General features: G+C 44.6%; 3 protein-coding genes across 4 annotated transcripts; all 3 read right to left on the bottom strand.

The window, feature by feature from the left end:
- Window positions 1-4376: 4376 nt before the first annotated feature.
- LOC123369395 (alpha-1-antitrypsin-like) lies at window positions 4377-14172 on the bottom strand. 2 transcript variants are annotated; one of them, XM_045014960.1, is made up of 5 exons: window positions 14093-14172; window positions 11867-12556; window positions 11072-11342; window positions 8830-8977; window positions 4377-6886 (listed from the first exon to the last, which is right to left on the bottom strand). In XM_045014960.1, the coding sequence occupies exons 2-5, from the start codon at window positions 12537-12539 to the stop codon at window positions 6683-6685; spliced, it is 1296 nt and encodes a 431-aa protein (XP_044870895.1). In that variant the 5' UTR covers window positions 12540-12556; window positions 14093-14172; the 3' UTR covers window positions 4377-6682. The 2 variants fall into 2 exon arrangements, with proteins under 2 accessions (XP_044870895.1, XP_044870894.1); XM_045014959.1 differs by lacking the exon at window positions 14093-14172 and adding an exon at window positions 13919-14055.
- Window positions 14173-22392: 8220 nt separating this feature from the next.
- LOC123369397 (serine protease inhibitor 2.1-like) lies at window positions 22393-31445 on the bottom strand. Its single transcript, XM_045014963.1, has 5 exons — window positions 31332-31445; window positions 27268-27936; window positions 25884-26154; window positions 24992-25139; window positions 22393-23390 (listed from the first exon to the last, which is right to left on the bottom strand). Exons 2-5 carry the CDS (start codon window positions 27917-27919, stop codon window positions 23196-23198), a joined length of 1266 nt encoding a protein of 421 aa, XP_044870898.1. The 5' UTR covers window positions 27920-27936; window positions 31332-31445; the 3' UTR covers window positions 22393-23195.
- Window positions 31446-42917: 11472 nt separating this feature from the next.
- Window positions 42918-109522, bottom strand: LOC123370321 (alpha-1-antitrypsin-like). The gene is made up of 8 exons (XM_045016746.1): window positions 109399-109522; window positions 108016-108160; window positions 106205-106402; window positions 91807-92007; window positions 57211-57877; window positions 49571-49844; window positions 44926-45073; window positions 42918-43106 (listed from the first exon to the last, which is right to left on the bottom strand). The coding sequence occupies exons 4-8, from the start codon at window positions 91921-91923 to the stop codon at window positions 42918-42920; spliced, it is 1395 nt and encodes a 464-aa protein (XP_044872681.1). The 5' UTR covers window positions 91924-92007; window positions 106205-106402; window positions 108016-108160; window positions 109399-109522.
- Window positions 109523-134355: the final 24833 nt, after the last annotated feature.

Below are 134355 nucleotides of genomic sequence, written 5' to 3'. Positions count from 1 at the left end.
TGGTAAGGTTTCAAATGGGCTGATTTCTTTGCATGTGCTTCTCAGATGTGTTAGTCAAATATCCTCACAGGTTACCTTATGGACAATACAAAACTTTCAAGAGTGTTTTAGCTATACAAGAATGCATAAGGAAATGTACCCTGAGTAGGGCTGGCTAGAAAACAATATTCTGTGTTGTAAAAAAAAAAAAGAGTTTTTTACATTTGTTTTTGTTCATGCAGAACAAAAATTAGATATTTAAAAAAAAATTCACAAAAAGCAAACACCCTAGAATAGCCACCAGCCCAGGGTAGTTACCACAAATGGATTGGAACAGGAACTTAAACTTGGCTCTCCCATATTCCAGGCAAGTACCCTAATCACTGGTCTAAGTTGGGATGTGCTGCTCTCATCACACTGTGACTAGAAATTCATCCTGAAACTGAGACATCTCGATGGAAATGCCTAACTCCATATATTTTTGCAAAACATTTTGGCTTTTAAGGAAATGGCATTTTTAACCAGCTCTAACTTTGAGTATGATAAAAGGGTATTCGTGAGATGCTGCCCTGTATACTGAATACACAAGATTATTTGCTGAAAGCGTGCCAAAAAAGTATATAAACCTAATAACCCCACCTCCTTAATGCTAACTTCACCCTTTCCTCATTTACATAGATGATAAAAATACCCCCTGTGGAAAAATAATATTGTTAATAATCACATGGTAAAGCTGCATTAGAGTGTGAGTTACAGGACATTGGGTGTACTGTGTTTATTTCTGTGTTGCAAGTGGAAGGGATTTTCATGTGCAAGCCAGGACTCTGGTAGTAGGACTGATTATTGTGGTAATGTGCACAGTATGACAAATACCATTTTCTTACCGGGCCTTTTCCTTGGTTGTTAGGGATTGGGTAATTGAGTTTTCCATTACACAAGTCTAATGTCTAAGCCAACAAAGCTTTTTGGAGGCAGGAATAACAGATTTCTTGCTCTAGTTTGTTTTTTGACAGGGGAAGAAATATTTGTTTGGGATGACATGTTAATTACAGTTCAGTTATAATTACTAGTATCTAGTGGTCTGAGCATACACAAAATCATGGGAGTTCACACACCGCTTAGTAGAAGCTCTGCAACATGTATAACAATGAATATATTACTGTTTTTCAGCAGGGTTCACGATTTTCTCCATGAGGAGAATGTTGTGGGTGATCTGATCAACAATCATCAGGCAGGGTGTGTTGAATTTAATGGTAGGACGCAAGCCTCTAAGGTTATTTCCATGGCCGCGGTGGCTGCAGCCTCAGTTTCATTCTTGTGAGCATTCAGCAGGGCCTTGCGAAGGGCCTGCAAGGAAGTAAGCCAACTACTACAGTCGGAGGCTAGATCAACGAGCAGCAGCTCAGGCTGAACTTGCCCAGGCGCATCAATGAGAGGTGGCAGGGGCACCCCCCTCCCCAAATCCCTCCCCACAACCACTCCAACCCTGCGCCGAAGGGGTAGATGTAGCCTCCTGATCCAATGGGTGCACTGTACTAAACTGCAGAGGGGGCATTGACCACCCATAGCTGTAACTTCTTCCCCAGCGCTGCAACCCTACTCCTGGCCCAGTGCGGAGGAGAGATGGTGGGGGTTGGGCTGGAGAACAAACCTCCCATACAACACCGCCCCCCCGCACAGCAACAGTTGTTGTGCCACAGCAGTGGGCTCAGTTCCCTGCTCCAGATGTTATGACATAAGAACGACCATCCTGGGTCAGACCATCTAGCCCATTATCCTGTCTTCTGACAGTGGCCAGTGCCAGATGCTTCAGAGGGAATACACAAAACTGGCAATCATTGAATGATCCATCCCATGTCATCCATAGGGTTGCCAACTTTATACTTGCACAAAACTGAACATCCTTGCTCCGCCTCCTGTCCTTCCCCTCCTCCGAGGCCCCGCCCCTGCTCACTCCATCCCCCTCACCCTCTGTCGCTCGCTCTCCCCACCCTCGCTCACTTACTCATTTTCACCGGGCTGCACAGGGGGTTGGAGTGCGGGAGGGGGGTGAGGGTTCCAGCTGGGGGTGCAGGCTCTGTACCGATGAGGCTGTAAATTCCAATGTTGGTGATTTCTGCTTACTTAACTATCTGTATAGCTCTCAGTCATATCATTGTCATATATGAGAGCTTGATCATCGCCTTAATTTTGGTTTTGGCATTTAAAACAAGCTTCCAAAATCAGTATACAGAAAAGTGCTGTGGTCTATAGCTGCTACAAGGTGACTGAAATAATCCCATAACACAGATAATATGAATTCAAAATATCCCATGACAACTTACTTCCTATACATTCAAGCAAATCCACTCCCAGCTTCTGGCAGCCAGAGGCTAGGGACACCTAAAGCATGGAGCTGCATCACTGACCATCTTGGCTAATAGCCATTGATGGACCTATCCTCCATGAATTTATCTAGTTCCTTTTTGAACCCTGTTATAGACTTGTAAAAGCAGCAAAGAGTCCTGTGTCACCTTATAGACTAACAGCCGTATTGGAGCATGAGCTTTCATGGGTGAATACCCACTTCGTCAGATGTTATAGTCTTGGCCTTCACAGTATCCGCTGGCAAAGAGTTCCACAGGTTGACTACATTGTGTGAAGAAATACTTCCTTTTGTTTGTTTTAAACTTGCTGCCATTAATTTCATTGGGTGACTGGTTCTTACGTGAAGGAGTCAAGAACACTTCCTCATTCACTTTCTCAACACCATCCATGATTTGATAGTCCTGCATCATATCCCCGCCTTAGTCGTTTCTTTTCCAAGCTGAAAAGTCCCAAGCTTTTTAATCTCTCCTCACATGAAAGATGTGCCATACCCTTAATCATTTTCGTTGCCCTTCCTTGTACCTTTTCATAGCTTTTTTGAGATGTGGGCAACCAAGGTGTGGATGTACCATAGATTTATGTAGTGGCATTATGATATTGAATGTCTTATTATCTATCCCTTTCCTAATGGTTCCTAACATTCTGTTAGCGTTTTTGACTACTGCTCCACAATGACTCCAAAATCTTTTTCTTGAGTAGTAACAGCTAATTTAGATCCCATCATATTATATGTATATTTGGCATTATGTTTTCCAATGTGCATTACTTTGCATTTACCAACATTGAATTTCATCTGCCATTTTATTGCCCAGTCACCCAGTTTCGTGAGATCCCTTTGTACCACCTCACAGTCTGCTTTGGACTTAACTAGCCTGAGTAATTTTGTATCACTTACAAATTTTGCCACCTCACTGTTTACCCCTTTTTCCCGCTCATTTATGAATATGTTGAACAGCACAGGTTCCAGTACAGTTTCCTGGGGGCAGGGCCGTCCTTCCCATACGCAAAGTACGCAGCTGTGTAGGTGGCCTATGCAGCTGTGTGCTGCTCCAAACTCTGCTCCGCCTCTTCCCCATGGACCCCACCCCTGCTCTGCCCCAGCCGTGCCCCCACTCCACCCCCTCCCCCTGAGGACTGCAGCAGAGGTCGGGGTCAGGCTCGCCCTGCACTCACCGGGCAGTGGGAAGTGGAGTGACCCAGCCCCAGCCCGGTCCGCACTGCTGGCTCCCAGCTGCACCGCCAGTGAGTGCTGGGGGCAGTTCCCCACGCCCCCCAAGTTCCAGGGCTGGGAGCCAGGGGAATAGATTGGAGCAGGCTGGGGCTGGGTCACTCCACTTTCCACTGCCTCATGAGTGCGGGGTCGGGCCTGCCCTGGACTCAACAGGTGTCAGGAAGTGGAGCGACCCAGCCCCAACCCACTCCTCTCCGCTGGTGAGTGCTGGGGGGCAGTTCCCCCCTGTCCTCCAACCCTGCGCCTGCCCCCTCCCCCTGCAGAGGCCTGAGGCTGCCCCCCTGATGAGGGGGCTGCGTAGGGCACCAAAATGGCTAGGGACGGCCCTGCCTGGGGAGCACCACTATTTACCTCTCTCCAGTGTGAAAACTGTCCATTTATTCCTATCCTTTGTTTCCTGTCTTTTAACCAGTTACTGATCCATCAGAGGGGCTTCCCTCTTCTTCCATGACCACTTACTTTGCTTAAGAGCCTTTGGAAAGGGGCCTTGTTAAAGGCTTTCTGAAAGTCCCAAGTACACCATACCTACTGGATCACCCAGGTTTGTTGACCCGCTCAAAGCATTTTAATAGATTGGTGAGGCATGGATTCCCTTTACAAAAGCCATGTTGACTCTTCCTCAGCAAATTTTATCTATGTCCATATTGATCTGTTCAAAGTTTAAAGAAAATTATCAGTGAGGATGTTTAATCCTTGTTTGCTGTACAAAATTTCTGAACTCACCTTATCAGCAGACTCTACAGTTCATTAATAGCAGTATTAATTTATTGCTTTAGAATAATGAGAATTTCAAAGAGGCTTTGACACTGAAAATTTTAACGTTGCTAATATCTTAAAATGGCATTAATTGATTGAAAGTTACTGAAAAACAATACAACACAAAAGAAAAAATATTAGACTCGGGCAGGTTCCAGACTCAAAATTTCAGGTCCCAATGTTCCTTTATTCAGTAACAGTAGCAGTAATGCAGTTAATATTTGGCAAGGCAGTTCCTCAGACAGTATCTGCATTTTGTATGTGTGTCTGTGTTAATTTTGTGAGTTTAAAAGTAGTTTAGAAGTCCCTAAGAAATTTCCATGGCCCCAGTGTGCTGCACAAGAACAGGTGTGGAGTTATAATTTGTCTCCACCCTCCTCTGTTTTAGAGGAAAGCAGGGGTGAAAGCGAGCCGGTACGGGTTGGTACTGCTTACTAGTAAGAACCCGCACCGGCCCATACCCCGGCCCATACCCAGCCCACTACAGCAGCAGCATCCAGAGCTCCGGGACCTTTAAATCAACATGGGAGCCCTGGGCGGTACGGGCCAGGCGGCCTGGAAGGGCTGGCTGGGGGATGTTTCTCCCCACCCTTCCACCCGAGGTCTCGCCCCTTCCTTCCCCCACCCCCCGTACCGGTAAGTGTCCTCAGTTACTTTCACCCCTGGAGGAAAGATAGCTAGAATATGTGACAATAGAGGTGAGCTGTTGGTAGGCAAAACAAGAACCGTTGGAGAGAATAAGGAAGGTCAACAGTAGAAAATTTTGGCGGTATAATAATATCCTTTAAAGGTGTGAATTTTTATAAGATTTTATAACATACCAGCAAAAAGCCCTCGTGTGGACACAGCTTATTTCATTTGGGGAACGAGCATAAGCTATTCTGGCAAAAAAAAACCAACAACCTCTTTTGTCTGTAGACGCTGTCTCCACTGAGGGTGGAGGTTTGCATACGTGGAAATGCCAGTAATAGCCACTATACTGACAAACCCTTTCTTGTGCAGACCAGGGGCCTGGCTATATGAGAAAGTTAGTGTGTGACTTTAAAGTGCGCTGTCTACTCCTCACTAACTCTCTGTGGAATGGCACTCCTCCAGTGCACTGAGTGCCCTCAGGCAGTTTAGCTTAGAGCACTTCCAAAGGGCTTTAAGCAAACGCCCACAAAGGAACGTTTAGGGCAGGTCTACACTTAAAATGCTGCATCGACGCAGCTGTGCTGCTGTAGTGCTTAAGTGAAAAAGCTCCTACACTGACAGGACAGAGCTCTCCTGTTGGTGTAGCTAATCCACATCCTCGAGAGGTGGTTGCTGTGTCCACAGGAGAAGTGTTTTCATCAACATAGTGCCATCTACATATGGAGTTAGGTCAGCATAACTATGTTGCTCAGGGGCATGGATTTTTCATATCCCTGGGCCACGTAGTTACAAATGACATAGGTCTGTAGTGTAGGCCTGATCTTGATCCACAAGAAGAGTCCACAGGGAATTAGTGCGGAGTGCCTAGTGTGCATTACCTGGTATACGCCAGCTACTGTGGGCTTTTTTCCTGTGTAGACAAGCCCCAAAAGAAAATTAACCCAGTATCTGCAATTTCAGATCAGCACCTGGACCCACAGTAAAAGAGAAGAGACCAGACCAGGAATTCCTTGCAAAGAACAGGAGGCTGGGAACAATCATCACCAGTCAGTTAATCACGCTGATAAAATGAACCAGTCCCCCTCCCCGCAAAAATTAAGGAGTACAGGAAAGATCAACTCATTTGAGAGACTTTAGTCTTGTCTACACAAACAATTAGCCCATGGCAAAGTGGGGTGCTAATCTATCCTGCCCTACCTTGCTGTGGTCTAACTGTCCATGTACACCCTGCTCACGTGTCAACACTGCATTAGAGCATTCTGATCTAGCTCCCTTTGGAACCAGCTCAAAGCACATTAACCAACTGTTAATGCATGGCAGCAGGGGGCACACTGACAGTAAGTCCACAGCAGGCTAGTGCAGGGTAGATTCACACCCAGCTTGCTGTGGTCTAATTATTTATGTAGGCAAGCTTTTTATATCTTAAACAAAGCCCTCACAGGAGCCTTTCAGTAAGGACTACTTACAAAACAGGGGAAAGGTGAAATCAGACATATCTAGATTATTGGCGATTTGTTATGATGTAAGCTATAGACAGCAAGGAAGAAATATCAGCTGTTTATAGGCAAGGAAATGCTACATTAATGTTTTATGGGTTTAGGAATGTATGTTAAGTTCTAAATATAGTCCCTAGCACTGTGCATGTCCTTTGCTGAATCACCTGAATTTTGCCAGCACTACGTGGAAGCACTACAAACATGTCCAGCAGCTGAGCAATTATTTTCTGCTAGGGTTTATGATTTTCCCCAAGAAGAGGATGCTGCGGGTGTGCCTATCAAAAATCATAACCAAGAAGGGCCTGTTGAATTTAATTCGAGGAGGAGCAAAAATTTCACCAGACCTCCATGTAAGTTCCACGACAGAGACTCCTGCAGCCTCAGTGCCATTCTCATGAACGTTCAATACAGCCTTGTGAATTACCTGCAAGGAAATCAAGCAAAGCATTACATTGATTATTGAGCCCTGAATAATACTAAGAGCTAAACTTGTTTATTTTTAAAACACCATTCTTTAGAAAATCAACTATTAAAAAGCAAGTAGGGAATGGCCAAGTCTACACTGCAAAGTGTTGTCAGAATAGCTAGGCTGGCCGCACATGTGAAAAATCAACACCTCCTAGCCGATATAGCAATGCCAGCAAAACCCCGCAGTGTAGAGGTAGCTAAGCTGATAAAAAAGTGCTTCTGTTGGCTTAGCTAACATTGAAGCGGTGTTAATATGCAGGCAGAAAAACTCCTTCTGTTTCCCCCTTTTTCCAGATCATTTATAAATATGTTGAACAGCATTGATTCCAGTACAGATTCTTGGGACCTCTCTCCAGTCTGAAAACTGATGATTTAGTCCTACTCTTCTTTTTCCTTTTAACCAGTTACCGAGCCATGAGAGGCTCTTCCCTTTTATCCCATTGTTAAAGAGCCTTTTGTGATGGATCTTGTCAAAGGCTTTCTGAAAGTCAAAGTACACTATACCCACTGGATGACCTTTGTGTACGTGTGTGTTGAGCCCCCCACCAAAGAATTCTCATAGGTTAGTGAGGCACTATGTTGATAGTTGGCAGAATTGGAGATTTTTAAAAAATAACTTTGATGGATAATATTGATGTTTATTTTTAAGCATTTTTCTTTATTTCTTTATTGAAATGTTCATAGTTGTGCAAAATTACAGGTTTCTACACTTTTTTCTTTTTATCGATTCACATTTTCACACTTGCAGGAAATTATGGGATGGGAGCCGATAATAATTAGTCAGTGACAGTAGATGTTGAGACTCAAAAAGTTATCCCTTTATAACCATCGAAACACAAATTGTCAACATCACATGTCCAAACATACAAAGTAAATATCCTTAAATCATTCTCTAATACATTTTCAAGGAACATTTTTTTTTACTTTGCCTCTCCGTAAATTTAGATTATCATTGATGGAAATATTTTTTTCATTGGTTTGTGTGGCTATGGTTAAATCGACATTTATCCATTTATTGATTTAAAAATTTAGTCCTTCCATGTAGAGCCATGCGCGGATACAAATGTATATCCGTGGATGTGCATATCCATGGCTATAAATCGGTATAAGGCTTTCCCGGGAACCACAGAGGTGAAAGGAGCAGAACGTGAGGCTGCCGCTCCCAGGAGCCAGTACCTTGACCGACAGCTCCTCCGGTGTGGCTGTACTATCCCCAGTCCCGCCCACTGGGGTGGGCACCAGGCTCACTGGTGCTGTCCCTGGTCGTGCTCTTGTATTCAAGTGACACGCATGCCCCCAGACAGGAGATGCAGACAGCTGTGTGGAAGAGATGGGGGCAGGGCTGCAGGCGGTACAGCCATGCCGGAGGAGCTGCTGGTGCAGGGCGCTGGCTCCTGGAAGCAGCGTCCCCACGTTCTGCTCCTTTCGCTGCTGCAGTTCCCGGGAGACCCCTGTGGTTCCGCAGATAGAGCTTTCTGTCCGTGGATATCTGCATCCACAGATATAAATTTGTATCCGTGCAGGACTCTGCTTCCAAGCCTAACTATCCCTAATGAGATTTAGAGAATATTTTGCCAAGTCCAATTTGTTCTTTTAATAATTACATATAATGGACAAAATATTATTTTATTTTATACTTGTGTCTTTTCCTGATGTCCTCCAGCCTCTGTACATATAATGTGTAATCCCTTCTAAGCATGTTAATTCTCAATTTTAGCAAAGACAGACTCTCTTTGTCCCCTTTCCTTTGTACCCAAACTGTATCTACTGGTGTCAGAGGGAGTTTTGCCAATGAGTTCAATGAGAGCAGGATCAAACCCTTCAATGTTATAAAATATAAATGTAACATCTGTAGGAACAGACGATTCTATTTGTTACCACCTTTGTTTACAAACTTACTTTTGACACCTTTAGTTCAGACTTTTCAGTGATTCCAGACAGATCAGCTTGGTCAGTGAACACATCAATCACACCCATTTTCTGGAATACCTCTTTGATGTCATAGGTGTCAGAAATAGAAAATTTTGGAATGTGCAGATATATTGTTCTGTTAAAAAAGAAATACAGAAAATTTCTGGCAAATCATCTAATTCAGAGCCCACTACAGAATAGGGTCAAGTTGGTGACACTTGTATTTACCTCTCGAACTGTTAAAGGGTCTGCGCGCTGTATTTGACCAGCAGGTTTGAACAGTGTGTTTGAGTAAGGACTGAGTATCTATGGAAGAGAATTCCTTATCAAAAGCCTATATTCTCAACTATAACCCCTTATGCAAGAGTCCCTTGTAGTTCACTGATTCTGTGGCTATTTTATGATGGCCCTGGGCCTAGTGTAGATAAGAGCAACTTTGGTAGTATTCTAATTTAGTACTGTAGGCTAAGGTGCTCCAATAGGCCATCTGCCACCCAGGGCTGCCCAGAGAATTCAGGGGGTCTGGGGTCTTCGGCGGTGGAGGGCCCCCGCTTTGGTGGTAATTCGGTGGCGGTGGGTCCTTCCACTCCAGGACCCGCTGCCAAAGTGTCCCGAAGACCAGCGGCAGGGCCCCCCCCCCGCCGCCAAATTACCGCCAAAGACCCGGAGCGGAAGAAGCTCTGGGGGCCCCAGCCCCACAAGAGTTTTCCGGGGCCCCCAGAGCGAGTGAAGGACCCCACTTCAGGGGTCCCGAAAAACTCTCATGGGGGCCCCTGCGGAGCCCGGGGCCTGGGGCAAATTGCCCCACTTGCCCTCCTCTCTGGGCAGCCCTGCTGCCACCTGGCAATTGCCAGAGTGGAGTAGTGTTCTGGCCATGTCAGATACCAGTCTCAACATATTCCTTGTGCCAGGGGCATAAGGAAATGTGTGGCAAGGTGTGATGGCAAAGGTGCCAGTGCCAAATGGGTACTCCCCACTACCAGGGAATTCATTGGTAAGTCTCTCAGTATCTGGATCATTAGCCCCATTTTACAGATGGAGAAACTGAGGCCATGTCTACACTATGGGTGCTACAGCAGAGTAGCTGTGGCACTGTATCGATGGCTCTATAACCCAGTAGTTAGACTACAGAGCCAGAAGGACTTTGTCAACCACTGTAGGAACTCCACCGCACGAAGTGATGGTAGCTAGGTTGATGGAGGATTTTTCCCTTGAAAAGGATAAATGGACACAAATCAGCTATTAGGAATGGCAATATACAAAAACCTGTAGGAGAACACTTCAAACTCCCTGGCCACACAATAGCAGATCTTAAGGTGGCCATCCTACAGCAAAAAAACTTCAGGACCAGACTTCAGAGAGAAACTGCTGAGCTTCAGTTCATCTGCAAATTTGACACCATCAGCTCAGGATTAAACAAAGACTGTGAATGGCTTGCCAACTACAAAACCAGTTTCTCCTCCCTTGGTTTTCACACCTCAACTGCTAGAACAGGCCTCATCCTCCCTGATGGAACTAACCTCGTTATCTCTAGCTTGCTTCTTGCTTGCATATATATACCTGCCCCTGGAAATTTCCACTACTTGCATCCGACGAAGTGGGTATTCACCCACGAAAGCTCATGCTCCCAAATGTCTGTTAGTCTATAAGGTGCCACAGGATTCTTTGCTGCTTTTACAGATCCAGACTAACACAGCTACCCCTCTGATACTCGTCCATGCTCTAGTTCATTTGCTATATAATCCTCACAGGATCATTGGGAGAGCATAGTATTCTGCTCCTCACCTGGTGAGAACTCACCTAGTCCCTGTGCAGACCCTGATTCTGCCACAGAAGCAATAGACTGTGTATGGCCTTCATCACTATGCTAAGTGAGTGCCTCACAATTAATGAATAAATGTTATTTTCACCATTCCCCTGTGAGGTAGGGAAGTATTATCTTCATGTTACAGATGAGGAACCTGGGCAAACATCAGACAAAGTGATTTGCCCAAGGAAATCGGTGGCTGAGCCAGGAACTGAATGTAGGTCTCCTGAGTCATAGTTCAAGGTCCTGTCCACTAAATCACCCTTCCCATCTGCCCCTTCTCATGAAAGGAAAGGGAGGCCTGTTCTTTAAGGGGCCCTCTGTGTGCAGATTTCAGTTGAACTATCAGCCCTTAATAGTTTGTTTTCACTGTCCTAATTTGCAGTAAAATATTTCTCAATGCAGCTGTAGCTAAAAGATTACCTTTCTTTGAAGGCCTTTCTCCATTTAGACAAAGATTTTTTCACGAGAGCTTTTTCCACTTCCTTCATTTTTTCTTCATCAGGCAGAATAAACAATGCTACAGCATTTCCACTGTAAGGTATTTGCACCAGCCAGCAAGACAGTTCCTTATCATAGTGATGTTTGTATCTGCCTTTGCGGTACATCATATTAACTTTAACAGAAGTTTTCCCATCCACAAAAAAATCCTCTTCTTTTGTGGAAAGATAATTAAAGGGGTCTTCCCAATGGGCTTATGACAAAAAAGAAAGAGAATGCAATTGAATATACTGCAAAGAGGAAATATTAGTATGAATAAGACTAATTCAAGTGCACTAAGCCCACAGGATCTGATCCTGCAACTTCATTTATAGCAAATGTGTTTTATAAGTTGATACACCTCTCAATTTTATGAAGCTTGGCTTTAGTGCTATTCTCTTAGATGTTTAAAGGCCACTGTTAACTGATAGAGTTGTGAACATCATATCTAAACTGAGCCTGTATATATCCATCAGATTAATACATATCACATAGAAAGATAGGTATTTGCTTCAAAATCAGTTCCTTCCACTCTTAAGCGGGGAAAAAACACATTTGCAGTCTTATAGAATGACTTTCCAGATTGGAGTATTTTCTAGATAGAGCATCTCACAGGCCCAGCAATGATGACAGGGTCCCTTCATTTAAAATATAAATTTAAGTTTCATTGTCCTAGATTTTAGTCAACCTTCAAAAGCTCATGCTTGCAATAAATGCCCACATTGTAACAATTCTTACCTTTAAAGAAAACGTAGTTAATAAGAATCATTACATTGAGTGGATCAAGATCCTGGACTAAATCAACAATTTCCCCATGGGTTTTCTTCTCAATGTAATTATTGATCTGTTTCACAGCATTGGTAGAATTGTTAAAGTCACTAGAAAAAACTTCTGATTTATAAAAGTTTTTAACATCTTCTAAAAACTTTTTCAGTGGTTTCAGTGTCTCTTCTAGGAAAAGGGCATTGCCCATATTCAGCTGGATCTTCCTGTCTGGACGGTTTAGCGCACAGATAAGATGGCAAAAGCCTTCATGTATTTCCTTTTCCTGAGTCTTGTTCAGGTCAAAGGTGAGTCCTTTGTGAATCTGATTCAGAGTAGCTGATTTAGCCCCAAGTGCCAGCATTGAAAAGGCAGTAGAGATGCTTATGGGAGAGAAGAAAATATTTTTGTCAGCTGCCTCTGATATTACTTGCTTGTAAAATCTAAATGCGAAGTCAATATTGCTGGGGACCAGTTTGAAGTAGGCCTTGCTTTCACATGGATAAACTCCTTCAATGGGACAATTGTGTTCCCTGGTGGATGCATTTTTATGACCACCCCAGTCATTGCGATGATCAGGCTGACGATGACAATGACTGATTGCTTGAAGTCCAGTCAGTAACAAACACACAGAGAGGGTGGGCTTCATTTTCCTTTGGCTTTATTCTGTAGAATATTTAGATTTACAGAAGTTAGTTAAGAAAATTATTCCTTTTTTCCTGTGTACTATGAGAGCTGTTGCTTACTATTCAGTGATTAACACCTGTTGTGGAATCCATTGGAGCTACACTATGGATGAATTTGTCCCACTGATATCACATTCCAGGCTAATGTCATAGAACTCACCTTTCCAAGACACAAAAGTTTGCATGTGGCCTTTTTAACCAGTCACAACGAGCCAGAACTAATGACAGCAGGGCATGGAGCTTGAAACAAAGTGAAATTCCTTCCTCAAAAATGTAAAAAGCTCACTTTCAAGATTTCACATTTCAGATGCCAATAACTCTCAGACAGGGGCGACTCTAGGGATTTTGCCGCCCCAAGCACGGCAGGCAGGCTGCCTTCAGCGGCTTGCCTGCAGAGGGTCCGCTGGTCCCGTGGCTTTGGCGGACCTGCGGGAGGTCCGAAGCCACAGGACTAGCGGACCCTCCGCAGGCATGCCTGCGGGAGGTCCACCAAAGCCGCGGGACCAGCGGACTCTCCGCAGGCAAGCCGCTGAAGGCAGCCTGCCTGCTGCCCTTGCAGCGACCGGCAGAGCACCCCCCCACGACTTGCCACCCCAAGCACGTGCTTGGCATGCTGGGGCCTGGAGCCGCCCCTGCTCTCAGAAGAAATATATGCCTCTTGATAAATTCTTTATTGTGATCACATGCTCTCTCAAATGAGATAGCGTAGATCGTATTAAAGTTCATATAAACTTGCAAAAGACTGAAAACTTTCAGAATACCTTTTCCCAGTAAAAATTGGATTACAAACATTTACTTTTATAATCTGCACTTTGGGAATGCTGTTTCTGCTATATTTATCTTCCACAGTTTACCAGGTCATTAAAATCTGCTAATTGAATAAAAATGTGCTATAAAACACAAAGTACAGTGTTCCGCACACAATTCATGTTTGGGTTTCTACTACCAATGATTACTTTTGGTACAAGTTTCCTAAAAGGCAAATACAATGGAAGGGTCATTAATGGATCTCTGGCAATAATCTCTCTGCAGAGACACATGAAAAAGATCTATATGGCTTCCTAGTATGTTTTTCTGCCATTTTAGTCAAAATGTTGACAGTTTCCCATCATTTAAAATATCAATTGCAGTTACTTTGTCCTACCTCCCTCCTCCACCAGAACACTAGTTTATAATGGCCCCTTGAGTGTTTTGTGCATTTTTGTTTTTTTTAATCAGAATAGGGTGTTCGCTCTACCTGTTACAAAGTCGCCCACATGTCAACTAAATAATTCCATAAAGTGCATATAATACAGATAATCAGAAATCAAAGAATCCATGGAAAAATTAAGACAGTACTCACAGTACATTACAAAGGATCCTCTATGTTCATTTGATCTGGATTGCTCCTTGCTCTGTTAATTACTGCTGAACAGCAGTGTCCTCCATTAATCATTCATCAGATCAAATAAAAATTACGAGAGAGGATGCAGAGCAAACAATGATGAAGCTTGTTTTTCTGGGACATTTTACCCACCTTTTACCCATGCGGTACAGATTCGAGCTACCAGTCAGAGATGGCGGAGCGCAGAAGGGGCAGTGTTTCTTGCCGCCCCCTGCTTGCCTGCAGAAGCCTCCCTATGCAAGCAGTATGTGATTGGATCTCCACTGGAACTGAAGTGTTTTTGCCCAGGAGTGGCCACTCTTCACAATATGCTGAGGAATTCAATGACAGCAGGTCATGGGAGCCTCTTAGGGATTGGGGACAAATTTCCCAGTGGCACCACAAGCTGCATCCTTCACCTCTTTTAATGTATCCCCCATTCTCACACAGTAGAGGAGACAATAAATGTAAGATGGGTCATTTTGGCGCAGATCCTCAAAGATATTTAGGTGCCTAACTCCCAGTCTGGGCCTTTTTTACTCCTTTTCACAAGTGATTTCTTTTCTCCCCTCCACAGATTTTGCTGTTCATGCATTTCCTGCATGGGACCCTGTTCACATTAGACATGAGCGCAAAGCTATGGCCAGTGTGATTAGAAGTAGGATTACTGGTGTCCTTTATGCCAGTGTCAGAATTTTCCAATGGTTTTCTATGGCCAGTTTGGGAGTTTGCATTGCCCACATGTTTATTTTAAAATAACTCTCTGGAGACTCATTTCCTAAGAGGATTGTGTGCTAGTGGGCAAGCATGTGCAAGGTCCTAACTGCTCACCAGGGTGGGATTTTTCAGAAGTGCTCAGTGGCACCTCACACAGCCAAATTGCTGCAGGGCCGCAGAGGGACAACAATGTTCCCTCCCTAAAATGGAGGCTGGGGCAACAAAGGTACAGAGGAAGTGGAAGACAGCAAGCAAAGGTGGAAGGCTGGAGAGCTGGGCTAAATGTATAATGAAAGAGTGCCGGTATGAAACACCAACCAGAGAACTGCAGACAATGTCCATTGCTCTGTGAAGGAGTTAAGGAGTCAGAAAATGCCTGTGAATGAAACTCTGCCCAGATGTGTGGACAAATGAGGACAAAGAATAGAAAGTTTTGTCTGGCTCGGCAGTTCTCAAACTGTGGGTTGGGCCCCCAAAGTGAGTCACAACTCTCGTTTAATGGGGGTGCCAGGGCTGGCGTTAGACTTACTGGGACCTGGGGTCAAAGCTTCAGCCCAAGCCCCACTGCCCAGCAGGGCCGGCTCCAGACCCCAGCGCGCCAAGCGCGTGCTTGGGGCGGTGTGCCGCGGGAGGGCAGCAGGCGGCTCCGGTGGACCTCCCTCAGGCATGCCTGCGGAGGGTCCGCTGGTCCCACGGCTCCGGTGGAGCATCCGCAGGCGTGCCTGCGGGAGGTCCACCGGAGCCGCGGTACCAGCGGACCCTCTGCAGGCACGTCTGCGGGAGGTCCACCGGAGCCGCGGGACCGGCGACCGCCAGAGTGCCCCAACGCGGCGTCCCGCCCTGCTTGGGGCGGCGCAATTCCTAGAGATAGGTCTCTCTGTCTTTGGGTTACGGTTCTATTGTTTGGGTACTTGGAGCCAAGGTTAATGTTGCTATGGCTAGCATAGTAGGAGCTAGGGTTAGGTTGCCTATGGTAAGGGTATTTGCAGCTTTTGTTAGGGTTCCTATAAGTAGGGCTCCCCAATCTAGGATTAGGGTTCCTATGGGTCTGGCTCTCTGCCCTAGGGTTAGGAGTCTTATACCTACTGCAGTTGGCATTAGGGTTAGCGTTCCTATAGTTAGGGTATTTGGAGCATTTATAAGGGTAGGGCTCCCTGCCTTAGGTTCAAGGTTCCTATGGATAGGGTTTCCCACCCTAGGATTAAGGTTCCTATGATTAGGGCCCTTGGCATTAGGATTAGCATTCGTATGGCTAGGGCTCCCCACCCTAGTGTTAGGGTTCTTGGAGCAAGTGTTAGGGATCCAAGGAGAAGGGTACTTGGAGCTAGTGTTAGGATTCCTATGGGTAGGATTAGGATTCCTGTGTTTAGGTAATTAGAACTAGAGTTAGGGTTCCTATGAGTATGGCTTCCCACCTTAGGGTTAGGGTTCGTATGAGTAATTTTAGTTAGAGCTAGGGTTCCTATGAATTGAGGTCACCGCCCTAGATTCGGGATCGTATGTGTTGGGCACCCCAGCCTAGGGTTAGGGGTCCTATGTATACAGCTCTCGGATCTAGGGCTAGGGTTCCTATGGGAAGAGTACTTGGAGCTCAGGCTAGTGTTCATATAGGTAATGCTCCCCGCCCTAAGGTTAGGGTTCCTATGGGCAGGATACTTTGAGCTATAGTTAAGGATCCAAGGGGTAGGATACTTGGTGCTAGGGTTAGGGGGTTCCCATGGGTAGGCCTCCCTGCACTAGCTTTAGAATTCCTATCGGTATGACTCTCCACACTAGAGTTAGGGTTCCTGGGGTAGTGTACTTGGTGCTAGGGTTAGGGGGCCGAGGGGTAGGGATCCCAGCCCTAGGGTTACGGTTGTTATGGGAAGGGGGGTCCCATGGATTAGGGTTAGGGTTGTTATGGGAAGGGGGGGTCCCATGGGTTAGGGTTAGGGTTACGGTTGTTATGGGAAGGGGAGTCCCATGGGTTAGGGTTGTTATGGGAAGGGGGTCCCATGGGTAGAGCTTTTTGAGCTAGGGCTATGGTGCCTATTGTTCAGGCTCCCTGCCCTAGCGTTAGGGTGCCTATGGGTAGGGCTCTCCAGCCAATAGTTGGGGTAGAGGACTTGGGGCGAGGGTTAGGGTTCATATGGGGAGAGTTACAGAGCTTTTTAGTGAACTAGCTGAAAGAGCGCTAGTGTGGGTAGCTCTATGTGAGTTAGGAATCACACCCCCATGTAGATGTATCTTTAATGTTACTAAATAGTATTAAGTGTAATAGTCTCTATTAAACAGAACAATTAGAAATCATCCAAAAGAATGCAGAGCAAAGAACAGAAGTATGGATTGGATGAATGGACTATAAGGTGGATAGAAATCTGGCTAGATTGTCAGATTCAATGGGTACTGATCAACATCTCACTGTCTAGTTGGCAGCCGGTATCAAGCGGAGTGCCCCAGGGGTCGGTCCTGGGGCTGGTTTTGTTCAACATCTTTATTAATTATCTGGATGATGGGATTAATTGCACCCTCACCAAGTTTGCAGATGACACTAAACTGGGGGGAGAGGTAGATATGCTGGAGGGTAGGGATAGGGTCCAGAGTGACCTAGACAAATTGGAGGATTGGGCCAAAAGAAATCTGATGAGGTTCAACAAGGACAAGTGCAGAGTCCTGCACTTAGAATGGAAGAATCTCATGCACCGTTACAGGCTGGGGACCGATTGTCTAAGCAGCAGTTCTGCAGAAAAGGACCTGGGGATTACAATGGATGATACGCTGGATATGAGTCAGCAGTGTGCCCTTGTTGCCAAGAAGGCCAATGGCATATTGGGCTGTATTAGTAGGACCATTGCCAGCAGATCAAGGGAAGCGATTATTCCCCTCTATTCAGCACTGGTTAGGCCACACCTGGAGTATTGTGTCCAGTTTTGGTCCCCCCACTACAGAAGGGATGTGGACAAATTGAAGAGAGTCCAGCGGAGGGCAACAAAGATGATTAGGTGGCTAGGGGAAATGACTTACAAGGAGAGGCTGAGGGAACTGGGGTTATTTAGTCTAAAGAAGAGAAGAGTGAGGGGGGATTTGAAAGCAGCCTTCAACTACTTGAAAGGGGGTTCCAAAGAGGATGGAGCTCAGCTATTCTCAGTGGTAGCAGATGACAGAACAAGGAGTTGGAGGTCTAGGTTGGATATTAGGAAACACTATTTAACTAGGAAGGTGTTTAACTAGGAAGGTGGTGAAGCACTGGAATGGGTTGCCTAGGGAGGTGGTGGAATCTCCATCCTTAGAGGTTTTTAAGGCCCAGCTTGACAAAGCCCTGGCTGGGATGATTTAGTTGGTTTTGGTCCTGCTTTGAGCAGGGGATTGGACTAGCTGGCCTCCTGAGGTCTCTTCCGACCCTAATATTCTATGATTCTATGATTCCATGACAATGCAGCGGTGGTGGGAGCAGTGAGCTTCTCCCCACAACCCAGTGACATCACTAAGAGCTGGGCTATGAAGACAGACGGAGTGGTGAGAGATGATGTCGCAGCCCTCTGCCCAACAATCCTAGAGCTGTAATCTCTAAGAGCTGCTAGGTAGTCATGGCACCATGTGATCAGACCAGACATGGCAGATAGAGCAGCAATATGGTTCAAAGGCAGCATTGCAGCTACAGGCAGAGACAGGGCGAAGGGTGGCACCCCTGGATTCTGGAATGTCACCAACCCACAACAACAAACTGGGAGTAGAGTGTAGTGGCAGGCCGGGGAATGTGGTGTGTTGAATTCATTCACTAGACATTCCCACTTGCAGGTGGGGAGACTAAGGCAAAGTAATCATGGGAGTGGGCGTTTAACTTATTATTCACATACTGTCGGTTCCTTGTTGCTGTGTTTTCCCAAACTAATGCTGTTCCCTCTCTCCTCACTAGACGTTGTCTTCGTTTGAGACACGGACTCAGTGCTGTGAGTGGTGTTGCCATGAAGGGTGCCCAGGGGATATATTCAGCGAGCCCAGTTTCTGGATGGAGGCTCAAGTTGGTTTTGTTTTGTAATTTCAAAATAGATATTGAACCCTCCCTTGTTGTTGCCAACAGTGCCTGGCTGTAAGGTTACACTGGATAGAGAGTGTTATAGTCCCACACTACACTGCCTCATTGCAAAATGGAGCCTCTGCCCAGGCAAACAGAGGGCTGTGTAGATGGCAAAGGTGGCTTGCTTGTTTGTTGACCTGAGGCCTGCATTACCCTCTCTATGCAAACAGCATGTTATAAGTGATCCAGTGGAACAAGGAGCATTCCATCAGGAGCAGCAGCATCCCTGAAACCGGGACTAAAATCCAGTGGTAAAAATGTCCATCCAGCATTAATTCCCAGCGGAGTGAACCAGAGCATGCAGGTATGGTGAGAGAGGAACTGCTACCATGGTATGGGACCCAGCCCTGCTCCAGGGGGAGAGAGGGCCTTGGAAAAAGATGTGCTGGATCTAATCACTGTTGTCTATGGATGTCCTGCATGTGCCTTTCTTCATATTAAATGAGACTCATTGTCTTTCTAGGGCCAGATCAAGTATTTTGCCACATGGTAGGGTGTGTTGGACAAGGAGGGACTGACATGGCCATGGGAGCATGTGGTGGAATTCCCTCTGGGACTCTGCAGCATGCATACCTGTGCAGTAACTCTGCTCCTGTTTGGAAGAGTGCAGCATGCATTCCCCACGCAGTGGGAGAAACAGTGCGGGTAGAGAAAAGTCTTAGCTAAAGAAATAGACTGAAATTCTCTACCTGCTGGACACTAGATGACTGGAGGAAGATTTGCAGCTGGGGACTGTCTTGATGTGTTCCCCCGCTGTGGACAACAGGGCTAAAGGGAATGGGTAGACGTCATAATAAAGGAGGAATGTCTGTAGCAAGCCAGAATGAGAACAGGGGTTCCATGATGGGACTGAACTGTTAGTGGAGGAAAGTGTCTTCTGTTCATCCCATTCTGCCACTCATACAGCTCTTTGAGGCAACTGGCCAGTTTAAGCTGTATTGCTAACTAATCTCCTGCTAAAATGTTCACCAGTGTGTCAGTACGTTTCATAGTCCAGGGGTCGGCAACCTTTCAGAAGTTGTGTGCCAAGTGTTCATTTATTCACTCTAATTTAAGGCTTCGCGTGCCAGTAATACATTTTAATGTTTTTAGAAGGTCTCTCTTTGTAAGTCTATAATGTATTACTAAACTATTGTTGTATGTAAAGTAAATAAGGTTTTTAAAATGTTTAAGAAGCTTCATTTAAAATTAAATTAAAATGCAGAGCCAGTGGCCAGGACCCGGGCAGTGTGAATGCCATTGAAAATCAGCTCGTGTGCCGCCTTCGGCACTGCTGCCATAGGTTGCCTACCCCTGTCATAGTCAATTGCTTGACCACACTTTGGTTAGTAATGAAATATACTCAAGGACGAAATAACCAGTATCAGTCAGGTTTATTGCTAAAAGTCAATGATGTATAGTACAGGGAAGAAAGGTTCAGTGTAATACCAATTTCTGGGAAGCCATCTTGTGCTGCGCTGTTAAAGGCACTTTACCCAGAAGCTGTGCTCCCCAAGTCACACCTCCAAAACTATCCTTTTTATACCCAACTTGTTCACAAGTCAAAAGGTGCTGTATGCATCATCTGAGGCTAGGCAAGGACTCTTTATCTTGTTTTCTGGTACCAATGGTGAACCCCGTAGTTCTTTGTTCTGAACACATGTATTCCAGGTACCAAGGGCACAAAGGCACCTCCTAGGCAGGTAGCAGGGCAGAACACTCGTATTTTGAGCCTGACAGTTTTCCTGTCTGCTTAAGCCAAAGCTTACTTCAGCTAATGCAAGGGGTTATGGGTAAGGCTGCATATCTGTCACAGATGTCACGGAATCCGTGACTTTCCGTGACCTCCATGACTTCTGCAACGGCTGGTGCGGCTGGCTCTTGGGCTGCCTGAGCACTCAAGCAGCCCCTGGGCCAGCAGCAGTTTGGGTGTGGGAGGGGACTCAGGGCTGGGGAAGGGGGTTGAGGTGTGGGGCAGTGCTTACCTCGGGGGGGCTCACTGGAAGCATCCGGCATGTCCCTGCAGCTCCTAGGCGGAGGGGCAAGGAGGCTCTGTGTGCTGCCCCTGTCTGCAGGCACCGCCCCCGCAGCTCCCATTGGCTGTGGTTCCCAGCCAATGGGAGCTGTGGCGCCGGTGCTCATGGCGGGGGCAGTGGATGGAGCCCCTCTCGCCTTCCCTCTCCCTAGGAGCTGCAGGGACATACTGGCGTTTTCTGGGGAGCTGCACGGAGCTGGGTAGGGAGCCTGCCAACCTCGCCAACCTTCCCCTCCTCCCAAGCACCAATGGGGGTCCCAGGCCATGCTCTGTACTTCCACACCCCATGGGGGTGCCCCATTTTTTTATAGGTTGTTCATAGTTCCTCTTATTCTTATTACCATTTATGCACATGTACCCTGTGGTCAGACAGACATTTAAAGATGTTACAATCAGGTGTCTTGCGGTTTTGGACAATACATTGCAGTCTATTGCAATCCATTTTTCCGTAACATCACCTATTGGCACATCTTATGCAATAACGTTGTGACTTTACAGGCATAGGGTTATTCCTAAGTCACTCACTCATGTTAAGCATTCTTAAGCCTATGGCCTAGTTTGGCTAAGCTAAAAATCTTACAGGTCTCATCCTGTAGGCCTTGCGTTTCAGCCATGCTTTACCTAACACACACTCATCACTCCTAAATGCTTGTCAATCTTATACTTTTCTAATCCTACAATTTAAATCTATTTAGCATACAGTGATTATATATGAAATAGCATAAGAGTAGACCATAGCCTCATGTAATAGAATGATAAATGGATGATAAAATGAAATAATTGGCTACAATGATTTTAGCTTTCCTAATAGGAAAACTCAACAAACATGAAAACAGACCTGAATGCTCATTAACTTTGTCTAAGTTATCAGAGCATGAGTAATCATACCAGATTCTGATCCTGGTGTGAAAAAATCTAAAAAAAATATTTTCTATTTATGTTGTCTCCATAAGATACCAAGTGCAAAATACAAAATTTGCAAGGGCATTTTATTAATGCAAAAATTGCTGAATAACTTTATCATGGGCCTTAAGGGTCTTTTACAGTAAAAGTTTATGATCTGCAAACACAAAATTTTTGGATGCTTTCTAAATATTTGTTGAAAACATATGTAAACTTAATGAATACAAGTTCATGGGGGGACTGGGTGGAGGGGAAATGAGAGAAAGAAAAAACTCTAACAAGTTTTTACTTGCTGTTCCTTCTCCATCTGAGAAAAGTTCTGCTCGGTCACTATTTCTTTTTTAAAAACCCAGACACTTTCCAGAGATGCTGCTATGTTAATGTGGTGTCACCAAGGCCGGTTCCAGGCCCCAGCACGCGAAGCGCGTGCTTGGGGCAGCATGCTGCAGGGGGCGCTCTGCCAGTCGCCAGGAGGGCGGCAGACGGCTCCGGTGGACCTCCCGCAGGCATGCCTGCGGATGCTCCACTGGAGCAGCGGGACCAGCAGACCCTCCGCAGGCACGTCTGCAGGAGGTCCACCAGAGCCGCGGGACCGGCGACCGCCACAGTGCCCCCTGCTGTGTGCCGCCCTGCTTGGGGCGGCGAAATTGCTAGAGCCGCCTCTGGGTGTCACCATCATTGAAAGGCTTAACTGGCTTTAAAAGATGTATAAAACGTAAGGCAAGAGAGTGGAGAGTCTCTAAAAGTCAGCACGAGTGAAAATTTTAGGTACCAACATTTATTTTCTCCATTAACTGCAAAAATTTGTAATTGACAATGTAAATTTCAGTGCCTGTTTCATTATTGTGCCTTTAAAAGTTGTTTGCCAGTCACTGTGGAAGTAACATGGCACCTAGTGTGTGCAACGGAAGAGCAATTCTAAATGTTTTGGAGCAGCCTCTGGCTTTTTGGGACACCCAGATAAAAGATGGAACATGTGATGAAGGCAAGATGACTGAAGGAGAAATAACTGAGAGAACCTATTGGAGAGAGAGAGCTGTGACGAGACTGGTTTGGCAGTGTGCTGACTAACAGCCAGGCCATGGGAAGCAATAAGGGAAGGGATTGCTAATTTCTTGGACCCCAAGGCCATGACTATCCAGAGACAGACTGGCAGAGCAGTGATCATTACCAGGATTCCAGGATGATAAAGCTGCCAGTGAATAACCCAGAACTGAAGGCATTCAAGACATCACAGCTCAGCTGGGAAACTTTACATCTTACATGAGGATCTAGTAGAAGCCTTTTATAAAGACAGCTTTCCTAGGGACTCAGATAATGTATTAGTATGATCTGAATTACCAAACTGGGGCAAAGAGATGATAGGCCTTCTTATGCAGACATCATTAGCTATTTTGTTTGAGAAGAAATCTCAATTGCTTATAGGCTAAAAATTCCCATTTATATTTGATTTGCTTGTGAATGTAGGTCAATTAAAGTTCAGGGATAGTCACTGACACCTGGTGGTCTGTAGGAGAGCCTGCGGCGGCCCACCATAAGCACTGATGTCTCCAGCGACTCCTCAGTTATTTTATAGTAGGATTGACAATTTTCCCCATGAACATTGTGCTGAGGGTGGTTTTATCAACAATCATCACCACGAAGGGCCTGTTGAATTTAATGGTAGTTGAAGGACGAAGAAGTTTGGTAACTACTATTGCAGTGGCTGCTGCTGCCTCGGTGCCATTCTCATGAACATTCAAAACGGCCTTGTGAATAGCCTGCAAGGAAATGAGGCAAATGTTACAGCATGAGTACAGGACCGTGAACAGCAGCTGAAATTGAACTTGCTGTGTTACGGAATGGGAAGAATACAAACGGGATTGGTACAGCCCAATGAACCCAACTCTGCTGAGTGGCAAATCTCCCCTGGACTTCAAGAGGAGTTTCCCTGTGTCCGGACTAGGGTGACCAGACAGCAAATGTGAAAAATCAGGACAAGGGGTGGGGGGTAATAAGCGCCTATATAAGAAAAAGACCCCAAAATCAGGACTGTCCCTATAAAATCGGGACATTTAGTCACCCTAGTCTGGACTCCAGGATCAGACCCAACAATATTAAGAGGCTGTTGCAGTTATTTCTCAATTTGCAGTTCCACTGAGAAGAAAGATAGGCCTGCATGGATCAAGTCAACTGCCCTTCTCCGCAAAAGAGAGGATTTTTTTTCTATCAATGATTACTACACCAATTCCTCCTTAGCATCACAAACAGTCAGTATGTTTAGACAGTACGAAGCCGTGTTCCAGCAGAAATGTCAAGGTGAATAATGACAAGAATCCATGGCCCCAAGCCCCAGAATTCTTTTTTTTCAGTGAAGCTTTTGTAGCATACTGTGCATTGATACTGCAGAACCCAGGGGCGGCTCTAGACATTTCGCCACCCCAAGCACGGCGGCATGCCGCGGGGGGCGCTCTGCCGGTCGCTGGGAGGGCGGCAGGCGGCTCCGGTGGACCTCCTGCAGGCGTGTCTGCGGAGCGTCCGCTGGTCCCGTGGTCCGCAGGTCCCACGGCTTTGGTGGACCGCCTGCAGGCATGCCTGCGGGAGGTCCACCGGAGCCGCCTGCTGCCCTCCCAGCGACCGGCAGAGCACCCCCCACGGCATGCCGCCCCAAGCACGCGCTTGGCATGCTGGGGCCTGGAGCCACCCCTGACAGAACCTTAGTTACTCTAAACCCTAACTAGGTTCTTCACAGAGGTGGTGTGGAACCCCACTCAGAACGTCTTTATTGTCCCTAATGTGACTTAGTTAATATTATCCCAATGCTAAGCTAGGGTCAGATTCTGATGACCTTACTTCTTTTGAGTTGTAGCCTATTACCCACAATTAAATCCTGGCTCCATTGAAGTCAAGGGCATCACTCTCATTGACTTCAGTGGGACCAGGATTTCACCCATCTTCTCATTGGAATCTGAGGCAATGCTTGAGGAAAAGGGGTGAATAAGGGTATCACAACCTAGCCCTGGATTTGGAAGTGATTGTCACTGCTGCTATTAAACCATTCTAGGCCAAGGGCAAGGAATAGTTAAAGCCATTTTTTTGTACTTGTGCCCATTCTTAATGTACTTGCTGCTCCCGAGGACCATTTCCTTTTATAACAACCTTCAGAAACTGCAGGTGAAGCCTTGAGCTCTCTGTAATGAGCCTCTTTGTGCCCTTGTCTAGAGAAAACTGATTGAGTGCCAGCAGCCACTGAGGTCAGTGGGAGTTCTGCCAGTGGCTTCAGTGGGAACAGAGTCAAGCCCGTAAATAGTCTTGGATGTAAACTTTATAATCACAGGTACAGACAAATCCTGTTAACAAAACCATTTGTTCACTAACTTACTTGTGAAACATGCAGGTCGGACGTCCCAGTGATTCCAGACAGATCAGCATGGCTAGAGAACACATCAGTAATACCCATTTTCTCAAACAGGAGTTTCACATTGTAGGACCCCGAAATAGAAAACTTTGGAATGTACAGATTAATAGTCCTGTCAACAAAGAACACAACGTGATGGTGAAACATTGCACTCAGCTAACACTATGGAGTACCCGCAATTTAATGACACTGCACAGTGCTTTTTTGATTCCTGGGGCATCTGCTGGTGGCGTTTGCATTCTCTGTGTGATTTGTGTGTCTGAGTGAGGATTGAGCACCTAGGAGGGTCTAGGTGAACCTTTTGTACGTGCCTGGATGCTCCTGAACAGATGTGGTTGGACCATGGAACAAATGAACTTCTCCTGAGTCCATAACTTCATTTCAGAGCCCTGTACCTTCCAACAGACTTCTGTGGGAAGAGGAGTGGTTGGAGGGACAAGGAGATGGTGGAGTGGGACAGAGATTAGGGTAAGGAGGTTGGAGTCAGTGGCACCAGGCAGTTAATAAATCTCATTAGCAACGTGAAAGAAGTAGGAACTTTCAAACATTCAACTGGCAACAAGATCAGTTCTTGTTGTAGTCCTAGGACCTGCCAGACTTGTTCAGATCAGTGGCCTGGCCAGAGTCCTAAGGGACCAGCAGTTGGGATGCTGCAGCTTGTGCTCTCAGAAGAGCTGGAGCTGTACATTCTGTGACACTCTCCTCTAAGGTAGCTGGGGGATCATTTGAGAACTCTACTTACTGAACATAGAGAATACTGAACTGTGATACCTGCGTTAATATTTTGCCTTGCTCTGGAATTCTCTCCTAAATTACCATCAACCATCTATCCGCACAATGGTGGGCAAAGGGTTACCTTTTTTGAAGTAATTTCTCCCATTTACACACAGTTTCTTTCAAGAGAGCAGCCTCCAACTGCTTCATCTTCCCTTTGTCAGGCAGAATAAATAGCGCTTTGGCATTTCCATTATACGGTATCTGCACCAGCCAGCACGACAGCTGGTCATCATAGTGGCTTTCATAGTCGGTATCCCGGCGCATCATACTGACTTTAACAGAGGTTTTCTCATCCACCAAAAAATCCTCCTCAAGGGTGTGGAAAGGATTGAAAGGATTTTCCCAGGAGGCTTATCATCAAAAGCAAAGAGAATACAATTTAATAGTGTCTTTATGCTTCTTACCCCTAGGAGATAACAGGCACAAAACCACACTGGGCGAAGGCACAATCCCACTTGCAGCTCCACGGACCAAGAGCCAAGAGTGTATTCTGCACCATTCCTGAGAATGGAAAATGGGCTCCTCTCTCCACAACCAGCAATGCCCCTCCCATTGCTGACTGGTGAGGAGCAGAGAAAAGCTATAGCCTTCTCCACTCAGCTAGCTTGTGTTCCACTAGTGATGCAAAGAGGCAGCAGCCCTTTGGCTTCCCATATTGCTAGGAGTGCGGGAAATGCACATATTGTTTCATACATGCAGTAGAAACTGACCTGAGAATAACAAATAAAATAATGACTGTAAATATTCCATCCCCTTGCAGAGCAATGTTTACATCAAGGTTTAGCAGTGGACTGGAGATCAGAATCAAGTCACTTCTTGTTTTAATTCTTTATTAGGAAGAATTTAGCTAGCAGGTGCCTCAAATAAACCAGCTATTAAAATGATTTCTTGTACGTGTTTTATACTCAGTAGGTACCTAAAACACAATAAATGAACATGACTGCTCGGATAGAGTTTAAGGCCAGAAGGGACCATTTGATCATCTAGTCTGACCTCCTGTACAACTTTGGAATATCATCTGGTTACCCCTGTATTGCATCCGTTCTTGATTAGAAGACGTAAGAGATGGAGAATCCACCACTTCCCTTGGTAGTTTGTGACACTGGTTAATCACCCTCATTGTTAAAAATTATTTCTAATTTGAATTTGTCTTGCTTTGATTTCTGCCCATTGGTTTTTGTTATTTCTTTTCTACCCTTCCAGAGTCCCTTCCAACTAAGAATCTTAAAGGAATTTTAAACTATTGGATCCCTCTTTTATGGTACATCAAATAAATGTTTTTTGTCCTTATCTTCAAGGCCCTGCACAATTTAGTCCAGTTCTAGAGCTGTGCTCTATTATATTATGACAGTTTCTCTTAATTTATAGAAAAAGCAGCAAAAACATTTTCTTTGCTTTAGCTCAAAATCAGCCATTCAAAGATTATAATTTAAATAAATACCCATCTGGGCTCCATGCCTTACCTTTGAAATAAATGTAGTTAACAAGAACCATTATAGTGTTTGCATCAAGATAGCCGACTAGTTCTGGAATTTTCCCATGGGTTTTCCTCTCTACATAACGGTTGATCTTTTTCAAAGCCTCTTTTGAATTATGGAAATCAGTAGGAAAATATTCTGTTTCATAAAAGGTTTTGACGTCTTGCAAAAACTTCTGTAGTGCTTTAAACTCGGTCGCTATGAAAAGGGCATTTCCCATACTTGTCTGGATCTTATTGTTAGGACAATTCATCATGTGGATGTGATGATGGAAACTTTCATGTATCTCCTCCTCCTGAACCTCTGTCAGGCTAAAGCCCATTCCTTCAAAAATCTGAGTCCGAGTGGCCGATTTAGCACCCATTGCCAGCATTGCAAAGGCAGTGGCAATGCTCACAGGAGAGAAGAACACATTCTTGTCTGCTTCTGCTAATACAGCCTGCTTATAGAATCTAAATGTAAAGTCCGCATAGCTAGTACCGTGTTTGACACAGGCCTGGTTCAGCAGCGCATGCTCTTCCGTGTGATTTGAATCTTTATGGTCGTCCTCGCAGGTGGGGTGATGAGGAAAGTGATGGCAATGGACAATAGCACAAAAAGCAGCAAGTAACAAACACAGAGAAAGGGAGGAATTCATTTTCCTTTCAAATTATTCTGTCACAAAATAGAATCAAACAATTAGAGGGGCAAAATTAATAGTGACTTTGGTAGCAATTAATGGCTAGTCATTTGCATTAGTTGTCATAACAATTATTAATAAAATGTATATAAAATAATGCAAACAAGAAAGGAACATGGCATATCTAACGTGACTATACATGATTATAAATCCCACTAAGGGATCATTTGGTTTAGTTTACTAATATGTCAGTTATGATAAAGATTGCAACATGCCCCAGCTGTTTAGGATATGTGATGTGTTCTTCTCCAGAAAAATTCTGGAGCTAGTGTATGTAGTGGTCAGTAGTAACAGTGACATCATTTTTTCCACCAAAACTATGTCTCACTATTCACTGGACACAATTAGAAAATTTCAGAGGCCTAGGAGGAGTTGGAGAAGCAGCTCTTTAGCGCCCTCTAGTGGTGAAGTGGGAAAATTGAGGGATTCTGCTGCCTGACTAATTTGCATATACCACTCTGACTCCCCCTATAGTAGTGGTTCTCAAACTTATGTACTGGTGACGCCTTTCACACACCAAGCCTCTGAGTGCGACCCCCCCCCCTTATAAATTAAAAACACTTTAAAAATATTTCGCACTATTATAAATGCTGGAGGTGAAGCAGGGTTTGGGGTGGAGGGTGACAGCTCACAACCCTCCAAGCAATAACCTCATGACATCCTGAGGGGTCACAGCCCTGTAGGAAAACTGAGAGGCTCCCTATCTGTTAGCAGGCATAATTTGCATCATGTCAGGAGTTCCATGAAGTGCCAAAAGCTGCACAACCTGAGATTTCCCTGGTGCCACACGTACAGTCTGTGATAAACGTGCTGGATAATTGCAGGTACACCTCTACCTAGATATAACGCTGTCCTCGGGAGCCAAAAAATCTTCCCGCATTATAGATGAAATCGTGTTATATTGAACTTGCTTTGATCCACCAGAGTGCGCAGCCCCCCCCCACCCGAGCGCCACTTTTCTGCGCTATATCCGAATTTGTGTTATATTGGGTCGCGTTCTATCGGGGTAGAGGTGTATATGAAAAATAGGTAAGTGTGAAAACATGGGGAAGTGGAATTATCCTCTGGGCCACTCTTAGCTGGGCAATGGGTCCAGACTGGGTAGCCTGCCCAGATGGGCAAGAGGAACACAGAGTCTTACCTTAGAAAAAGGGGGTTTCTTTTGAGTCCACTGGGGATTTAATAGGACCTAGGAGTGAGGACTGAGCTTAGCAGTGCAATGACAGCAGCAGCAACAACTGGTGGGAAACTTGGAGGCTAGAGCAAGTCCCCAGCTGAGAGGAGCCCCTGCACCCCCCTTGACTGAAGTGGGGGATGGCCTGGATTTGCAAGGGAAGCCCAGGTGGAGTTTCTGCTGGAAGCCACAGTTCTAAGGGTCTTGACCACCAACCCAATTCCCTATTACTTTAATACCTTGTTGGTCTTGTCATTTGGTTATTTGTGTACCCTACATAAAATGTGGTTGTGTTCCTAAGTTTATCAGACTGCGAGCTGCTTGCCGGAGGGGAAGGTAACTGCCATTAAAGGTGACCAAGGGTTAAATTGTAAATGCTCTAAAGCCAAAAGTCAGAGCATGGCCTTGAGTGGTGATTTACCCCAACCCTGTTTATTTATTTTAAATGGAACCCCATTTTCAGCCCAGCAGAAAGTCAGATTCCCTATGTAATCACACCCCTGTGTGTTTGGGGATACACCAAATAACTTCCAAGTATAAAGGGACGTTGACCTCAGTTTTTTAAAATATTTGTTGTTTCATATTCCGTGCCATCCCCCAATGCATAATCTTTAATCAGCTCAGTCAGTGATGCAGTTACATACTCTAATAACTACAACCCTGGCAGCATAGAAGAACAGCTCTCACTTATTGTATTTAACCTGGAGGGGCTAAGTCATGGCCAGCATTTTAACCTGCATTTTTCTAATTACACCTCTACCCCGATATAACGCTGTCCTCAGGAGCCAAAAAATCTTACTGCGTTATAGGTGAAACCGCGTTATATCGAACTTGCTTTGATCCACCGGAATGTGCAGCCCTGCCTCCCCGGAGCACTGATTTACCGCGTTATATCCAAATTCGTGTTATATCAGGTCGAGTTATATCGGGGTAGATGTGTTTCTGAGAGGTAGCACACTGGCTCCAGTAGTTCCAGAAGCATTTTTTCTTTTGTCTGCCTGAGTCAACAACCTCCCCGTCTACTTCCTATATCTGAGCAAGTTTAATCCAGTGTTTTAGAAAGCTTATTAAATACAGAATATATGATGGCTATAGTGAATTTATATCAGGCAGGGCTGAAGACCCTGTTTTCTATTTCTGTTGTACTGCAAAGATGTCATCAATTTCCATTTAATTTTCTCATAGAAATTTTTAATTTGTATTTTTGTCAAAATTTTGACATTGGAAAAATTTTGGCCAGCACCTTTTTTATTAGGCTTTTTTTTTTTTTTTTTAAACAGGATGGGTGAAATGTCTCAACTGAAGAGATCAAAAAGGTGTGTTATACAACCTAGCAACATTTATACAATAGCCACAGCAATGACTTTTTCCCTTGGAAAAGCTGGGATGGCATCTTTAAGCCCGAGATCTGAGTCCAGAAATTAAACTGGTGCTAGACTTTGTTTCCTGAGATTAGGTTGTCTATGGGAGTAAAAAAAGAAACTAAATTCAGAAACAATGGCATTTTTCTTCCCTCCTCTCTACTCCCAAATTCTAATAGTAGGGGCTGCAACTAGACATTAAGTTATCTACTCTAGGCCATTTTGAGTTTAGTCACCAGGAAAACGTAGCAATGTACTGCATTTTAAATGTTTTCTCCCATTTCCCAACATGCATTCATCTCCCTCCAATGAATGTGTCTTGGTAGACTATGCCATTGTGAAAGACACAGAAAGGGTGACCTAGCACAAAGGGGCACCTCAACAGCTTCCGAGTTGATTGGGCACTTTAAAGGCTCCTAATGGCTTCAAAGGATATGGGGAGCAGGGATCGATTTAGCCGGTCTAATGAAGACTTGCTAAAGTGTCTCACGTTGACTCAGCGCTGTGAAGACACTGGAGTAAGTTGATCTAAGCTACATCGACTGCAGCTATGTTATTCACGTAGCTGGAGTAGCATAATTTAGGATGACTTACGCCTATAGGGAAGATGAGCCCTAATTTTAGTCTGAGTACACCTCCACTACAACAGCAGGGTTTGCTGTTGCCTTGGATGTTTGCATCAGTCCCATTTCAGAGTAATGAATCAATTGTAACGGCTACAGGGAACGAAGTCACAAATATGTGAATGATATAATCCTAGCACCAAAATGGCAAAAAACATAAATAACATCAATTCAAAGTCTCTAAGGAAAAATGAATACACAACTGTACTTACATAGTCAAAGGGCTCTGGCTGTGTTAATCTGATCTGGATTGCTCCTTGTGTCCTACTATTTATATTGCTAAGCAGTACTCAGATGTATTTCCACTATTACACATTAAACAGGTTAAATAAAAATGATCAATGAGGGCACAGAGTAAATACTGATGGCCTGAAGGGGACTGAACCTGGGTGAGTGCCCTAATCACTGGGGTAAAAGTTATAAGGGGAAGGACTATTTCTCTTCTGGCTGCTTTGTGAATCATGAATGACACCAAATGTAAGGCACTAGAACCTGGATCTTAAGAGCCTGGAGACAGTTGATGTTCCCACACCACTAGGAGGCCATGCAAAGCAACATCCATGGAGCAATGTGGCGATTAGGTGCCATAGGAAGTGCCACCCAAAGGGTCCAGAGGGACAGCACCCTCTGACCCGCCCATATGCACTATTTAACCCTGAAGGGTGCCCAAGAAAGCTGCCTGGGCAGCCATATGCACTTTTGACTTGCTGTGACTTCAGACTGCACCTTGCTTTCCGATCTCTGTCTTCTGACCCCAGCCTGACTCTGGCCCGATTCCAGCCTGGTTGTGCCTCTGATCTCAAGTCTCCGACCCCAGCCTCATGCTGACCCTGACGCATGCGTATCGATCGTGGTGATTACGCCAATCCTTGCTCACTGTCTATTGCCTCATGGCTGTCCTTGACTTGTGGACACTAGCTCAGCAGTGACCATTAGGCCAGACCACCTATACCCCACTCCCTTACACCAAAGACCCCTTGTGAATCCAGCCTGGAAAAAAAAATCCTCAAACCTATTAGGTGAAGGTGTGTAAAATTCATAAATAGTTTTGGGTAGGCTGCAACTGCATTTTTCAGCAAATAAACTATTCATCCGAAAAATTTTATCCACCTTTATTGATAACTTTCTGCTGTTAGGGTGGCTAGACAAAGTACAATGTTCTGTTATAAGTGTGGGCTCAACATATCATCTCCTTCATTAAAGATGTGATGCATGCATGTTACACTTCCATTCTTCTCAATGTACGCAGGAGGGAGGGAGCACAGGTTTGGGAGGGGTGGGGGTTATAATCATGAGAAAGCCTTTTGTAGGATTTTCTGTGTTTCAACCAGTGGGATAAGCACCCAGGATGATGTATGTGGACAATATGTTATAAATTGGAATAACATATTTTAATGTTTGTCTTGATCGAGCATTCTCCCCCAATCTACAGACATGCATCTATCAACCCCAGACAAAAGATTCCTCCTTCTGAGTGACTTCTCCCATTTGAGCAGTTTCCTTCAACAGAGCACCCTCCACTGACTTCCTTCTTCCTTCTTCAAGCAGAGAGAATAATGCAGCAGCATTTCCCTTTAAATGTATTTGTATCCACCAGCAAGGCAATTTCTCATCATAGTGATCTTGATCACCACCCTATTTCACTTTAACAGATGTATTCCCATTAACCAATCAAACAACAACCACAAACCCTCTTCTTTGGTCAAATTTGGATGAAATGATTTTTCCCGGTGGGTTTCTGATAAAAAGGAAGAAAAGGCTATTGAATGCTCATGGGAAAGGGAGTTATTAGTATAAATCGAACTAAGCCCATAGTTGGAGGTTTAAATGAACTCAAAGCTAATTTTCTCAAGGGGATTTTTTTATCTGCAACATACTAGCCAGCCTATTGGCAGCAGCATCTCTGATGCACTGGGATTCTGTATAAATCTTTGTGAGTTACAATGAAATGTCAAATGAACAAATATCATCTGCTTTCTCTAAAACTATTATTTTGAGTGAAGCAAATGCCCTTTATTAAATATTTATACTGCTATTAAATTGGAGATGCCAAATCTGCTACGAATCTCATGATGGTAACTATAAACGTATAGTCGTTAATAAAGCAAACATTTTCTTCATGCTTCCCATCATGAGGAGCTAATAGGCACAGACCTACGGTAGGGTAGTATCAAACTGCACTGGTGTAGAGGAGCTCTTGGAGAGACATTGTGCATCTCTGAGGCAGAAATGGTCCCTGATCTCCAGGGGCCATGAGAGTAGCAGGCACGCTGCAGAATCCTTTGCAATGCTGCAATGTCTGTTCAGCAAGGTCCACTCATCAGGACCTCACCTACCTGCCCTTGAACAGTCAGTCTCACTTCTTCGGTATTTCAGATCTCATAAAATTACTGGTTCTTCAGTTGTCCGTAGCCTTGCACAACAGGAAAAGCCTGAATTTCTAATGTAAAAGGCATACTAGAAAAAGAACTTTAAAAGGCAAATTGTTAAACAAAAAAACCTTCATGCCTTCATTATACTTACTAAAGAAGGAAAATGGAGCCCATTTTAAAAAATCCTTTGCACAGCCCCTCTGTGCTTTACCTTGTTTCAATGAACAAGGTAAATATTGTTATCTCCATTTTACAGATAAGAATACAGAAGCACAGGGCAAACTTTGGGGACATTCCCAAGGTCACAATGGAGCTCTGTGATACAACTGGACCACCCCATGCTTCAAGTCACAAGACTATCTTTCCCATCCCAAGTTGGTTGCAACATGGAACACTAGCAGGGCAATGTGACAGTCTGGCTGTGAAGTTTATTGTTGGTGAAGTAGATACACACTTGGTCAGTTGATCTTTCATCTCTTTTTTGCTGTATAGAGGACGAGTCAAAATAAACAAAATACGGAAAGACTTGCCAGATGGGATCAGTCTCAAATTAGGTGATCTTACAGGCCAAACCTCCTATTGTTTGTATTATGCTGGCACTTACACAGCAACTAGACACCTGTGGCTAGCCCGTGCCAGCCGAGTGGGGCTCCGGGGCTTGGAGTGGGGCTGTTTCATTGCTGTGTAGACTTCTGGGCTTGGGCTCCAGCCCAAGCTCTGGGACCCTCCTACTTCCAGGGTCCTAAAGCCCAGACTCCAGCCTGAGCCTGGAAGCCTAAACAGCAATGAAATAGCCCTGCAGCCTGAGCCCCATGAGCCTATGTTGGCTGCCTGGGCCAGCCCTGTGTGTCTAGTTGCTGTGCAAATATACCCTTAGAGGTCTCAGGCAAGACTGGGGCGCCATTATACAAGATGCTATCCATACAAATCATAAAAGGAAGTTCCTATGCTGAGGAATTTACAGCCTAAATAGGCATGACAAGGAAGGATTATTATCCTCATTGCACAGCTATGGATCTGAGACACACAGAGAGATTAAGTGACTTGCCCAGCTTACACAGAGAGACTGGCACAGCTAGGAACCAAACCCAGGTCTCCTGTATCCCAAGCTGGTGCCTTAATTATAGGACCATCCTTCTCTCTAATTATGCTCTTCTATTAAAAGACAAATGACAGCGTCCTTCCTCCTAGGTCTCAGTCAGGAATCCAAAACTTGTAATTGCTATAAAATGTGTGCGTGGATAACATGCATGTATAGTTAACAAGCACCATGACAGTGAGTGGCTCAAAGATCCTCGATTAACTCGCTATTTTTCCATGGCTTTTTTTCTCTGGGTGATTACTGATCTATTGCTCAGCTTGTGGGGATTCTTGATGTCACTAGAAAAAAGGAGACATGGGTTCTGTTCTTGGCCAGAAGTCTGCTGAGAGACCTTGAGCAAGTCGCTTCACCTTTCCATGGCTCGCTTTCCCCTTCTGTAAAATGGGGGAAATGATACTGAATTTGACAAGTGCTTTGAGAGCTATTGATGAAAAAAGTGCCATATGAGAGCTAGATATTATCATCATTATTATTCCTAAAAGCTTTTGTCATCATCTAATAAACTCCTTAGTGGCTGCAGTTGCTGCACTACAAAAAGGGCATTTCCCATCATCAGTTGGATCTCACTGTCGGGATCGTTTAGCACATGTGGGAGATGAAAACCTTCAGCATCTCCTTTTCTGAATCTCTGTCAGCTTAGAGGTGAGTCCTTCCAGAATCTGCCTTTGGGCTTGTCTTCACTACCATGCTATATCAGTGCAGCTGCAACGGCTGCAGCTGCACGGATGTAGTGTGTCTGGTGAAGACGCGCCATGTTGACAGGAGAGCATCTCCAACTGACATAGTGCGGTGTAGACACCACTTTAACTCGATGTAACTCACGTCACTCAGGGGGGTGGCCTTTTCACACCCCTGAGCGACATAAATTACATCAACTTAATTGGTAGTGTAGACAAGAGTGGCAGATTTATCATCAGCATTGCAAAGGCAGCAGAGATGATCACAAGAAAGAAGAAAATATTTTTGTCTGATGCATTTGCAGAAACCTGCTTGTAGAATCTAAATGCAAAGTCAGCATTACCAGGAGCTATTTTGAGAAGACCATGTCACCATGCACATTATCTCTTTCAATCTGATTATCACCTTCAGTGTGACTGGCATCTTCACGATCATCATGGCCTTTGAGGGGACCAGGCTGGGGATGACGATGGCCAACCACATGTAGCCCAGCAAGTAACAAACACAGACAAATGTAAAGGGGCTGGTAGGCAGCAAATTAGCCATGGGTATGCAATGGCTGGTGGAATTTTTAGCTTCATATTTGCAGGCATTATCACATCATAAAATAGGAAGGTAATTAACCTTGTCTGCATGGCTTTGATATTACTGTACCTGAAATAGGACCTAGGGGTTACGGTGGACGAAAAGCTGAATATGAGTCAACAGTGTGCCCTTGTTGCCAAGAAGGCTAATGGCATTTTGGGTTGTATAAGTAGGGGCATTTCCAGCAGATCGAGGGATGTGATCATTCCCCTCTACTCAGCACTGGTGAGGCCTCATTTGGAGTACTGTGTCCAGTTTTGGGCCCCACGCTACAAGAAGGATGTGGATAAATTGGAGAGAGTGCAGTGGAGGGCAACAAAAATGATTAGGGGGCTGGAGCACATGACTTATGAGGAGAGGCTGAGGGAACCGGGATTGTTTAGTCTGCAGAAGAGAAGAATGAGGGGGGATTTGATAGCTGCTTTCAACTACCTGAAAGGGGGTTCCAAAGGGGATGGATCTAGACTGTTCTCAGTGGTAGAAGATGACAGAACAAGGAGTAATGGTCTCAAGTTGCAGAGGGGGAGGTTTAGGTTGGACATTAGGAAAAACTTTTTCACTAGTAGGGTGGTGAAGAACTGGAATGGGTTACCTAGGGAGATAGTGGAATCTCCTTCCTTAGAGGTTTTTAAGGTCAGGCTTGACAAAGCCCTGGCTGGGATGATTTAGTTGGCTTTGGTCCTGCTTTGAGCAGGGGGTTGGACTAGATGACCTCCTGAGGTCCCTTCCAACCCTGAGATTCTATGATTCTATGATTCTATGAATGCTGCATATAGTTTGCTACTAGAAATATATTTATAAATTGGAGAAAGTTCAGATAAGAAAATTAAGTAGGGGTTGGAGGGACTTACAAAGAAAGATTACAGTTGTTAAATACATATTTGTTGGCTAACTGACTAATAAGTAAGGTTAAGATTTTTCACAGCTATTATTAGTAAAAGTCACAGACAGGTCACGGGCAATAATGAAAAATTCACGGAAGCCTGTGACCTGTCCCTGAGTTTTACTTAAAATATCCATGACAAAATGGGGAGCTTGGCAGCTGTGGGGGGACTGGGAACTCCAGAGGCCCCCATCGCCCCAGGGGCTCAGAGCTCCAGGGTCCTCTTCTGCTGGTGGCTCAAAGCTCTGGGGATTCCCCCTGCTGCCCGCGGTGGCCAGGAGCTGCAGGGGTCCCCCCTGCCACCTGGGGTGGCCGGGAGTGGCAGGGGTCTCCCCTGATGCCCACAGCGGCCAGGATCTCGAGGGGTCCTCCCTGATGCCTGTGGTGGCTGGGAGCTGTGGAGGGTCCACCTGCTGGCTTCCTCCTCAGAAGAGCTGATCAAATTTTCCAGTGGAGCAATTTTCTGTTGGAAAAGGTTGATTTGACAATATCTAAATGTCAAAATTTTCAAGAGGAAATTTTCAAAATATTCCATTTCAACTTTATTGTTTAGATTTTTGTTTAATATATGTCAAAACAATATATTTCAACATTTTGCGTAAACATTTAGATAGGGATAAAACAAAATGAAAAATTTTGAGATTTTGACTTTTCATCCTGATTTGGAATTAAATGAAATGTCAAATCTCAGATTTTGTCTGGGGACAGAATTTCCATTATTTTGACCACTATCATCCTCATAGGCTATAGTTCTGCTTAATATTGTTAATTTTGGTTGGCCACATTCCTGGAGATTTCATCATACCACAGAGTCTTTAATTACAGATTAATTGTTAATTTCTGGAGACTCCAGGACAATCCTAGAGGGTTGGCAACCCTGCTACAGCTGTCAAGTAGGGGGCTTTGGGACCAATCCATAGCCTGTTGATGCCAATGAGAAGACACATTAACAAAGGGCTTTGGATCAGGCACTATATTCTATTAGTTCAAGATTTATGCTTCATGTGGAGGTCCTGAATGATAAGCAAGATGGCAGTTGTTACACTTACCCATTACATGCACTGTTCAGGGTTGTTTGGGATTCTTTTTTAAATATAGGAAGAAGACATACATTTCATAAATATTTGAGAGATGAAACCAAAGAAGGAGAAGAATTATTTAGGATTGCTACAATGGGTTTTAATGATGAGTAATAACATGAAATTAAAAATAGGAAAAATTTGGGATGAATATCGGGGAAAACTTCCAGCAGTGAGCTCCATTGGAATAACTTCCCATAGGAAAAAACAAAAAACATTATTGAAAAATAGATTGGTTTACATTTGACATATGCTATTCTATTGGATAATAGTCTGATATTACAAAAATTGTACTTACAACAAATATGGAAAAAATTATTTCTGTAACCTAATAATTATCATCTCCAATCATGTAAGTAATAAAAACAATGAGACCTCCAAAAATTATTAAAAAAATATGTTACTCCTTACTATAAAAAATGCCTCTAATTGGAAGAGCAGTTAACCAAGTGTTCCCTTTTAATTACCTCCATTCAAGTCACTGAGTTGTGATTCAGAGAATTATCTTTGTCAAGGCATGCAGATTTAATGGACAAAATTGTGCTCTCATTTACACCTGTACTGCACCAATGAATTTGGTCCTATGCACTGCAGGAATGGCTTCCAGTGGCCCTCTGAGTTACTGTTAATTCATGTCTGAATTGAATTGAGTCTGGAATTATTTATCAAAAATAAGTTATCTCATGTTAATTCATGTGTTTGCATTTTTAAAGCATGTTTGCGCTAATCCCCTAGGGATGATTGGCTGACTCCAAACAGGGATATATGTGAATTTCACTCTATTGCTCCAAAACAATACTTGGAATATAATTTCATATAAAATTAGGCCTAGGGGGACCAGATGTCCTGTTTTTAAAGGGACAGTCCCATTTGTTGGGACTTTTTCTTATACAGATACCTACTACCTCCCAACCCCCGTCTCGTTTTTTCACAGTTGCTATCTGGCAACACTAATTAGGCCTAGTCCTGCACATCCAAACTCCCCATGAGGTCAATGGTGCATCCTCTGGTGCCTGAACACAGGGTTACAGGAACCTCATTGAGGTCATTAGGAGTTTAGGGTGCACAAGAAATACAGGACTGGACCTTATGTAGCATTAAAATACGATCTTCTCATTGCCGTACACAGAGGCTTTATCTCAGTGCTCACACTACTTGACCTTTCAACAGCCTTTGGCACAGCTGTCCATTGTTTATTACAGATGGCCCATTTACAGGAGTAGCTAGAGCAGTCAGCACAGCAGTAGAGTGACTCCAATTGTTCCTCTCCAGCAGGACCTAGAGACTGATGATGGACAACTGTCTTCTTCTCCAAAGACGCTCATGTGTAGAGACTCATGGGGACCTATCCTATCCCTTCTCCTTCTCTTCAATAACTACATGGGATCCCTGAGAGGGGATAGACCCATGCGAGTCAGATTATTACCCAGGGGCGGCTCTAGCCATTTCACCACCCCAAGCACGGCGGCAGGGGGCGCTCTGCCGGTCGCCAGTCCCGCGGCTCTGGTGGACCTCCCGCAGGCGTGCCTGCGGATGCTCCACCAAAGCCGTGGGACCAGCAGACCCTCCGCAGGCACGCCTGCAGGAGGTCCACCGGAGCCACCTGCTGCCCTCCCGGCGACCGACAGAGCGCCCCCCGCGGCATGCCGCCCCAAGCACGTGCTTGGCGTGCTGGGGCCTGGAGCCACCCCTGTTATTACCAGAGGATCCTTAATTCCATAGGACAATAAGATGATGTTGCATATGTCAATTTCCATCGACTCAGCCTCTCTCACTGCACAGATGTCAAACCTCAAGGAGATCAGCATCCAGATGAAGAACAACTGGTTTAAACGCTGGTCTGGCAAGACTGGAGAGATGCTGATGAGAGGGGGAAACACTCAAACAGCAAGCTGGGACATTTCCTTCCCTTACTTTGAACATGTCTGCTCCATGTTCATCAAATTTTGTGTGAAGATGTCTCTGGTTCCCTTTTTATCCTCACTAAGCCTAGATGATTAGGGTAGCATCAGTGATGAAAAACATCTTCCACCTCTATTTTGCTAGAAACCTTTTCTGCTTTCTCTCAGATGAGGACCTGGCCACAATGATTCAGTATCAGCATGAGACTGGTTTACTGTAACTCACTGTATCTGGTACTGCTGATGGCAGCACTACAAAGGCTCCAGTTTGGAAGAAAGCAGCAGCTCATCACCTTAATGGGAGAGGTCACTGTGAGCATATCCCCCCGGACGCTAATCCCCTGGAAATCTGCTTCCTTGGTCAGTTCACTGCCTTGATACCCATCTTCAGAACCACCAGAGGGTCAGGATACAGCTACATCAGCAACTCCATCCAGGACTGCGGCAATCTCTATGGTACAACACAGTTTTACAGAACCCAGGAAGAAGAATGCAAGAGGAGCATTCTCAGTCCAGGGCGTTGTTTCTAGCTAGGTGCAGATAGCAACAATTTATAAGTTTGCTCCTAGGTGGTTCCTGTAACTACAATTCATAGAATATCAGGCTTGGAAGGGACCTCAGGAGGTCATCTAGTCCAACCCCCTGCTCAAAGCAGGACCCATCCCCAAACAGATTTTTGCCCTAGATGGCCCCCTCAAGGATTGAGCTCACAACCCTGGGTTTAGCAAGACAATGCTCAAACCACTGAGCTATCCCCCCCAGGATGCACTATAGAAAGTAAGGGTGGAGGAAGGAAAGAGGAGGGGAAGAGGCGGAGAACTAAGAATGTGAGCTCTGTGAAGGAGCAAGGGAATAAAACTTATCTTTGCTCTTATCTAGTTTTCCAAGAATTCCTGAGAGGGTTCAGACATAAAAAAGGAAGTTCAGCTGTGGAACAGCTTCCAAAGGAGATCAGACAGACCCAGAATCTGACCACCTTTAGGGCACTCTGCCAGCTTTCCCAAACTAGGGACTAATTGCAAATGCAAGGGCTATATCTAGTGTGAAAGAAGTAAAAAGCTGACAGATAAGGTAGCAGGAAAAACAATGAGACAGCAAGAAAAGCATTGGTAACATGGTCCTGAGAGAAAGCCAAGAGAGAACTTTTTGGGCAGAGTGCTAGCTGAACAGAGGCTTAGAACTGTGAGCAAAGAAACTGCCTCCTGTTGTTTGCTTCCTGCTATGTTTGGAGAAACAGGAGATTATGTACATTCTTTATAAATAACAAGGATTGCATCAAAGAAACATCTATCATCAGTAACTTCTCCTAATGAAAGCAACCAGCAAGACCCTAAATATTGGCTAACCACTTGGGCCAAAAAGAATAACAATATATACATACATGGGAAAGATCAGAGGCCTCTATGAAGTCCACTAGAGACCTCCCTATGGAGATCTTAATTAGCACATAGATATAATGCTGGTTGATGCTTGGATTAGCTAGACTGTTTGCATCATATGTCCTAATTGCTTAATTCCTGTTCGAAATCACATAGTACAATTAAAAACTTTTAAATTTCATGTTTATTAATTTTCATTTCTCTAACATAATAACTTGTCTGTATATTTCAAGGCCAAACATAAAGACTGGAAATCATAACATACAATACCCATTAACAGAATCACTCAGTAATTTACCTCTTCTGCAACTAGAGGTCAGAAAATATACCATCATTATGAATATAGGAGAAAAAATATTGATAGATCTTCTGAAAAAAAGAGTAAAATGGTATGAAGGTAAAATTTAGGTAAGAAAAATATATAAATAAGCATCTGTAGTATAAGTGATCTTGGAACCCTTTGTATCATAACACTAAAGAGAAATCATATATAACTGTGACTATATAAAATATAAAGCAGGTGTTGAGCTGAGTGCAGATATTCTGTGAAGGTACAATCTGGGAACAGGCAGGGCCCACTTCAAGACACCACAGCCAAAACATGTAGTTATGTAAAATGCGATGTAAGTTACAGATAGACTGTAAGTGATTGATCCTGCAAACATTTACTACTGGAGTGATGTTTACTGCCATGATTGGTTCCACTGGGTTAGATTCATCCTATACTGTCAAAAATACTGACTCGGGGACATAGGGAAAATGGCTTGTGTTTCCCCAATTTGGAAGCATCCAAAACTCGACTTGGGCCCCTGCCCAGGGCTGACCTAAACTTAACTTTGATTCAGTTCCGCACAGAGGCCACTTCAAGGATGCAGAATTGCTGGGGCACAGTTCTACTCTGTAAAAGCAGCAAAGAATCCTGTGGCACCTTATAGACTACCAGACGTTTTGCAGCATGAGCTTTCGTGGGTGAATACCCACTTCGTCAGATGCAAAACGATGAAAGCTCATGCTGCAAAACGTCTGTTAGTCTATAAGGTGCCACAGGATTCTTTGCTGCTTTTACAGATCCAGACTAACACGGCTACCCCTCTGATACAGTTCTACTCTGGTCACACCTCCTCCCATTCCTGATCTGCCACTTCCTTCCTCTGGCCCAATCCTGCCATGCCTCTGTCCTGCCCTAAAATGGTCAATACAGAGGTGTCAGTGTTCTTCTCCAGGGAGACCTTACACCTTCTCTATGACTCCTTTTCACCCGCCTGGGTTTCACAAAGGGGCCACAGGGCAATGATTTATCAGACTCATTGACAGCAATGGGGTCACTCAGGGTAGTAAGTACTACATTTATTAATAGGTATCTGCTAAACTGAGCCCTCAGGTTGGTAAGAAAACAGATGTAAGTGGTAAAGAAGTGTAACGGACTAATTTGGCAGTCAGTGAGAATGCAAAACAAATGTAATGTACACGGTGAGGAGGTGGACAGGAGGGGTCTCGACATCTTTTCTGATCCTCACTTTCCAGAAAATGTTTTGCTGCTTTCAGCATTACAAAGGATTTTCTCTTTTCACCTCTGCTGACAGTTCTGCCTGAACTTGAATGTCTTTTCTTTTCTTTGTTTTTAAATGCAAACTCAAACCAATCTGTAGTGATGGTGATTTAAAATCTATTAAAGGTCTCAGTTGTGAAGCAAAATATACAACACTAGAAGGGAAAAGGTGGCCTCTAAAGCCATCTCTACACTGATTAGATCAAAATGTTTCTTTATTTAACAGTGGTGGTAAATTACTCATAGTTAATGCATACAGAACTTTAGTAACTATTGTTCCGCAGGGTTCGAGATTTTGCCAGCAAAGAGTATGTTATTATTACCTTCAAGTATTACCAACATGAAGGGTCTATTTAATCTAAGGATAGTAGGTGTAGACATTGGCACTATTTCCATAGTAGAGACTGCTGAAGCTTCAGTGCCATTCTCATCCACATTCACAATGGCCTGATGGATAGCCTACAAGGAAATCAACAAACATTACCGTTCTGGGTGTGGACTGCAAGCAGGTTTCTGAATATGAGCTTGATTGTTTTTAAACCAAAAGTGCTTAGAGAAATAACTGCTAAAGAATGAGCAACAGGTGTGAGTGAACCCCACAAACCAAAAGGGCTGCTGCAAACCCAGCAAGAAAAATTGGTGATCTGCATGAATCAAAATCACCTCATCCTTAAAAGAAGCCATTCCCATAATCACTATTTCATACTACTATCACAAGCACTGGCCCCGATTCTCCTCCCACTTACCCCGATGTAAATCAGGAGCAATTTCACTGAAGTCAGTGGGGTTACACTAGTGTAAAACCAATGTGAGAGCAGAATTACACCCAGTTGTTTGGCAAATTTATATAGTGGAGTAATAGTTCACAAGTGAGAAAAAGAGTGGAAAGAAAATAGATTTGAGGGGTACAGATTGTTTTCCTTGCATATGTCTTGTATGTTAACAGCATCAGAAGTTGCATAGATAAAATGGCTTTGGGGCAGAAAAGGGCACAAGCTGGTCCTTACCACACTGAGAGACATTTATAGAGCTGGATTCATTAGATTACATCTGTTCATTTGTGGGTGGTTCAGGGTTTCTGTATTGTTTTTTAACAGGAGTTCAGTGTTAACTAATGGAATGTACCCTGCACGTAAGGTATAATTGTAAGGCTCTCAGACTGACAATCCAAATGGACTGAACATGGGTTGAACTGTAATGGTCTGCAAGGGGCTGGTACTGAAGCTAACAGGAGCTAAGGGTGCTTCTCTAACTGGGAGAAAATTTTGGACCAAAACTTTTTTCAGTGAAAAATGTAGATTTGGTGACACTGAAATAGTTTGAAAATGCATGCCAAGGTTGACAAATTGTGTGTTTAAAAATATTTTCTAAAAAAATCAAAAATCAAAATGTTTTGATTTTTTCAATTCAAAATGGCTTTTTTGTTTCAAAATCCTCTTTTTTTTTTTTAATTTATTAAATAGGGGGGAGGGATAGCTCAGTGGTTTGAGCGTTAGCCTGCTAAACCCATAGTTGTGAGTTCAATCCTTGAGGAGGCCACTTAAGGATCTGGGACAAAAATTGGTCCTGCTAGTGAAGGCAGGGGGCTGGACTCAATGACCTTTCAAGGTCCCTTCCACTTCTAGGAGATTGGTATATCTCCAATTATTAAAATGCTGTAAAGGGAAACAAAAGGTTTCAAATCTGGTTGAGTGAAATGTTTCAGTCAAACAAGAACAACTTTTCTCACTTCTTGCTTTCTCAAAAATGTTGTTGTGAGTTTGACCTGAAATTATGTTTATCCCCTGATTTTACTGGCAAACTTCAGAATTGCCAGTAAACCAAAGAACCTATTTTTTGCCCAGCTGTTCAGAGCACCTTACAGAACTGAACCCAGTGTTTTTAATAATGGGAGGGGCAAAGGAAGCTATGCACAGGCAGCAGAAGCAACAGAAGCTCTGAAAAACAGCACTTTGTACCCCCTTTCTTATCAAGGGGAAGCTGGCCATGGGGTCTTCTCTGGGAAGTGGGGGAAGGGAGAGAGAGATTTGCTCAAGTGTGCAGTAAGTAAAGTGGCCCCATGCACTGTAAAACTCTGCTGGGCCAAAAATGTTGCATCACAGCAAGTTACAGCATATACAACTGCACAGGCAACCTAGCTAGTTTGGGCTGAATATTCCATCCCTCAGTCCCTGCTTTTCATACAGAGCAAAGCCCTTTTATGTGGGTTTCCTCTAGGAAACATTTGTAAAGATATCAGTTACCATGGATCCTTTAAACAGAAAGAAACCTAACTTACCTCTGAAATCTTGTGCCTAGGCTGCCCAGTAATTCCAGACAGGTCAGCTTCATTAGTGAATACATTTCTGATGCCCAGTCTATAAAGAATTTGTTTTAAGTCAAATCTTCCATGAACAGAGAATCTTGGCAGATATAAATTGATTGAACTGTCCAAAGAGAAATGCAAGAAAATGGTAAAACATTTCAATCAGATGTCACAGTGCACGGCAGACTCATTCCTGACAACATAACATGCTGTGGTGATTATTGAGAAATTTGTTTGCATTGTTTCCACTAGCCCATAGAGAAGATTTGACTGAAGACCCATGACAGATTTCCTCAGGTGGGGAACAGGTGGTTTCTGATAAGTGGTATTGCACTTGGAGGAAGGATGGCTTATAGCTAAGGTGCTACTCTAGAATGTGGTAGACTGGGGTTCTAGTCCCTGTCACTTAGAATCTCTCTGCCTTAGCTCCCTATCTGTTAACTAGGTATAATAGCACTGCTCTGCCTCACAGGGGTGTGGTAAAGATAAATACATTGAGGTCTGGGAGGTGCTCAGAGACTATGGTAATGGGACCTATAAGGATCTAAGCCCTGGTCTACACTAAGCTCGGGGGTCGAACTAGGGTACGCAAATTCAGCTACGTGAATAACGTAGCTGAATTCGAACTACCCTAGTTCGACTTACTTACCCGTCCAGACGCCGCGGAAGCGAACTCCGCGGCTCGAAGGTCGACTCCGGCAACTCCTCCTGCCGCGGTGGAGTACCGGAGTTCGAACTAGCGCTTCCGGGGTTTGAACTATCGCGTCTAGATCAGACGCGATAGTTCGAACTCCGAGCAGTCGAACTTGCCGCGTCGACCGTCCCGGTAAGTGTAAACGTGGCCTAAGACAGTTTCAGGACAGCGCTAAGTACAATGAGGCTGTGCTCCTGAATTTGACAAGTGCAAAGCATCTGGATTATCCCTTCACGCAGCTTTTTTTTCCTCCCCATCCTCCAGGAGATTCCTTATCTGCCCCATCAAGAACCTGATTCAGTGACAGCCACTGAAGTCAATGGGAAGATTCTCATTGACTTCAAAGGACTATGGGTCAACCCTCAGGACAGCTCATCTCAATGTCCATAATCAGGAGAACTGTCCAGCAGGCTTTAAAAACAGAATCAAACTTCAGAGCCTGCTGGACCATCTTCCAAGTTTCTATTACTGGTATGTTGCCAGTGTCCCTTAAGATATCTAAGGTTGTACTGTATTCCCATTTTTAGGGAAATTTTCCTCCTTAAGGCTCTTAAGCCAAGATTTTCAAAAGCAACTAGTGATTTTGTGCCTGATTTTCAGAAAGTGCTGAGCATTTACCCTCTGAAAATCAATCTCTTTTAAGGTGTCTCTAGCTGGACACACAAAAAAGCAAGGCACCCAAATTCATGAGTCCCTTTTGAAAATGTTGGCCTTAGCTTAACAATTAAATTAAACCTGTGGGAGGAAAACAAACAAAACAAATTCCAAAGAGAACAGAAGAATGTGTGGTGCCTAATTTATTTAGGAAAAAGCTAACAAAGCATATCTGTCTAGTTTATGAATCATATTGTTGGTTCTATGTAAGATTTAGTCAATTTAATGGAAAATGAATACTTCAATGCTTTCTGTAAAACTAGTCAATTCTCAGTATTTCTGGTGCATTTTTTTCTCACTGTCCCACTGTCTCTAGTTTTTCTGGAGTTAGTTCTAGCATCTACAGTGAGAAGCACTAGCCATTTGATAGCACGTGAGAACACGTCTTAAGTTAGATGCTAGGATTGTTACTAGCTAATAGTGCTAGTGGAGGTGCAATAGACTCTTTCCTGATTGCTGCTCTCTTCCCTTTTCCTGTTTTTTTGGCAGAAGATGCTGACTGCTGCTCTATTAATGATGCAACTGTCATTGGGCCATTTTTATCCTGCCATTATATAGAATAACCCATTCCACCTATCCCCATCTACTGCTAATGTGAGGGGAAGGAAAAATGCAGCACACACACAGCCCCAGGAAGAGAGGAGTAGACACTGGGACACACAACAAATTACCCACATGTTAAACAGGGTAACACACTCTGTGCTTTTATACCTTCCATCCAACAATCTCAACAGGGTGACCAGAAAGCAAGTGTTAAAAATTGGGATGGGGGCAGGGAGATAATAGTTGCCAGTAAGAAAGCCCCTAATATCAGGATGTCCGGTCACTCTAATCTCAACAGTAATGAACACTTCTCACAATAACCCTGTGAGTGGTATAAACCCATTTTGTGGGTGGGAAACTGAGGCACAAAGAGGTCAAGTGACTTGACCAAGATCACACAGAAACTTGGTGTCTGATCTAGGAATAGAATCCTGAGCTCCTGAATCTCTAGTCCTGAGATTTAACCACAGGGCAACCCCTTTTTCCCTGAATGTAACCTACTGAAATGGCCTGAAGTACACTGCTCCCAGCTGCATGCAATTCTATGTTATCTCCATATATTTATTCAGACCAGAAACACCTCTACCCTGATATAATGCTGCCCTTGGGAGCCAAAAAATCTTACCGCATTATAGGTGAAACCGCATTATATTGAACTTCCTTTGATCTGCCAGAGTGCGCATCTCCCCCCTTCCCCGAGCACTGCTTTACTGCGTTATATCTGAATTCGTGTTATATCGGATCACGTTATATCGGGGTAGAGGTGTACATTGAACTGGACTGTGCAAAAGTTCTTCACTGAAACCAAGCATAACTCAGCTGGGTTTATGCAAGTCAAATGACCTCCCCTTGGAAACTCTCTTCACTACTGCAGTGGGGTGTGAGGCATCAGGCTGCAGATTGACGTAAAGGTGACAAAAAGAGAACAGGACCCAAGAAGTTCCAACTGCATTACTGCTAAACAGAAAAACAGGTAGTTAGCCTACTCCCCTGGAGGCCCTTAAGTGGGTTTGATTTAGGGAGTGAACGGATTTACTACACCCTCCCAAAGATGCAAAATGGACCAAACCAACTGCTCTGACGACTATGTGGAGAGAAAGAAGGGTTTACTGGTCATCGGTTTGCATGAGTGCCAAACTCCAGTGAATTTCAGTGAGTGAACATGTCCACACAAAGTCAGCTCATTGGGGTCTCTAATAATGAGGTCTTTCTATACTACAAACCATAGAACTCCACTGCTGCTTTATAGGTAGATTATTCCAGTTTTGGAAAACGTAAGAACATTTTGCTTAGTTCTTTATCTGCCGATACTAAGGCAGCTCCTCTTTGCACAATTCACGTTTATTTGACAGGGATAACACCACTGACATTTTGGTTAAGTTGTTTCATTGCCCAGTACTGATTTTAGGAACAATCATGAGCATTGGGGCTGAAACTAGCAGTGTGGAGGGTGTTATTGCACCTCCTGGCTTGAAGTAGTAAAATAACAACCCAAATACATGGTTTCTGCACCCCCACTATAAAAATTGTACCAGCACCACTGGTCATGAGGATCCTCCTGTTGGTAGAGCTAGATTAAATTTTTACATTTTTGGAGTTTCAATGAAAAACAGTTCACATTTTTCAGTGAAAGTTTTTGTGAAAAAGTGTTGCCATGTTTCAAAAAGCTCTGCCAGCTAGTCAACGTAAAGAACTGTAAACTGTGTATTTAATTTAATTCAATTCCTTGTCTTAAAGCTGGGGTTTGGTAATCTAAGGCAGTGTTGTTAAGCATTCAGCCTGCTTGGTGCATTTATGTGGACATTTTTACTCTCCAGAATGAAAGGCCCTGAGTCCGCCAATAGGCACATGCTTAATTTTATGCACATTAGCAGTCCCACTGTAAACATGCAAGAAGCCAAGCACATTTTCAGCACTGGAACCTAAATTTGCCCCTTTCAAAGTGAGTTAAAATTCTAGCTCTCATGGTTGCAAAGATAATGTAACATGAATATAATAAATGAAATGCCATCTTCTTGGGTTTGCCAGCAGCCTGAAACAAAAGCTGCCACAGGGAGGGAAATGCAAAAGGGAAAGAAATGAGATAAATGGAGAACAACAGACTACAGAGAAAGGCACATAGGGAAGCAAAAGAAACAAAATGCAGAAATGGCAGTGGTCCTAAAGGGAAGCAGATTTTCACATTGAGTGATATAGAATGTGACAATAGGATATTGAACAGAAAACATGTCCTAGGCTTGGTCTACACTACAGACTTATATCAGTGTAACTATATCGCTCAGGGGTGTGGAAAATCCACACCCCTGAGCTACACAGTTATACCGACTGAACTTCGGATGCAGCCAGTGCTATGTCAACAGGAGGGCTTCTCCCATCAATATAGCTACCACCTCTTGGGGAGGTAGAGTATCTACACTGACAGGAAAAGCTCTCCTTTTGGCATAGATAGCGTCTTCACTACACTACAGTGGTGCAATTGCATCAGTGCAGTGCTATATGTGTAGACAAGCCCTTGAAAATAACTAAAAAAGTTAACTACATAAAGGCCATATTCTAGTCTTGATCTTTATGCATTAACCTCACTGAGGGTAGCACATTAATTCTAATTCTGTACCACAGCCAGGGGATCATAGTTAAAAATACAATCATCCTTCCCCACGAATTTGTCCGACACTCTTGATCTAAAGGGACTGCCTGCCACCAGAATTGAGAGCTGAAAGATTTTACCTTTCTGAAAGTAATTTTCTCCATTTAGTCAGACTTTCACATGACAAGCCATTCTCCAACTTCCTCATTTGTCCTTCATCAGGCAGAATAAAATATGCTTTAATGCTTTCTTCCTTATAATCCATTTGCACCACGGTGCTAGACAGCTGGGCATCATAGGCGTGTTTGCACATGCCCATCCGGAACATCATAGGGACTTTAACAACTGTGTTTTCATCCACAAAGAAGTCATCCTCTTTAGTGTACTTTGGATTGAAAGTTTTATTCCACGTGGCTTATGATTCAAAGAAAGAGAGAGTTAGTGGATGTTCTGGGAACAAGAAGCCATCCTTAGTTGGCATTAACTGCAGTAGCTGTATTTGCCTTCAGAGCTACACCAATTCACACCAACTGAGGATCTGTCCCTAAACGTATAAATTAGAATAACTCAACTGTAATATACTCAGGGGGGGGTTGGGTTAGGAGTGGTTTAAACTAACCCAGAAGCTGTTCTGTAGTAAAAGGATGGTGCTTTCAACTTAGATAGCCATCATATACCCCAATGCCTGTCCTTATGCCAGAAGGAATTGCCAGACTATTCTCAGGGAGGAGGCTTAATACATTCCCCAGTGTCCTAGCACAGGATATGAGTTGATCCTGCACGTCTGGCAGCAATTTTCAAGTGACAGCAAGCAGCATGAAAGCTGGAGTAAACATCTCCTGCCACCACATTGGCTGGGTAGCACACCAACATTTTAAACACCCCCCAAAACCTAATTTGGATGGGAAAAGCCATAAGTAGACTGTGCCCTGCTCTCATCTCTAAGAAACACCCTCACAACCTCTCCTCACCTCAGTCAGGTTTAGGTGCGGGACTAGGTAGAGGAGTTTTCAGCCCAACTGATCCCTTTCTTTCACTTGGGTGAAGTCCATAAAAGAGCCCTGGTTCAAGGGGATGGACTTCAGCCAAGCAGAAGAAAGGATCATTTGGGCTGAAAACTCCTCTACCTAGTCCCACACCTAAACCAGATTGAGGTGAGGGTGTTTCTTAGAGATGGGAGCAGGGCACAATCTACTGATGGCTTTTCCCATCCAAATTAGGTTTGGGGGATGTTTTAAATGTTGGTCTGCTACCCAGCCAATGTGGTGGCAGATGTTTACTCCAGCTTACATGCTGCTTGGTGAAAACCCTCTTGCAAAATGTACTGGGCAAGCAGAAAACATGGGATTTTCAAATGCTAATAGCTTGGTCAAAACAAAACCAATCTTTTCTGAAGCACTCAAACTGTTTTCAGAGAAGTGTCTTCCTCTTGGTGACAAGAAATTCCGAGCCAAAATCCAACTATTCACCCTCATTCACTGCACCCATAGAGCTGTTAGCAAACAACTAGAAAAACAACAAAACCATTGCAATGATGTTTCTTGTAATATGGAAATAAATTGTTCCCTGTCCTCCCAACCCTATGTACTAAAAAACAGTTGATCTATTAATCAGTTTTGCTTAGACTTTCCCAACTGATGTATTTTTCAGAAAGTACTGAATAACTGAAAACAGAGCATTAGAATGCATTCACATGCTTCCACTGTAATGCTATATGTTCCCACCAGATAATGCTTAATATCTATCACTATCTATAACTTCCTTTTCTTTGTGTGTGTGTGTGTGTGTATCTATATATATATATAAAGTGCCAAAAATACACCCCTTTCTTGTAATTAGAGGCGAGATACCTTGAGTTCTAGTCCCACCTCAGACACTGTCCTTAATGATACTAAAATAGTGTGTGTTAATGCCTAGATATATGGTGATGGGATCCTTAAAAATACCTCAACAACATTAGCTCGTAATAAATCTTGTTTTAACTGAATTACTGAAGTGACTAATCTCGTCAAACTAGAGATGGTCCCAAGTGAAGCTGGTTAAAAACTGGCCTCACTGTCCTGCAGGAAATTCTGATATTTTCTTGCCAAATCAAGACAATGCCAAAATATCAAAAACAGCGGAATGCAAAGTTCTGAAGCATTTAGATTCAGAATTGTTGAAATGTTTCATTTTTATATTTCTGATCAAAATTAAATGTTTCAGTATTCCTGAATCAAAATGTTTCATTTCAGTATGTTGAACCTCAAAATATTTCTTTTTATGATGGTTCTACAATTAATCTGTGTCCTTTGAGCTGCTGCATTGTCTCATGGGAGCTGTAGTTCAGGTGCCTTGTGCCCCTATTCTCCTCTATGGGCTAGGCTCCCTGGCTGGACTACAACTCCCACAGGCACTGCAGCAGCTCAGGCAAACAGATTAATGTGCAATTGATCTGAAATGAAATGTTTTGATCTGGTTTCACAAACCAAAATGTTTTGATTCAGGTTAACCTAACACAAAATGAAATATTTAATTTAGATTTTCCAGATGAAAAATCAAAAAATTTAGGCAACAATCAAAAATTTTCACAGAGATTTTTGATTTTGTAGCAACTGCATTTTCTATTTTAAATAAAACAGATGGAAAATTCCTGACCAACTCTAATCCTAAACCCCAAAATTCAGATCTGGATCTGGATTGCAAATTCCTCAGAGTTCATCCAGAAATGCGTCCTTTATGACCACTAGCCTTAGCAGCTCTTCCTAATTCAGAGACAATGAATCTGCATTTATAAGCTGTTGGATGCAGTCTGCCATCATACAAAATGTCACGAAGAACAGAGGATACTGTAAGTAGGAGTTGTTGACAATTTTCCATCTAACTGTTTTTCATGGAAAATCGGGGTTTTGACTAGAACCTTTTTTATGAAAAATTGTTGCTTTCTGGGGAAAATTTTGTGGAAAAACTGAATCCCTGAACACCAAAATATTTTGGTATTTGATATTTCACTGAAAAGTTGGAAAAGTTATTATAATTTTCTGCAGAAACCAATCCCTATTTTCTGATCAGCTCTAAGTCTAAATTACACTTTGCTTCTCAATTAAAGTACATGAGCAGCACAATTACCCTGCTGGGTAAAATTGGTCTAGTTGACTAAACCCTGGACTGAGAACAAAGTCCTCTGGAATTCTAATCCCTCCTCCAACCCTGAGTCACTCTGAGGCCTTGTGCAAATAATTTCATCTCTACCCTTTGTTTCCTCAGCTATAAAACTGGCATAATAAGAGTTACATAGTACTTAAGGGTGTCATTATTATTAATTAATGCTTGTATGGGGTTTTCAAGATATAAAGTGCAAAGCATTATTCTTTTAAAGAGGAGAAAATTGCTACATTGTGACTGTAAGCTTCTCCATAAACAATGTAGCCACAAACATGATGTATGTAATTTTAGAGTAAGTCTGTCTGTTAAAAGAAGTCTCCAATTTTTGTACTGTCCAGTCAGAGCCCCTGGACTCTTCTTTAACACGGCAGAAGTATTGCCTTGTCATGTTTTAGGGGAATTCCATAGTGAGTCATAACATTTTTTGATAAGTCACAGGCCCAAATCCTGATATGCTCAGGCAGCTATTACTTGCTGCTTACTCGGACAAAATTTCATACACAGCTTTGGTTAAAAACTGAGTAAGGATGTCAGAATTTGGCAGATAGATTGCATATTGGGGACATTAGAGTCATAGAATATCAGGGTTGGAAGGGACCTCAGCAGATCACCTAGTCCAACCCCCTGCAGGACCAATCCCCAGACAGATTTTTGCCCCAAATCCCTAAATGGCCCCCTCAAGGATTGAGCTCATAACCTGGGTTTAGCAGGCCAATGCTCAAACCACATTCATTAATTCTTCCCTCCTCCTCCATCCAAACCCAGATATGCCTATGCTGCCCTTCCTCTTAGCAGGGCACTTTTCAAGGAGGTCTTGCCTCTGCAATTCTTTACAATGCTCCAAGGACAAAAGGAAACCCAGAGCTTGCCCTTTCCAGTGGGTTGGACAATAATTCCTCGCTGGACTATGGGGACAAGTAAAATGACAGGATTTTTTTGCGGGGTGGGGTGGGAACATGCTCACTATCTAAGCCCCCAGGCAAACAAAAAGAGTAGCAAATCATCTGGTGAAACCCTCAGTACAGTGCAAGTTAGAATGCCACCAAGCCTCCATCCTCAGACAACAACTCAATGTAAGCTACAATGTACTGTGGAAAAGGGAGAATAGACATCAGGATTGCGGGGGGAATAATCACATGGTACAGAGGATGGAAGAGACATTAAATGTTACGTCAGACTTTATAAAAGCTTCTAAAATTTCAGATTCGTCTCCAAACCAAACCCAGCCTCTGAACCATTCAACATTTTAGCCCATTGTTATTTTCCATGTGGAAGCAATGGCAGCAATAGTTTGGATTTTAAGTGTAATTCTTCGCAATTTCTTTAAAATCAAAAAGAAATGCAGTTTGTCTCAGGGCATAATCATCCATTCATAGCAAACATTTTAAAGAGAGAGGCATTTAAAGTGGAAAACAGGATCTACACATGCAAAACATTGGGGGTGCTGGGTATTCATTTCAGATATGGAATTGAACATTTTGGCTAGGGGCATCTCTACTTTTAAATAAATATCCATTTTAGAACATGTGTGACAGTTACACCTTCATATTTGCGAGGTAGAAGAGTTTAGTCCCTATATTATTTTCAGTGAATATTTTCTTCTTCTTATTATAATGTATGATATTGTACTAAACTTATGGCTAAACCCTTCAAATCTGTGTAACTTCTACTTCCATAGCTGTTTGATTTTCAGAGTGGGCAGAATCTACATTTTTGTTGTTGTTGTTGTTGTTGTCCACTGTTAAGATTGGAAGGAAAGCCTGATACCTGCTAACTAAAAGCCTGTCTTGAAAATGGTATTTGGGAGATGAGTAACGATCTTGAAACTAGAGAGGGACAGATAAAAACAGGCCTTCCTTGATGGAGTGGGGAAGAGGGATATGGATATGGAAGAACAAAGAAACATAGAATCATAGAGTTAGAAAAGCCCATAAGGGTCATCTAAGCTACCACCCTCCCAAGATGCAGGATTTGGATGGGTTTTTTAGACACAACAAAACAAATAGCTATCCAGCCTTCTTTTGAAAATCTCCAGTGAAGAAGCTTCACACCCTCCCGAGGCAGCCTGTTCCATTGTCCTGCTGTTCTACAGTTAGGAAGTTAGGAAGTTTTTCCTGAGATTTAATCTAAATCTGCTAAATGGTACTTTGAACCCATTGCCTCTTGTCCTGCCCTCCATGGCAAGACAGAACAACTTTATCCCATCTTTTTTATGACAGCCTTTCAAGTGAATCAATTGAACTAGATTCAAACTAGTTTTACCACTCTAAACTAATCCTTCAAAGATTTACACAAATGCATTGATGTAATTGAAAAACAAAGGGAAAATGTCTTTTCTGAGAAGGAGTGGGTCAACATTTGAAGAACTTTGACTAGCTCAATAGCTGGTTACAAACCAAGGGGTAACATTTCCAAAAACTTCACTGACATTTTTCATATTTTTAAATTAATTTCAAAATTTAGAAGTCAAGACAACTTGTAGGAGTAAAGAGACTCACATGTGCAAACACTGGCACAACCAGGGGCCCTGGTCAGGTTTCAGAATGTGATAAAAGGTGTAATCAGTTACCTTAGTTACAAAGAGGTGGGCTTTGAGGAGAAGCAGGAGTTCTGTTATATACCTGCCTCTGTGCTGTTTGCTGTTGCTGGGACAGAATAAAGAATTTTCCACTCAATAAGTTGTTTGGGTATCTTACAGCATTTTGCAAACTCCACTTTAAACCTGCTTATCAGAAATTTTCATAGCATTTGTCAAGGGTGCCAATTCAGGAAAGCACTTAAGCAATGTGCTGGAAAAAGGCTACTGTAGTGCCCATCTTTAAAAAAGGGAAAAAGGAGGATCCGGGGAACTACAGGCCAGTCAGCCTCACCTCAGTCCCTGGAAAAATCATGGAGCAGGTCCTCAAGGAATCAATTCTGAAGCACTTAGAGGAGAGGAAAGTGATCAGGAACAGTTAGCATGGATTCACCAAGGGCAAGTCATGCCTGACTAACCTAATTGCCTTCTATGAGGAGATAACTGGGTCTGTGGATGAGGGGAAAGCAATGGATGTGTTATTCCTTGACTTTAGCAAAGCTTTTGATATGGTCTCCCACAGTATTCTTGCCAGCAAGTTAAAGAAGTATGGGCTGGATGAATGGACTATAAGGTGGATAGAAAACTGGCTAGATCGTCGGGCTCAACGGGTAGTGATCAACGGCTCCATGTCTAGTTGGCAGATGGTTTCAAGTGGAGTGCCCCAAGGGTAGGCCCTGGGGCCAGTTTTGTTCAATATCTTCATTAATGATCTGGAGGATGGCGTGGACTGCACCCTCAGTAAGTTTGCAGATGACACTCAACTTGGAGGAGTGGTAGATACACTGGAGGGTAGGGGTAGGATACAGAGGGACCTAGACAAATTAGAGGACTGGGCCAAAAGAAACCTGATGAGGTTCAACAAGGACAAGTGCAGAGTCCTGCACTTAGGACGGAAGAATCTCATGCAGTGTTACAGACTAGGGACCGAATGGCTAGGAAGCAGGTCTGCAGAAAAGGACCTAGGGGTTACAGTGGACGAGAAGCTGGATATGAGTTGACAGTGTGCCCTTGTTGCTAAGAAGGCTAATGGCATTTTGGGCTGTATAAGTAGGGGCATTGCCAGCAGATCAAGGGACGTGATCATTCCCCTGTATTTGACATTGGTGAGGTCTCATCTGGAGTACTGTGTCCAGTTTTGGGCCCCACACTACAAGAAGGATGTGGAAAAATTGGAAAGAGTCCAGCGGAGGGCAACAAAAATGATTAGGGGGCTGGAGCACATGACTTATGAGGAGAGGCTGAGGGAACTGGGATTGTTTAGTCTGCAGAAGAGAAGAATGAGGGGGGATTTGATAGCTGCTTTCAGCTACCTGAAAGGGGGTTCCAAAGAGGATGGATCTAGACTGTTCTCAGTGGTACCTGATGATAGAACAAGGAGTAATGGTCTCAAGTTGCAGTGGGGGAGGTTTAGGTTGGATATTAGGAAAATCTTTTTCACTAGGAGGGTGGTGAAGCACTGGAATGGGTTACCTAGGGAGGTGGTGGAATCTCCTTCCTTGGAGGTTTTTAAGGTCAGGCTTGACAAAGCCCTGGCTGGGATGATTTAGTTGGGAATTGGTCCTGCTTTGATCAGGGGGTTGGACTAGATGACCTCCTGAGGTCCCTTCCAACCCTGATATTCTATGATTCTATGATTCTAATGAGTCCTATTGACTTCAGTGGGTCCTATGTATATGATTAAGTGTTTTGTTGAACAGGGATGCTCTCCTGAATTTGGTACCTGTGTGAATGTACAGTTTACGTACCCTTTCATCAGAAAAAAAATTACATTTTTTACTAATTTTTTTTATCAGCTCTGGCTTTGATCAGAAAATGAGGGGAAAAATCACCAAAATTTTGTCAAAAAAACCAGTCAACACTTTCAATCAGAAAATTATTTTCAATGAAAATGTGTTGATCAGCTCTATTCATAATTAACACTGTGAATAAAAGGCCAATTGTGAAGCAGGTAGTGATTCCCCCTCCAAAAATAGTACTCCAAAGGGAGTGGTGAAGCCTAGAGTTGGCACAAGGATAGCCAAATGACCTGAGGCGAGATGTCCTATGATTTTGTCTTACCCTTAAGGTAAATATAACTAAGAAGAAGAATTTCAGTAGCTGGATCCAGATTATTGAGTAGGTTATTAATTTTCCCATGTGTTTTTTTCTCTATGTAATTATTGATCTTCTGCTGAGCTGGTCTGACATTCTTGAAGTTTTCTGGGAAAGCTTCTCCACTGTAAAAGTGTTTTACATCATTTAAAAATTGCTGTTGCAGTTTCAGCTGGTCTTTCACAAACAGCACATTCCCCATATCCAGCTGGAAGTTAGCATTCTGGCGATTTAGTGACTGCATGAGCTGACGGAAACCTTCATGTATCTCTCTTTGCTGGATCTCATTTGGTTTAAAGTGGAGCACTCTAAAAATCTCTTGCAGTGTCGTTGATTTAGCACCCAGGGACAGCATTGCTAAGGCAGTGGATATGCTTATGGGAGAAAAGATCACATTCTTGTTGTTTCTCTGAGAAGAAGCCTCCTTATAAAAATGAAATGCAAACTGACAAATGCTTCTCCCTACTTTATGACCCAGCATATTTTCGTTTGCTGGACCTACTTGGATTCTGTTTCCAACGTGGTAATTTTCAGGACTGTTGTTGTAGCTAGAATTCTGTTGGCAAGGTCTATCACCATGAATCCCAGCAATCAAAAAACACAGGTAAAAGATTGACTTCATTTTTCTAAGATTCTGTAAGAAAAAAAAAACATATTTGGTCTACAAATCTTAATAATTTTCAACATACGCTCACCAACAGAAATGAATTGTTTAAGAACCTGAACATACTATGGAGGAGGCATGGAAGCAGTGACCACAGGCAATTTGAATTCAATACAGTGACAAAAGGGTTCTAAGTATTAGCAATATTATATTTCAAGGAAACAAATTTTGGGATATTACTGAATTGTGAAAGAAGAAATGTTAAAATCCATGAATGTGGAAGAAGACTGAAATATCATAAAAGACGCCATAATTAAGGTGCAGTAGACTAGAATTAATTTGAAATCAGTCATTCCCCATTTGTTTGCATTTTTCAATGAGGGGCTGAGGGTTAAAAGAAGTTTGGTGTGCAACAGAAAGGGGGAGGGAGTCAAAGAATATTCAGTTAAGTTTTGCAGGCAAAGATAATGCAGAAAGAAAGCAGCATTAATGTTAGCAAAAGGGGAACAAAGAACGACGTTGTTCAATCTCAAGTGTGTTGAGGGGAAATACACCAGAGAGAAAATAAATCCATTCATTTATGAGGAATGGGTGGGAAATTATTATGGTTCCGTAATGGGTGAACAAGATTTTTTAAAAATTTGTAATTAACAGCAGAAAAAAAATTGCTCTGGGCAGTTAATACCTATTAAAACCTTAGTGAATATACTGTAGCAATTGGTAAAACACAAATAGGTAAGGGAATACACAGAAAATGTGTTTATATACATATCAACAAGTCCAGGTGATATGCATACCAAAGTGTTAGGGGAATTGTTAATGAATGTATCAAACCAATGACAATTATTTCTGAAAATTCATGGAGAACTGAGGAGATCCTAGAGATCATAAAAAAGGGAGGAAAGTGTGATGCTGATAGTGAGAGTGATGAGACTGAACTGGAAAAATTTTGAGAAATTACCAATAGTGGAACTCCGAATAAACAGAACCATTGGAAAAGGACAGTAGCAACCAAAACAACTGGAGAGGGTTTTCCAAAGTGGTGTGGGAACTGTCAGTGTCAATGTACTTGTGGTAACAGCATCTTTAAATACTGAAATGACATTACTGGGCACAAACTGTGCTAGTACAGTATTTCGTATCTGGGTTTTGATCAACAGACCAAATAAAAAGTAAATAACAGTCTTCGGTATATGTAAACCCAATATGTCCAGTAGCCACTCCATCCAGGGGATATGTTTTTAAAATAAAATACCGTGAATGAACAAACATAGTGTCTGGGATTTTCAAAGGGAGTTAGTTATGTGTCCAATGTTGATGTTCAATGGAAACTGGGCACCTCTCTTTGACTTAATTTGATTACCTCCATCAATTCTCACCTTGCCCATGGCATTTTCCTCCATCATATTCCATCAAAGCCCCAGTTCTCCAAAATCTAGTCAGCTCTGAATGCTAGGAGAGACACCTATAGCAAACCCACCATGACTCCCCTGTCATGTCAGCAACACATTTAAATTTGTCCTAAATGATCTTACAGCATTTCAGGCTTACTCCAGCTTCTCTCTCTCGGTCTGCTTTTCCAGACTCTGCCTCCAGGCACTTCCTCTAATGCTGGTGCAAGAACCTTCTCTACCCAGCTCGGCAATCTGTAAAAGCCTTTGAGTAATCCTCTGCCTCGTCAGCTCTTTCTCTCTCTCTCTCGAAGTCTCATGTTAAATCATATATTTTCCTACTTACATCAGCCTCCCTTTTCTCTCTCCCTGTGCCTTGGACTTGCGGCATAACACTTTAATGTATTCACTATACAATCTCTTTATGCCACACGTGACATTTGGTACCATGACACTCTTATATTATTTAACTACTTAAAACATTTGGAGATACCGTTTATCAGAAAGGAGCTATTCCATACAAAGAGGTTCCATAGCGCAGATTTTTTTTAAAAGGGTTGAGATTGAACAAAAGCAACCTGCGTGTGGATAGAATAATTCCACAACTGATTATCCATGAACCAACCTGCATGTAGCACAGGGAACATGGATTATAATTCTCCAAGGGAAAAAACATTACTTACAGTGCAATCAACAGAGTCTTCTTGTGTTCTTCAGGTCCGCACTGCTCCTTGCTCTGTTCTTTATGCTGCTGAACATACAGCAAGGCACCCCCTAGTAAATGCTGATGACATCAGCTAAGGGCTCTGACTCAGAACTCAGTTTCAGAGATGAGGCAGAGCAAGCAGTGGTGAAACTAGTTTTACTGGACACCTAATTTTGCTGAATATGCTTGTCCCACATGTGACTGTTTATATTACTCAAGATTGTCTAACTCTCCTTGAAGTTTTGAACTGGTTTCCCTCAAACCGGTTGAATATTTACATCAACCACCCATCCTAACCTCAATTGTTGAAATCTCCCATTTCTCTTTAAACAAAAGGAGCCACCAAAAATAACAGGTTACACCCAATACCTTGAATGAGGTTTGTAACAACTCTTTAAGTGCTTCAACCAATATGCCATAAGGACAATGTTTGCTATATTTAATGTACAGGGACAATTTGAAGTTGTGTGGGTTCACTGTACATTGCGCATGATCTTGCTCCAGTTGATGTCAATGGCAAAACTCTGATTTGGTTCTAGTGGGATCAGGGCTTAAGGCATTGGTACAAAGCAGCCATAAACCCAGCATAAAGAGCCACTTGAGGATCCCTCCTCTCCCCCCCGGGGAGAAATCCTGATAGGATTGGGTTGGTATTGGGGTTCCATACCACATAGGGGGCAGGTAGCCAGATGAAAGGGGACATGTCTGGGATGACACCGCATTCAGCTGGTTCCCAGTTATAAGAATGGTCCTCAGGGACCATGGGAATCTGGGTGCCAAACAGAGCAGCCTTTAAAAAAGGTTCAGAATTGGAAAAGGTTCAGAAAAGGGCAACAAAAATGATTAGGGATATGGAACGGCTGCCATATGAGGAGAGATTAATAAGACTGGGACTTTTCAGCTTGGAAAAAAGATGACTAAGGTAGGGGGGATATGATAGAGGTCTATAAAATCATGACTGCCGGAGTCCTATTGTAGCAGTAGCAGTGCTGGCAGCCAGGAGCTCTGGGGCTCTGGCAGCAATTTAAAGGATCAGGGGCTCTGGCTGCTGGTGGGAGCCCCGGGCCCTTTAAAATTGCCAGGCCCCAGAGAAGCTGCCCCTTTTGCCCTCTTCCCCCCACCCTTCTGCAGCCCTGCTGGTACTGTCGGCTGTGTACCGTTTTTTACTGATATGCCGGACCGGACCAGCTTACTTTCACCTCCGGTGACAAGGGATGGATCACTTGATAATTACCTGTTCTGTTCATTCCCTCTGGGGCACCTGGCATTGACCAGTGTCAGAAAACAGTATGGCTATTCTTATGTTCCGATGTTTATGCTGAGGACTAGGCTGTTGTCTGGCAGCCTGGGACTGGGGGAGCATCTATCTTGCTATGCTTAATCATGTGCCTGTCTCTTCTTACGCTTTCCCACAGAAACTAAATCAAAACCAGACATAAGAGTATGAAAACAGATACCTCCTCTGAGTGTTTATATACAAAAATGATATTGGTTTAAAGAATCTGTTACAGGGACTCTACATAACTTGCTGTTTTTTACAACTTACAACTGATGTGCAATTAAAGAGAAAGGATGAACATATGGTTAAGGCACTTGACTAGCACTCAGGAGACAGGCTTCGACCTTGGGCAAGTCACTTAACCTCTCTGTGCTTCAGGTCTCCATCTGCAAAACTGGAATAATAATACATCCTTACTCATAGAATCATAGAATATCAGGGTTGGAAGGGACCTCAGGAGGTCATCTAGTCCAATCCCCTGATCAAAGCAGGACCAATTCCCAACTAAATCATCCCAGCCAGGGCTTTGTCAAGCCTGACCTTAAAAACCTCTAAGGAAGGAGATTCCACCACCTCCCTAGGTAACCCATTCCAGTTCTTCACCACCCTACTAGTGAAAAGGTTTTTCCTAATATCCAACCTAAACCTCCCCCACTGCAACTTGACACCATTGCTCCTTGTTCTGTCTTCTGCTACCACTGAGAACAGTCTAGATCCATCCTCTTTGGAACCCCCTTTCAGGTAGCTGAAAGCAGCTATCAAATCCCCCCTCATTCTTCTCTTCTGCAGACTAAACAATCCCAGTTCCCTCAGCCTCTCCTCATAAGTCATGTGCTCCAGCCCCCGAATCATTTTTGTTGCCCTCCTCTGGACTCTTTCCAATTTTTCCACATCCTTCTTGTAGTGTGGGGCCCAAAACTGGACACAGTACTCCAGATGAGGCATCACCAATGTCGATTAGAGGGTAATGATTACGTCCCTTGATCTGCTGGCAATGCCCCTACTTATACAGCCCAAAATGCTGTTAGCCTTCTTGGCAACAAGGGCACACTGTTGACTCATATCCAGCTTCTCGTCCACTGTAAGTTTTTCCTAATATCCAACCTAAACCTCCCCCACTGCAACTTGAGACAATTGCTTCTTGTTCTGTCATCTGCCACCACTGAGAATAGCTGAGCTCCATCCTCTTTGGAACCTCCTTTCAGGTAGTTGAAGGCTGCTCTCAAATCCCCCCTCACTCTTCTCTTCTGCAGACTAAATAACTCCAGTTCCCTCAGCCTCTCCATGTAAGTCATGCGCCCCAGCCCCCTAATCATCTTAGTTGACCTCCTCTGGACTCTCCCCAATTTTTCCACATCCCTTTTGTAGTGGGGGGGACCAAAACTGGAGGCAATACTCCAGGTGTGGCCTCACCAGTGCCGAATAGAGGTGAATAATCACTTCCCTTGATCTGCTGGCAATGCTCCTACTAATACAGCCCAATATGCCATTGGCCTTCTTGGCAACAAGGGCACACTGCTGACTCATATCCAGTGTATCGTCCACTGTAATCCCCAGGTCCTTTTCTGCAGAACTGCTTCCTAGCCATTCGGTCCCTAGTCTGTAGCAGTGCAGGGGATTCTTCTGTCCTAAGTGCAGGACTCTGCACTTGTCCTTGCTGAACCTCATCAGGTTTCTTTTGGCCCAATCCTCTAATTTGTCTAGGTCCCTCTGTATCCTATCCCTACCCTCCAGCGTATCTACCGCTCCTCCCAGTTTAGTGTCAGCATGCGTCAGTTTGATCTATTTAGACTGTAATCTCTTCAGGGCAGGGACCATTTCTGACTATGCATATGCACAAAGCATAGTACAATGGGGCTCTGATCCCAGCTGGGGCCACTAGGTACATCTGTGGTACAAATAATTAATAATAATAATCAGATAACATTTTCTAAGGACTATATAAACATTAGGTTAAGGCCTCACCTGTGAAATGCCAGGCATCTTCAACACCCACTGAATTCGAGGTGACTAAATCAATGAGAGTTGAGGGTGATTAGCACCTCACAGCAGGTATTCAGTGTCTTGCAGAATTAACCCCTTAAAGGGAAATATAAATGGCTTTTTGAACCAAGGACTGCGAAATAGATGGCTTTCTTGGATACAAAGATGATTCAAATGTGATTAATCTAAATCCCACAAGGACACAGTATGTTCACCTGGAACAGAATTTATGATTTTATTTTCAGTGCTTCTTATTTTGTCACCAATGTCACCAATCTCACTCAGAACTGGCTTTTAAAATTGGGCTGTAGTGTTCATTGTGCCGAGATGGATTTCTGATGAAGGAATGTAAACCAAATTAAATATAGACGCCACGAATGACAGTGGGATGGCAGTGAGTAAACTATATTTAAACCCACTTTGACCACACCTGAACGTGTGTGCAGGAGGAAAGCTGCTACATTCAGCACATTGTGTACACACACGCACACAGAGAAGAAAAGAAAATCAATGTTATTTATACAGATATGCTGGAAATGAGAATTTCCTGATACTAACAGACCAGCTCTGGAAGTCTGTATCTGAGTTTCAGATGACATAATGCCCAGAATCCAACTACCAGGGACAGGGGATAAGGAAATAAGAAACACATTCATTTACCATCAGGATACTAAAATCTAGAGAGATGATAGCTAGGAACACTGATTCACAGGGAATCTGACCATTTCACTCCATTTTTGAGACCTGATATTCCAAGACTATGCTGGTATGTGCTAGAGATGTGCTGCTAATAGCATAACAAGGTGCTCCCACTGAGCCCTTGTCTACACTTGAGAAATTTCTGAAAGTTCCCACTGTAGCTAACATAGGTTCAACCCCACTAATGCTAGCAGCAATAGTAGCTCTAGTGTAGATGGACCACCAACTGCCACCAGTGTTGTGTCAATTATATCTGCTTTGAGAAAGGTTCCAAGAGAACTGTCTACACTAGGGGTGACTCCCCACTTTGATATACTCAGTGGCACTGAACAAGTGTTAGCAATAGTGCGGAATTTTGACAAAATTTCCTGTATAGATGGCACCAAAAAGGTTCCACCTTAGCCTGTGCTATACCCAATACATTAGATATGTTTGTGATTTCAGAGGAGTCTCTTAATCTGGAGATTGAGGAGTCTCTTAATTTGTTGTCCCATTGAAACTAAAGCTCTTCCTCACAACCATAATTAAAGAGGGAGGCAACAAGATTTGACAAGCAAACTTATACCAAGGTGCACGTGGCCGGAGCAGTGTATACTTTCTCTTGGAAAAATATACCGAGTCTCTCAATAGTAAAGTAGAGCATTCGGCTTCTGTAATTTGCAAGGTGTGCGCACATGTTAGTTGATGCACTCTGATGCATTATAATGCAACATTTTGTTCTTCAAAAGTAACTTCATAACCCTAGGTTAAGGGCGAGCTGAATCAGAGGCAGAAAATGGCTCCCGTCTTCCCTCCAGTTTGGTTGTGGAATTTTAACAGCAGCCTCCACCAGCAAATCACTGGCAACTCTATGGCACAACATGAATCTCCACAATGGGGGATTTAATACTAAATACCCTGACATGCCAGACCACCATTGATGCTTTCCTTTGTTTCTTTCTTATCTATTTCCTCCCTTAGCACTCACCCTCTTTTCTTATAGGAACCCATTTCCAAAATATACATATTTAAAATACTTCTTGTTGTGTGCAACTTGCCAGGATAGCAAATTACATATTCTTATATTGCAAGAAACTATAGAGAGTTATTGAAAGCATTGTTATCCCCATATTACAGATGGGAAAACTGATGCACGGGGAGGTTAAATGGATCCTGGCTCTCAATCCTGTACTCGTTGCACAAGACCACATTCTCTACCCCAAATGATTCGGATCAATTTGTTTCACAAAAGGCTTTTGGCAGCAACCTTCCAAAGTACTTCAGACATAGCACAGTGTGCACTTACTCCAACACAGAGACAGAAGGAGGAATGGCATTAACCATGAGAAGGCTGCTCAGCTTAGGGCATTCCACAGAGGCAAGACTGCACACCACTGGCATGCAGAAGTACTGGTTCCTCAAGAAAATGACCTCTGTACTCCTCATTTCAGAGGCATTGCTCTGGACACACCTAGTCTCGACCCACAGCATGTCCACATATAGACCCTGCAGGTACCAGTTCATGATTTCTCTGTTGGCCATTTATCTGCTGAGCACATGCATGAGCAGCTCACTGGGTGAGCACATTCCCCTCTCTGGCACTTATGAGGTTTCAGACTGAGATAAAATTTGGTGCAAATTTTGCTTTCAGTTACACCTCCCCATACACACCAACACTCCACACCATTGATTCCAATGCATGGAGGTAGCTCAGACCTGAATTTGGCACCAAATATTTCCAAGTGCCATAATGAGAGAAGCATGAGTCTCAGAGAAAGAAAACAAAAACATCCAACAGCTTTGTTTCTCTAGGGCTTAACAAGACCAAAACCCGTCCCATGCACCTATCTCTTGTATCTCTTTCTCCAACGCACCAGCCAGCCATTATACACATTTTTTTAAAGTTTCCTAACAGAGGGCTGAGGCATGAAAGAGAATAAAAATGCAATAGTTGCTCAACAGCTGTAAGATGAAAGGATCCTTTGCAGCAGCAACTGCTAAAACAGGAGGAGGTTTTTTTTTTTATTGGCAGGGGAGTGGCGGAATACAAATCATCCACATTCTTGAGGGTTTTGCTGGTGGCTGCTGTTCTGGATCCCATCCTAAGGTCTCATCTAAAGTCCACTGAAGCCAATGGGAACCTCTCTTGTTGACTTCAAAGGGCTTTCTTCAAATCATACCCCTATTGGGGTATGCACAGTTTCCTGTCAGTCCACATAGCAAACTGTAAATTCACCAACAGCTCATGCAAGTGCAAAGCCTCGTGATCACATTCATGTGAATTCGGTCTCATATGTCCATGGCTATTGTTTGTTGCAAACTTGGTAGGCACTGCCTGCGAATTTCTATGAGATTGCAGTATCCTATTCTGGTTATTGTGGAGTGGGGACCTGATCCAAAGCCCTTTGAAGTCAATAGAGAAACTTCCATTTTTAATTACTTTGTCTTGGATTTTCAATGGGAGTTAGGTGCCAAACTCCCTTAGGCTCCTTTCAAAATCCCAGTTTCACTGTACAGTTTTGCCCACTGGGTTGGTTACCTTGAGTTACACATTTCTACTTTGTGTGGGTTCCAGGGAGACAGCAGTCAGACTGCCATACACCAACGCAAACAATATGAAGCATACAAACGGCAGACAGTATCTCGCTTTTGTTTTGAGATCAGTTCAGCTTTTGTGGGCTCCTCCTTCACACATAATAGGATAGTGTGGTTCCATCTTCCACTTGAAATCATGATTATGCACATTTCTAAATTCATTAAGGGGGTAAAATACCATATTCCACTCCTGTCTCCTGCCCATTTTAAAGCGTTTAGACTCAGGATTTGGAAACCTAAGTGGGGTTTCCTTTATAGGTCTCCTAAATATACCATTCCAGTTTTTGCACTTTCCTAAAAGAAAAATGGTGGCTACCAAAACACCCATTCTGGGGACAGAAGCAGCATTGTCAGCAGTCCCTTAAACTTAACTTTCCCATGCCTCAGCTCAAGGGAGCAAACTTTGAGAAGACGACTTGGGGTAACATTTTCAAAAATTTCTAAGACCAAGTCTACACTACAGGGACTACAGCATGATAGCTATGGCTCTGGAGCTAATGCCAGCATACCCCATAGTGTTAATGCAGTCTACAGCAATGAAAGGGGCTTTTCCATCACAGTAGAAACTCCACCTCCCTGAGTGATGGTAGGTAGGTTCATAAAAGCATCGTTCCATCAACGGAGCTGCATTTATATCGGGGGTTGCATTGGCATAGCTAAGGTTCTCAGGGTTGTGCATTTTTCACACCCCTCAACACCATAGCTAGGTTTTAAATGTGGATCAGGCCTACGTGACTTAGGCCTGGTCTACACTAGGACTTTAATTCGAATTTAGCAGCGTTAATTCGAACTAACCGCTCAACCGTCCACACCAGGAAGCCATTTAATTCGAACTAGAGGGCTCTTTAGTTCGAATTCGGTACTCCACCCCGACAGGTGGAGTAACGCTAAATTCGACATGGCTAGCTCGAATTAGGCTAGGTGTGGATGCAAATCGAACTTAGTAGCTCCGGGAGCTATCCCACAGTGCACCACTCTGTTGACGCTCTGGACAGCAGTCGGAGCTTGGATTCTCTGACCAGCCACACAGGAAATGACCCGGGAAAATTTGAATTCATTTTCCTGTCTGGGCACTTTGAATCTGACGTCCTGGCTGGACATCGGGGCGAGCTCTGCAGCACCTGCAACGATGCAGAGCTCTCCAGCAGAGGAGTCCGGCCAATCCAAGAATAGAAAGAGGTCCCCAGCATGGACAGACCGGGAAGTCCTGGATCTGATCGGTGTGTGGGGCGAGGAGTCTGTGCTGTCGGAGCTGCACTCCAGCAAGCGGAATGCAAAGACCTTCGAGAAGGTCTCCAAAGCAATGATAGAGAAAGGATACAGCCGGGATGCAATGCAGTGCCGCGTGAAAATCAAGGACCTGAGACAAGGCTACCAAAAAGTCAGAGCGGCAAACGGACGCTCCGGAGCCCTGCCCCAGACATGCCACTTCTACGAGGCACTGCATGCCATTCTAGGTGGGTCTGCCACCACTGCCCCACCAGTGACCGTGGACTCAGTGGATGGCATAGTGTACCTGGACAGTTCCTCCTCGATGTTCGCCGATGGGGAAGATGAGGAAGGGTCTGTGGAGGACGGCGCAGGCGACAGCGAACACAATACCGCTTTCCCTGACAGCCAGGATCTCTTCATCACCCTCACAGAGATCCCCTACCAACCCTCCCCGGCCGTTAACCCGGACTCTGAATCAGGGGAAGGATCAGGCGGTAAGTGCTATAAACATGTAAACATTTATTTTTTATAAAACAGGTATAAAAAAATAGAAATACTATATATAAAATTTTCAATGAAAAACTATATGAAAAGTAGGTCCACACATATAGGGATTGAACAATAATCCTCCAGGGACAATTCAAGAAAGGTCTCATTTAGGTCCTCGAAAAGCCTCCGCAGGAGGTTCCTGGGGAGAGGTGCCTTGTTGGGTGCTCCGTGGAAGCACACTCTTCCGCGCCAGGACATCCTTATGTAGATGGGAATCATCGCCTCCACAAGCATGGCCGCATATGGTCCTGGTCTCTGCAGGGCTTCCCTTAGCATCCGCTCTTTGTGACTCCGAGGGACCCGCATCAGGGTGATCTCGTTCATGAAATGCTGCATCTAATTAGGGCAATTAGTATATTGTTACTGTTGTGAATGGTTGACTTTTACTTTGCATAACAATGACCCTCGCTTAACAGCCACGTGTTGTAGGCCACATAGGAAAAGCATACATTGATCTTTCCCGTGCACTGGCGGGAGTGGCTGGAAAAGGGTCAGAGTATATGATTTCCAGATTGCCTTTAGCGGGAGGGCACAGCTATCCATTAACTGATAAGCAGAATGTACTGTAAGGCTTACCAGGACTGTCTGCTAGACGGATTCAGCTGTCTCTCCCCACTTGTCCGCTCTCCTGTGCAATGCCGCAGCCAATGAGAGCGTATTCCGAAATCTCGAACTTGTCCTGAGATCTCGTGAGACTTGTTGCCCTGTATGGTCTTGTTCAGAGAAACTGACTAGACTGTGTTCACTGTTCGCAAACATGTATCTGTTCAAGGAAATCAGTTACTTTTCCCATCACACAGCTTCGGCTCTTTCCCGGACTGCCCCGGCATCCCCCTCGCAGAGGCTGGCGCAGATTAGGCGGCGAAAGAAAAAGACTAGGGACGAGATGTTCGCGGAACTGATGGCCTGCTCCAGAGCCGAGGCGGCAGAGCAGAGACAGTGGAGGGAGACCCTATGTCAACAGCATCGCACACACATTGAACGGGAGGACAGGTGGCGGCAGGAAGACCAGCAGGTGACTCAAACGCTGCTTGGGCTAATGAGGGAGCAAACGGACACGCTCCGGCGCCTTGTTGATGTTCTGCAGGACCGCAGGCAGGAGGACAGAGCCCCCCTGCAGTGTATCTGCAACCGCCCTCCCCCGCCAAGAAGTCCTGCCCCCCCTCACCCAAAAGTACAAGACGGAGGGGCGGTAGGGGCCGTGAGAACTGTCACTGCACCACTGCATAGCGCTAATGTACCACACACCTCTCACGCTATACATTTGTAGAAGTGCTTCCCTTACAGGCTCACCCAGTCCCAAATCCAAGTTTCATCCCCCCACTGTGTATTAGATTATTAAAAGCTGTTTGCTGTTATTCACTGTTTCGGTCACGTCTTTCGTGTCAGAGGATTTTTTTGTGTATGGGGGGGGAGGGGATTTATAATTGCACGGTATAGCCTACATTACCAGGGTACAGACTTGGGGCCATGATCAACTGCAGGGCACACACACACTGCAGTCAGTAGGCACCAGGGTCACTCTGTGTGGTGTATGCTGCCCCGGGTCATTCTGTGATGTGTATGCTTGTCCAGGGTCCTAGCGCCTGCCACCCCCTTAATGTTAAGGCACGCTGCCCTTACCATGCACTTCCACCGTAGCAACGAGCCTCTCCGCTGCCCTGAGCCCCAACAAGAGCCCTCATCCACGGACAGATACTCACTCTTCCCCCACACCCCTCACCCCTTCCTACGCCCAAACCCGCAGCCCACTGCCGTCATCCAAACCCCTATCCAAAGAAGGCACCACTCGCCCCTTCCTGCAAACCCACCCCTTCCTGCAATCCCTCCCCTTCATGCACAACCACTTTCAACCGTCCCCCACCCCAGAGACCTATGTAGGAGCAGGAGGATGTCATTCCTCTATGGAACAAGCGGTCTGTACATCAGTGCACACCGTGCCCAGCACAGTATGCGTCCATGTTTCAACACCTGAACAGAAATGCAAAGTAAAACAAAGATTTATTAATAATGAGTGTAACAATTAATTTGCTTTAAAACGTGCTTTGGAAGTGGGGGAAACTTGGAGAACGGGGTATGTAACCGCAGATCGAAATCGACACATACAGACACAGGCCCAGGGTCAGTTTCTCTTGAAAGCAAGTGGAGAGTCATAGGTTACCCTGCTCTCCGAGGAAACTTGCTTTCAAAGCCTCCCGGATACACAGCGCTTCCCGCTGGGATATTCTCTCGGCACGGGTGTCTGGCTGAGCGTAAACTGCAGCCAGGCGATTTGCCTCAACCTCCCATCCGGACAAAAAGGTCTCGCCCTTGCTCTCACAGAGATTGTGTAGCACACAGCAAGCAGCAATAACTACGGGGATATTCTTTTCGCTGATGTCCGAGCGAGTCAGTAAGCTCCGCCATCTCCCCTTGAGACGTCCGAAAGCACACTCCACCACCATTCTGCACTTGCTCAGCCGGTAGTTGAAGAGTTCCTTCTCTCTGTCCAAGGCGCCTGTATAGGGCTTCATGAGCCAGGGCATTAGCGGGTAGGCTGGGTCCCCGAGGATCACTGTAGGCATCTGCACATCCCCAACCGTTATTTTGTGGTCCGGGAAGAAAGTACCTGCCTGGAGGCGTTTAAACAGACCAGAGTTCCTGAACACACGCGCGTCATGAACCTTGCCCGCCCAACCAACGAAGATGTTGGTAAAACGTCCCCTATGGTCTACCAATGCTTGCAGCACCATTGAAAAGTAGCCCTTTCCGTTAATGTACTCGCTGGCCTGGTGCCAGGATAGGGATGTGAGTCCCATCTATAGCCCCACCGCAGTTTGGGAATCCCATCGCGGCGAAGCCATCTATGATGTCCTGGACGTTTCCCAGAGTCACTACCTTTGAGAGAAGTTGCTCAACGATTGCGTGGGCTACTTCAATCACAGCAACCCCCACGGTAGATTTGCCCACGCCAAAGTGGTTCGCTACTGACCGGTAGCTGTCTGGCGTTGCAAGTTTCCAGAGGGCTATGGCCACTCGCTTCTGCACACTCAGGGCTGCTCGCATCCGGGTGTCCTGGCGCTTCAGGGCAGGGGCCAGCAAGTCACAGAGTTCAAGGAAAGTGCCCTTACGCATCCTGAAGTTTTGCAGCCACTGTGATTCATCCCAGACCTGCAGCACTATGCGGTCCCACCAGTCCGTGCTTGTTTCCCGGGCCCAGAATCGCCGTTCCACACCATGAACTTGACCCATTGCCACCATGATCTCCACGGCGCGGCGTACCCTGCTTTGTGAGAGGTCTGCGCCACTCTGTGAATTCCTGTCCTCACCGCGCTGCCGGAGCCTCCTCGCCCGATTTCTCAGCAGCTGACTGTGGAAGAGGTGGACGATAAGGTGCGAGGAGTTGACAACGGCCATAAGTGCAGCGATGATCGCAGCGGGCTCCATGCTCGCAGTGCTGTGGCGTCCGCGCTGTAACCGACCAGAGAAGGGCGCGAACAGATTTCCCGCCGGAGCTTTCAGGGAGGGAGGGCGTGATTGACAGTTCAATGACAACAGTTACCCAAAAGCACCCTCGACACATTTTTCCCCCAGGAGGCATTGGGAGCTCTACCCAGCATTCCAATGGGCAGCGGGGACTGCGGGAACTGTGGGATAGCTTCCCACAGTGCACCGCTTCCAAAGTCGACGCCAGCCCCGTTACTGTGGACTCAGAAATTCGAATTAGTGTATTTACTGTGGATACACAAATTCGACTTCATAAGGTTGAATCCACAAATTCGACTTAAGTAGATTCGAAATAGTCTTGTAGTGTAGACAAGGCCTTAGAAGTCTAAGTTCCAAAAGAGAATTCATTTTTGAAAGTGAGGTAGACACTCAGGGGGGCATGTTTTTAAAGGTATCTAGATGCAGATAGGTGCCTAGTGAGATTTTCAAAAGTGCATAAGCAGCTTAGGCATCTAATCTGCTTAGGCAGTTTTTAAGATCCCACTAGCACCTAGATTCACAAGCAGGACTTAGGCATTACAACAACAAATATTTCAGCACCTAACTTTTTGGGCATGCTGGCACCTACTAGAATTCACAGCCCCAAGTTAGGTGCCCAAGAATGGCATTCACGGAAGCCAGCATGCTGTGTGGGAAGTTGCCCAAGCTAGCCAATAGGAAATGCCGAGGAGAGAGTGTGATTTAGGCTCTGTCCCTCAAAGTGAGAGAGGCACCTAACTCAGGGTCACATGGAGATGTCATCTCCGTTCACAGCAATGAATCTTCTTCCGGAGTTAGGCACCTATGCCAGGTCAGATGTTGCTTGAGAAAAAGCAAGGAAGAGATGGTGCCAGTGTAGGGTTGCCAACCCTCAATGATTGTCCTGGAGTTTCCAGGAATTAAATATTATGTTATGTCATGAAACCTCCAGGAATACCTCCAACCAAAACTGGCAATCCTATGCCAGCAGCACTGGTAGTGGTGCTCCCCTCATGCCATAACAAGTGCTGAGAGCCCTAATTCTGCATGTGAGAGACCTAGGCTCAAATGTCCACTCTACCTGACACCTTGACAGTATTAAACTATTTTCTTACAATACAAACAGGACACACTGTGATCTAGACAAGATGTCTCAATCAGTACTAAGTAACAGATGCTTAATTACTTTAAAAATAAAATGTCAATGATTATATTATGTCATATTGCGACATGTTAAATAGTGCATATTAAAGTACAGAGTATTATGCACTACTACTAGCCATGTCATGAAATAAAACAAAAAGAATAAAAATATCATAAAAATAAAAACCCATAAAATAAAATTTGAATCAGAATTTTGAAATTCCAAAATAAAATTCCAAAATACCAAAACAAACATTTTCTGAAATTGAAATTTTTCAGGAATTTTGTTTTGTGGGAAATTTTGAAAATACTTGCATTCACTATGAATTGGAACAAAAAAAGTCAAAAATTCTCATAATTTGGAAATTCTGAGTTTTGACCAGCTCTGCTCTTAAGTGCCAATGGCACTATTTTTTTTCATTTATATTTTATTGTTTTTTTCCCCTTTTTCTAATAGTAAAGAGAAAACAGAAAAGGGAAAGGAGGGAGGGATAGCTCAGTGGTTTAAGCATTGGCCTGCTAAACCCAGGATTGTGAGCTCAATCCTTGAGGGGACCATTTAGGGATCTGGGGCAAAAATCGGTCTGGGGATTGATCCTGCTTTGAGCAGAGGGCTGGACTAGATCAGGGATCCCCAACACAGTGCCCACAGGCACGCTGGCACCCACCAGGGCATCTAAGTGCACCCATGTACTAGCCAGCAGACAAGCATCTGCCAAAATGCTGCCAACAAGCTGCCTCATCTAGAGGTGTCGCCAGTATTTCAGCAGCAACACCTCTGGATGACACTACTTGGCAGCAGCAACACCTATTGATATTGCCACTTGTCAGCAGAATTTCAGCAGATGGTCATCCAGGCCTCATCATCTGGCACCCACCAGATGAAAAAGGTTGGGGACCACTGGACTAGATGACCTCCTGAGGTCCCTTCCAACCCTGATATTCTATGAAAATATAAAGGAGGAAAATATAGTTATAATAATTAGATCACCAAAATACATTGTCCAATAATCAAGAATTTGCCTTATAAATATAATATACACCGTATATTTCAGCAATGCTGTCTATATCACCCTTTTTATATTTACTCAATGAAACTGTATTATTCTTTCAGAAACTGTTAACCCATACCAAAAGAAAGAGCTAATGAAATAAATATTAAGGGTTAAACAAAAAGTGTGGGGGGAATGACAGGAAGCAAGATGAGAACAGAAAAAAAAAGGAACAGAAGAGGAGGGAGGAAGGGAAAGGGGACAGAGAGGAGGAAAAGATTGCTTCTGAAAATGGCACTTAGCCACCAAGTCACATAGGTCTTTTTAAAAATTTAACCTTGATACATAAAGTTACCTTTCAAATAATACATAATCACCTCAGACTAATAATTCATAGTAATTCTACCATCACTCCACTCATTTCTTCTTGTTTAAAAAAATCATCTAATATAATACATTGTTTGTAAAGACAGGAAAAACATCTCAATTGTCATACTGTGTTTTAGAGGTACAACTCCCTATAAATGATTTAAGTATAGCCTCATATACCTGATCTGTTTTTCTTTCTTTCTTACATGCACACAGCATAAATCTGTGTCTGTGACTTGTTAGTAAATAGTTATTTACATCTTAATGAAAAATCAACTAACAATAATATCTTACTAAAACAAATCTTTCCTCAAAATAATTCTGGCGGCTATTTTGTCCCGTGCTTGAGTTTCACAACAAATATTTTTTGCTTTAGACAATGGGTAATAATAATAAGTAAGCAAGCACCTCCTAAGCCTCCTGTTTATATGCAGGAATTTGTTATTGCATGTTGCTTAGAAACCTGTAGTGAATCAACTAGTTTTAAAGAGCACGGGGAAATTGTAAACCCAGATATTTGATTTAGACACACAAACAGGACACTTATGGACACAATCTGTGTTCATCTCTCCAGACACCACTATATTTGAAGAATATGAAGTCATTTGAAGAAGTTGCCCTTAAACTACTCGTTAATCTTCAGTATCACCCAAGGAGGCATGAACAATGACAATCATCAAAATATGCTATGGATCAAAATATATCACAAATCAACCATTAACCAACAAGCATCACATTCAGTTACAAGGCTATAAAAATAATTATATCTGTACATTGTCATGTCACAGAGATGTGAAGCAAAACAGTCATATGCTAGATCACAGTCAACAACAACACACTAGCAAGCATTATGTGGCCAGTGATCACAGTGGTTAGCAGGTTAGGGTAGGTGAACACAGATCCCTATGCACACAGCTGGCACAGATACCACAAAGCAGTTGGCAGGTGTGGTATAAGGAGTGTGTTTATGCCACAGAATTAGCAGGTTTGCACAGATCCTCATTATGAAGGAAATCATAGCCAAGGAAGATTGACAAGAGATCAAAACACAGGATATAGCCTGCAAGCGGGAAATGTGTGCAAGAGAAGTATATATCTACCTCAAAGTGGAAGCTTTCTATGAAAATAAAGCAACGTGATCAGCAACATTTGTAACAGATACCACCTGACATAAATCCCTACGTGCAGCATGTTGGCATTATTATGCGGTAACACACAAGCACAGAAGTCTGCCTCTGCAGTCAGAGAGTAGGTGTACATGTTCAACCTCAGGACAGCCTGAGGTTGAACTTGAACTGCTGCTAACTCCAGTTAAAAGCGGAGTTGCTGTGTCTTCAATGCTATTTTAACCCTAGTTAAAAATGTGCCTTTCTTGTAGTGTAGATATACCTTAAGAGGGTGCATACGTACCTAAAGAAGTCTCTGGTCTTATAAGCATGTATTCATTGCTTTCTGTTATTTGGTGGCCTGGCCACTCTATTCACAGCCTCAGCCTTCTCCTCACAGACCTGAAAATCCATGCAGACACATGGGAACCTGCGGCAGTACCCTTACACGCGACACATGGCATACCCTTTGGTGCTCCACTCCTGTGTAGATAATGAACCCTGTTTTCAGCATGCCAAAATCCTTCACACTCCTCAGACATTTTATAAACCTCACTGTGTGAAGTTTAAGATGAAGAAGCTGTGGAACCTTATGCAATCTGAAGAGGTATGTTAACAATGGGTGTTATGGCCTAGGATATAAGCATTAGCATTAGGAGCAATGGATGTGTGCAGATATGCTAAACACGTATGGTACAAGAACCAAATCAAACCTGTATAAAGACATAAAGGGAAAATTGCTGATGCCACTATTGTTAGATGGCATACTCGAGCACTTGAAGGCAGCAACTATTTCCAGATGCACGAACATCATTTTGAGACAGGCACACCTGTTCTAATTGTATGAAACAGAGCTGCTAGCAAAGGTGATCATTGTGGTTCCCTACAATAAGCATACATGATTGTCAGTCAAACATAGGTCTGAATGCAGGTAGAAGACGTGGGCATAAGTTCATGAGAAATGACAGGTCCATATGCCACTCTGTAACAGACCATGACATGGACTTTGTTTCCTTCTATCTGCTCCTCTCTCCATCCTATCATTTTGTCAACAACCCTGTTGATTCCCATTTCCACATTGTTCTCCATGCTGCCTATATATATGGCATACCAAGTCAACATCATCTCCTCAGTTATATACTTTCTAAGGACTTATTTTTTCCACACTGCTACAAGAAATGAGCTAATTTACAAATATGGAGAAAGAGGAGCCACCAAGAAATGCACATGCCGAAACTTGCTTAACATTTGTTCTTATTACAGTTTTATTTATTTGTATTACTGTAGTGCATTGGTAGGAGCCCTAGTCATAGACCAGGACCCTATTGTGATAGGCACTGTACTGACACAGAACTCTCACGTGGAGTCTTTCCATTCCTTCTGGTCTTTGTTACTCTGACTCATTGTGGCATGTCTAAAATTAGCTTGCAAGATCATTGGGGCAGGGACTACCTCTTTACATTTGTTCTGTAAACTGTTTCACATGCTTTGGGGCACTACATAGATAATAAAAAGAAATTGTCATTATAATAATTAATAATAAATAAACATCAAAAGGTGGTCCAGGCACAATTTGTGCAGGATAATGCTACTCAGCATTTATGTAGTACTTTACATCTTCAAACCACTGTGCAGATGTTAGCTAATTAATTAAAGGTGAATGACAGCGCCATGTGGAGGCATAATTGGCTGAGTACGGAGTGCACCTGACCACAATGGAGCCTCTAACTTATTCAAAGCACTCAAACAATCCTATGAAGATAACAATTGTACCATCAGAGTGCTAATGTTAACTGGTGCATAATGCTTAGATCCTCCTGACCACAAGTATGTAAATAAGAAATGTAGCAGTTGCACAGAAGGAACTTGTAGCTTCACTCAAAAAAAAAAAGTCAACATCCTAATACTGCACATAGAAACTGTGTCAGTCTCATGAGCAATGGACACATAGCTAGTTGGATCAGCATCTCACAAACCTAAGAGGGACATACAGAGGGATTTAGAACAGCTATCATACATTATGCAAGTAGAATGGCTTTGCACTCATTAGGGAATGATTCCTCATTCCAGACACTCACTGATTATGTCCCTCACATGATAATTTACAGAAAATAGATGCATGGTGCATTGTTTACACTATATTAGATATAACCCTGTGACTGCCACATACACCATGGAAATGCTGTCCTTTCCTATATCTACTCTCTAGAGCAGCTAAAGGCTGAGTAACCACGTGTGTTCAGCTGATTGGTCCAGTCACATGTGGGAAATCAGCTACTGTATGTCCACAAATGATTGCTTCGGTGCATTTGGTTGGGTTACGTCAGTGAGGAAAGCAATTAAATCATCCCTTTGGATCACCATGATTTCAGAAACTCTAGACACATGACACAAATGAGTGGATTGTCAACTGCCAGAAGCTGCCTGCTATCTATGCCATCAGCTGGAATGATTCAAGCATTCAAAACATGCGTAGGGAGCCCAACATCTCCTACAAACAAGGAATGTTGCAAGGGTGATAAGAAACAAGAATGTTGATGGGACAGCAGGTCACATAAATAAATGATTTCCCATTGACCCAAATGAAACAGTGATATTCTATACATTCTGAATCAGACATGCCTTATTCACAGAGCCCTGGCAAATATTTGCTCACCCAGTCACCCATTCATGTGCGCACGCACGCACACACACACACACCCTAATCCTCAGTAAGGGACCACATGACAGAATGGAGTCTAACTGAGACCTTTAAAAAATGTTCATGCAAAAAGCATGAATGTGAGGCCCTAGACTAGCCAGGACATTCACCTAGCATGTGGGAGACCCAGTTCAACTCCCTGCTCTGAATTAGGCAGAGCAAGGGCTTGGACTAAGGTGTCCCCCCAGGCTCTAGAGTCTAGAGCAGGCCTGCACAACATACATGCGGCCCGCGGAGCCTCACTGTGCGGCCCGCGGGGGGGATTCTGAATCCCCCGCACACGGCGCTCTGCGGGCAGCCCAGAGCCCTTTGAATCCCAGCTGCGGCCAGGAGTCAGAGGGGCTCTGGGCTGCCCGCAGCCATGGGGAGCGCAGATCCCTTTAAATCCCAGCCGCGGCAGGGAATCAAAGGGCTCTGCGCTGCCCACAGCCGCGGGGAGCCCAGAGCCCTTTAAATCTCAGCCGCGGCCGGGAGTCAGAGAGCTCTGGGCTGCTAGCAGCCGCGGGGAGCCCAGAGCCCTTTAAATCCCAGCCACGGCCGGGAGTCAGAGAGCTCTGCGCTGCCCACAGCCACCGGGAGCCCAGAGCCCTTTAAATTCCAGCCGCGGAGGGGAATCAAAGGGCTCTGTGCTGCCCGCAGCAGAGGGCAGCCCGCAGCCCTTTGAATCCCGGCCGTGGCTGGTGATTGCCCCCTCCACGGACCCCTGCCCCAACTGCCCCCCAGGACCCTCACTCCCTATCTAACACTGCTGGTCCTTGTCCCCCGATTACCCCCTCCCAAGACCCCTGCCCCTAACTGCCCCTTGGGACCCCAGCCCCTATCTAAGCCTCCCTTCTCCTTGTCCCCAACTGCCCCCTCCTGAGATCCCCCCAGCTTCCCCTCACAACCTCACCCCCTACCTGTCCCCTGATGAACCCCTGAGACTCCCATGCCTATCCAACTGCTGCCTGTCCCCTGACTGCCCCCCTGAACCTCCGCCCCATCCAACCCCCCCTGCTCCCTGTCCCTTGACTGCCCCCCGGAGCCCCCTATCCCTTCTCCCACCCCCAGCCCCCTTACCGTGCCACTCAGACCAGCGTGTCTGGCTCCATGCACCTCCAGACATGTTGCTGCCATGCTCCCCCACGGAGCCCACAGGCCCCTCCCCCCCAGCACCTGCCTTCCAGATTTGAACACCTCAAAATTCAGGAGTGCTCAAGCTCAGTTTGGGCAGCTGTTACTTCATTTCTCCCAAATCAAATATACTGATCCACTGCTGATCCATATGCTGTAGAAAAAGTAGGATAAAATTGAGCAAGAAATGCTTATTAGCACTGGAATTGCTATTTTCAACAGCCATTGCCTTTTTATTTGTTTAAAAGGAAGACAGTGATATTGCATTGGCAAATTCCCCATAGAAAGAAAGAGTGGAACAAAAGAATAATAAAGGCACCTCAACTTTTCCTCATTTATGGAGGACAGTCCTATAATATGCATCCAGATATCCTCCAATCACACAAGCTGAAACTTGTTCCACTTTACTGCAGCTCTGTAACCATATGGGAACCAATCCTGTCTGTGTTTTGTGCACATCCAAAATTCCTGCTGAATGATCCACCCTGGGAGCGAGTTACCAGTGACCCAGGGCTGGGGCAGCAGGAGGTGTGGGGGGGAGCCCAGGGCTGGGGCAGCAGCAGGGTGGAGGGAGGGCACTGGTGGGGAGGAAAGGGGGAAGCCCAGCGCTGGGGCAGCAGGGGGTGTGGGTGGGGGGAAAGCCCAGGATTGGGGCAGCAGGGGGGTGCAGGGGGGAGCCCAGGGCTGGGATCGGGGGCAGCCAAATTTTTTTTTTGCTTGGGGCAGCAAAAAACCTAGAGCTGGCCCTGCCGGGTTCCCCCAGCCGCCGGAGCCCTGGGCCCTTTAATTTGCCCCTGAGGGCTCCCAGCCACCTCTTCAGATGGGAGCCCCTGGTTGATTTAAAATAAAGTATCACCTCCCCACCCCCAACCTTCCTTTTTGGCCCACAGCTGTTTTGGTGGAGCGGCGCTGGGGAAGGAGGGTTTGTTTCCGCAGGGCTGGGCGGCCCTGGGGCGGGGTGTTTCTGCGGGGCCCGGAGGTTTTGGCCCTTAGCCGTTTTCTTTGGAGGAATGTGGCCCTCGCCGCTTTACGAGTTGTGCAGGCCTGGTCTAGAGCACTGTTTCTCAAACGTGGCCGCATGTGGCCACCAGGGGGTTTCCCTGAAGCCATCACAGCTTCCTGGGTGGTGATGGCGGGGGTTGGGGGGCAGGAAAGTGTCAGCCCCGCTCCCTGCCTGTTGCTCCTGGATGCACCACTCTGCATGTCTCTGGAGACAGGTGGGGCACAACACTGAAGGAGCAAGGTGAGTTCTCTAATGGGGGAGGGGAGGAACGGGAGGCTTAGTGGGGCTCATAAGAACGGCCGTACCGGGTCAGACCAAAGGTCCATCTAGCCCAGTATCTGTCTATCGACAGTGACCAATGCCAGGTGCCCCAGAGAGAGTGAACCTAACAGGCAATGATCAAGTGATCTCTCTCCTGCCATCCATCTCCACCCTCTGACAAACAGAGGCTAGGGACATCATTCCTTACCCATCCTGGCTAATAGCCATTAATGGACTTAACCACCATGAATTTATCCAGTTCTCTTTTAAACGCTGTTATAGTCCTAGCCTTCACAACCTCCTCAGGTAAGGAGTTCCACAAGTTGACTGTGCGCTGCATGAAGAAGAACTTCCTTTTATTTGTTTTAAACCTGCTGCCTATTAATTTCATTTGGTGACCCCTAGTTCTTGTATTATGGGAATAAGTAAATAACTTTTCCTTATCCACTTTCTCCACATCACTCATGATTTTATATACCTCTATCATATCCCCTTAGTCTCCTCTTTTCCAAGCTGAAGAGTCCTAGCCTCTTTAATCTTTCCTCATATGGGACCCTCTCCAAACCCCTAATCATTTTAGTTGCCCTTTTCTGAACCTTTTCTAGTGCCAGTATATCTTTTTTTGAGGTGAGGAGACCACATCTGTACACAGTATTCGAGATGTGGGCGTACCATGGATTTATATAAGGGCAATAATATATTCTCAGTCTTATTCTCTATTCCCTTTTTAATGATTCCTAACATCCTGTTTGCTTTTTTGACCACCTCTGCACACTGCGTGGACATCTTCAGAGAACTGTCCATGATGACTTCAAGATCTTTTTCCTGACTCGTTGTAGCTAAATTAGCCCCCATCATATTGTATGTATAGTTGGGGTTATTTTTTCCAATGTGCATTACTTTACATTTATCCACATTAAATTTCATTTGCCATTTTGTTGCCCAATCACTTAGTTTTGTGAGATCTTTTTGAAGTTCTTCACAGTCTTCTTTGGTCTTAACTATCTTGAGTAGTTTAGTATCATCTGCAAACTTTGCCACCTCACTGTTTACCCCTTTCTCCAGATCATTTATGAATAAATTGAATAGGATTGGTCCTAGGACTGACCCTTGGGGAACACCACTAGTTACCCCTCTCCATTCTGAGAATTTACCATTAATTCCTACCCTTTGTTCCCTGTCTTTTAACCAGTTCTCAATCCATGAAAGGACCTTCCCTTTTATCCCATGACAGCTTAATTTACGTAATAGCCTTTGGTGAGGGACCTTATCAAAGGCTTTCTGGAAATCTAAGTATACTATGTCCATTGGATCCCCCTTATCCACATGTTTGTTGACCCCTTCAAAGAACTCTAATAGATTAGTAAGACACGATTTCCCTTTACAGAAACCATGTTGACTATTGCTCAACAGTTTATGTTTTTCTATGTCTGACAATTTTATTCTTAACTATTGTTTTGACTAATTTGCCTGGTACTGACGTTAGACTTACCGGTCTGTAATTGCCGGGATCACCCCTAGAGCCCTTTTTAAATATTGGCGTTACATTAGCTAACTTCCAGTCATTGGGTACTGAAGCCAATTTAAAGGACAGGTTACAAATCTTAGTTAATAGTTCCGCAACTTCACATTTGAGTTCTTTCAGAACTCTTGGGTGAATGCCATCTGGTCCCGGTGAATTGTTAATGTTGAGTTTATCAATTAATTCCAAAACCTCCTCTAGTGACACTTTAATCTGTGACAGTTCCTCAGATTTGTCACCTACAAAAGCCAGCTCAGGTTTGGGAATCTCCCTAACATCCTCAGCCGTGAAGACTGAAGCAAAGAATCCATTTAGTTTCTCCGCAATTACTTTATCATCTTTAAGCGCTCCTTTGGTATCTCGATCGTCAAGGGGCCTCACTGGTTGTTTAGCAGGCTTCCTGCTTCTGATGTACTTAAAAACATTTTGTTATTACCTTTGGAGTTTTTGGCTAGCCGTTCTTCAAACTCCTCTTTGGCTTTTCTTATTATACTCTTGCACTTAATTTGGTAGTGTTTATGCTCCTTTCTATTTGCCTCACTATTTGACTTCCACTTTTTAAAGGAAGTCTTTTTATCTCTCACTGCTTCTTTTACATGGTTGTTAAGCCACGGTGGCTCTTTTTTAGTTCTTTTACTGTGTTTCTTAATTTGGGGTATACATTGAAGTTGGGTGCCTATTATGGTGTCTTTAAAAAGCGCCCATGCAGCTTGCAGGGATTTCACTTTAGTCACTGTACCTTTTAACTTCTGTTTAACTAACCCCCTCATTTTTGCATAGTTCCCCCTTAGGCTCAGACTTGGTTGGGTGGCAGGGACTTAGGGAGCCTGGCTGCAGACTCGGACTCCATATATGGGGCTTCATATCTCGGCCACGAGGCAGCAGGCTCCAATCCCTGGCTCTGGCCGTGTGGTGCCGACCCCCAATCCCGCTGGCGGCTGCTGGCCAGAGCCAGGGACCGGAGCCCGCTGCCACATGGCCAGGGGTTGGAGTGTGCGCGGACCCCCCAGCCCCAGTCACTGACCCCAGGTGCCGGCTTCAGGCACCAACCCTGAGCTCCAGCAGCTGCAGATCCACGGCAATGGCCTTGGGCTCTGGCGGGTGCTGGTTCTGGATGCTGACCCCTAGCCCTGGCTGTGCGGCAGCAGGCACAGACCCCAAGCGCCAGCCCCAAACCCCCGGCGGCAACCAAACCCCGGTGGTGCACTCTGACCCCCAGCCCTGGCCATTGACCTTGGGCACTGCTCCTGGATGTTGGCCCTGGGTTCTGGCAGGTGCTGGCCCTGGGCGCCGATCCCCAGCCCTGGTCATGCAGCAGTGGGCACCAACCCAGGTTCCACAGGTACTGGCCCTGGACACTAACCTCCAGTCCCAGTTGCGCAGCAGTTGGCTCCAGCAGGTGCTGGCCCAGGACACTGACTCCCAGCCCCGGCTGTGCAGCAGCGGGCATAGACCCCCAGTGCCAACCCTGGTCCTGACCCCTGGGCCCAGTCACAGTGCCAGCTCTGGGTGCCGTGGGTGCTGATCCCCAGCCCTGGCCATGCAACTGCAGGCACCAACCCTGGGCTCCAGTGAGTGCTGGCCCGGGGCACCAACACCCATCCCCAGGCGCTGACTCACACCTCCGACCACATGGCGGCGGGGCCCTCCATCCACCGCCTCGGGCCTCTGCTGCCTCACCCCGCACCCCTCCATCCAGGTCTGAACTTGCCAGGACATGCTGTGAAAAGTGATATTAACAAACACACAAATATCACTTTTCGCAGCATTATTTTTATTGAGTCTGCAAAAAAAAACCTTACTTAAATAAATTGCAATGATCTGGATGTGTATACATGCATATTTCTTTGGTTTTCCTAAAGTTAATTAAGGATTTTAGGAAAAATTGTCAGTGCGGCCACCAGCAAGAGTTGGTGGCTGCACTCTAAGGCCACCAACAAAATGTTATGAGAACCCCTGTCAGTCTCAAACTCTCTTATTGGAGCATTTACATTTTTTATAAATTATTAACTATTCAGTGGGCCAGTGAAAGAGAGAGAGAGAGAGAGAGACTGACTTATCCTATAGCCCAGTGGTTAGGGCACTCACCAGGGACTCAAACCTCTGTCTTCCATATCCCCGTTAGGCACTCTAGCCACCAGCCTATTGGCTAGTCTCAGACACGTCTCTCTATCATTTTGACCAGAAATTCCATCCTGGACCTGAGAAACATTTGATGAATCAACATTTTCTGACAAAAAAACATCCTGCTGAACAATTCTCTTCCTGACCAGCTCTACTTTCAACCTACTCCATCCTGCCATAACAATCATAGGTGTGTTATTCACAGGCAAATGTCATGAGCCACAGCAGTCATGATGAAATGCCTGTGGCACGTGGCCTGTCAGGGTAATCCGCTGGCGGGCTGCAAGACAGTTTGTTTACATTGACTGTCCGCCGGCACAGCTGCCTGCAACTCCCAGTGGCCGGGGTTCCCCGTTCCCAGCCAATGGGAGCCACAAAGGCACTGGGACCACTCCCATTCTTTTGCACTCTGGGTGCAAACTGAGAGTGACATTTTGCAGGTGCAAAATGCCCTCACAAAAGAGAAGCCAAGCCTCTCTTTTGAACATATGGCCTTAATTTTCTGACCTGTACCAACACGCAGAATTGCCTCTACGGAGGCAAACATGGGGTATCATGGTGATAGGAACGAACAGACAAACCCCGCCTATAGACTGGTATATGCTATTTGTCATACAGCGTCTGAAACACTGTGCTGTGCAATTTTTTACTGACAAGCTTCACAATACGCTTCAACAGACAATCAGTATAACCTGACAGTGCTTGCCACTCCCAGCCTCCCTGGTGCGGATATTGTCATCACAAGTCATGAAGCAAGCCTGGTCTCGTGATGAGACATATTCCTGTCATAAGTGAGGCATCATACAGCTATTAGCACAAGCAATCGCTGGCATCACCAGCTGACAATCACCTTTAGCACATACTTAGCTAGCACACAACCACCTATCAGTGCCAACCGTCAGTTCAGTACTATAACCATGTCTCATAGCTAGAGTAGTGAGTCCTACAGAAAAATGAGGTGACCAGCCACCAACAATGTCATAGAGTGGCTAGATGGGGCTTAGACCCTCAACTCCATCTCTGGTAGTGCCAGGGTCAGGAAAGAGGTGGAGCAATGCAGTGAGAGGATCCCATTCCCACCTGCGCCGTAGATTCCCCGCAGGTGGAGCTAAATTCCTCAGACCCAGCAGGAGGAACTGACTCCTGAGCTGTGCTTCCCAAGAATAGAAAGGGGGGGATCCTGAAGTGATTGGGAGAGAAGGGGAGTCCCGGAGGTGTGGAATCCTGAGGTGACTGGAGAGGGAGCCCTGGGGTGATCGGAGGAAGGAGAGTCCCAGGGAAGGGGGGGAACAATGAGGTGACTGGGGAGGAGGGGGATTGCTGAGGGGATTGGGAGGGAAGGAGATTCCTGGGGGAAGGAGGGAATCCCGGTGTCTGTAAGGGGAAGGATAGTCCCAGGGGAGGCGGGAACCAAAGCACCAGCAGAGTTGCTAGGCCATGGAGTTACTATTGGGCCTGTAAAATGTGTGCCCATCACAAGGACGCAGTTCAGAACTGGATGCCGTGCTGGTACACTGAGGTGTTCTTTACTGTTTAGCGTAGTGCCATCAGCACAGCAAAATCTGCAGCAGCAGAAGGATGTTGCTAATGATGTCGACCTCATAGACTGGGTTGAGGCCAAAGTTACCATGAGATGAGACCCTGATAACCACCTGCAGCATAGGCACTCACATATCAAAGGCATGAGTGGAACATAGATTAGATAATCCTGAGTGGTGGTAAGGAGGCTTCCTCTAATCATTTGACATCATATGAAGGGGAGCTATCAACTACGGCAGCCTAATGAATTGACTGGTCAAAGACTGTGCATGCCATCAACAAGCGCACACTGTTAAGAATACTGTGCACCAAAATGCATGGAGCAGCCTGTGTGTATGATCTCTGTGAAGCTCAGACCATAACATGACTGTACAGACACTGCAGAGCTTGGTCACAGACATAGTGGGTACATCTACACAGCATTTTGGAGCCCAAGGGAGCAAGCATCCCAGCCTGGGTTGATAGACTTGGACTAGTGGAGCTCAGGCTAGTGCTCTAAAAATAGCTGTGTAGAGAGTGCTTTGAAGCCTTGGGCTGGAGCTCAGACTCTGAAGCCTAGGAAGGGGGGCTTGCTCCCATGGGCTACAAAATGCCATGTAGACATACACAGGAAGGCCACCACTAAATGCAACAGTGGGGTATTAACTAACTGGTGTGAATGGACCAATGAGCTACACCGTACCTGAGGATCTCTTGCTTACTACCCAGCGCTTGCTAAGCCCATGTATAAGTGCCTGATGGGTGATGCAGTGTTGTGGGTTTTGATGCCTTCTCTTTTCACCCCTCCTTTAGGTGTGGTCTCACCTGGGGATAGATATGGGGGCAGTGCAATGCTCCTCCACACCTGTGTCTTTGACCTACTGCTTGGCTGCTTCCCTTGCAGAAATAAGACCACACATCTGATTCATGTGGGAACTTACCCATACCTTCCACACCTTCTTGCCACCACTGACATTCAGCTGAGTAACAAACGAAGTAGCCTGGATGGGTTAGACACCAGTCAACTCCAGAGTCATTTCCAGAAGCCAGAAAAGTAGGAATGAATCTGTGTTAGATCTACTTGGGAAAAAATGGAAGGACTGAAGCTGGCATGCTATTTCATGACATTGATGTCTGAGCCCCTTTGGACAGACTGAAAACAGAACTTCATGGACTGAAGGGGTGCACTCTTAAGTGACTTACTCTCCAGGGCAGAAGGATATAAAATGTTACATTTGGCCAGAGTACAGGTGTCATAAACAGATAGTTAAGGGTTAAGGTCTCTTTTACCTGTAAGGGTTAACAAGCTCAGTGAATCTGGCAAACACCTGACCAGAGGACCAATCAGGGGACAAGATACTTTCAAACCTCGGTGGAGGGAAGCCTTTGTTTGGGTTCTTTGTTTTGGGGGGTGTTCTCTCTTTGGATCTAAGAGGGGCCAGACGTATATCCAGGTTCTCCAAGCTTCCTGAAATATTCTCTCCTATTCAATATAGTGAGTATTAGAAAGGCAGATTAGTCTTTTGATTAATTTCTGTATTTGCAAATGTGTGTTTGCTGGAACAATATTTTACCTCTTTGCTGTACTTGTATTTATGCTAGAGTCCCTCTAGTTTTTATAAGCTGTACCCTGTAAACTACCATCCTGATTTTACAGAGATAGTTTTTATCTTTTTCTTTAATTAAAAGCTTTTCTTTTTAAGAACCTGTTTGATTTTTCCCTTGTTTGAGACCCCAGGGGATTAGTCTGACTCACCAGGGATAGGTGGGGGGGAAAAGGGGAGGGGAAGGTGAATCCCTCTTTGTTTTAGATTCAAGAAGTTTGAATCAAGGTAGTCTTCCCTGACGACCAAGGGAGGGAAAGTCTGGGAGGGGGAATGGTTTATTTCCCTTTGTGTTAAGATCCCAGGAGTTTGGATCTGTGTTCCCCAGGGAAAGGTTTGGGGAGACAGGGAGTGTGCCAAACACTATATTTTTGGCTGGGGGCAGTGTTACCAGATCTAAGCTAGGATTTAAGCTTAGAAGGATCCATGCAGGTCCCCATCTTTTGGACGCTAAAGTTCAAAGTGGGGAATAAACCTATGACACCAGGTAAACTGTAACAACCTATTCAGCATCTCCATCACGATGACAGAGTGTTACTGAGAATCCTTTTCACAACTGCAGATGTAGATGAGAATGTTTGATGGAGACCCCACAAAGCACTGGGACCAAATGGATTCCTTACAGATTTATCAAGTGATTCGCTCTCATTCTTTTCTCTTTGCGCTGTCTTCTTTAATTGGTTTTACCACACAAATACATATATAGCTTTTAGATCTCATCATCAGTGTTATGAACAAGTATTGCTGAAATTTAGCATCCTACTCCTAAAGATATTGATTACGGAATGAGAACAGCAGGTGCCCTTATCAGTGTTCACTGCAGAATTCAAAGACACAGTACATTTAAAAATTCCACCCCCACAAATGATAACTAGACTTGGAAGCAGCTGATTGTTTACAAATGAATTTTGATGGATAATATTTGATGGATAATATTGACATTTCTTTCCACGTACATTTTATATTTGTCATTATTATTTATTAGCACTGCAGCAACTCCTAGAAGGATTGGGGTCCCTGTGTACTAAGCAAAGGACAAACGTGAAATAAAGAGACAGTCCTCTGCTCCAAAGGGCCTACAATCTAAGCATCTGATGAGATAACAGGTGGAGAAGACAAACAAACAGAAGGGAGGACAGGGTCTCAGTGGCATAAGTTTGGCATAAAAAATACCAGGCAGAGTACACCAACTGGCTAATCTTAATATATTTTTTCAATAGTAGGAAATTTTTAAAAGCATCAGACACCAATTGTTATGTATACATAATGTAAGGATTGTAGAAGATTCATAACAGACTCAGAAATTAAAGGATAATTTTCAATAGTGTCAATTTCTTAATATTCCACTTTTAAGAATCACTATGTATTGTTCCTTGCTATAGACATTAATAGGTACATGGCTAGGTTCTACCCTGTGGTATCACAGTGATGAATGAATTATAAAAACAAAGGTTAAAAAAATAGAATAAAATAAATAAGATTAAAGTTTGACTATAATTAGACAAAATAGATTAGAGAGATTACACAAAAATAGACTAGATACATTAGATAGATCAGATACGTAACTGACAATAGGGGTCTGGACTTATGTACACAGAATTGTAATACAACACAGGTTCAGAAGACTCTGGCACAGCGGGAGGAGGACAGGGCCCCCCCAGGTAACGTGGGATGGATGTGGATCATGGGGAGGGGATAGGGAGAGCACGGGGGGCCCGGGCTGGTGGCAGGGTGGGGAGGAGTCACATGGGGGGGGTCACATGCCCCCGCCCTTTAGCTGGTGCAACCCTTTGTATCCCTCCCATGAGTGCAGTGTACCATTAAGAAATGAATTCTACTTGCACCACTGGTTACTATAGGTGCTCAGCATCGGTGACATGGGAAACATCCAGTGTGTTCGATTCAGCGAGTTCGCTCTCAATTCAGTTTACACCAGTGTGAGTCAGAGGAAGACTAAACCAGGTGATTTTAGACACAGCCTGGGGGGAATGACGTTCGTGCTCCACATTAAGGAGTCTGTATTTGTATGGGAAATGTAGCAAAGGGGAGGGGAAATTCTACCAGCCCTGAACAAGTTTGCCCTGCCTGCACGTCCACTCCCACTACCTCCTACTGCTTTTTCTCACTCCCTTCACTCTCCCAGTGCCTGGAGCTTTTTCATTCAAACCTCTCCCTTAAAACACACTGCCTTCCACCAAGCCTGCCAGTGTAGTCATTAATGCAGTTACACAACCGACAATAAATAATAATAATAAATAATTACAATGCTTTAATGAGCACCCAGGACAAATGTTATCTGTCCAGGGTGTGTTTTACATCCTAAGCCTTGTGGGACATGAACTGTGCTTTTCTTTATATAAGGCCAGCATTGAACAAATCAATAGCGTAAAAGTTATAATATCCAGATTCTGACCACAGAAGGACTGACCCCATAGTTAAATCTCCATTTCACCAATGTAGGATTGTATATACACCTCTACCCAGATATAACACGACCCGATATAACATGAATTTGGATATAACGTGGTAAAGCAATGCTCCGGGGCGGGGGGGGGGGGGGGGGCGCTGCGCACTCCGGCAGATCAAAGCAAGTTTGATATAAATGCACATGGTATATAGTACTATACTAGTAATTTAGACTTTCATATCACCTTTCATTCCCAAAAGATCACAAACTGCTTCAAGGATGTAAGGTACAAGCTATAGTTTGTATACAGGAGAGGGCTTTTTTCTCACCCCTGAAATCTAGTCACTGCAATACTGTTTAGGACCATGTCTATTAAAGTGTTTATATAATCACTGTTGAGCTGCAATCTCAAACAAGATCCCAGAGGAAATCTGTGAGTACATGCTCGTGTTAATACAGCAACACACAGGTTTGTTCCAGTGTAATCTAGATACACCACTACCCCACTATAACGCGACCTGATATAACACGGGTTCGCATATAGCGCGGTAGCAGCAGGGCTCCGGCAGTGCTTTAAAGGGTCTGGGGCTCCAGCTGCTGCGGGGAACCCCAGACTCTTTAAATCACTGCCGGAACCCTCCCGCCGCTACCCCGGAGCTGCGGCAACGGGGCTCCGCCAGCCATTTAAAGGGCCCGGGCTCCCCGCAGCAGCTGGAGCCCGGAGCTCTTTAAATCAGTGGTCTCCAAACTTTTTTGATCATGCACCCCATCAGTAAAAATTTTCTGCGCGTGCACCTCCTGCTTCCGGCTAAACTGTCAAAGCAAAAAAAAAAAAAGGATGGGGAGAGGGAAAAAAAAAAAGCCGTTCGGACTCCTGGCCGAACTGCTGAAGAGGAAAAAAAAGTGGCACTGCTCCGGCGGCGCTCCTCCTGCCGCGCACGCCGAAGGATCCTCTTGCGCACCCCACTTTGGAGACCACTGCTTTAAATCACCGCCGGAGCCCTGCCACTGCTACCCCGGGGCTGCGGCAGTGGAGCTCGCCAGCAATTTAAAGGGCCCAGGGCTACGGCTGCTGCGGGGAGCCCCGGTCCCTTTAAATCACCGCCGGAGCCCTGCCGCTGCTACCCCGGGGCTGCGGCAGCGCTGCTGGAAATTTAAAAGGCCTGGGGCTCCCCGCGGCCGGAGCCCCGGGCTCTTTAAATCACCGCTGCAGCCCTGCCACCACTATCCCATATACCGGCGTTTCACCTATACCATGGTAGGGATTTTTGGCTCCCTACGACCGCGTTATATCGGGGTAGAGGTGTACCTCCCAAGGTACTCACATCACAGAGCCTTTTACCTCAGCAACTTTGTTATCCCCCAACATTTGAGTTTTCCCTGTTTCATCATTTTTAAAAAGTTCTATTTTTTAATGCCAAATCCTCAAAATTGGAGTAAACCTCCCAAAGCCACGGAGCACCAACAAAACAGCTCTGACTGCTGTAAGCATTACTGATCCCTGTGCTCTTTATAGGAGACCTGGGTAATGGACAGACATAGCAATGGATTCACTGAGCAGTCCCTTGCTTTGCCTACAAGTTCCGCTACTGTATTGCTCCAAATAGAACAGCTAGAGCACTGCACAGTGGCATGCAGAGTGTACAGAGGACCACCTGCTCACCTCTATTTCCACTACTTGATTGAAGACTAAAAGAAAAGCTCTCTCACAGGAGACTCTTAACTCTTCTCTTCAGACATTATGGATCAGATACCACTTTGCATTCTTCCTTGACTTCGACTGAGTTCCTTGGGGTGTAACACAGAGCAAACCTTGCCCTTAGATGTACAAATATTTTCATTAGACACAGACTTACAGAAGTTCATAGGAAGTGGAGGTTATTTAGGTTTCCCCTTGATCATACAATAACATGCCATTTGGAAATTTATAACTGGGCAAACATGGGTCTGAGTTACACAAACTCTTTACCTCAAGAAGTATTAGCAACCTTATTTATGGGGGGGGGGGGAACTTTTCTTTTCTCCAATGGATAATTAGCCACTGTTCTGCCTTTCAATAGAATAGCATTGTTTCAAGGTAGTGTGAATCCAGTCCTCCCAGCAACTGTCATCCAATTATTTCTGATCTTTCAAAAGACAACTGGCTTGATTTTGAATCTCTTCGCTGAGTAACAGAATCAAATTAAACCTTCATCAGGCTGACACAATGAACTTTAAAGCAGGTCCAATTAGCACATCTATCTTTTTTTCCTTTCTTACCTTCGTCTCTCTCTGTGTACAATTGTCTCCGTTTGTATATGTATATAGACCATGTTCTTTTAGGGGCAAAGCGTATCCTTGCAAAGGCCCCAAAAGCCTGTCATGCAATGGAATCATTATGGTGCTGCTCTGTAGCCAACAGGTAGTGGGAAAGCGATGCAGAGAGCATGGAGGAGAGACAAAAACCAATCCAAGCAACAGCTGTAATATAAAGAACAAAATGACAATGACAGACAGACTGTGTTGCATTGCTCTGCAGCAGGGGGGAGTGACAAGTCCCAAGAAAGGGAAGGGATGGGGCTGGTAGGTCTGTAAAACTATATGGCTCTTCTGGTCAAAAGCCCCAGATGAAGGGACCATAGGTGGCTGCAGCTGCTGCTACTGTACAGCCCAGGAGTTGCAATAACAGCCACAGAGGGACTGCCCAGCTGCTCTGCATTGTGGCTGTGGTCTGGGGGATAAGGATTGCATTGCCCAACCACTCGGTTAAGCTCCCCCTACAAAACAGGTCTACTTAGTTTTTTTGGGGGGTGGGGGTGGAAGGGGAGAGATGAGAGTTAGGCGGGAGTTTTGTCTCAATTACTCTTCTTTGGTTTCTTCAGTTTGTGATAAGAATTTTGGGCTTGATCTTGCAAGGTGCAGTGCACTCCAGCGAAGTGTTGAATGCCCTCAGCTGACATCAGGGGGATTTGAAGATGCTACTACTGGATCAAGCCTTTAATCAATTGGTGTTTTAATCAACCAGCATGTAAGATTTCAGCATTTGCTTTTCCTGTGTAGAAAATGAACCCCTATACCAACAAATAAAACACAACAGGCTCAATCCCACAGTCTTTGCCCAGGCAAGTCAATAAGGTTTGAAACCATGTAACTGAGGGCAGAAGTGGACCCTTTGATTGTGTTGAGACTTCTACCTGTGTAAGGACTGTGTGAGACCAGGCCAAGTACTAAAGAACCAGGACTTAACGCATTGATGGATAAAATATTCTGATTCTTGGACAAAGAACAATACAAAATATAATTTGAATATCAGCATTCAGTTAATGAATTCAGTAGCTATAAATAAGCAAACTTTAATGCAAGATCAAACTATTATTTACTCAATATATTCCTTACACAACACTCTGAAGCCAAATCAAGAGATTTGCACCATCTACTGGTGAATCTTTTTTTCCAGATTCAAAGTACATGAAATCTATTATTATTATGGAGCTCGAGTTTAAAACCATTTAAACCTCCATTATTCCTGTAGACCTATTTAGTAGTCTCTGCCTAAAATATTGTGTTACTTGGTCTGTGAATTATTAATATCAACATACAGAGCAAACTCATCCCTGAAAGTGACTGATTTTAATATAACTCCCATGTAATTCATCTTGGGTAAATTTGTTACACCAAAGCTTTCATCAAGGAAGCACTGAGAAGTTGATACAATTTCAATCTCTGTAAGTTTGTCTAGCTCAATCCTCATGCTTATGTATTTGAATCCATTACAAAGTTAACAGCGTGACAAATGCTTTGTTTTCTTTTACGTTTATGTTACAGGCTAAATACAGAATAGTAATTCTGGGCCAAGTTAATTGCTACTCAAGACTTCAATAGAGCTGCGCCCGTTTGTGACAGCAGTGAATGTGGCCTGCTCTGTATAGGTTCCAAATTACCCAACATTACTGTTGATCCTCTCATTAGTTGGAATATGATCTCTTTATGGGGCACTCAGTTGCGTATGTCTCTTGATGTCTTACATTGTATTTGACAGATAAAAGTCTTTTAAAAACAGCAAAGAATCCTGTGGCACCTTATAGACTAACAGACGTTTTGGAGCATGAGCTTTCGTGGGTGCATCCGACGAAGTGGGTATTCACCCACGAAAGCTCATGATCCAAAACGTCTGTTAGTCTATAAGGTGCCACAGGATTCTTTGCTGCTTTTACAGAACCAGACTAACACGGCTACCCCTCTGATAAAAGTCTTTTAGAGCTTGTAAAGATATTTTGCATCCTTTTCATTGCCCAATGCTTAGGGTGCTGGCAACAGGTAAATTACAAGTGGATTAAGTAAAAGCAATAACTTATCATTACAATAACTGAGAAATAGGATAAAATGTTTATTCAGCAGATTTAACAGGAATTGCTATAATATTAAAAAAGGGAATCATAATTTGCATTTGACAGTGATGTATTGATAAGAGGCAACTTGGGTCCAAATTTTCAAAAGTGGCCTCTAATTTTAGGGGTCTTATCATAAAGGTGCGACACACAAGAGTGATGGGCAAGAGACTTGTCTTTATGTCCCAGACTCTATCACATAACACTGACACAAGTGGCCATCTATGTCCTCAACACCAGCTGAAGACCATTGGAACTATGGGGACTCAGAACCTCTGAAAAATCAGGCCCTCGGTGTATTAAAGTGTGCATCAAAAAATTAAAGTACTTGCAATTAAAAGTCACTTTTGAAAATTCAGCCCTGTGGTGGATATGTAAATAATGCCATCTACTGGCACAGTTTGGAGCATAGGCTAAGGAATGGGCTCTGCAGCTCTGTCTGGTTGTCATTTCACCTCCCCCAGCTGTGACAATTTGAATATAATAGAGTAGTAGTGTAGTGCTCAGGAAGTAATATGAAAGCGTGTGCCTGTGAGTCAGTCTATAAAGGGCAGGGAAAACACGACATATGTGTTACTCCCCAGGCACCAGGCTGGAATTCTATACTCGTGCTGCTATGAGTAAGTGCACTGATTTTTTTTTTTAATAAAGATCCTTTGAGAACCATTTTATTTTGTTTCCTGAAAAGAGAAAAATGTCAGATCTTGGACTAATTCATTTAGGTCTCTAAGTGAATAAGCTTTCATTCAGACTATATGTAGAAATGCAAAGAGTCAAGACCTAGCAAATTTTTAAATTATATTTAGCCAATCATCCTCTTTTTTAGAGGGATTTGCAGTTAAGAAACATTTTGCCTGACCAGCATGTATCCCATGGCCAGAATCTATTTAAAGAATTGTCAAACATCTCACAAAAACATTCACTGATGCAGCTAGCTTCATTTTCCTTAAGGGATGGAATTATTTGAGAATAAGAGACACTCACACTCTATATAAATAGGCTCAAGAGGAAGTGCTTTGCTTGCTACTATCCACTCTATGGGTGTGCATACATAGTGCAAAACCTTCTCACCTTGCTCAGACAGGCAGTCCCACTGATGTCAAAGGGAAAACAAATTGAGCAGAAATTGACCCATCATTTTCCTTGTTCCTTCCCCCAATTCTGAGCTCCATCCAGTTCCAGGGCCAGGTAGGGAAGGGCGGTGGTGCAAGGACAGTGGTACAGTCTGGTATGCCATACAGTACCAGTAAGATATTTATAGCTGGTACGGCTTACCAGAAAGACCGAGGAGCCCGCCCAACCCTTCCACGAAGCCATCTCCTCCGTCCGTACAGTAATCCTGCCGGAGGACAGGGCTGCGGGGGGTACAGCCGCTGGAGGAGCTGCCTGTGTTCTGCTCCTTTCCCCACTGGGAACTGTCTCTGGCGGGGCTGCTGTACAGATGGAGGAGATGCAGCTCTGTGGAAGGGTAGGGGCTGGGGGCGGTACAGCAGCCACGCCAGAGGAGCTGCTGACGTTCTGATCCTTTCCCAACTGTGGTTCCCTGGAGAGCTCAGGGCTCTCCCAGGAACCGCAACAGGGAAAGGAGCAGAACATGGGGCCACCAGGCGGGGCCACCGGGCAGCCCCACACTGGCAGCTCCTCCGGCATGGCTGCTGTACTGCCCCCAACTCCACCCCCAGTCCTACCACGCAGCTGCATCTCCTGAGTCCTCCTGCCTGGGGTCAGTACAGCAGAAGTCTCCAGCATAGAGCCCCTCTTACCCCCGGTAACGTGGGATGGATGTGGATCATGGGGAGGGGACGGGGAGAGCGCGGTGGCCCCAGGCTGGATGGGCGGGGAGGAGTCATGTGGGGAGGTCACGTGCTCCCCCCCTTACGTCCCTCCCATGAGTGCAGTACTGCAAGAAATGATTTCTACTTGCACCACTGGGGAAGGGCCACATTAATCCCAACCTGCTCTAGTCTTGGGGGCAGATCTTGAAAAACAATTTAAATGTTTCTCTTCCGTTCTGTGCAGTTATTTTCTTGGCTGTGTGAGCTGCCGAGAGTTACAAAATATCAACATTCTTTCCTGCTGCGTTCCCATTTACAGCCACGCAGACTCAACAAATGCGATGCCTTTGGGAAATATAATTTTAGGCAACAACCAGGTTGTAATAGTAATCCCAAATGGGTTTTCAAAGAGGTTCTGTTCTCTGCTTGTTTTCCCTCCATTAATGCAGGTGTACGTTATACCATACCATGTAGTCCTTAGTTATAAGTGGTGTGTTCTGAAGTAAGCGCTCCAACTTTTCATACTGGTGATATAGGATTCTTTAAATGTGGGGCAAACCTTGCTACAGCATTGTTTCTTCAGATGGTGCCTAGAAAATCATGCTTTACTATTAACCATCTGGATTGCTTGTTGGTCACTGATAGTATGCCTTTTCGCACTTTTTTTCAAGGATTTCCAAGCACTTTACCACCATTAATTAATCCTAAAAAATCCCTTGTGAGGAAAATACTTGTAATTAAAAAAAAAAACACAACTGGAAAAAAGTGAGCCACACGGAAGTTAGGTGATTTCCTCAAGATTAAGTGTAGGCATGCACATACACACACATACATGAACACACTTGAGAAACTGTTGACAGGACTGGACCTAGCAAGTTAATACAGGGGGGGAAACAGGGCTGGTGCAAGGATATTTTGCGCCCTAGGTGAAACTTCCACCTACCACCTCCAGCCCTCCCCCCGGAGCATTGCTTATTATAAACTTTCAAAAATGAATACTGCATAATATGGCATTGTTCATTATCATTTAATACACGTTCGGCTTGAAAATTTATTAATTGCATTATTTAGACTACATATTTAATAAAAATAAATGAATAACCTGACAGTGTTGACATTGTTATTGTTTTCACTTTGCACAACATAGCATGGATCTTAAAATAAATCACATACATTATACACAATACACTGTCACTTCCTTCCTTCATTCTTTCATATCAAAATCTACATTTTATTCTACCTTTATAATATCCAATTATTGTTATTAATAAAATTTATAAAATTAGAGCCTTGCATGGTGTCAAGCATCAGGGGGTAGCTGTGTTAGTCTGTATCCACAAAAACAACAAGGAGTCTGCCAGCAACTACACACCACACCACAGAAACACTAATCCAGGAACCAATCCCTGTAGCAAACCTCATTGCCTACTCTGTCCCCAGATCTACTCTGGCGACACCAGCAGAGGACCCAACCACAGCAGCCACACCATCAAGGGCTCATTCACCTGCACGTCTACTAATGTTATATATGCCATCATGTGCCAGCAATGCCTCTCTGCCAGGTACATTGGCCGGACCGGACAGTTCCTACATAAAAGAATAAATGGACACACATCGGACATCAGGAATGGTAACATACAAAAGCCAGCAGGTGAACACTTCAATCTCCCTGGTCATTCTATAACAGTTTTAAAAGTCACTATTCTTTGAACAAAAAAAACTTCAGAAACAGACTTCAAAGAGAAACAGCAGAACTAAAATTCATTTGCAAATTTAACACTGTTAACTTGGGCTTGAATAGGGACTGGCAGTGGCTGGCTCATTACAAGCAGCTTTGCCTCTCCTGGAATTGACAACTCCTCATCAAATTATTGGGAGTGGACTACATCCACTCTGATTGAATTGGCCCTGTCAACACTGGTTCTTCGCTTGTGAGGTAACTCCCTTCTCTTCATGTGTCCTTATATAATGCCTGCATCTGTAACTTTCACTCCATACATCTGAAGAAGTGGGTTTTTTACCCAGGAAAGCTTCTGCCTAAATAAACCTGTTAGTCTTTGAGGTGCCATCGGACTCCTTGTTGTTTTTATAAAATTGGAATGGCAGATACTCCTTCATACTGGGGTATCGGATTAGGTGGGGAAGGGAATCAGACTGGGTTCGGGTCAGTGGGGGATCGGGTTTGGCTGGGGAGGGGAAGGGGAGCAGACTGGGGTCGGTCAGTGGGGGATCGGGTTTGACTGGGGAGCGGAAGGGAGCAGACCGGGTTGAGTCAGGGCCGGTGCAAGGATGTTTCGCGCCCTAGGCGAAACTTCCACCTTGCACCCACCCCCCCGCACCCCCACCCTGAGGCACCCCCCCAGCAGCAGCCCCCCGCCCCAGCTCACCCCTGCTCTACGCACGAGCACCCCGAGCATGCCGTGGCTCCTTCACTTCTTCCGCCTCCCAGGCTTGCAGCGCCAATCAGTTTAGGCGCCGCAAGCCTGGGAGGCGGGAGAAGTGAAGCAGCCACAGCGTGCTCAGGGGAGGAGGCGGGGCAGGGGTGAGCTGGGGCAGGGAGTTCCCCTGCGTGCTGCCCCTCCTCCCATACTTGCTGCAGGCGGCCCTCCCCATGCCCCCCTGCCCCAGCTCCCTCCGCCTAAATGCTGGTGGCGACCGGGGTGGCCGAAGATCCGTCCGCCGCGGTCACTGCCGAAGAAAATGGCGCCTCCCAAATCCCAGCACCCTAGGCGACCGCCTAGGTCACCTAAATGGTTGCACCGGCCCTGGGTTGAATCAGTGGGGTATCGGATTAGGTGGGGAAGGGAAGCAGACTGGGTTTGGTCACTGGGAGGTTCAGGTTTGGCTGGGGAGGGGAAGGGAAGCAGACTGGGTTTGGTCACTGGGAGGTTCAGGTTTGGCTGGGGAGTGCAAGGGGAGCAGACCAGTTCAGTAACTGGGAGGATCGGGTTTGGCTGGGGAGGGGAAGGGAAGCAGACCAGTTCAGTAACTGGGAGGATCGGGTTTGGCTGGGGAGGGGAAGGGGAGCAGACCGGGGTCGGTCACTGGGGGGATCGGGTTTGGCTGGGGAGGGGAAGGGGAGCAGACCGGGGTCGGTCACTGGGAGGATCGGGTTTGGCTGGGGAGGGGAAGGGGAGCAGACCGGGGTCGGTCACTGGGAGGATCGGGTTTGGCTGGGGAGGGGAAGGGGAGCAGACCGGGGTCGGTCACTGGGAGGATCGGGTTTGGCTGGGGAGGGGAAGGGGAGCAGACCGGGGTCGGTCACTGGGAGGATCGGGTTTGGCTGGGGAGGGGGAGGGTAGCAGACCGGGGTCGGTCACTGGGAGGATCGGGTTTGGCTGGGGAGGGGAAGGGAAGCAGACCGGGGTCGGTCACTGGGAGGATCGGGTTTGGCTGGGGAGGGGAAGGGGAGCAGACCGGGGTCGGTCACTGGGAGGATCGGGTTTGGCTGGGGAGGGGAAGGGAAGCAGACCGGGGTCGGTCACTGGGGGGATCGGGTTTGGCTGGGGAGGGGAAGGGAAGCAGACCGGGGTCGGTCACTGGGGGGATCGGGTTTGGCTGGGGAGGGGAAGGGAAGCAGACCGGGGTCGGTCACTGGGGGGATCGGGTTTGGCTGGGGAGGGGAAGGGAAGCAGACCGGGGTCGGTCACTGGGAGGATCGGGTTTGGCTGGGGAGGGGAAGGGAAGCAGACCGGGGTCGGTCACTGGGAGGATCGGGTTTGGCTGGGGAGGGGAAGGGAAGCAGACCGGGGTCGGTCACTGGGGGGATCGGGTTTGGCTGGGGAGGGGAAGGGAAGCAGACCGGGGTCGGTCACTGGGGGGATCGGGTTTGGCTGGGGAGGGGAAGGGAAGCAGACCGGGGTCGGTCACTGGGGGGATCGGGTTTGGCTGGGGAGGGGAAGGGGAGCAGACCGGGGTCGGTCACTGGGGGGATCGGGTTTGGCTGGGGAGGGGAAGGGGAGCAGACCGGGGTCGGTCACTGGGGGGATCGGGTTTGGCTGGGGAGGGGAAGGGAAGCAGACCGGGGTCGGTCACTGGGAGGATCGGGTTTGGCTGGGGAGGGGAAGGGAAGCAGACCGGGGTCGGTCACTGGGAGGATCGGGTTTGGCTGGGGAGGGGAAGGGGAGCAGACCGGGGTCGGTCACTGGGAGGATCGGGTTTGGCTGGGGAGGGGAAGGGAAGCAGACCGGGGTCGGTCACTGGGAGGATCGGGTTTGGCTGGGGAGGGGAAGGGGAGCAGACCGGGGTCGGTCACTGGGAGGATCGGGTTTGGCTGGGGAGGGGAAGGGGAGCAGACCGGAGTCGGTCACTGGGGGGATCGGGTTTGGCTGGGGAGGGGAAGGGGAGCAGACCGGGGTCGGTCACTGGGGGGATCGGGTTTGGCTGGGGAGGGGAAGGGGAGCAGACCGGGGTCGGTCACTGGGAGGATCGGGTTTGGCTGGGGAGGGGAAGGGGAGCAGACCGGGGTCGGTCACTGGGAGGATCGGGTTTGGCTGGGGAGGGGAAGGGGAGCAGACCGGAGTCGGTCACTGGGGGTATCGGGTTTGGCTGGGGAGGGGAAGGGGAGCAGACCGGGGTCGGTCACTGGGGGGATCGGGTTTGGCTGGGGAGGGGAAGGGGAGCAGACCGGGGTCGGTCACTGGGAGGATCGGGTTTGGCTGGGGAGGGGAAGGGGAGCAGACCGGGGTCAGTCACTGGGGGGATCGGGTTTGGCTGGGGAGGGGAAGGGGAGCAGACCGGGGTCGGTCACTGGGAGGATCGGGTTTGGCTGGGGAGGGGAAGGGAAGCAGACCGGGGTCGGTCACTGGGGGGATCGGGTTTGGCTGGGGAGGAGAAGGGAAGCAGACCGGAGTCGGTCACTGGGGGGATCGGGTTTGGCTGGGGAGGGGAAGGGGAGCAGACCGGGGTCGGTCACTGGGAGGATCGGGTTTGGCTGGGGAGGGGAAGGGGAGCAGACCGGGGTCGGTCACTGGGGGGATCGGGTTTGGCTGGGGAGGGGAAGGGGGTCGGAGTAGGATTCAAAGAGCTGCAAGGTGAAATGGGCGCTCTCCTCTCCAGTCCCTGGCATGCAGCAGCGGGCCAAGTGCAATTGCAACAGGGCAATAGGAGCGTGTCACCTGCTTTGCCTTCACAAGTCCATCCTGCGCCCAGGCTGGGGAGCTGAATGCTGGGCTCTCGCTCTGGCAGGGGGGCGTGGAGCAGGCAGGACTGTGAGGCAGAGAGTGTGCTGCCCTCATGCCAAAGCAGGGTCGGGAGGATAGAAAGCTGGGGCACAGGGGTGGGTTAAAGCAGAGCTGCCAGCCAAGGCATCCCTCCCTTCTCTCCCCAGGGAGCAGCAGAGCCTCTCCCTGCAAATCCTGCAGCCTGCTCTCTGAGCATGCCATGCAAGCCGGCCCCAGCTGCACCACATTGACAGCACAGCTCAGCCCCAGCAGGGGTCTTACCCAGAGGTGAAAGTAAGCCGGTCCGGTCCGGTCCGGTCCGGCGTACCGGCAAGAGCCAGTACGCCATGCCGGACCGCACCAGCTTCCACGGAGGGGATTGAAAGGGCTCTGGGCTGCCCGCAGCCTTGGGGAGCTCTGAGCCCTTTAAATCCCGGCCCCAGCCCAGAGCCCTTTGAATCCTGGCAGCGGCTCCGGTGGCCAGGCAGGGGCCAGGATTTAAAGGCCTCAGAGCTCCCCGCTGCTGCAGGCAGCCCAGAGCCCTTTGAATCCCGCCCACGGCTCTGGCGGCCGGGCTGGGGCCAGGATTTAAAGGGCTTGGGGCTCCCCTCAGCGGCAGGAGCTCTGGGCCCTTTAAATCCCTGCCCCAGCCCCTCAAAGCTCGGGGCTCCCCCCAGCGGCCAGAGCCCCAGGCCCTTTAATTTGCCCCTGAGCCCCGGGGGCTCCCAGCCACCTCTTCAGCTGGGACCCCCTGGTTGATTTAAAGGCCCTGGGTCTCCCAGCCGCAGCTGGTGCCCCAGGGCCTTTAAATCTTGAGAGGCCACGCCCCTTCCGGATGAGGCCACGCCCCCCTCAGGACTCGGCAGTACTGGTAAGTCCTGTAAGTTACTTTCACCCCTGGTCTTACACTTCCTGTGGCAAGCTGCTCCACTCTCCTTCTGGCTGCTGTGCAATCTACAAGACAAAGGAGCTAGTACTGTGTAAATGTACCTATCAACACAGCAATCAAATCAAAGGACTTCGCTGACTTTCTAAAGGCAGAACAGCAATTCATTGGGATTGTGGTTCTTATCACATACCTCTTCCCTCCCTACAGTCTGCAATCTTCAGCCAGCGTCTTGATTGGCGGCAGCGCCCCCAAATCTTGGCGCCCTAGGCGGCTGCCTAGTCTGCCTAGTGGTTGCATTGGCCTTGGGGGGAAAGAACCCTAGGGTGAAATCCTGGCCCTATTGACGTCAATAGGAGTTTTGCCACTGCTTTTAACGGGGCCAGGATTTCACCACAAGACTCCTGACTTCCCGTCTTGTGCTACAACTGTTAACACATCCTACTTCTTTCCACGCTTGTCATTGATCACCTTTCTTTCCACCCTCCAGGTATTGTTTATTTTCCTCTACTAAGCATTCTTCTTCTCTGCCACATTAAGGGAAGATATGTGTAAGATCTTAGTAGTTCTAGGTTTTGAGACCCTGGAAAATAATTCTGAACCCACTTTAATGTGCTTTTCAGACTAGTCTTAGGACATCTGGTGATGTTTACATGCAATACCTTAATGCTGTTACTCTAGGCCCTTGTTCAATTTCTCTTACCTGTCTTTGATTGTTGCCTATCTTGTGGGGTTTCCTTCATCCTTAATATTGTAATGATTTAGCAAACTGATTATTCGTAAAATAGGTTGTGCCTTGGGTGTTTTTATGTGTGCATTTGTGTATTATCAAAATCAATTAAAGGAACCTACAGCTGTGACCTCACTATATTTGAGGGCAGTAATTTTACTTGATTACTAATTAATACATATTTAAACCATTATTTTTCACCCCCACACTGCTATCACCGTAGCAGCAGCTTCACACTTTGTTGCTTGCTTACTTTTTTAATCCCCGTGCAATTGCAAAAACAACATTTTTTCCAATATTTTTTCTCCTGCTGGTTGCCATAGTAACCACAGTAGTTGCCTCTTACAGATGGTTTTCTGTTGTCTTATATCACCTTAAAACTTTCAATGTCTTGATTTTAGTGTTTGCCACTGATCTTGTAACATAGTTTTAGTCTGTGATATATAGACCCCATACTGTTGTCTGTCAAAATACATCACTGCATGAAAGGTAGTATACGAAGGATGTGCCCATGCTAAGGGCCTGATTCCGAAAGATTTTGAGCTCTTCTGGTAGGTGCTGAACTCCAAGAGAGAAGACCTACAGGGACACTTTTGCTGAAGTGGTTTTCTGCACAGCTTGTCTTTGCAACAGTTTAGTGCAACCACGCAGCAACACTCTTTCAGAACCCATTTTGGTACCTCAACACACTGAGTACACCTTACAACAGCATTTGTACCAGTGCATCTTGGGACTCCTGAAATACATACCACACAGTACCCAGCATCGTTGACAGGAGCAGGGGCTTGTAATTTCTGAATGTGAGCCATAGAACTGAGAACAAGAACAAGCTGAACTTGGTGCAGCTCCAATACTTGTGTCTTTCTGCTCACATTGCAGAGAAATCATTGTAGGTAACACTAGTGCCACTGGACAGGAGCTAAAGGTCTCTTCTCGCATTGTTGCAGCTGACTGCTACAGTCAAGCAATACAGCTGACACAGCTGTTGTGTGTGGACACAATGCAACAGGCTCCGGGCATTCCAACCAGTGAAGGGTCTGTTTGATAGCAACGTATTTACCTACTTCAATCTGGGCCTGGAAGTTATGAAATCTCATAGCCTTGGATTTTCTGATGTCAGGAATTGAGTAGGCAAAAGTCCAGCTGGAGAATGGAGCACAAGGTTCTTCACCCAGGGAACAGCAAGGTTAGACTATGACCCTCTGATTTTTACACTGTAAAGGGCCAACCCTGGAAACCTGTACTGACTCAGGCAATCCCATTGACTTCAGTGGGACTACTGGTGTGAGGAAAGCTTTCAGGATTGGGCTCTACATAATTAAGTGCAGTAACTTGGCTTTGCATGCACTCCTGGTCTCCAGGCAGACCTGTGAACAGCAGCAATTAGGTGGAAAAATAACACTGAAAGATTCCAAATTACCCAGAAAAAGTGCTATTATGCAGGGACTGCAAATTTACATAATGCTCATTGGTTCCAAACTATAGAAAATTTGTACTGTAGTGTACTGTGCTGAGCTGTAGTCACCTCACCCTGTAGCTATAGTATCTGCATAACATTTGCAGTCACCGATTCAAAGCAGATAAGGGGGCACAGTACTCCTGTCTAGACAGGCTGCTGGAAGAAAAATTCAGACCTAAAGACACAACTGGCAGCTTGATGACCAAGTTCCCTTCATGTTATTTTGCCACAAGAGAAATCTTAACAATCTACACTGTCTACTGCACCCTGAGAGATTAATCTTAGCACTTCACAGAGATACTGCACCTACTTAATTTTAAAGACAAGGCTCTGCTGTTGGCATCGATATCTTGACACATGGCAGCAAAAAACTGGTTAGGCAGATATACTGAGAATCCTAAAAAACAGAACCAGGAGACCAGCAACTCTAAGGACAACATTTCTAAAGGCAATCACCCAGCCATATTTTGGAAGTCCCTTCTACAGCAGGCTATTGATAAGAACTCCCATATCTTGGCAGATGGAAGACACAACAAGTTTGCTCTTTGGTGCCTACATGTCTGAAACTCGTAGAAGCCGCCAAAAAAAACCAAAAAAACAAAAACAAAACAAAACAAAAACCTCCAGATATTTTCATCATGTTAACATAGAAAGCCTGCCACAGGAATATGTGAATAGCAATAATTCCTGGATGGAATTAGGCAGCTTTACTCAGACCTTGACAATGCATTTGTCTCAGAGGTACAGCAATTTCTGACATGGTGCCAGTATTTTAAAGAAACCTTATTTTTCCTTAGTACTTTGAGAATGAGTTATGTACTTTGGACGACACGACCTATGCCGTACTTTTCCATACAGTGACAAAGGAGCGAGCTGGTAGAAAACCCTACTCACCACTTGCACTTGGGAAGTATAAAATTTCAAATCAAACAACAAAGTGTTTGGGATCAAATTCTGCTCTCAGTTACAACCATGCATCCACTTTGATTTCAAAGGGGCTGCACGAATGTAACTCAGTGCAAAATGTAGGCCAAGGTGTCTATCAAAGGTCATTGTTGAGACCATGTCTGGTGAGTTCATATCTTGGATGATGATTTTAAGCACTTTTAGGAGCTCTTATTGTCCACAGAGGAACCATTGAACGTCACTGAATCAAGACCAGGGGCAGCTCTAGGAATTCCGCCGCCCCAAGGACGGCGGCACGCCGCGGGGGGGCGCGCTGGCGGTCGCTGGTCCCGCGGCTCCGGGGGACCTCTTGCAGACGTGCCTGCGGATGGTCCGCTGGTCCCGCGGCTCCGGTGGAGCATCCGCAGGCACGCCTGCGGGAGGTCCACCGGAACCGCTGAACCAGCGGACCCTCCGCAGTCATGCCTGCGGGAGGTCCACCGGAGCCGCTGGACCAGCGGACCCTCCGCAGGCATGCCTGCGGGAGGTCCACCGGAGCCACTGGACCAGCGGACCCTCTGCAGTCATGCCTGCGGGAGGTCCACCGAAGCCGTGGGACCAGCGGACCCTCCGCAGGCATGCCTGCGGGAGGTCCACCGGAGCCACTGGAACAGCGGACCCTCTGCAGTCATGCCTGCGGGAGGTCCACCGAAGCCGTGGGACCAGCGGACCCTCCGCAGGCATGCCTGCGGGAGGTCCACCGGAGCCGCTGGACCAGCGGACCCTCTGCAGTCATGCCTGCGGGAGGTCCACCGAAGCTGTGGGACCAGCGGACCCTCCGCAGGCATGCCTGCGGGAAGTCCACTGGAGCCGCCTGCCACCCTCCCGGCAAATGCCGCCCCAAGCGCGCGCTTGGCGCACTGGGGTCTGGAGCCGGCCCTGATCTAGACTATACAAATAGCACCGAATATGCCAGTTTGTAAACAGAGGAAGTCACAATGAGGCTGTGTGCTGATGGCAGTAAGTTTGTCCACAATGCTATGGTCAATAAACACAATATGAAGTCTACTACTAGGCATTCCAATGCACCCATTCTAAAATGGAGAGTGACAGCAAGTTGCAGGGATAGGTATGTGTACAATGCAACATACAGTGAGATGTTTATTCTCAAAGTGTCAGATTCTGTTACTGGCTCCATATGGACTTCTTGCCTTCACAGCATCTCAGATTCCTCATATGTAAAAGTGGGATAATACCCTAAATCACAAAGATTTTTTGAGGTTTAACTCACTTGTGTTTCTAAAGCACTTTGAGATCTTTGGACAGAATTTCTCATTTCAGTGTAAATACAGGCAGTGTGTGTAAAGCAGGAAGAAATAGGAGATATACTTACATACTTACTTCATTGGCAGCAGCCCTTCAAAGAAGTGGATGTGCTTGGCCAGTAAGGGTCAGAGGTGTTCTGCACCGTGAAGAAGGCAGAGAGAAACAGGACACCTCCAGGGTGCTGGAGGAAGTGTGCTCAAATGCAATCACTAGTACAACTTTTAAAAGGTGCAGTGTCATCATGGGTGTTCAGCTCAGCACTGGCCTGGGAGAGAGAAGAGGCCTGGTCATTCCCTCAACTTGTTTGGTTGCCCCTCATTTCTGGTTGCTTCCCACATGGTCTCAGTGGATGGGAAAGGGGCATTCTGCAGCCTTAATCTGGTGCACAGGGCAGCCAGAATCTAACCCATAATTAGATTATGTTGTGCATGATTTATTCCAGTGAGGAGGGAAACTACTTTCTGATTCTCAGAGAAAAGATGATGTACATGTGAGAAATGTACTGGGTGGGGCAAAGAAATATCAGCATGGAATTCTAGTCCATAAAATTGCCCTTTCAGCTATAAAAGGATCTGTATGCAGTCACAGACTTATGTGGGGTTTGGAACCAAATGGATAAATACAGAACAAATGAACATTTGCTGAATCAAAAGGTAGCTCACTAAAATTGTTTCCAGAGAAATATATAGAGCAGAAGCCCCTCAGTAGTCTTCCCACATAACAGATCCAGAGGCTACTTAGCAGCTGCCAGCAAAATGGTTGGGAGGACTCTGCCAAAGAGACCCACATGCTGCTGCTGGAAAAAATCTTCCACAACTAAGCTTTGCATTCATATCTCTGACTGCCTTCCAGTGAACGAGAGGAACTAACTAAATTGTACTAACTAAATTGCACTGTCTACACTGATCACAATTATTAAGACCATATTTAAAATTAGGAAAGTGAGAACACAAAAAACACCAGCAGCTCTGCAGTTCATCTGTATTCACCTCTGCCTGCCACTTAAGTATTGTCAGGGTAACACCCTACTAAATGAGCTGTGAGACATACAGTAAACTAAAAACTGAGGCCAACAGGCTAGATGACATGATACTGCCAAATTCTCATCATCCTTCTTTTCAGAAATATATTGTATGAACTTAAGATGGGAAACTAAGCAAATAATTAAAAGGACAGATGATTATTCAGTTGTAGGAATAGGATGTTTAAAGTGGATACCCACTGATTAAAATCTGCAGCACAAAGTTTGAAATTAACTGCACAGTTCCCATCTGCTGAAGTCCCTGGTCATTAGAATGTACTTTCACAGCCACAGATTTACTTTTATATGTGAGTGCATAGTCATCATTACCAAGAGATCCAAAAATTGCTGTCACTGCAGGGTTTGCCAGAATGCAAAATTTAGGGTGGATTTCAGCCCTGGACAGAGAAATACTTTGTTTTTATTATAAAAGATTGAGTTGCCAAGTTAATTCGAGACAGTTAAAAGTTTGCTTCTTATTCATTGATGTATAAATAACCTCCTGAACTGTACCATGGTTAGAGATGGACTGGAAGCAGGGGAGGCTTTTTGATGAGGTTTTCAAGAAATGTACCCATCTTTTTTCCAACCAGCTCTAACAATGTTTTTACAAAGCAGGGTCCAGCGTGAAAGGCAGTTTACAGGGAAGTGTGCATTTTTACCTTAGCATTCTCCATTCCTCACAAAGTAAAGAAAATAAAAGGACAATGATATGGCAAAAGCACAGAACCTGGAGTTAGAAGGCATTGATTTTATTCTTGGCTCTGCACTGAATTCTTCCACAACCTGGGGTAAAACACCATATTGCTTTGTGCTTCAGTTTCCTCATCTGTAAAATGAGGATAATAAAGACTTACCCCCATCTATCAGCTCCCTCGGTTTTGTTCCTTTGCTGGTCTTGAAAGTGTTATCCCACAAACTGATGTTGCTGATACTCCTATTTGTGATGCCGTTTCCACTGCTCCAGAAAGGGCTCTGGCACATTCGCTAATATGGGTGTAACTATGTGTAAACAAGCAATAAATCAAAGCACTCTCTCAAGACCCAACACGTTAAGCAGAGAAATCCCATATTGAGTGCAAAATGAAATAGCTAGTGAAGACGACCAGTAACCTATTCTGTAGCAATGAAGGCTTGAAAGGAATTATGTGGTTAAGGTATTGTCTTGGATTTTTTAATTTCCTGGGATACAATAAGTGGGATGCAGATAATGTAAACACAAATATAGGAATCTCAGCAGAGTAGGTGGTGAAAAATAAATAGAACAGAGACCACCAATATGATGTGGATATATTTTCCAAATGAACTTAATGGGAAAAATCTTTTTGGCAATGGTGCTGTCTCACATGCCAAGCAAATTGAAAATCTTGCAAGATATTCCATTTCTTGCACTTGTCATGATTCTTTCCACAATGTAAAACTAGAATACCAGCAATTCCTCTGCCTAGACAGAACAACTTCCACTATTACTCAGAGGAAACACTCATTTCAGGTTCATATCTCAAAAACATCAATCTCAAAAGCCTTTCTCCAAAACAAATTACTCATTTAAGACACACAGTTACCAGTGCCTATTTTTCTTGCAGAATGTTCCAGACATGGCTTCCAGATCTCAGCTACCTTCTTCCTGTTGGAATAACTTGAAGTCTCTTTTACCTTTTGGAAAGAAATTGCTTCAGAATAGATTAGTAAATTCTGGAAACAATCTCGATAGCTCTTTTGGCTTTAGTCATAAAGAATGCCAGGCTGTCATAAAGGAATTGCTAAACAAACAAACAAAAATTCTTAAAGAAAACCAGAGGCAAACCTTCCAAAAATTAAAGAGACTCATCCAAATACTTTATAACCCCTCCAAAAAAGAAAATTCTAACCATTGCTCTATATTAGAGTACTGGAAAAGTTCAGTGTCCAACCACAGATCTTGAATCTTGTCCCTAAGTCTATGAGTGGTAAGATTTAATCTTAATGCTACTGCCAACCATTTTAACTGATCATCGGGGAACTAATTGTTGGCTGAATATCAGAAGATCCAGCAGTTCAGTTAAATGTCTAAAAGTCCGTGCGCCTTATTAAGCCACACAAGGGGGAAGAACTTGTATGGAAACATCACAGATAACACAATCTTTTCTGTCACAACATTTCTAGTCCTTCCTGCTTATAGCTGAGCTGATAGAATAGGCTCTCTAATAATACATGGGGTAGAGAAGGAAATTATGTAATAATCAAGAACAAATGCAAACCTGTTCAGTTGTTATAACATTCTGAAGAACATTCCTAGGAAATAACAGATGTAGTGCAATGGGCCATCACCTTCTAGTCACAGTCTTGTTGGGGGGTAGGACTTCACTCCAAATTAAAATGGCACTGGCCCATGTTATAAAACTCACTTAGTGTGCTGTTAGCAACTGACTGTCAATGGGATTGTGGCTCTTGACTGCCAAAATTCCTTTTGAAATTGAGATTTGGGCTCCTAAATAAATTAGACATTTCAACACTGAGCGCAGCAGTGCCCAAATACCTTTAAAAATCTGAGCCTAACTGCTAATTCTAGAGAACATAAGAAAATAAGACTACATCAAGAATAGCCTAAGTAACATGCAGGAGTGAATTCAAGAAGATTTCCATAAAATAAGGATAGAAAAACCACAAAGTAAATAAAATTCTTATGGGTGGCTTGAATGTAACACTGGGTGAAAAATTGATTTTTGGTTCACTGGCAGTTCTGAAAAATAGAAAGAAAATCAGTGTGGGTCAAATGGAAACTAAAAATTTTGGCATATCAAAAAGGTTGAAAAAAATACATTTTGTTCAATCCACAACAAAACCTTTTAAATATATTTTAAATATAAAAGCCAAGGAAATGAAGGTCTAGGTTCACAAAATGTGGGAGAAGTTGGGCCTAGTTCCTTTATAGCTGTTAACCACTGAGCTAAGACACTCATTTGTGAGACCTAGGGTCAATTCCATCCTCTCACTGAGGTGGAGAAAGGATTTTAACTTGGGTCTCTCACACTGTAGAAGATCGCCCTAACCACTGGCTCTCAGGCTCTCCTGCTAAAGCTGTTCCATTTTGTATCAATAATTAAACAGTCACTGCATATAGACATGAACCTGAGTCTCCCCTTTCCCAGGTAAGGGCCCTAACCACTAGGCTATAGAGTCATATGCTCTCTGGTTCAATGACTACTCAAGTATTTTATACAAAGTGGAACAGGAGCGCTTGAGAGAGACCCACCCCAGAATAGCCCAGTGGTCCGGCCACTTACCTAATCACTCCCATCTCAAAAAGGATATTGCAAACTAGAGGGGTTCAAAGGAGGGTGATAAGAAAGATTAAGGACACAGGAAGATAAATTGAACAGATTGGGATTATTTTAGAAAGGAGATGAATAAGAGGGGACATGATAAAAGTATATAAAATAATGAATGGTGTAGCTAAGATAGATAGGGAACTTCTGCCTCATAACACAAGAACAAGTTGACTTTCAATGAAAATTGAAAGGTATACAATCCAAAACTGATACAAGGAAATACTTTTTCATACAATGTGCAATTAGACTGGAACTCATTGCCAAGACCTTAGCAGAATTTTAAAAAGGGATTGGACATTTATATGGCTATCAAGAATATCCAGTTATAATTAATGCCAGCAAAAATGTTTGGAATGGATATTAAACCTCATGTTTCAGGGCTTAGGCCAATCTATTACCAGAAGTCAGGATAAGACCCAATGATGGGGAGTTGGGGCTTACTCAGTATCTGCCTACTATGGGGTTCTTACACCTTTCTCTGAACTATCTGTAGCTGAGCGCTCTCAGGATACTTGACTAGATGGACCTCAGGTCTGATCCATTATGACAATTCCTATGTTCCTAAACAGCCAGATCCACAAAACTGTAGCTTTCTATTGACAAATGCATTTGATGTGACATTGCAGAAAAGAGTGCCCTAAGGAAACGCAACTCGTGAAGCAAAGCTGCAACCATTGTGCTTGCTCGGCTGTATGCTCACCATCACTGTTTCAGGCACTGCTTTCTATACCTAGCTGTTCTGAGGGTGACCAAATAGGGAAGAAATGGCCAGATTTTTAAAGGCATTTAGTCATTTAACTCCCATTGGTTTCAGTGGGAGTTAGGCACCTAAATACCTTTAAAAACCTGGGGCCAAAGTTAAGAGATTCACCAAGCCAGGACCCTCCTTTCACTTATTTACCTCAAATACCTCCGCTTTTGAAAGACACTTTTCCTACCTGCTTAAGGGGTGTCCTAGCCCATGATGACCTTCGTCACTGTAGGTGGGCCATCTAAACAGTATAGTTATTTGCACTGCAGTAGTGCCCAGCAGCCCCAATCAGGGACCAGGCACCAACGTGTTAGGCCCTGTATGCACACATATTGAAAAGACAATCCCTGTCCCCAAAGAGCTTAAAAACTTGACTCTTGATGCACTCAGAAGGAGAAATCTGTATATGAGAAGATATTGGAGAGGGGGGAGTGAACTGTTACTAAAGAACCCTTCTCCAATTTAGTAAACCATAATTAAGGGTTATTGTTTTAAAGAAATACACAATATAAGATAGAGTACATATTACATTTTACAACTCATTCCCATCCATATGAAGTTCATTTCCAAATTCACATGGATACTATTTTTGAATTAGAGAGAGCAGAGGTTAAGTAGGAATGAAACAGGAAATGGAACAACAAATAAAAGCTATGAAACAAAACCCTGTGTTTTCTGTAATTTGGACTGTAATGGCTTTATCCAGCAGGAACATTAGGCATGCAGGAGTCCATGGAAGGCAGCAGACAGCTGCGTAACCTGTCCCAGTACCCTGCCAACCTACTCTGCGGAAAGCTGGCTGGGGTCCAGGTGTCTCAGTAGGAAACGGGATGGCCGTTCTAATAGAACACCTTTTCCAAGCCCCCTGCGCCACATTGCTATGTCTTTCTCTTGAGCACAATAAATAAATAAATAACATAACATAACCACCCTAAAACCAAAGACAAAATCCCTTCTCAAAGAGCTGCAGACACTTTTTAAAAAAAACATTTTGGAAGTTAATTTTTCCAAAGTTGAATTTGAAAGGACATATCTGCTAGTCATAGATCAGAAGGCTCAGGGCAGAGTCCATTTAGACATTTCTGGCTAAGACTCATGCCCCCAACAAACATGTGATGCTTATACATGGTCTCTTGCCTGCCTTTGTACACGGCCATCTGTTAGGCAGAATTGTCCATTCCCAAATAATTCCAGACTGTTTCATGATAGCTTAGGTGCCAAGAAACACATGCATAGGTAGGAGATTGTGCTGTCACCTTTTGGAGAAGATACAAGGTATCTTCTTCCTGACAGTAATCCCTGCCACATTGCAGTCACATGTATTTGTAGATTTGATCACAGCTACTGAAACTTATGTGCCATAAAGAGCTAACAATGGATAACAGAAGGAGTGGTTTGTAGGCACTTTTGGCTGAGAGAATGGTTTGTAGCACAGCAGATGTCTAGAAATCTAGATGGAGGCACTGTAACTAGAGACCCCTGGGAATAAAATCAAATAAAAAAGAATCAAGGCAGCAGTGTCCCAGTTTATATTTTTCAAACCACAAGGGATGTCTGAAAATAATTGTGTTATTTCTTTGATGGTCAGGGGGAGGACATTCCAGATGTGACAGTGATGGTCACAGGTCTCTCAGATTAATCTGTATCCCTGCTGAAGTCTTTTCTCATAGTGGTTTCTCCGCTAGGAGAGGAGAGATGCCTGACCGGGGGAGACAAAATGTTTGTCTCTATGGGCTAAGAGCTGGAAGAATTTTATCGTTCTTTCTGAAACAGATCACCCCTGGGTATCTTTGTCTCCCTTCTCCATCTTGAAGATTGTGTGCCAACATCCACATATAGGAGGTGTGACTTTGAATGCTAACTTATTTCCTGCAGTGTTTTCAAATCTTATAGTCCACATTATATATGGGAGATATTTTATAGAATAGCCTGTGCTTTTGGGGCTTAAACTTGCAAGGGGCTGAGTGAGCAACCTGGCCCTTAGTTAGAAATGCATTTAAGCACATGCTTAGCTTTCAACATGCAAACAGTGCTTTTGAAGTCAGACTATTCACATGCTTAAAGTTAAGCGGCTGCTTAAGACCTTTGCTGGACTGGAGTCACTTCCAGAGTTGTCACTTCTGTACCTTGCAGGATTGAAGCAGTGAATCAAATACGGGGCATGATTCTGATCTCAGGCACCAAGCTGCCAGCATGTCTTGAAAATTGTGCTATTTTACAGGATATTTGGCGCTACAGAAAAGAACAACTTTATTAGAAGTCAGATGATACTGTCACATCAAATGTCAGAATCAAGCACTCTTAAGTCATAACAGTTAAATAACAGAAGGCCATAAAGGTTTGTCTGCCAAAACTCTGAATCTGTACTAAACACAGCTCTACTTTTTTACCCAACTGTATCTCCTCCAATTCATTAGAAAAGTTTAGTATTCTTAACTGTACACATCAAGCTGACAATTTTTATTGAAGTCTTTCCCCCATTGACAATATAGTCAGACTATTCATCTGATGAAAGATCAGCACATTTCAGGGTTTGTCATCTGACTTCTTATAAACTTGTCATTTGGCGTTAAATACCATGACCATGTTGATTAGAGCAACAGTATGACATAGGGATGGAAAATGCTGTCAACTCACTACAAAAATATATAAGGCCTCACTTTTAATTACTCAGTTAGTAACAGATTAGTTCTTATTGCCTGCCAACAGCATGACCTCTCTCTCTCTCAAGGTCAGCATAAATCAAAAGAAATCAGATGAGCCTGAACTTGTCGTTTATTCACTTCTAACCCTTTCATAAGAAAATCTGTTTAACAAAAAAGCAAGTCTCTGTTCAATAAGGAGACCATTATTAGGTCTAAAGAGCCAAATTTCCTGTTGTATTTTTTTTTTCTGAATAGCCTCAAGTAATATTCCAGGGAAAAGGGCCTTGATACTGTTTTCTTTGTGAAATAAAAAGAAAATCAGCATTAGAAACACGATATTGCTTACAGGTTTCAAATACCACTACGAATAAGGGTTTCCTGGTTCCATGCTTTAAGGATTAACGGTATTAAGAACTACAAAATTACATTTGTCATGTTTACTTTAGCTGTCTTGATCTGACAAACTTCTGCAAAACTTATAAATATGGGGTGAATGTGGCTGTTTTCTGAGCTTTTTGGCTAATAATTATAGATAATCCCATAAAATGCAGTATTTCACTTGAAAAAAAAAAGATTAAAAAGTTAGTAGAACCATGAATATGGTGCTGGTTTAAAAGTTAACTATTTCTTTTGGGCAAGACAGTTGCTCGGTAACATGTGGCTGTTGTAGTGATAATCATTAAATATTTTTAATGTTGAATGGATGCTCCAGAACCTAAGTTTTCATTTAAACCCCAAATTATGTTTCTGGCTCTTATGGCCAGGGGGAAAGTGTTTTATTTGCCAGATACCAGTGACTTCTTTGACAAAGATTGGGATTTTTGGGAAAGTGCCCAGGCAGTTCAGATGGAGAGCACCTTCCCAAAAGCCTGACACACACGCACACACAATTTTTGTATACTTATAAATAGTTTTGCCAGCAGTATAATTTTTTTTTTAATTGAAATAGTTATATCAGTACAACCACTAGCATGGGCACAGTTACACTGGTAAAAATCTTCCTTGTACACATATATCTTATTCCCAATCCTATATGGGAACAGGCTATACCCATATAAGCCCATTCATACCAGTGTAACTGCATCCACACTCGTGAGGGTGTATTGCATTAACTATATGAATGTGGTTAGAGCAGTACAACTTTCTAGTGTAGATAAGATACTGTAATTCATAAAAGGAGGAACCACTGCTGTGTTATTGTTTATTTAGTATTTGTATTACCATAGGGTTTAGGAGCACTAGTCCTGGACCAGGATCCTATTGTGACAGACGCCGTACAAAAGAGATTTTTTCTGGAACTAAAAATCAGTGTGAAACTCACATACAAAATCTTTATGGTGGCTCCATGTAGGTTGCTGTACATGTAACATACATGACACAAAGCTTCAAAAGCAAAAAGACAGACAAAACATGAAGCCACCTAATCTCTACCCCTTCCAGACAGACACATCATTACTAACACAATTACCACGTTCCTCAGACAAACACCACAACCTCTACTACACTTGCAATACCAGCCTTTCATCATTCCCTGGCTCAAACTTGGGTAAGTGGTTTCCAAGAAGGGGTGGAGTCTAGTCTATTTGTTGTGGGGCAGGGCTCAGGGGAAGAATTTAGCTGTTCCTTTGTCCAATAGCATTACTTATAAAGGGGCTGGATCTTGCTTTCCTTGTGCACTCCAAGGAAAGAAGCACATATGCCTAAAGCAATCACAATCTCATCCCATATGCACAGGTATCATTACAGAATGTAGAGCCAAAAAGACACAGAGGGCTAATTCTGCCTTCATTTACACACATAAAGCCCCCTAAAGTCAATGGGATTGCACACATATAATAATAGTACTACCAAGTTCTTCATAGAGCTTTTCATCAGTTGATCTCAAAATGTTTTTCAACGGAGGTCAGTATCACAATCCCCATTTTACAGATAGGGAAACTGAGGCATAGAGCAGGGATGTGACTCTCCCAGGGTCAGCCAGCAGACCGGGGTAAAATCAGGAAGAGAACCCAGGTCTCTTGACTCTCAATTCAGTGCTTTATCCATTAGGCCACAATGGGGGAAAAAGCTGACCCTTCTAGAGAGAGAATGCTGCTCAAAAAAAATTATAATGAATGCATGAATAAATAATTGAGATGTAACAGTGATAAAATTCCCATATAAGGACTACAGAATATATGCACACACAAAAATTAGGGATGCATCCATATTTGTCTTGCTAGGTACACATTTAGTAACTTAGCTACCATACTTCCTACACACAAGCCATCTTCAACTCTGGTATTCAAATGTCAACCTATTAGTGGGGAACCCCAACTAATTCAGTCATCCATATATTTCTGCAGCATGATTTGTGGATTAGTTACAGCAGGAAAAATTATAATGACAAATCTATATACAAAGCGATATACATTATTCACATCTGCAATAAAAACATCAAATGTATTGTCATGACTTATTGCAGTGTGATACATATGGGCTATTTGGCCAGATGATGCACCAGATGTTTCCTTTTCTTTAGATTTGAAAATTTCACATGCAGCCAAAGTCAGGGGCTGTGGGTAGGGACGGAATTTAATTGTTTAAAGTTTAATGTGCAAATGATGACATTTATTAAACTGTTAAATTCATATTATTCATTCTCTGCTTAAGTCTCTTTTCTTGTCCCTCCTCTCAGCTGACTGCACAAACCAATGTGGGGCTGAGGAGATGGACCTGATTATGTTTCCTTACTTTATTTCTTCGCCCCGCCCCCGGGGTACCTAAAATAGTTTTATTTCTTTACTTGTTAGAGCATAATAGGATAAAATCCTTTTTGGAGTAACTACTGAATGGGTTTACAGAAGTGATTGAATTTGACCTAGCACTGCTTCTATATAGCCACCCTTTGAACTAAACATGAAAACCTGGAGAAATAAAAATTAATATTTTAAGTCATGTAAAAATCATATTTTCTGTTAATTAATTTTTACTGGGAGCAAAGAGGTTTACATGATTATTGCATAGCGACTGAGCCAGTCTTATAGTCAGTGTCTGAGAGAGACCAGCGTAGAACAGCCAGCAGCCCAGTGGTTAGAGTACTGACCTGCGTTCAAGTCCCTGCCCTAGATCAGGAAGAGCAAGGATTCCCTGAGCACCAGGCTATGAGCTATGCTGGGTTCACACTGCTCTCCTTTTTAAAATAATGTCCAAAGCTCTCAAATTCATCCCAATACAGTACAGGACATTTTTTCTGAAATCCAAAAATATAAATGGGACAGGAAAACCATTTGCCATCCAACTCTAATTAGGTATAACACAAACACCCACGTAGTTATGTGGGTATATTATGTGTGCGTGTTTTATTATATTATATATATATAGGAGGAGTAGATAGAGGACAAAAGCAGCATGTAACCAATACTGCAGGCAATAGATTTAGGTCAGCTTGGGTGTCATTGGTGCACCGCAGCAGGTAGATAAGGCAAGAGCATCCATTTGTAGTAAAATGTTTCCTTCCCCTTCTCCACAACCTTTGAGCAAAAGTCCTTTCTAGAAGGTGGCCAGGCAATCTGCTCCCTTCGTGTGAGAAGGCAGCATCTGCATGGCAAGTCCCCATTCCGACAAAGCAGGCAGAAGCCTACAGAGCAAGCACTCCTTCTACTGGCGCCGTCGCCACTGAACTGTCTTTGAAAATTTAGCAATACTCTAGGGCATCCCCAAACCTGAGCCGGCCCCAGACTGCACTGTGGGACCGTAAAACCCTGCAGCATGTGAGGATCCCGCTCTCTTTTCCTGCTGGAGCTACAGACCTCTCAGGAAGGAGACAGGAGGAATCTTGCACATACTGAGATTTTACAGTTCTAAAGAGGATCCTGGGGTGAAAACTGCTGCTAAACCCCAACAGTATCTTTAAATTTAAAAATACAGTTCAGCAGGGTTTGCTAGGTCCCATGTGCCCCAACTGGGATTAGGGTTAATTCAAGGTATAAGGAATTGATCCAGCTGGTTTTTACTTTCTCTGAGCCTATTCGCCCATCACTACCCCTGCCAAATATTAGCTCTTGAGAAGAAGTCAGAACCGAACAAAAACTGTATTAACAGTACACTCTGCTGTACATTATACACTACATGCCACTTCCAGGCACCCTCTTCATTATCACTCTCACCCTCCTGCTATTATGTCTATTACTGTTTAGTGTTCAACCTTGTAAAGCACTTGGAGATACAGTGTGTACGAAAGATGCTATACAAAATAAAGTTGTAAGGCATGGCATATGTTTGATCCTTTTGGGGGGTCTGGACTGATTCTACATCCACCAAGAGAGTGAGCTGAAGATTAACCGATCACTTGTACAAAAGGAAAAAGGGAGTTACTGAAAACTTATGCCTTGAAAGAATCGCCCTGCTTAAGGAGGCAGAAAGGCTGGGCTGCACAGGACTCCATGTTGCAGCAGCAAGACGATCACCCTCGAAAGGGCAGACAGTGAACTCCTTTCTTTATCAAGACCATTTCTACTGGCGGATCCCCAGCCATACTGTGGCTTGACTTGATCGGGGGGAAGGCTCTTTGTGCCTTCTACCCCCTTCACATAACTAAGCCAGGCCCACTCTGGACTACAGCGTAAACAGCTTGAGCAGGCTGAGGGTTACAAATCTCCTTAACAGCAGCTCAGAAGGTTGGCCTATGCCTTGCAGCATAAGGGTTTATATTCCTCAGTTTTTAAAATCCTATCTAATGTAACTGTGGCCGTGGGATACATGTGGCCCAGAGACCCTCTGACCATACTTTTTTGGGAGGTGACAAATTTACTCCCTCATCCCTCTCCATAACTGGGCTGACTGAGGAACTCGCTGGACCACTCAAGTTGATTTTCAATAAGTCTTAGAACACTGGGGAAGTTCCAGAAAACTGGAAGAAAGCTCATGTTGTGCCAATTTTTAAAAACAGTAAACGGGATGACAGTCTGACATTGATCTCGGGCAAGACAATGTAGTAGCTGATATGGGACTTGATTAGGGTGACCAGACAGCAAATGTGAAAATCGGGACGGGGGTGGGGGGTAATAGGAGCCTATGTAAGAAAAAGACCCAAAAATCGGGACTGTCCCTATAAAATCGGGACATCTGGTCACCCTAGGCTTGATTAATAATGAACTACAGGAGGGTAATGTGATTAATGCAAATCAACATGGGTTCACAGAAAATAGATCCCATCACACTAACTGATATTTTTTTCTGATGAGATTACAAGTTTGGTTGATAAAAGTACTAGTGTGGACATAATATCCTGGGACTTGGTGGCAATGATATTTTGGTTAAAAAACTAGAGGTATATAAAATTAATATGGCACACGTTAAACAGACTATAAACTAGCTAAGTGATAGATCTCAAAATGTAACTGTAAATGGGGAATCATCCCTGATCAGGTCTGTTTCCAGTGGTGTCCTGCAGATATGGGTTCTTAGCCCTACACTATTTAACATCCTTATCAATTACCTGGAATCAAAAATAAAATCATCACTGATGAAGTTTGCAGATGATACAAAAATTAGAAGAGTGGCAAATAATGAAGAGGACAGGTCCCTGATTCAGAACTATCTAGATCACTTGGTAAATGTTGCGTAAGCAAACAATGTGTGTTTTAATATGGCTAAATGTAAATTCAGACATCTGGGGGAAAAGGATGTAGGCCATTTTTACAGGATGCGGGAATCTCTCCTGGGAAGCAGTGATTGAAAAAGATTTGTGGGTCATGGTGGATAATCAGCATAAGATAAGTTCATTACACAAAAAGAGTAATGCTGTGGCCAAAAGAGCTCATGCCATCCTGGGATGTATAAACAGAGGAATATTGGATAGGATTAGGGAGGTTATATTTCCTCTGTATTTGGTCCTGGAGTGACCACTAGTGGAATTGTGTGTCCAGTTCTGCTAGTCACAGTTCAAAAGGTTGTTGATAAATTAGAGAGGGTTCAGAGAAGCACCATGAGAATGATTAAAGGATGAGAAAACCTGCCATATAGCGATAAACTCCAGGAGCTCAATCTATTTAGCTTAACAAAGAAAAGGTTAAGGGGTGATTCGACCACTGTCTGTAAGTACCTACATGGGAAACAAATATTTAATAATGAGCTCTTCAATCTACCAGAGAGAGGTATCACATGATCCAATTGTTGGAATTTGAAGATAGACAAATTCAGACTGGAAATAAGGTGTAAATTTTTAATGAAGGAAGTAATTAATCTTAGGAACAATTTACCAAGAGTCCTGGTAGATTCTCCTTCACTGACCATTTTTAAATCAAGATGGGATTTTTTTTCCTAAAAGATATGTTCTAGGAATTAGTCTGGGGAAGTTCTATGGCTTGTGCTATACAGGAGGTCAAACTAGATAATCACAATGGTTCCTTTTAGGCTTAGAATCTATGAATCTGCTACAGACATCAACCACAGATGCCCATCTCCAGTGTGCAGTGGTGGTGGCAATAGCACATGGATTCTCTGTTGCTTTGTTTCTGTCCATTCAGCAAAATGCATCAGTTCCACTGTGCTATACGCCCTTGTGTAAGTACAAACAGCTTAAAAGTTTCACCCAGTAAAGAATTTACAACCGGAACACCGAAGGGAAAATGAATAGTAATGCATCCATTGCAGGTGGCTTGGGAGAAAGCTCCAGTGATTTTATTGTGCTTTATCTTGTGAAGCAGACCTTGTAAGAAGTCTGAGATTCCTTCATGAGAAAGGTATTGCAAAAAGGAAAGGATTGGAAAGGATTCAGAATTGAGGAAGCACATTTACACTAGGTGGCACCAAAGCAAATATTATTTCCTCACTGCACCAGTGCAAGTGGCCGAAAACCGCAGATCAGATATTTTAAAAGATTAATATTTATAGATTACATAATAAACGTTTGGAAACAGACAGCTGTAATGGTTCAAGGGACACAAAAACATTAGTTCAATAGGCTTTCCACTCTTAAGAACAGTATTTTACAGCACGTCCCATGACCCAGCAGCACTTTGTCCTAATGCAGGCCACTAAAGTTCTGGGAGCTAAGCCATGAACTCTATTCTTTCCATAGAGCGCGAACATCTCCTAGCAATAACTTCTGCTCACAGGCAGTGAGATGGCTGTTTTCAGAGGTCATGGAGGTCTAGACTTTATCAGCTCTGCTTTCTCTGAAAGGAAATTGTTCAATACACTGGAGGTAGGATGCTTGCCTGGAACCCACGTCTGAGATATTACAGAAAGGTTGCTGCAGCTCATCCATACCTCTGACCAACACCCCATGCTGCTCATCCACATGGACACTAATGATACTGCCAGGTCTGACCCTAAGCAGATCAGAAATGACTACAGGATTCTGGGAGCTGGGTGAAGAGGTCAGGGGTGCATGTTGTGTTCTCGTCCATCCTCCCCATTGAAGGTCAGGGCCCAGGCAGGGACACCTACCTCTTGGAGATGAATGCATGGCTGTGCACTTGGTTTTGATGGAAGTGCTTTGGCTTTCTTCATCATGGGATGCTGTTCCAGGAAGAAGTTCCACCAAACAGGAAGAGGATCTGCTGGAAAGAGATGGGGTCCACCTGACCAGGAAGGGGAAGAGCATTTTCATGCACTAACTCACCAATCTAGTGAGGAGTGCTTCAAACTAGGTTCAAAGGGGGCAGCCGGGAAGGTGACAAAAGCCCACAGGTAAGTATTAAAAAAAAAAGATGACCTTAACAGAGGGTTACATGTGGGAGGGACATGGAAAATTACAATAGGATCACAGGAGCAACAATCAGTGGTGGAATGTGCTCAACATTTTAGCTATCTATACACAAATGCAAGGGGATTATGGGGATTGACCGGAGGAACTGAAAGTACTAGTACATAAACTAAATTATGACTTAATTGGCATCACAGAGACTTGGTAGGATAAGTCTCATGACTGGAAAATTGGCATAGGGGGGCATAGCTTGTTCAGGAAGAACAGGTAGGGTAAAAACAGAAGTTGTTGCATTATACATCAAGCATATACAAACTTGTTCTGAGGTGCACGAGGAGGAGGGAGGCAGACCAGTTGAAGGTCTCTGCATAAAGCAAAAAGGGGTAAAATTAAAAATATGGGTGGCATTATGGTAGGGTCTACTTTAGACCACCAAAAGAGGAAAAAGCATTTCTAGAACAAATAATAGAAATACCCAAAACACAAGACCTAGTAGTAATCAGGGACTTTTCCAACAGATATCTGGGTAGTTAAAGTAATACAGCAGAACACAATTTCCATTCAGGTCTTGGAATGTACAGGGGACAACTTTTTCTTCCAGAAAGTGGAGGAAGAAACCAGAAGTGTGGCCATTTTAGACTTGAGTCTGACCAACAGGGAGGAGTTGGTAGCAAATCTGAAAGTGGAAGGCAATTTGAAAGAAAGTGATCATGAAGTGACAGATTTCATTATGCTAAGGCAGAGGTTCCCAAACTTGGTTTGCGGCTTGTTCAGGGTAAGCCCCTGGCAGGCCGCGAGACGCTTTGTTTACCCAGTGGCCATGGTTTGCCGTTGCTGTCCAATGGGAGCTGCAGGAAGCGGTGGCTTCTTCTTTGACAGGGTTATGGGTCTATTGGCTACAGGGGAAGCAGCAGATATGATATATCTTGATTGTGGTTAGGCTTTTGACACAGTCCCACGTGACATTCTCATGGGCAAACTAGGAAAATGAGCTCTAGATAAAATTACTATAAGGTGGGCATACAACTGTTTGAAAGACCATAGTAGTTAGGAATGGTTCTCAGTCACACTGGGAGGGCTTATCTAGTAGGGCCTTGCGGGTACTGTCCTAAGTCTGGTACTATTCAATATTTTCATTAATGACTTGGATAATGGAGTGGAGAGAATGCTTATAAAATGTACAGATGACACCAAGATGGGAGGGTTTGCAAGCACTGGAAGACAGGACTAGAATTCAAAACAACCTTGACAAATTAGAGAATTGGTCTGAATTCAACAAGATGAAATTCAGTAAAGGCAAGTGCAAAGTGCTTCACTTACAAAGGACAAAAATATCAAAATTCACAAATCCACCACAATCCTTGGTAAATTGTTCCAATGGCTAGTTACCTTCACTGTTAATAATTTGCACCTTATTTCAAGTCTGAATTTGTCTACTTTAAACTTCTACCCATTGGATCTTGTTATACCTTTGTTTGCTAGACTGAGGAGCCTTCTTATTAAATTTCTGTTCCTCACATAGGTATTTATAAAATGATGAAGTCTACCACTAATGACAACCTTCCATTGGAAAATTAAGACAACTACACAAAGTATCCCAGTAGTGTTCAACCAGTGCCAAATATAGAGGTAATATGTCATCCACAGATTTTATGTTTTCTTCTTGGTCATTGATAAAAATGTTAAATAGCATCCTGGCATACAGCAGTTGGCACCTGTAAATGAAGCAATCTGGCCAGTTAAGAGGATGAGGCAGCACCTGGAGGCTACAAGAGATCAGGGAGCAACCCAGTGAGACAGAGTCCTGGTGAGAGTCGGGAGACTGGCTGAGGTCTCTGCAGGTCCTCCCTGGCAAGAGAGAGGAATTATCAAGGAGTCAGTGGAGGGAGGAGCTAGCTGGCGGACCTTCCTGAGTCAGAGAGTGCCAAGGGCAGAGAAAGCTGGGGAGAGGGCTAATGGATGACAGGAGGAGATACCTGCTAGCTCTCAGAGCCAGAGGGCCAGGGCCAGGGCCCAGTGAGGGATGCTGGGGCTACATTTGTTAATTGCCGGAATTGTGTTGGGACTTGTGTGCATGGGGCTTTCTTCTGTATTAAATTAATCCTACAAGGGTCATTTGAACTAAGAACGACTGTTCTGACTATTTCAGAGGACTCAGGAGGAGGGACACTGAGGCAGGCACACCTGTCATGCCATAGCCTGCTGGTGGAAGGCACTCCCGGGTGGGGCCACTTTCTTACACATCCTTAATAAATTAAAAAAAGGTGCCCTTGCAAGTCCTGAGGTGATGCATGACTAAGTCGTAAGGGAAGTTTAACTAGAGTTTGCCCAGTTTGAAGTAGTGCAACAAAGCAATCAGCAGCAGCTGAAATGCACTAAAGAGTTATTCCAATGACAAAGAGACTACGATAAGTAGGAAAATACTTGCTCTGCTACCAGCTAACCCAAAATACACACATAACAAGAGATCCTGGTTTCATTTATGGAGGACCTATTCCTCCCTGCATGAGTGCTGCTAAAGATTCAGTGAATCTGAACCAGAACCAAAACAGGGGTAAGTTCTGATCCAGTGATTTGAATCTATCACCATCCTGCCCACAAGATTCAAAGAGGTTTCGATTAAAGGTTCCAGTTTTGGCCTATCTCTGACTTGAAATGTCACCAGTCTAATTCACCTCATGTGATTCAAGGGAATCAAGGTTTCACCCAGCAGTTATTGGAAAACTAGTTTTTCAAGCTCCAAAATCCACTCCATAGTTAGGCCTTAACACCATGGCAGTATCTTTGAATGACAAATGCAGGCCTCCTCTGCAAGACATTTTAGCTGTGACACCCTGATTTCAGTTAAAATTCATAGACTGTTAATTAGCACATGGAACAGGAAGTTTCTAAATAGCTCACCAGGCTTGCATTTGGCAGGCTGTGCACCAAGCCAAGAGTGTGGTTAAAAAATACCCCAAAACTCTCATATCATTGAAACTTTAATAAACATTTATTTCTTCTGGGACCTCCATGTTAATGAAACCTGTCTGCTGGTTTGAATCTTTAAAACTCAGGTGTTAAATAGTAACATAGAGGTAGAATTTCGGAAAGTTATAGCACTAGCAGTGCAGCAAAACATGGAGAGTATGCATTTGGGGGTGTCTATTTGACAGTTTTTATACTTTCATTAAATGTTCATTTTCTGTTGGGCTAGTTATTCCAACTCCCATAATCATTAGACCAAAAAGGAAATTGCAGCCTCAAGTGCTGCTGTTTCACTGATTCTCCAGAGTTAAAAGGAAAAAGCAGGATTAGATGGTTTTCCCAAATGTTTTTTCTTGTACTAATCATACCGAGCTCACATTTCTGTGCACATTAAATAGTCAGATAGCTCCATCAAAACATTGCATGATTTGTTTAATACCAGGAAGCAATGTGGTTTACTGTACTTAATGTTAAGGGTGCATGAGCTATTATTTTATCAATGCCAGGGCTTTCCAAGATGCACTGAAGCTGTGCCTACACTAGAAGACTGAACTACTGGTAAGAGAACAAGTGAGACAGCATGGCTGTGAGAGCCAGCGATGTAGGGTGTCCACGTGCTGAGTCACTCAACGTTTTGCTCCAAATCTGCACTTGCACTGTCGCAGTTGCACTGCTGTGCTCCCAGAAAGGTTCCACGAAGCAGTCACTTCTGGGAGATTTCAACAGAACAGCCTTCAGGGAGACCAGGGTGATTATGGGAGAAGAGGTTAATGCCTAGTCTACCAGTGGGAACTCCTTGTAAATCCTTGGGCTGCAGCATTATTTGCTAAACCTTTTCTCAAAATAGAGGCTGGGATGAATCCTCCACAAGAATGATATCTGCTGGAGTTTGTGAAAGCAGTTGTGAGGCATCTCAGGTGGGTGCAGTAAGGCAGTGGTGGGTGTTCCAGCTATGCCTACAGAGAGTCAGAGCCTGAAAATAGCAATTGATGGAGCAATGGCCAGGCACCTGTGATTCCCAGCTAAGCCAGCTCCATGTAGTACTTAAGGAGTGTTCTCTGGGTGGAGTACTGCATTTGAGCCTGGACAAATGGATGAGCTCATGGGAAGTTTACAATCTTCCCATACTGCTGTCTGAAGGCAGCAAAAAAAAAATCTGACTGTCATAATTGCAAGCTACAGCTCATCAAAGCTCTTTTGTCCATTGCCTGCTACGTTTCAGCTCCATGTCCTAAATGTGGAAGTACATCTGTTCAACATTTGGCACGTGAAATCCTAGGAAGTATGCAACGATGAAATAGCCAGAATGAGTTATCAGCCAAGATACAAAGCAATTAAATTGGAACTGAACAGCTAACTTCACCTTGCCAACCTGTAGGACATCTCCTTAGTGCTATTCTGTTCTCCTCACCTGAATGGCACTCCCACAATGCCAGGGCAAGGAAAGGACCACAAATATTAATTAAGCCTCACAACCTCTCTGAATCTTATTTCATTTTACAGTTGGGGAAACTGAAACACAGAGGTGTTAAGTGACTTTGCCAAGGTTACAGAATGAGAGACTGGCAGGGCAGAGAACAGAACAGAGGACTCTTGACTCACAGCCCCATGGACTAACCCCTGGATTAGCCTGCATTTTATATCTTTGCAATCCTTTCAACAATGGGCAAATTTATGTGATTACAGCAGCTTCAAATGAGCATCAGCCACTCTGTGCAACTGCATATTTTTAAATGCAGCATTTCACACTTGCAGTTGATTATAATTTAATAAGACCTTTTTATTGCATGAAAGGTTAGAAGTTGTAGCGCATTCATGTAATATAAAAAAACCATACAGATATACCAGTGTAATTTTGATGTGATAGCTATAGAGTCTTGGGTCTGGTACAAAAACCCTTTAAAAAAACCCTGTATTTTGAATGTGTCGCTATTTTGGTGGATTGGAGCTGGGCTGACGTAGTCAGAATGTATGTTTATATTACATGTGGAATCTTTTTTAATGATGTCTGCTTATAATAAAATTATAAAGCAAAACTCATTTCAGATAGCTTTGCATGTGAGTTATTGGGGTTTGCAAAGATTTTGATTGCTTGCCCAAACTGTGGATTCTGGGCCTAAGGATTTTATTTACTACATTACATCAAGTAATACTGTGTGTTCAGTACATTGAGAATGTCTCCTTGATCTTTCAAGAGTAAGAATATTTTATTTCTACTCTCTGGTTGTTGGGCTTATGGAAACAAGATTTTTTTGGAATGAATTTGTGACACTACTTGAAAGCTGGTAATCTGAACTCCTTGCCTATTACATTGTTTGCAAACTAATATTGCTACTGTGGAAATTAATATTAGCTGCAGCTTCCTAGAGTCCTAGACAATTGGTTTGTGGATTGTGCTGCACTTTCTAGCCTAGGAGACAGTTAAGGCCCTTCGTTATTGGTATTTACCTATTTTCTTCCCTGACAAATTGCTAGGTTTTTGGAAAAGCCAGTATTTGGGTTTTACCAATTTCACCCAAAATTTGGGGAGGGGTTGGAGACCTGAGAATTTTTCTCAGGGGAAGCAGATAAGACCACACTGAAGGGCAGGCATGGTCGACAGGGGCCTGTGTCTGGCAGGGGGGCCAGTACTCACAGGGTGCAGCCTTCTTCCACTCCCCTCCTGGCCCTGGGATCTTCAGCACAGCCCCTTTGCTTCCTCTGTGTAGGCAGGAGAGTGAGACCAGCAGGGAGCCAGGTAGGGTGACCAGATGTCCCGATTTTATAGGGACAGTCCCGATTTTTGGGGTCTTTTTCTTATACAGTCTCCTATTACCCCCAACCCCGTGTCCTGACTTTTCACATCACCCTAGAGCCAGGTACCAGCAGTTGAGACCACCTGTTGGCTGCAGGGTGTGGATGGTTCTTTCAGCTGCCACATGAGCACCCCCTCGCCCTCCTGAGTATTGGGCATCCTTGCCAGCAGCCCTTCATGAAAAGCAAGAGCCTCTATTGCTGGATTTCATTTTTAATCCGTGAAGGGGCCAAAGTAAAACTCTCCAGTCTGAAACTTTCTGAACTTCTGGGAGATGGGTTGGGATTCAAGTTTCTGGATCTCACTCTCCCTTTATGCTTTTAGTTTTGGGTCAAATCCCAAACCAGAAGGGGCCCATTTTTTTACTCCTTTAGGTGGAGTACAAGTTCTCATGAGAGTAGCTGAACTGATAACATTTCATAATTCAATATGCTAGAAAACATTGTGAAAACTTGCAAGATTTCAGTGCCATCAAACCTGAACCTTAACTTGATTCTGAACACCACCTTCAAAAGCCACCTCCAGTTTTTGTATGTGATAATGGTGCTTTATGTACTAAAATCCTAATATTTCTTAGTGTTATTAAGTGCCTTAAGGCTAGATTGTATGCAGTGTCGTTGTAGCCATGTTGGTCCCAGGATATTAGCGAGACACGGTAAGGCTACATTGTGGCTTTGGTTACTTGGCTGCATAGAGGAGTTAAAGGGGAGCAAGCCCTTCTTTTTGACTTCCCTGTATGGCCATATTAGTTGTGCCCACATCATAGCTGCTGACAAGTGGGAAGAGCAGGGGCTGGGTACCCGATGTTCCCTGCTGCGGACAAATGGATGGAAGGTGGCAGAAAGAGATGAGGAGCTGGCAAAGCAATGGCTGTACTTCTCTCTATGCAGAAGAGCTAGCTATGTGCAAGCGAAGGAGTAAGTTGCACCCTGAAAGAGAGGTGTAGTTTAATCCCCACTGCAAGACCAAGAGGCACATTAGCTGGATGTTTCTGCGAAAATGTTCAGCAGTTATATAATGAGTGATGCTGATATTTAAACAGTAGGTTTCAGAGCTAACAATCTAGTGAGATGAATGGGCCAGTTCAAATCTCTCCGAGCTGTTGTCTGCAGGTTCAAGATCGCATCACTTCCTCAGTTGGCACGTGGATTATGTTTAAATCTATCTTCATACCCTTGCAGGGTATCACTTTTTTCCTTAGAATGAAAGCTTAGATTCTGAACACAATTCAGTGGCAAGGGGTGGAATGCTCAGCGAGTTGCAGAGCTGCAATATTCATGTGGCCTAGCACTGAATGTCAAATCCAGCAGTACACACAGATGCCATAGCATTAGATTAAAAAGCAGTTCAAAACACTGAGATCCTTTACAAAGAAATTAATATGCTCAGCTACAGCAGACTGATGGGCTGGCTGCAAACAGGAGCATATCATCCATGCAAAATACAACCTCCCACCCTGTGTTTGTTATCATCATACCAGGCAATACAGACCAAGAGGTGCAAGCTGTCAAGAAGTCCAATGCCAAGACAAAAAGAAGAGGCAAAACTGGACACCGCTACGTAGGCCTCCATGTTATCAACAAACATGGAATGTTATTAAATTGCATTAGAGTAGCAAACAGAAGCTCATGTCAGGAAGCAGCCCTGCTGTGCTAGATACTATACAAATGCATAGACCAACTGCCCTTGTTCTGAATAGTTTATAGTTTAAGGCCTGCAACAATCTCTGTAGATAGACTCCTTCTGCCTGCACGGTGCCCCAATGACTTCAGTGGGGCTTTGCAGAGGCTCACCTGGAGATCATTGTAGGAAGGGGTCCTAACCTAAGAGAAGACAACGGGTGAGTAATATAGAAATGGAAGGAATTGGGGAGGGAAAGGGAGGGTAACAATGAAAGGAACAGGTAGTTACGCCAAGTGGCTGTGAACACATCTGGCTTTTGAATTATTTAAAGCATCTTTTGTCTGTATTTGTAAGTTTTAGGATAAAGAAAGCATTCCGGAGGTCAGTGATCTCTACTGGTCACCTGCTTAGCCATAATATTAAACTACTGCTTAGGCCTTGTCTACACTACAGACTGCTGCTGGCATAGCTTTGTTGGACAGGGTTGTGAAGTGGTGTGACCCCTGACTGGCATAGCTGTGCTGGCAAAAGCCCTGAGTGTGGATGCAGTTTTAGTGGCAAAACTGTGCTTCTGCTGGTATAGCTTGTGCTGGAGGTAAAAGGGCGGGGGGAGAAATCAGCAGTACCAGTAAAAGCTTGGAGTGCTTTACCTGTTTATTAGTTACTAGTGTAGACACAGCCTTACTCTAGGAAGAGTGAGAACACTTCCCTCAAAGCTAATGCCCTTTAATGCTGATGGAAAAATAATGACACTCAATCCTGAAAATCTCAGCATTAAATGAAAAAATAAAAGAGAGTGACAGGAAGATGAAGATGGAGAGAGAGCGAGAGCGCGCTATGTAATACACTGGTAGTAGCCAGCCTGTATTTCCCTCAGTGGCTCATATCATGACATCAGTTCATCAGAACTCCTCATGATGGCACCGTTTGGCTCAGTGTTCTGCAACCGATCAGACTTCATCTGCATGTATTTTTGGGGGAAGCATTTGGCTACCAGACATGGTACATGGCTGACAGGCAACACTTCAGTCAAACTAGAGAAATATGGCTATTGAACACACACAACCCTTGGGCTCCTTCCTTTTCTTAGGAAGAAATACATGTAAAATTCTGGGGACCTAATCCCACCCTGAGTCATACCTGAGGGGGGAGGGATAGCTCAGTGGTTTGAGCATTGGCCTGTTAAACCCAAGGTTGTGAATTCAATCCTTGAGGGGGCCATTTAGGGATCTGGGGCAAAAATCTGTCTGGGGATTGGTCCTGCTTTGAGCAAGGGGTTGGACTAGATGACCTCCTGAGGTCCCTTCCAACCCTGATATTCTATAATTACAGTGATTTTAATAGCACAGTCCAGGTGTATCTGAAAGAATCCATTGGCTCAGAGACAGCAGCAGGCATCCTGGTTGATAGGAGAGGGAATTAGTTTACACATGCACACAGCAGTTGGAGGCAGTCTATACAGAGGCCCTCTGGCTCTTTGGGAACAGTAGCTGTTCTCTCGATCTCTACCTCCACCCCGGTCCCTTCAGCTCCCTGCCAATGCATTTTCATTGGTCCCACCCTGCCAGGAACACCTCTGTCCACTGCTGTACCTGGCACCTCCACTGCTTCAAACTGCACTCTGTTAGCATAGGCCTGGCTTGACACAAGTAATTGGATGTGTGTGAGGCCTCATTTTTGGAAGACAGGATTAGGAAGTAAATGGATCAGTAAACTGGAAATAGAATGTCTGTAGTAGCTAAGATACAGGGGAACATCCAGGAAACCATTTACAATGGACGAGATAACACTGGATAAGAATAGCCTGGAGGTAAAGTGTAAGCCGTGCACAGACTGTCAATGCCCAGATGGTCTGTAAAGGGATTGGTTCCTGCAAAGTAACCACACCAGTCCCAAAATGTGTGATGCAATGTGTACATTTAGATAAAGGAAAAGATTGGCCATGAAACTTTGCATGTGTGGCATGTTCTGCCCCCCTCCCCAGGCTTGAGCCTGATCAGCTCAAGTGTAGTTTGACTGTAAGCCAATTGAAGACACCTCAGTGATGAGTTCGGAGTCAAGCTGAGTTTTTGGGAATTCAGTGAATAAGGTATCAGAGCTACACAAACACTTGGAGTCTACAGACAGGGGAGAGGATGTTTCAGAGTTGGCTGATCCTCACTCCCATATAGGAAAATCTGTGCATGGAGAGTCCGTTCCTTGTTACAATCAGAGGCGCCGTGTTGATCTTGTTTTTAATTAATCTCTTCCTACCCTCAATGGCAAGGTTGATCCAAGCCCCATGGGGTGAGTCAGGTTAGGGAGCATCTTCCTGGCTTTATGGTCTTCTAGAAAGACATTCTTAGCCTAGAAAAGGAACTGCTTGAGCCCTCCAGGCAGAACATGGCTTGGAGCTGACTGGCTGCTGCTAGTTCTAGCTGCAAGAAACATCAGATGACACCTGCACCTCTAGCATATCTGTCTGGTGCCCAACTTGTCTATTTCATTATGCCCCTTATCCTGTGCACATGCTAAGATCACTCAGCTTAGCATTGCCTGGGTGCTATGTCAGCTAAGCCTTATAGAGAAGATGCTAGCAGCCTCAAAGGGATGAAATTGCTCATTAAACTGAATGTGAAACACAACAGCAGTGCCCACATGGGTGAGAAGCCGCCCCACTGCCCACTCAGGTTAGGCTCTACTGGACCTCCATCATGCAGGAGGGGGAATGTGGGGCCAAACCTGAGCAACAGTGATACCACCATGTACCATGGTGCAACAACACCACTCACTCAAGGCCCTACTGGCCCCTCCCCTCCACCACAACGAAAGGGCTAGAGCGCCAAACCTGAGTGGGCACAGTGGGCAGTGAGACACACAGCACTGCCCCTCTGCTGCAAAGGGGCTGGCTCCTGCACCCGGGCTTCCCCACCTAGGGGCCTGCCTAGCCTTGCCCCACTTCCAGCTGTCCCCTCTCAGAGATGCGGAGTGACACTGCTGGAAGGGAAGGGCTGAGCATGATGCAGATGCTGGGGCCACAGGCTGCAGCGGGAACAGCTCCCCAGGGATTGATGGTGCGTACCATGGGTAAAATTTCTGGGGGGTGCCCCTGAAGCAGAGGATCACAAAATAGCAGCCTCTTCTAAGAGTCACCTATGAGGATACCTTCAACAGTAAAAGCAACACACGGCCAGAGATCAACAATTACTGAATTGATATGTCCACCATAAAATCCAAGAGCTGGATGCACATGGAAGAATACAATCATCTTTTCGGGGCCTGAGAAAGAAAGAAGTAAAATTCATCTCTCTCAGCTGTCCAGGGGGCAGATCAGGCTCCAACAACAGCAGTGAAGCCCAGTGCAGTTTCTGCCAGCAGCCAAAGGGAGCAGCACCTCAGATGTGACAGGGTAGACATAGCTAGACGAGGGGCACTCTCCCAAGCCCAATTTACCTGGCTCTACACATCTGGCACTGACCGTGCCCACTGGAATGTCAGAGTCTCCAGAAATGCCAGCAGAGATGTTTAACAATTACAGGGCCAAATTCAGCCCTGACTGGATACACTGCTGAAGTCAGTGAAGTGGCACAGGTCTGTAAGCCAGGACAGAATTCAGCCCATTCCCTTTACTTTTAAATTATAAAAGATAGGGGCCTGATCCTGAAAATCCTTATTGCTGATGGCAGCAATTCTTCATCTCATGAATAACACACAGAAATCAATAGGAGTCGCAGGGGCTCAGTACCTTTGGAAATCAAACCTCTGATTTAGGCACTTATGGTTAAGCACCCAAACTTGAAAGGCTTGTCCTAAATGACTTGCCTAAAGATCACATAGCAAGTCAGGACCCGAGTCAGGAACTGAACAGCAGGCTCCTCCTTTCCTCTAGATGTACCCATCTGCAGTGCCCTCTGTATGGTTGGACCTCTCAGCCTGCACAAATGATTAGCTAGAAAACAAAGTACACAACATTCAGGAATGCTTCACCTCAGCACAGGCAGAATCATATGTATTTTTGTATCGCATTCTTATTTTAATTAACAATTACACAACAAGAAGCCAGGCAGCCATTTAGAATACAGGGCCAGATTCTCAGTTAGCATTAATCACCAGAGCTCCATTCACTGTGTGGTTTAATACAAATGGTTGATTAACTTTTGAAAACTCTTTTTTATGAGGCCACACATAGGCCCGATTCAGAAAAACACAAGCACGTGCTTAAATCCATCCCTAATTAAAGAAAGTACTTAAGTATGTGATTAAATCCTAATGCTTAAGTGCTTTCCTGAATCACGACCATAGCTTGTTATAGAAATATGTGACAGCTTTACAGAAGTCAATGGTGCACTGTTACAGCCGACGCTCCTAGTAGCTATGTGAAGTTTTACTACCCTAGTTTCAATAATCTAGTGACTCCCTGTTGTTTTGATCGTGCCATGAGTTTCTTACTGAATGATGGCCATGTCGATTTTCCATAGTCATCTTTAAATAATCTTCATTGCAAGATTTCAGATTGGAAAAATGTCTACATTTTTAGCGCCAAGATTTTTGTAGATTCCCACAATTCTGGGAATCAGGACAATTGAATATAGCTGCATTAGTTGTTCATTTTAAATTAACATAAAAACATACTTTCCAGCTATATTACTTTTTCAGAACTGAAGTTGCATCTTTTTTAACAGAAGTTTATATGGTTCCAGGTTGCAGTTTCGGGTCTTGGAAGCCATTTTTTTTTAAAGTTACAGTTCAAAATTTCTGCATTAACAACATAGTTTCTGTTCAAAGATCTAATTTCCATTGGTGTCTTGGTTTACCGCTCTATAAATCCTCAATGTGCCTTTCATTTAATTTTTCCACACTTTAAATACATCTGTTCAACATTCGCGTCATAAAATATTAGGAAATATGTGCTGAAGAAATATTCACTTTACTTGTCATCTTACAAGGTAAAAGTAAATCTGTACTCAAGTTTTTTCACTTTGGTAGCTCACACTTAAGCTAATTCCCATGCTTAATACTATATGCATACTTTTTCTAAGGTGTTATTTGTGGACAGATCTATTCCTAAAAATACATTAAAAAAACCCTAGATATAGATAATAGCCTTTTCATCTATCATAGGCATTTTCATGTATCTTCATTTTATGTTTTTTGCACCATAGATGGAAATAAGAAATGTTATATCTAATCTTCCTTACATGCATTTCAAGTATCTCAACTTAGTTTGAAGGAAACAATGGGGCTATATTTAGACCTGTTGAATGTAAATGATGCGATATCTCCTCCATTTTGGACATATATATTGGGAGACATGCTAGCTATGCAGAGAAGGGTACATGAATGTCTAGAAAGGGGATGGAGACAGTCTGCCTTTAAAAAAAAAAAGCAATTCACATGTCAACCCTACTTTTCAAAAAGTAATGGAAAAATGAAG

The sequence above is a fragment of the Mauremys mutica genome, chromosome 4 (genome assembly GCF_020497125.1).
Source record: "Mauremys mutica isolate MM-2020 ecotype Southern chromosome 4, ASM2049712v1, whole genome shotgun sequence".
Taxonomy (NCBI): Eukaryota; Metazoa; Chordata; order Testudines; family Geoemydidae; genus Mauremys; species Mauremys mutica.
Note: the sequence above shows the minus strand (reverse complement) of the source record. Positions and strands in the feature narration are given on the sequence as shown.

Excerpts from the sequence above, each read along its gene's own strand:
- LOC123369397 (XM_045014963.1), bottom strand. The coding sequence starts at position 27,919 with ATGAATTCCTCCCTTTCTCTGTGTTTGTTACTTGCTGCTTTTTGTGCT. Across the intron at positions 25,140-25,883 it reads GAGAAATTACTTCAAAAAAG|GACTATTAATCTGTACATTC; the intron begins GTAACCCTTTGC and ends CTTTGTTGACAG. Across the intron at positions 23,391-24,991 it reads CCGACCTGCATGTTTCACAA|GCTATTCACAAGGCCGTTTT; the intron begins GTAAGTTAGTGA and ends ATTTCCTTGCAG.
- LOC123370321 (XM_045016746.1), bottom strand. The coding sequence starts at position 91,923 with ATGATTCCATTGCATGACAGGCTTTTGGGGCCTTTGCAAGGATACGCT. Across the intron at positions 57,878-91,806 it reads GTACACAGAGAGAGACGAAG|AATCTTAGAAAAATGAAGTC; the intron begins GTAAGAAAGGAA and ends TTTTTCTTACAG. Across the intron at positions 45,074-49,570 it reads AGAAAATTACTTTCAGAAAG|TTCAATCAATTTATATCTGC; the intron begins GTAAAATCTTTC and ends CTCTTTGGACAG.
- LOC123369395 (XM_045014960.1), bottom strand. The coding sequence starts at position 12,539 with ATGAAGCCCACCCTCTCTGTGTGTTTGTTACTGACTGGACTTCAAGCA. Across the intron at positions 8,978-11,071 it reads AGAAAGGCCTTCAAAGAAAG|AACAATATATCTGCACATTC; the intron begins GTAATCTTTTAG and ends CTTTTTTAACAG. Across the intron at positions 6,887-8,829 it reads CTGAACTAAAGGTGTCAAAA|GTAATTCACAAGGCTGTATT; the intron begins GTAAGTTTGTAA and ends ATTTCCTTGCAG.